Here is a 110,551-nt window from a genome sequence, read left to right on the forward strand (position 1 = left end):
GTTCGGACACAGGAAAGCACACTGGGGTAGTTTCATCTATTTTAGGTGCGTCCTTGGAACCGGCTCCACACAGATATAATAAAAGCACACTTTGTAGCAGAGAGGAAGCTACTGAAAGAGAATACTGTTGCAAAAAAAGCATGAAGGAAATTTCCACTGGTCCCAGAAACCCAACTAGGTACAGCTTCCAGACCAAACCTCCCTTCAGTCTCCAGTACTATTCTTTCAGATGAAATCAATATTTATGATTTTTTTTTTCAATTAGCACATTTTGGAGGTGATTTATAAATGTAAGAAATCATAAATGCATTACTTTGGGCCAGAAAACTGTTTAACAGGCACATCTGAAAGTGCTCAAGGCCAGGTTGGATGAGGCTTTGAGTGATCTGGTCTCCTGGAAGATATCTCTGCCCATGGCAGGGGGTTTGGAACTAGATGATCTTTCAAGGTCCCTTCCAACCCATGATCTGCATTCTGTGGTTCCATGACAGCCCTGACCTGGGGTCCATCAGGGAGGCTCCCAGATGGGGCTCTCCACATCTCCTGAGGTCTGGCTTCTGGCACAGCCACCTCTAGCTCCTGTAGCCTTAGTGCAGAGACCCAGGGAATGGTGCCCCCCCTTACAGGTGGGATGTCACACCCGATCCCATCAAAAAAGCTCCAGCAAAAAAAGGAGGGGAAAAGAAAAACATGCAAAAAAGCATTTATTGTTTGGTTCGATGCATTAACCCTTTTGGGTTGGCAGTAGTTGTGGTGGGCAAGTAACAAAAGCCAACCCAAACCAACAGCACTGTGGGACTGTAGTTTTTAATAAAGACATTAATCCAAACACTTGGGTGCCCCCAGAGTTTTTACTGTCATAAAAAACTCCTCTTCACAACAAGGGTTTGCCCTCAGCTAATGAGTGGAACACAGAAGCCCAGGGAGAGCCCTGCCCCAGCAGTGTGAGCCATGCTCACTTCACGGCACACTTCCAAAAGCTTCCTGGTGGAAAAACTGTGCATAGTGTGAGAGGGGAGATAGGAATACTTTGGCAAAACTTCAGGATTTTGGCATGAGTGAAACCCAAGCCTGGTCTCTCTGTGGGACACACTGGTGTTGCTGTGTGGCTTTTAGTGGAAATTAACGGTCGGGTTCTTACAGTAAATGCAGTGCTAGACTGTCCCAGCAGTGAGAGCACATCACCCCTTCCAAAGAGAAATGCCCCTTTCTCATAAGGGGTTTGAGCAGCAATCTTAAGTAAGGCAATCTCTAGGTCTGTTCATGATTGTGTTTTCACCCATCTGGCTCATATTTGTCATTTTATTTTCTTCAATGATGCAAACCTTTCTTCCCTCATCTTGAGTTGCAGTAAAAGAAAAGGTTTTTCTGGAAACTAAAAAAGCCTTTTGAGGAAAACAACAAAAAAGAAGTTTATGTATTAAAATAGAAAACTTACTTTAAAAGACCCAGCTGTGAGGTTGACTCAAAATAGATTTGTTAACCATATAGTCTTGATCCAAACCAAAGATTACACTTTGTGGATAAAGATTCACTTTTATTTTGTAAATTCTTGTGCATGTTCTTTTAGTCTTCTGGAAAAAAATTGCTTTTCTCTACTTTGTTTCCCCTCCCCCATTTTTTACATTTTAGTCTCCATGATCTATAAAAATAACCCTAATTTTCCTCTGCTCTGGATAAACCCATAGCTATTATAAACCAGAAGAAAAAGCCCCTTTCATATTGTTGATATTGGATGTTTGTTTAATTTCAGTGGGGCTTTCTAAAAGTGTAATGCAAGTAGAGTTTATTACTATTTGAGTCTTTAATTGCTGTAGTAATATTTTTTTACAGCTCCTTATTTTTATGTTTAAGGGTCCCCAGACCCTTTGATTTATTGGCATTGGTGAATGATTGATAAATGATTGAGGTTACTTAGAAAAACTGAAGGCTTTGTATGAAATAGAAGCGGTGCCAGAATGACTGTGCAGGACCCACCAGTGTATTTAATGTGATGCATACTACACAGCTGCTACAAGCTGCAGCCAAAGCTATCACAAATATCAACTGTTCCCTGGGAAGAGACTGAAAAACGTAAAAACAATAAGAGTGGGGGGGTGTTTCCTGCTCCTCAGGAGAAGTGTGGTGTGTTCTCTTGCAATCTAGTTTTCCATTTTAGTGTCTCAGGGTGTTTATTTCTGGATATCATAACCACAAAAGAAAAAAGGAAAAAGAAGGGTAATAGGCAGGGTTTTCACAGGCGCCTGAAGCCATTAGACACCTAATTTCTGTGACATTTCAATGGGACTTGTTATCTTTCCCTCTTAAGCTCCTTTGAAATAGCAAACAACGGTTTCTGTTTCAGGCTTGTTGAGCTTCCTCACTGCTTCTGCTGCTATCAGTTATTATTCTGATTACAGAAAATTTGAGGGGCTCAGGTACCTGACAGAAACTGTATTTTAATACTATTTGTATTTTGGCCCTAAATTCCAAACAGTTTACACTTACCAGAGTAAGAAGTAATGGGTGCATTCCTAGGTGAATGCAGAAGACATTTGCTTTTACAAAAAGCTTCTGGTGATAGTGCTCCCTGTGTTAAGACACCTCAGGTTGCTTTTTTTCCTCGATGTCTTAAAATGTGTTGAAAAGCTAGTTCTTTAGGAGGAAAAGCAGAGAGATAAGTACAGGATGCCTGTGTTGGGAATGGAATGGTCAAACAGTGCAAAAGCTGAACAAGCATTGATTATTATCCTTGGCTCGTTTTGTAATTCCTGACTTTTAAAGCTTCTGATACTCTTCCCACTGGAGCATGGTTAGGTAGGCAATAACTCCTGGGGTGGGTGGTGGATGCTCCTGCAGGGTCAAGCCCCAGCACAGTGGAGAGGGAGCCCTGATAAGTTTGCTTTTGTGGCAGTGAGTAGTGGAGCTGTGCGGGTAACTGGACGCAGACTGTCCCCAGTGTCTGATCTAGGAGAAGGTCTGATCCAGGAAATGCTGGACAGGGCAAGGAAACCAGGACTACCTGCTTTGGCTGGAGTCCCCCACTGAACTGAACGAAGCGTGACAGAGAGCGGCACCCTGACAGGCGCCAGCTGACTTCAGCTGGGAGCTGGAGCAAGCCCAGCCATGGCACATGTTCGCAATCAAAAAGTCATTAAAAATTCACATAGACGAGTTACTCAGTTTGGAGCCTCTCTATGAAACTCTGCGCCCCAGCTGATGCAGTAACTCGGGCTCAATGTTCCTGGTATTCCTCCCTAATCCTGTGAATGTGGGAGATAGGAGAAAGGCACCTGGTCTGGTTGGGTTTTCATTTTCTTAATCTTACGGGAACGATTTCCCTCCCATCAGCCTTGGCGTGGATGTCTTCTGAAAGGCGTATCTCTGATCATCATCCTTCTTGGCAGGCATTCTGCTGAAGCTCAGCCGGGGGAAAAAGACGAGTAATTAATTTTGTCCCTATGTTAATCGTGTAGGCTAACGCAGTCCTCTGGTTTGGACTCTGATTTTGGTTGCTAAATACAAAAGTCATTAAAAGGGTTGATGTCTGAGCCCTCCTCCTTCTCAGGATCCTGCTGTAGGAAATCCATAGGAAGCAGGTCATCTGTAGGTACCTTTGAAATGAAGTGAGGTGCATGGTAACATGCAATGAGTTAGATGAAAACAAGTTTATTCTGGGTTTATACAGCACTCTGGCAGTGAAAAAGAATTTGATACTGAAAAAGCAACAAATTAGAGGCCCTGGTAATTTGCTGTTGGCAACCACACTTGCACTTGGGTGCGGCATGATTGACAGGTACTGCAGACTTTCCATGAATGTCACTGCCGCTTGGAAGTGTGGGAGGAGACACTTGCCATGAAATATTTTCCTTGGTCCTGTCCTTCTCTTGCAGACTGTGTCACAGGTGCCTGCTCCCCAAGGGATTGGACTCTCTCTGGTGGTCTCCCATAACAGATCAGTGGAGATTCCCTTCTGGTTACCTACACAGCTGCTTTCACTGAAAGTGAAGATGGAACTGAAGTTTATGCTGTCCTACTTACCAAAATTTCAGTGCCACTGTTCTTTCTGTCGCTGCTCTTTCGAAGGTGCAGACAGTCCTTGAAGGAAGCAGAGAAGTCGGAGGAGATGATCAGGAAGTCCATTTTTATTGTATTGGAGGGAGAAATTCAGCCCTGAAGCCATTGCATAAGAAGCCAAATTCTTAGCAACTTCTTTGTGGTATGACAGTCTTTGGAAAAATGAAAATCATTAGGTAGTCAGTCCTTGCTCAGAGTTAAGCTTTGGATAAATTAGCAACTCTTCAAGGCACAATTTTGTTAATCGCCAACAATTACACATTTTGTTTTTACATTAGACCAGCTGTGCTGAAAGTTCCTGTGCCTCTAGTGCATTTTCCAATTTTTAATGGGCTTGGTATTAAGCCTCAACAATCAGAAGCTTGTTCTTATGTTGGAAAAAGTTCTCGGTGTGATCGGTAAAATTAACCTGGTAATTTTAGCTTTTTAGTGTTATTTGTGGAGTCGTGTTTGTTTGTTTATGAATCCCTTTTTCCCTCGTCGTAGTTATTCAAGTCCAGTCTTTTTGACTTGGAGGTTATTTTTACATGACAAACGACCTCAGAAAGAGATGCTTCTGGTTTGGATTAAAACAAGTCTGAAAAACTTGCCTGCATACTTTTGGACTATTAAACAGCTTGATAAGGTGTGAAAATATGTTTTTAATGTTTATTTGCCTCTGCTGGTTTTGCATTAATTGATTTTTGGTGAGGAGGGAAGGAGCCAACCACGGATGTGATTTTTCTGAGAGGAGCTGTTAAGAGCTTCCTCTGTGCCTGTCAAAACCAGTTGCTGGCTGGCTTTGAGACCAGTGTAAAAGCTGAACACACCTCTGTGAGATTCACATTTTGAACTGAACAAACCCCAGGGATGTCTGTCTTTCTTCGAGCCTGGGAACAGATAATGGGCTGGGCTGGGCGGGCTGTGCCGCGGGGCCCTGTCCCAGCAGGGCTGATCCCTGCTTGGCTGCAGCCCTGATCCCTGCTTGGCTGCAGCGCTGGCCGGGCAGGGGAGGCCATCGGCCCACGGCGTGCTGCAGCTGAGTCCAGCCTGGCCGCTGAGATCCTGGCTGTCCCCCCCTGCCCAGCGTGGCCACCAAAGAATCCTCCACTGTAAACAGCTCTGGCTGCCGTTCTGGCCCAGGCCCCCCGAGATCCTGGCACAGCCCCACCAGCTCAGCCTGAAGTACTGAAATGCTTCACTGCAACCGCTCCTGCCGCCACCCGGCAGAGATCCCATGGCCATCCTCAGGCCCCAGGTGAGATATGAACTCTTTTACTGCACTGATGAAACTTGCAAACATCAATCCTCTCTTAAGTAAGAGAAAAGGAAAGAATAAAGACACGTAGAGAAACAATGTGAAGACACCAAGGTCAGTAAAAAAAGAGTCAGAGCTCAGATGGGAGGAGGATGAGGTGATGCCTTAGTCTTGGGCTGAAATTCTTTTGTGAAGCCATGGTGATGGACAGTGATGCACTAGAATACCCCTGTAGTTCATGAAAAAGTGTGGAGGGATTAGGTTGTTCAAACTGTAGAGGTGAGCAAAGGCACCCATGCTGAAGCAAGCAGATGTTGAAGTAGCTGTGATCCAAATGAGAAGCTTAGACCGAGAGAGACAAAAGTGATGAAGACCCTTTGCTCCCACGGAGGAAGAAGAAAACTTCTGTTCCCAGAGATGAATATGATCTCAGAGATAGATGAAGAGAACCTTTGCTTTTGAATAGTTCATCCTTAAAAGTGTACCCCATTAGCTAAAGATTGAGCCCTCAAAAAGAGTTGTGGGGAAAGCTGTAAGTCGAGGGGAGGGACTTTCACGCAGTGATCAGATTTCCATTTTCCCAGTTGGGTGATTCGCTATGACACTGAAGCCATGAGAGAACTGTTTCTTGTGGAGAAGTCTCCATGGCATGGCGAGAGAGACTCCTCTCCCTAAGAGAACTGATGAAAGACTATTCTAGAGGTGGTAAACTCACTGAAAGTCCCAGGTTTTGTCTCTGTATATTGTCAGTGGGAAAGAGAAGAAGATTGTGGGGGGAGGAGAAGTGTTCTGAAGACTTTGTTCTGATACTTATTATTTTTCTTTTAATTCTGTTGATACAGTTTTTCTTCATACCCTTTAAAGTTTGAGCCTGCTTTGCTCTTCTAATTCTTATCTCGCAGCAGAAAATGAGTAAAAAATTCTAGTAGGAGTGTTGGCGTTTGGCCAGCATTAGACCCACTACATCAATTGGTGCATTGGCCATGAAACTCAAATTGGCAAACTAAAACCGCTACATGCCAATAGTTAAATGCAGCGTAAACCAATTTCTGAGTTTATTTGCTTTTATGCATTTGCTCTGGCATGCAGGCTAACCTCACTTTTGGGATGTGACAAGGACAAACACAGGACTGTGTAGATTAATGGGTGTGTTTGCCACAGCTGAACGTGTGGTTCCTAAAGTTCGGGACATGTAAAAATACAGAATTAAAACACTGATGGCTTGTGCCAGGCAGACATTGCTTCTGAAGGGTGGAGTTGTGTGGCATTTCTTTCCTTTCTTTTTCCTCTTTGGAAAGGAGAATTGGCACAAAAGGAAAACTCTCCCCTGAACTAGAGAGAAGGCGTGCAACAGCTGAGGGCACCATGGCTGTAAGGTGTGGGCTGCTCTCGGGGGGAACTGTGTAATACCAACTCAAAGCATCAATATCAGCCTCTGCAGGGGCAAGATGGGCAAAGAGGTCCTCAGCACGAGCCAGTGTCAAGGCCAGAGTGAGCAAGCAATGACTTGTGGTGTCCACATCGGAAATGGAGGGCTGAAATTGTCATGTGCCTGGATGGGAATGGGGTGAGATGTCCCGGTACATCCCAGGCTCGTTGGGCTGTTTCTTGGACCTCAACAAACCTCAGTTGAGTCTGGTAAGCAGTCTGTGTCTCAGGAGGTGTGGGAACTGTGGGTAATTCCTCAAAGTACCAGAGTAAGCAGATCCAGGAAAGGGCATCCTGGGGCTCTTCCAGCCTCGCTTGGTGGTGGGGTGTTAACCCAGGATGGTGTTGCTTGGACTGACCAATTCTCTGGAGCTGTCACCAGAGAGATGTGGTGACATTCATGAAGTGAGTTCGGGTGCCAGTTATCACAGCCATGTTAGGTGCTAGCTGGCTTCTTTGCCAGCTTGGCCAGGACAGAGCTTGATGGGGTAATTATCTCCTGGTAGTGGTGGGAGAGAGCATGGTGGCATATTACCATGCTTCTGTCCCTGCCTCCTTGCCCTAGCAGCTCTCAAAAAACCCGAATACGAGCAGGAGTTAAGTTCCTTGTTGAGTGTGAGGCTGACTATTGCAACAGTGAAACTTTGCTCCTTACCAGAATAACTCTTCTTTATTTTTAAAACCCATTGCAGGAAGTTGGTGCTCTTATACCTGAGTAATAAATTTATGGTTTTCTGAGACCCTCTATAAAATAAAACCTGCTGTGGATCTGGTCCAAAGCCCATTTGAGTGAATCACATGGACTCCCATGGATTTGTCAGTGTTTATGAACCAAGCCCTATAGCTTTCAGTATATTGCAAACAGAAAAACTCTGTGTTACTATTTTTGGTGAGTCACTTGTTCCTAGATAACTCTTAATGGGGAAACAGCACCTTCAGTCAGTGCTCTTTCCCAAGGAATTGCCTCTCTGCCCCTTCAGAAAAGCAACTTCTGTTCTTTCAGGCAGATTTTAATTTTCATCATTTTTGTAGCTAACCATTTAGTGGTGACACACATTCTTCTTCCATATTGTCTGGTCAGCCCCCATTAATCCAAACACCCAAGCAGCTCCACTCTAGAGGCCTGGGCTATGGCAAATGCTTGCACCCCTTCCTGAACCCATGCTGCTGCAATGCCTTTGCTGCCAGCTGCTGCATGGGGTTGTTATACATATCTGCTGGGACATCTCTTTTCTCCATTGATGGAATCTGAAGGTCAGGATCATCTCCTGTTTTTCCAGAGCAAACTAGTGGCAGATGGGGCTTCTGTCTCTACTGCCATCCAGAGGCATGGCAGCAGGGAAGGATTTTCTACCCCCAAATTGATCCTCAGTTCATCCCCACCCTCAGGTGCTGGTATGATGAATGGTGGGATGGATTCTCACTTCACCCACTGTCATATCTTGTGTTCTGGGTACAGCCTTTCACAGGGTCGTAACAGGAGAGTGATTTTGCCACTGCTGAGGCTCTCTGGCACTTACTGAAAATACACAGGCTGGCAATCGCTCTCTTAAACTCTTAGCGCAGTCCCCAAGGGCCACGTTTCCCAACCATCATTGGCTCCCAAATAATAAAAAAACATTAATGAGTTGCATATTTTTGAAACAAAACTTCTAAAGATGTGTTTGCTTTTATTTCCTCTAAAGTTTTTATGGTTTACATATCTGTGTGACTGCGAGCATCAGGGAATTGCCCTGCTTTTCCCCACCTGGTGGGTCTCACATAGTCATGTCATCTAGATTGAAATGTCATATAGGTAGCCTCATCCCTTCTCCCAGAACAAACTGGGATTGTGAAGCTTGCTTTATAATCAAAGCCGCTGACAGCAAGAGATTCCCAGATCCTGGGTCTTCAAAATGGGGTCTGTGTTAGGAAAACCAAAATTAATTCAAAACAAAATTTCCAGAACTGTGAGAGCACATGTGAACAGGCTCCTGACAGAACAATCAATCCTTTGCAAATTGAATTCTTGGAGCTTCACTACTTCAGAGGCTGAATGATAACCAGCGTATATCTCTTGAACAGTCCAATTTTACAAACCAGTACATTCTTAAAGGCTAATTAGGGTTTGGGGTTTTTTTCTTCTGTTCTTCTTTTTGTCTGGATTAGCTGCAGAAAAGAGTGACCATTTTGGAATGGATGAGTGGATTTGCAAACATCAATTAAATCGATAAAGCAGCACAAGTTATGCCCAGTGTGCAAGAAAGTCTGCAACAAATATACTCATTCAGCTCTCCATCATACAATTTTAGCAGTGCAAACAGAAACCTCCACAGATTTAGGATGTGCAGATTGCACAGGTTGGGTCACTCTATCAGCCCCTTAGCAGACTGGAAACTGTTTTGCACTGGAACATTGGAGCATGACTGTTCTGCAACATGGCTCAGAGCCAAACTCCTCAGAACAGCATTTGGCTGATCATTTGGATTGAAACAAATGACACATTGAGATTACCCCTTCCTGCTCCTGCGAGATTTCGGGCAGTGCTGCTTTTATTTTTGTTTGTTTGTTTATTCATGTATTTAAAAGGGGAAGGTATTTCAGTGCTTATGAAAAACCAATACCCAGCAGGACTGAGAACAGCCTGAAACGATGCTGGCAAGCGCCAAGGCGTTTCCTTCATCCCACCAAAGCACCACAGGCTTTCCTGACAATAGCCCTGTTCTCTCCTGTGCCTCTCCAGAGCAATGATTGAAAATTGCACCTCTGTGTTGATTTCTTGGTTGTTTTTTTTTTTTTAATATATAGCATGTATGTGTTCTAGTCTTTATTAGCCACCATTAAAAAGTAAATGAAACAACCAACAACAAATGAAGCTTTTATTTCAAGCAGAGTTAGGGAAAACAAATGATCAGTCCTTAGCTGAAGGAGTCAATATAGTGGTTACAGAAAGCAGACCAGAAAACATACAGATCTGCTTTAGAAAAAAGAAAAAAAAAACCACCCGAGACAGCAGGAAACAAAGAGTTATTCAGCTGATCGAGTGATAGACGCCTGTGAATGGGTTAAGGGGTGCAAGACCTTATGAAGAACAGCATTTCATTTTAAATACCCCAACTTAAGCCTGCTCTTTGGAAGGGAATTTATGCTGGAAAAGGCAGGATATATTGCTGTGCCTATCGGCAGTGACAGGACATAAAAAGCAGCAGTGTTTGATCAGACATTCACAGGTAATTTAGTGTTTCCATTAGGAATTAAACATAAAACTTTTTAGGTTTTATAATGCAGAAGCAAGCAGACATGTAACAAACAATAGTTTGGTGGATGTTTGCAGCCCATAGCAACACTCTAAAATGATACATAACAGTGCTATTGCTTTATAGAGGTGAGGCAAACCCACCATCTGCACACAGATCTGTGTGATCTATGCCAGTGCACAGCAGCCCACGACACAGGGCTGTAATAATTTTTAATACGCTTAAAAAGCAGCTTTAAATGTTTACATAAAAACCATAGCAATGGTATTGCTAGTATGACTGCTCAGTTTGTGTAAGTGTATGAGTGTGCTCAAATGATGGTGTACACCTTCAGGGTGAGGAGCCACCTCTGCCGTGAATTGTGTCTGCCGGAGGCTGCTCAGAGTCTGAGCAGCCTCTGGGAGATGTGGGACTGAGATGGGAGCGATTCCCAGGTCCCCAGCATGGCCCAGGGTGACACACTGCTGGCTGACTCCTGCACTCAGTGCTGTAGCTAAACTTTCAGAAGAACAAGCAGTGGCCATGGGAAGGCTGAAGTTTTGCAGGACCCAGCCTTTCTGTCTGGATGTGCCTTCTCCTGTAAAAATGCAGGGGAAAAAGCCAAGTACCTAAAAAGCATTTTTTAAGAAATGCACGAATGATTTCAGACTTGCAAAGGGAAGCTGTAGACTTTCCAGGGTGATGTGCAGCAAAAGTACATGTGATGAATTTCCTTTAATTAAAATGCTGCTTACAGAGACCTTATCGAGACAGTTGGTTTCAGTGTTTCACAGATTTTAGGGTTGGGAGATGTCCTTTAACCAAAAATTTCTTCAGTGGGGATTATATGATAGGAGATGGAACTGAGTGACATGCAGGAGAGGGGGAACCCTGAGCCCAATCCCTACCATTGACTCCTTTCTTTCCTGCAGAGCAGCATATAGCCAAACCACGTGGCTTAGCCTCTCTCAAGATTTTTGCAGGGTGCAGGGATCTTAAGACACCCAGGCTAGCTCTGAGATATATGAATGGAGTCTAGGAGTCATGTTGAGATGTGCAACATATTTGGGATAAGCTTTTTGCATGGGTCTCATTTTTTCTCATATCCAGGGTGCCAGCACAGGCATCTTTGCATGGTACTGAGCTGGATTATGTAGCAACCATAATGTCTCCAGAGATCCTGGAGGTTGAGGAACGCTATTGGGATATGGTCTTTCTAAAACTGAGTTTGGATATCCTCAATTGTCCCTTCCTGCGCTGGGAATCTTGAACCCTTAGGGTCTGCTTGGTTCCCCATGAGAGTCTCTGCTGGTGCACAGGAGGATGCACAAAGCACCTTACATCTATAACGAAACAGCAGCAACCAAAAGCATGGTGACCACAGCAAAATACCAAGTGTGGATGGTAACATCCAGCTCTAGTAGTTCAGAGAAGAGATGTGAGGACCAAGGAAGACGTGCCAGGAAAACCTGGCTGCTTTGGGGTTTGTTATTTCTGTGATTGCCAAGCTGGCCACTGGATCACCAGGAGTGTTTTCTGGCACTTGTTTTAAAATTTTTAAGCCCAATGATGAACTGTTTGAACCAGCATTTTACTTCCAACTGAAATAGCTTTAAAGTACTTCTTTAACTAATCAAAATTGTATGCTAAAAAGAAAAACCACAGTGCGGGCTGGAGGATGGAACAGCAGACCAAAATTGACTGAAACCCAGCAAACTGCGTTTAACCTTGGGTTTAGGCATGTAAGTAGTAATACTGATTTCAGCTGAGCTGTTGTCATGAGGGCAGCCAGCTCACTCTAGTGCATTTGTCATCCAGACAGAGATACAAGAGATCCCAAAGGTAGATATGCCTGTTGCCAGTTTATAAAAAGAAGCTTAGAAAGTTTTCTGCTCTAAAACGGAGTCAGACCTGTGCAATAGATGTGCAAAAAAATTAGGGCAAAATTCTACCTCCAAACAAGTAATTAGCAACCCTTATAATTGCCAGGCACAGGTTATGATTCTTTAAAAGTTTTGACTTGCATTCCTTTTTGACTTTTTAAATAAATCTTAAAAAGACCAGTGTATTTCCTTAGGTATGTCCTTACTTTCGTCTCTGAAGATTTCCATTTATAGTTTTTGAAATATTGGCAAGTATGCAAAAGATGTAGGCTGTGCTATTGCAAAACCCAGCACATGTCAGCACCAAGCAATTGCCATACAGGGACCTTAAATTAGAATTATAACGGGCTTGGTAGTAGTTGAGCTGAATACTTGTTTTCTTTAGCTGATTTGCCATCCAAAATAAGAGAAAATGTCTCTGAGGTGAACAAAAGAAAGGGATTTCCCAACTAAAATGAAATCTAAAATAAAGGGATTTATTCAGCCCAAGCTGAATGATTTTTTGTGGTGTAGAAAAATAATTTCTTGCAGACTAGGTTTCTTTCTCCTGACAGTGAATTTAAAATGTTTTTATTGAATAAACATTTCAAATTCTTTCCCACTACAAATATGCCCTTTTTGATTGAAATAGTTTGTGGAGTTTGTGGCCAGATTTGTTTGCCTGAGGTATATTTTGAAGGAAAAATAATTTCTGCAGAGGAAATTTGCCCTACTAACTAGCACTTCTACAGTCCTTTCTGCTTCCCTGGACACCAGTTACATATTTCCACTTCACTTTGTTTTCTTTAGGGAGCAGATGGAGTGATTCAGGTCTTTTTTAATGCAATAATTATAGTGTTACACAGTGAGCAGAAGGATTTGGTGTGTTGCTTTCTTTAGGTACTTATATTCTCATGTATATTGCTGGCCTGGCTGGGCCCTGCAACTGACTTCTGGACCCACCATCTATAAAATCAGGCCAAGTTTTGCTCAGATCAGCTTAGGACTGCTGAGATTTCCAGCCTCTGCTATCTTATGATGAGGCTGCAATACTTCAGGCACTCCTTTATTTAGATTAGAAATTTCAGCATGGCAGCACATCCCCATAGTCACCACAAACAGTTGTTAAGCTGGACTAAACTTCACGGAGTTGTTCTCATGTGCAGGCTACGTATGAAGAAGGTGGCAGTACGTGCCATAACACGTAATAGCAGCTCTCAGAAAAGATAATTTCCAGAAATGATTATTTGTTACTGCTTCCACCACATGAGAGCAGAATGAGGGCATTCAATTGATTATGAAAATAAGACTTAACAAGAGGTGTTCTTAGTATGAAAGTGTGGCAGGTGAAAGAACTGTTTGGGAGCAGTGACATTATCCTAATTTCTTGCTTTACTACAGCTTGCCTAGAAATAATTAAGGTTGAAAAATGCTTGCTTTTCTTCCTCTGGGGTATAAAATGTCTAACAGAAGGGGAAGGCAGAATTTTTGTGAGAAGTATTGTCCTGTTTTCAGCACTGGTTCAATGTAGATCTTTTGTTATGTGCCAGACAGAGACTCCTGTTATTTCATGAGCCTCTTAGTCAATAAATACCATATAGATTTGAAGAATGTGTGACATTATATATCATGCATTTCATAGAAATATTGTGGCTGCACAGGAAGCAGCAGAGACTTTATTCCTTGATTTCTTAATAGTGCTCTGTAATCTGTTTTACTTCTCCTTCACTTGTTGTTATTATTTAAGAACAACAACCTTTATGCAGTTTCATACAAAACCTCTGCTAAGGTAATAGGTGGACAATTCATTGATGTTTTAAATTTGAGAGCCAAACTAGTGTTTTCCAAACTCCCATTTCCATGCTTTAAGTGTCTGGTGTCTTGAGGCCGCAACTTTGAGCAAAGGATGATGTGATTACAAAAGGTTTGATGGGAGCTGTGGGACTGGGACAGGCCTAGGGGTGCTCCCAAATGCTGCTCGAGGATGGCTGCCAGGATGGAGGATGCACAGGGATGTCAGTTATGCCAAGGGATTGTGCTCAGCACAGCTCAGAGGGATGGAACAGGAGAGAGAGTTAAGGAAACTTAACAGTTTCCTTAGTGGAACTGTTTTCAGACCCCAAAAGCAGACTGTGGTTTCAGACAATAATATTATTCTGCAGTGTGAACAGGAAATTGTTCCTGCTTTTCTACAGATCCATGCCATCACTGCACATGGTGTGCACGTGTGATGTTGGACCCCATACTCAATCTGTGTTCTTCTGTCTTCATTTCCTGACAGCCCTGCAGTGCTGCAGAGATGCTGTGGTTCCGAGGCCAAAGGATTGTTTGGATGTAAAATCCACAATAAGGACCCTCAGGGTGCCAGCAGCACTCTATCACTGTTGTGTGGGACTTGCGTCATGCCTTCTCAGAGGTTTTAGCAGTGCTACACACAACGATTGTGCCTGGCCCAGAGTCACACAGACATTTTCCTCAGCAGCCCTGGCTGCACGGGTGCTGGTGTGTCTTGTGTGCCTGGGTATCTCTATTCACTTGTCTTGCGGCATTGCTTTGGGGCTGTCACCCTGGCTGTGTGATCGCAAGCCCCCTAAACCATTCCTCAACCCCTCAGAAACCTGAGAATTTGTGTAATGTGGAGATTTTATCTGCATTTCATGTGGGAATGTAAGTTTATATGAAGTAGTTGTTCCAGTTCCCACCTCATGTGAATGTGGTTTTACACCCAGTAGGTGCAGGATCTATTTAACTTAACAGCAGTAGGAACAGAGAGCTCATTTGGATCTTGTAACTGGATGTGTGTAATCAACTTCTGCTTGTAGGCTGCCTGATTAGGCTAGATCTTGAGGCATTACTATGTCAATTTAGTCCTTCTGGAAGGACTGTGGACTTCATGTCCACAAAGCTCTGTGGACATGTGCAACAATCTCTGTCCTGTGTGTTCACTGTACAAATATATATTTAACCTCTGCAAACGTAGAATGTGCTGCGTTGGGGACACTCAATGGCACTTGATCCACGGATGGCTTTCTTAGTGTTTCTCTCCATCCACAGTGGCACGGGGTAGCCGCTGGGTGTGATTGTGCAGGTGGGACATCTAAGCAGGAGCATCCTGGGATACTGCCACAGGGCATGGAGTGACGGGGAAAAGGCTGAGATTTGGGAAGCTGCTAGGAAAAGGATATGGCCCAGGATAAGGAGGCTGCTGTAACCATTAGCTCCAGCTTTGGAGAAGACTGAGTCTTCAGCCTCCCAACAGCTGTCCTCACTTCTCCTCCTTTCCCATCCTCAGCCCCTTTTTTCTTGCCCTGAAAATGTATTTGTTCTGCCTTTTATCTTTACCAATGGTTGGGGGAGAGGGAATGAAGCTGGTATTTTTTTTTTAATTCCTCCAGGAGCTCAGCCCTCATTGGTACTTGCCAGGTCTGAACTGTAGCAGAGATACTTTGAGCTGAGTGCATAAATGTCTGCAGGGGAAAAAAGAGAGCTGGTTGGTTTTGCTTTAAAAATAAAATAAAGGTCCCACTAAAATTCACCCATGGGCCAAGGAACAAACATGATAAATTGCAGCCCAGAGGGTAATTCTTCTGGAAAGGTAAAATCATCTAAAAATAGCACCTTAGAATGAAAGTGCTTCATTGACAATAACTACAGTGTTGCTACGGTGATGCTGGAAAAAAATGATCGTTGTTACTTAGACTGCCACAGAACTGCTCCCCCGCCCTCCCATGGCATGAATCAACTGCTGGTATTAAAATCACAGACAAATTTTGTGTTATATTTCAATTTTTTTCCTAGTCTGAATGCTTCTCTGTTCTAGTGCATGTCTCACAGACAAATGAAACACCATCAGGGGAAGGCATTGAAATAAAATTTACTGGTCAGCTCACTGTGATCTATCTATATATTATCTCAATTGCAACTCATGCTCTTTCTTTTATCAGAACACCTTTCTCTAAGTGCAGGGAGGCAGCAGTCAGAATGACACCCAAAGGCAACAGCTTGATGGGACTGTTCACAGATTCTTTTTTTTTAGCCTGCAGCAAGTAAAAGATATAATACTGATGAAATCCGGAACCTTTCGTTTCAACAAGTTTCAAATTAAACACCTCCCAGGGTACATGCTATCCTGCTTTGTGAGGATTATGAGAGATGAGAAAGTTGAAACTCCAAATTTCTTTTATGAAAACATAGTTTGGCAACAGTGGTTTTTTTAGCATTCACACTAAGGACAGAAGAGCTGGGTAATACCCTTTTGATATACTCAGCCCATTCAGGCCCAATTTGGGGGATTTGAAATGCAACACGACTTCAAAACGTTTATGGCTCTGCAGAGACTATATTTGCAGGCAAGTAAAGCTTCAGAATCTTTTGTGTGGCAGCTGAAACCTACTTAACCGTCTGCCTTAGGTGAAGCTGGTAAATGGCTCTGTTTATACAGCAGCTGCATCTCAAATGCAATCCATACAGCTGGCGGCGGACCAGTTGCAATGTAGATGGTATTTTAATTTCCCCATCAAATGCTGTCTGTAATTTGTGAGGCTTTCCTTAGACAAATGAAGCAATATTAAATCACACAGTGGGTACTGTGTGATACTTCCTGCCTTCCTTAAAGAGCCTGGAGTATGCCAGTTACACTGTAGACAATGTTGTATGAACGTGAAAGAAAAATATATCTGTGCGTTCTTAAAATTAAGGTTAATTTCTCGCTGCATATACAGTCTCTGACTTTCTCCATGTTGATTTTGGGCTAGAGCCATCAGTATGCAGACAATTGCTCCTATGTGGCACCTAGCCTTACCTAAAGAAGATACAGCATCAGTCTCACGGGCTCAAGAAATTATATAATTACACACACACATTAGACATTAGGGGATTTGTGGCCCTCTGAAGCTAGGAGTTAAATTTTATGAAGGGTAATTTTAAGGGTGGTTAACTGGCAGTGTGGGAGGATGGAGCATTAGATGGCAAAGGAAGAGGGGTTTATTAACTATCTTTCTCTGGTTTTGCTTCAGGACAATTTTTGGGCCAAACTGCATTTAATTCAGAGTTGATGCAGGCATCTGAGACTTTGTAATGTTACATAATCTTTTTAAACAGTGACTCAAACTCTGGCTTTGCCAGCTGGAAGGTTTAGTGCTCTCCTTTGTAGCTGGTATTCCAGTGGTGAGGAAGAATAAGAGTGTACAGCAAGGGTAGGCTGGGTTTAGTTTTTTCATACTGCACACAGGAAGACCATGATGGGCTCTTATCTTGTGTGGCACTGAGTGAAAAGATTCAATTCAGGCAGAGCATTATAGAAACATAAAGAATTTCATAATGCTTTCCTTCACGTGTTTATATATAGCATATTTCTTTTGTTCAGCTTTGCACAGAGTTCAGATATGAAAGGCTGTGTTTAGAAGGTATTGTGATTCAGGTTTAAAGTGATGATGATCCACAGTCACTGAAAATAATAAAAGGTTTCCTCTGACTTCAGCAAGCTTCAGTTTGGGGTTTCAAGGCAGGGAGCTCAGACATGAGACCACCCTCATACATCCTAATGCTCTAACACAGATTGCTGCAGCTGATGGCTCTGTCATGGAGAGCAGAATTAGCACTTCTGAATGTCCTTTAATGCAGACCTGCTTTGCTGCCTGCAAATACACAGAGGGAAACAGGTGTGCCAGGGAACAGCAAAATTTGGCATGGCCACCAAAATGGAGTGCAGAAGGTGGGAGTCATGGTCCAAGAGGGTCTGGAAATTCAGAGGGAGCCTTGCCCAGAGGCAGGATACTGCTGGGCAGCTGCCAGATGTCACAGTACCTCTTTGGGAGGCAGCTTCTCCCAGGTCCTTCTGGTCTGTGCAGCCCATGATTTGGGAAGTGGGGAAGCATGTCCATCATTCTCCTGCACTGCACCTGCTTTGATTACAGTCCTCTTTGTAACTCTGAAATAGAATTGGATCAATAGCTTTGGGAACCGTAAAATAGCATTTCAAAGTGATGTTAATTCTTGAAGAGCTGAATGTATGCAAACAAACATATATACAAACATATGCAGATGCCTACCATGGGGGACCAAACTACGTCCTCCATGTCCAAACAGGACAGATTGTGAAATTGCAGGCTTGCTGACTGTACATTAAAAGGAAGTGGAAACTTTTCCTGGAAGCTTAGCTCCTGTTAGAGTTCTTGCTGGTGGGGGGTAACATTTACATGCTGGTAGAATAAGATTCCTGGACCAGTCTTAGGTGGGGTTAACCAATCCTTATTGTTTGCAATTCATTTTACAAGGTCTGTCTTTTTAGTGTACAGGTAGTATAAGATGATCTGTTATTTTACACAAAGGCCACTGCTGTCATCTCATAGAATCACCTCAATGGGGGCCACAGCTGGTGAATTCTTTCCATCTGTGTGAAAACATAAAGAGATTCCACAAATAAATCATCTGGCATTTCTGTTCTGGAGAAAGCACGGGCTTAATGAAGAGTAGTTGTCTAGGATCTGCTTATTTTACCTCTGGCAGAGCAGTTGGTGTGAATACATGCTGTGTAGTGTTAGATCCCTTGGGGATCCTTCGAAGTATATTAAACACCATCTACATATTTCTCCTCCTTTCCTTAAGGACTTGCTGACTTTTATCAATGTACATCATTCCTTTCTCTTCTCCTTTGATGATAAGTGAGTTTGCTTAGCAAATGACTGCCCTATGATGGCCTCTTAGCTCTCCTTTCTGGGCTTTAAAACTAAACCTTTGTTCAAAAATTTGTAAAAGGTACTGTGGTGTTAGCTTGAAGCTTTAAAAGCTTCATCTGTCCTTGGATGAATAAGTGTGAAGGAAGAGTAACTCAGAGGGCACGATCTGTGGTTGCCTCTAGGAAACCAGCAACAAAGACCCTCTGTGAATCCAAACCACCAAAGAGTTAACTTTGGGGTTTCACAGGAGTACAGGGGGAGTATTTTTCTAAATAGCAATAGTGGCTAAAACCAGGATAGGATACTTGACAAGAAGATAGGAAATGGCATGTGAAAATCATTCCTCTGTGGAAGGCTAGCATATAATCTTCATCCTTTTTTAAGACCCAGAGACAACCTTTTTGCTAATTTTGCCTCTTCTGAGAGCTTTTCCCTCTTCTGTAGAGGTAGCAGCCTGTGGAGAAGCACCAGCAAATACATATAAAATGTGCCTGACACGGAGCTGTGTGCTCACCCTGATGTCCTGGTGTTTATAGAACAGACAATAAAGACCCCGTTGCCTGCTACGGGGTTATGTCAGTCCAGACTCCACCAAAACACCTTCCAGTCTTTTTTGAGAGGCACCCTGGGCTTTTCCACCCACTTCTAAGCAGCACACGTGCATGGGGCAGCCCAGGTGTGGACAGGGCAACAGAAGCAAAGCAGGTGAAAGTGGAGCACCTTAAACAATGGCTCTCAGCCTTAGCACACGTGCCTACCTCCATTTCTGCAACTGCATTATCATCCACCCTCTTTAGCTGTTTCAAGGAATGGTAGCTTGAGGGCAAGTGAGGGGCACTGAGGCATGACCTAGCCCCCCATCAACCTGAGGCTGATGTGTTTCTTTCCTTGAAAGACCCTCCCAGGCCCTGTGTTTCTGATTCATTTCCTGTAGTAATTACCGTGGCTAATGTTAAGGGCTTGTAATATCCAGTGCATAAATTGCTGTGGGAGAATCATTGCATTTTATATCCACTGGGATTAAACTAATCTGTTGTGTTATGTTGAGAACTCATTTAGTAGAGGTTATCTAAAAGTTGTTTCTGCATGTTGCTGGAGGCTCTTATAAAACAGTGACCATGAAAGCACTGGTCTGCAATATATTCATGTGACGTGCATGGCTTACACTGCAGTTAGTGGAGATGAAGGGGTGAGTAAACAGATGTCCTTGGGAGTGATCTCAGCCTGAAAAACAGTGACCTCTCACAGAGTGAGATGTGGATATGTTAATTGCTGATCTTTTAGCAGCTCCAGCCGCTGCTCTAGATAAGTCCCAGGTGGGTGAAATATCATCCGTTTGTCTTGTGTTTCGGCAACTGAATTCGTGTAACAGAGAACTTCCAGTGGGCTGCAGGCTGAGATTTTATCTTCTCTGCAGCATCACTTCAAATGATTCTTGAGTCCCTGGCCACACACAAAACCTGCCTCTCTGAGTATAGTGGTGAGTAGGAGATGGGGCAGCAGGTCCACCTGGAAATATGTGCAGGTACACATTTGCTTCCAGATGGTGGCTGGCCCTTTCTGCAGCAAGGGTCCTCAAGGGCCATCCCCCTCTCAAACAAGGATATTCTTCTCATATTGCTTCAGGATCTTTTGCCACTCAGTGTGTCCAGAAATGCAAACAGGACCTCACTCTGTTAACTGCCAAAGAGCTACTTGTGGAAGCCCAGGAGACTGGGTGATTTTCGCCAACATGTTTTCCCTGTATCTGGTGCTCCGTGTGATGTACACATGAAGATGTACTATCTCTAGTAAAGTTTTGCAGGATGTTCACTCAAGATCAGCTTCAGCTGAGCAAGGCAGCCAGCAACCTGATCTAACTCAGCAACAGAGGCTTATGTGTGGTGATCGAAGTCAGCATAGACTGTTCTGTTGTCTTGAATGTGACTTTTGCTTAATAAAAACACTCAATCGGAGTAGAGCTATAGCTCAGGTTTTTCAGTTGTAGCTTTGTAATTCAGTGTATGTCTCTGAATGTTATGCTGTGGCTTAGTTACTGACAATTCCATTACACTTATCCTCATGTCACTTATCCTCATGGACAACACAGAACAGTTTTGCCCTGATACTTCTTTGGTGAATATATGTTTTTTTCTAGCTGATTGCACCAGCAGCACAGGCCATCTGCCCTCTTGGGTTAAGCTTAAGCTCTGAGTTTGGTGTCATGCCAGTATCACTGCCTTCAGCCTTGAGACTGACTGTTCCACCAGTGGAAAAAAAAGCTTTTCACAGAGCCTTTTTTCTTTGTTTGGTCTTGGCTTGTTTTGGTTTTTTGTTATTACAGCTCAGTAAAGCTGACCTTGTCTTGAGGTTTTGAAGCCCACAGATCCAGAGGTCAGAGCCCTAGGGAAGAAGAAGAAATTAAATACCTTGAGGAGAACTGACAGTGAATAAACCCTGAACTCTCAAGACACTGTTTTTCTCCTGTCTCCCTCCCTGAAGTTCCAGGAGATACAATGGTCTGCCAGAGGTGAACTTCATCTGAAAAGAGTCCCTTGAGCAGTAACTTGTTCTTATTTCCTACAGTTAACCTATATCTGGGAACATGTTGATCATGATTGACTGACAGGTCTGTGAGTCAGTTTTGTGAGTTCAGTTTTGGAAATAACTGTATTTAGTTCCAAGAATAAGAGCTCTATTGTTGCTCATGACCTGCTGCCCCCATTCCAGTAATTGACCAAAATAGTCAGCATCCTGAAGATCATGCATTTTTGGACCTACATTGTTGTTCTTGCAGAGAAAAAACCTCTTTGTATTCTGTAAGAATTTAGTGCATTTGCATGTGTTCATGTTGTAGAGTTCTTAAAGGGATTAGCAAAAGATCTTTTATCATGGGTAGTTGGCTAAAGGAAATAATTCTCCTTAATCTTTGTAATTTTCCCTATATTGACACTTCTGAAAATTTTTCACAAATAATATAATTTAGAGCAATTTTCTTAGCATATCTGAGGATGTCTGTTTTCTCTTTGGAGCCCCTCTTGTTGCTTTAACACAAATGTTCCCTTGATTCATCTTTGTTCTGTTGCTATTAAAAGGCATGGTCATCACTAACTTCAGGTTAAACAGGGCTGCATGCAAGAATGCAAGAAAAAAATAGTCAGTCTCTGAGAACTTAGGAAAGAGCAGGATTAGAGATGCCTGGTAACCTTAACTCAGTCCCTCTGGGTGTTATAAAACAGACTTTGATTGTGTAGCTTTATGTGGCCCAGGGGCTTTTCCAACTTGAGCCAAACTAATGCATGGCTCAGGACAGGAGCCAGTGTGGCATGTGCTTCAGCTTCTCTGGACACCCCAAATCCTTTGTTTGCACAAGAGATGGGAGGCCTGTTTGGCTACTGTTCTATGTGTGGGACCATTCAAGGCACTGCCCATGGCGTTCCCAGTAGCTTATAAGGGGAGGTTTTCTCTCAGGGTGCACTTTCACAGACATTAGACAGCAAATTGAGGGATGGACCCCAACGTCTTAAAGGGTTTTTCCAAGCAGATGTTTCCATGGTTCTGTAAAGTACAGAAAGCAGCATATGGCATTATAATTCCTTTTCTGTCTACCATGTAAGCAATATGGCCTGTAATTAAATCACTGTGGAAACCTAACATTTTGGGAGAGCTGTAGCTTACAATCCCAGTATCCGAAGGACAACTCTGCATTTACCCATCCCTAGCATTATTTTCAGGGCCTAGAAACAGGTTTTCTTTGCAAAAGTTTAAGGAGGCGAGCTGTCTAGCCTTAAACCCCCCTGAAATGTCCTTTTGTTGGATTCTGGTGCTTGTGTGTTAGGAATGGAGATGCTTGGTGAGCAGGTGGTCTTGCTGTCACGCCGTGCTGGTGTGGAACGGTCCTTGTGTGGGGAAGATGTGGGCAGTGTGGCTGCTCTCAGCCATGCCTCACAGCACATCCACTGCAGGGGACAGGCCATGTCCATGGCTAGCAAGGATGTTTGGCACAGGAAAAGAATTGGTCAAATGGTGCTGGCTCTCCTTTATCTAGCATCTGGATGTCAAAAAATACTCAGTAGAATGCATAGACTACTGCCCAAGTATGATTGCTGCACTATCAGGCGATGCTGTTCTCTGCTGGCTTATGGGAGTGAATGTGGCTGTACACATCACAGTGCAGGAAAATCTGGTCCCCTGAACCAGAGTCTGGAGCTGAAGCCTCGATGAGCCTGACCAAACCAGAATATTTATTGTCCTGATCTTCGGCTGACTTATCAATTTCAGTGACTTTATCACCTCAAGCAAGTCCTTCTCAAACACATCAGTTCTCAAACACAACCAGTTTCAAGAAAACTTCCTCATGGAAGGCACATGCTTCCAAGATATGTAATTCTCCATTCCCACTGCCTAGTTTGGGAAGATAGGAATTACGAATTTGTGTCTAGTCTCTAGTCCGGGACTATTTCTTGATTTCCATCTCCAGTTTGTAGCAACACTTTGGATCACAAAGCCTTCCTCATGTACTTCCTAACCTTTTAAAGGGAATAGCGATAGAAGATGATGGTTGTCTGGCAGCTAATACTTCTTGTGAGAAATCAAGTGGCACATATCACACGGCAAGATTCTCTGGAATCACACATTTGCCCTCAAAATGTGAGGATAATTGCACTCTCATGTGTTGAGAAACCATAGCAGTCATGGAAAGAGATAATGATGGTGATGATTTTGTAAGGGCCTCCAAGATTCTTAGCACATAACAGGGGAGGGAGTAACTTTTTCTATTACTTTTTGTAGCTATTTCTTAAAAAAGCAGAAGGCACAGTTCTTCAAAGTGACAGAACAGCTGCTTGATTTTCACAACAACTAAGCACAGGCTTAATGCTAAACGCACGCTTAAGTGCATAGCTCTGTCAAGATGATGAGCTAAGTTGGAGTCTGACATTTTCTCCAAAATGTATGTAAATTAGAAGATCTGTAATATGTGATCTCTGCAGGCCACTAACTAAATCAGCTGAGTGCCACTTCATGCATGTGTGCTCTGAAGTAGACAGTGCCTGTAATGTCCATCCATACAAACAGCTCCCTTCTCTTTCCTGAGTGAAAGGCAAAGCTTATTCCAGCTTAAAGAGTGGTGCTAGTAGAAGCGTTGAGTGTCTGAAACGGGTCTGTGTTACTGGCTGTGTCTCTGATTTGCTTCTAAATCAGTTGTCATGAAAAGAATTTACCTTTATGAAAAAGACCAAATGAAAATATGCAGTTGTTCTTTGTGAGTGCGATTGAAAATGGAGCCCAAAATAACCAAGGACTCAGTGTAATGGATAAAATGGGTGTTTAGTATTTAGTATGGGAGCATATGCTGGTAGTGGTGAAAGTGCTGGATGTATAAATTTGATTTAATCTGCTAAATGATAATTTCCCAGCAAGGAGCAAAATTTGGCAGGATTTGTTGTTGTTTCTGTGATACTGTTTGTTGCCAGAAGTCCGGTTTGATCCGGAACTTTATACACCCACTACCGTACCAGACTGGTTATGGTTATATACATTTTTCTTTTTAAGCTTTACCTAATGGATTTCTAATTCTCTTGATATCTAAAGTGAGAAGAATTTCTCTGAAGCTGAAGAGCTGCTTTACTGCAGAGAAAATTCTGCTCCTGTCTCTGTAGGAAGAAGAGGCCCCCTGTGCAGGCGTAACGCGATGGTGGGCCAGGGAAGCTCAGATGGTGGGGTAGGAGGTTTGCACCATCTGATACAGAGCTCAGCTCCTTGGGGTTCCTGGCAGGAAGCTTTGAAGGGGTGGAGGAATGCTGCTGGGTTCAGTGGCCATAACTGAGCTGCTCCAGAGCCTGGCAGAAGGAGCTGCTCGCACTCCACACGTCTCCACCAGCCACCCATGGTGCTGACGGAGGCTGCTGGCACTGTAGCCAGCAGGATTGGCCGTGGCAGCCTGGCAGACTTGTGGCTGGAGGTGGATGGAGGCTTCTTGGCAGCGCTCGGTAGGATGGCTCTTCGTAGGATCCAGGGTTTCACACTCTCCAAATCCCATGATGCTCTTCAGTGGAAGGATGAGTGATCCATCCCCAGGGAATGGAAAGGGGCTATGTGACAAGGATCGTGCTGTTCATGTCCCATCCAGATGTGTGTGTGAGGGGGGTCATGAAAGTTGCATGAGAAGTCTAGTTCAGGTAAGGCATCATTATATCAGGCAGTTACCACAGTGTGAAACAGGATTCTTTGTAAAGGTTTAGCACCTAAACACAATATTACAATGGCATCCAAGCGAGTAAATTTGGGACTACAGCTAGCATGAAGGCTTACCTACACTGAACTAATTGCAGGATCAATATTAAAACATGAATCACAGCTTGTGTGATTTGTATCAAGAGTTACAGGAATAAACCAAGCAGCACGGTGTATTTAGTTTTATAAATGCTGGGAAAATGCATACTATTCTCCATGTGATGCAGCAGCAGGAATTGCCAACATCTCATAGGAGGAGAAAACTGGGACTGAGGATTAATGCTCCTTACCCAGAACAGCAGAAGGACTTGGTCATAAGAGGCATTATTCTCAAGTACTCTGTTTTGAAAAAATTAAAATCCTGGTTTTCTCCTGAAACGTGCATAGCATCTGCCCATTCTGACCTTGGTAGGAGGCAGCCAAGATGGGAGGCCTTCCTTTTCTGCCAACACCGCTGGGGTGCACTCCATCTTGGTGCCTGGTTGTAAACAGGGGTTGTGCCTCTAGGCAGTCAGTTCTGCTCTTTTTTTTCCTTTTTTTTTTTTTTTTTTAATTTTTTTTTTTTTTTTTGTGTCTTTGTACTCACTAAGTTTCCATTACTTTCATTTCATTTATTTGCTTTTAACTGTCTATATTATGGTGGCTTCTGCCATCCAGTCCTGGGCAGCATCCCAGGTGGCACCTCCTGCTGGCATATCCTATCCTGGAAGATCTGCATGCCTAGCTTTTCCAGAAACCAGTGAGGAGGCAAAAGAAAAAAAAAATCATTTGTTTAGCTTCTCACTGAGTCACGTGCTCCAGGCACCTTCAGGCTGAAGGACAGACCTGTATTTTGCCTGAGGACCTCTGTCAAGAAGCTTCATGAGAATTTCTGAAGCTCACCGTGTCAGTGCAGGGGGCTTAACACTGACTCTCAAACCTAATCCCAGCATGATGGGGGTCTAACTGTCCAACAGTGTCCAATCCCAACCTCAGCTTCACAAAAATTCAGGACTGAATTTGCATTGTTGTTGGAAGCACTCCCAGGATGAGGATGCTTCCTTGTGAGACTAAAAGGTGGTAGTGAACACTTCGTGCTCAGAGCTTCTGAGGGGCATGTCAGGTAAGAGAGGATGGCATTTAGCAAACTGGGCATTATATACCGTTGGGGTCTCAGTTATCTGATTCCCTCTGAGCAGGGTTGCTTGTTGGAAGGGTTTTGCACAAGTATTTTTGGACTTCTGTGCTTGTATCAAGCAGCTTCTAATTGCATAAACGAGAGTTATGATGTGGCGGTTAGTGGCATTATTGGCTTAACAAGAGTTAATTAAAGGGGATATAAGGTACTAATTTTTCAGACTGAAAAGAAAGGATTGGGGGGTGGGGGGATGCCCTAAAGCAATGCTATTTTATCTAATGCCAGCTATGTGAAATGTATCCAGAAAGCATTGATTTTTCCATTGGAGATTGTACTTCATTCACCTCATTTACCTAATTGTTCTTAAAGGCAGAGGTTTAATAAAATGACTTTGGATAAACCATCAGGATTTGCCATCTGTGGTGTGCCAGGGTTAACCAACTGGAGCTAACAAAGCACCTCTGTCCTGTTTCTGTGTCTCCTTTGTCCCCACTCATAGCAGTGTGATTGGCACTGACTTGCAACCTGGATTGCCCACATGGGTCCATAAATCATGTTGTTCCTGTCTTCAGTGCCTCACCGGTTTGCCAAGAACGTCTCCCAGACTCCTCTTCCACCCACTTCCTCAGCTGCTGAAATACTTGAGCACAGCAGTGGAAACCGCTTGCGCGTTCCTGCCGCTGGAAGTTCCTCTCAGGACTGCTGGGAAGGGAGGGCGTGCTGGGCCTCAGGACTTCTAGATGGAGAGGGATTACCACAGCCGAAAGGCAACCTTCAACTTGAGTCATGGCACTAAATGAATAATTTCTTGTAGATGAGGAGGATTTATGTCTAGCCAGGTAATGTCTTGGAGCTTTTTCTCTGCACATTCCGTGGGCCATCCACACTGCAGATTGTTTTGTCACTAATCCTAATGACTTCCCAAGATCACTGCTTGCATTATGCTCTGTGAGTGTTGCTTTAGCCAAATAACTCCACCATACTGGAAAATCTAGTGCATTGGGATGCATTAGATATACAAAAGTTTTGATGCAAACATTAAATTGATGGGTAACATCAAATATTCTACTTAGTGCAAACCAAAAGACCAAAAAGGTTTTTAAACTTAAGGGCAAATCATAGTGTAAATCAAAACATTTTGCTTTTTAGAGCAGAGAGAACAAAAAGCTTGGGATTTAAGAGCAGGCAAGGAGAGCAAGTCTCTGCTCTCTGGCCCAGAGATAAGCTGCCAGGGCACAGATTGCTTTCCTGCAGCTCAGCTGCCTCACCTCCTGACCAGGACTGCCATGTCCAGACCATCCAGATGGTCCAGGGTGGGCAAACCCTTGAACCACGCCCAGGGACTGTCTGGGAGAAGGCTGCATGGCACTGGCCACAGGGATGGACATCACAGATCAGTGCTCAGGTGCTGGGCTGAGTTTGGCCAAGCTGGTCGGCATATAGAGTAGCTTGGACTTGGAACACTTTCAGCTGAAAAGGGCTGGCATATTAATCCCCTTAATCAGCTACCTTCATCAAGTGGTCTCAGTATTTAACTCATTTTACTGTGACTGCGCAGTATACAACGTATCAGTGATCAAGTAACCTTTCCACCACTACCTTGGAAGAAAGAGCAGGGCAGGACAAACCTTTCCAATTACCCCAAATCTTGCAATGCTGTTGAATCATTTTGATCTGAGAAACTCCATCCTGTCAGTCATCTGAGTGCATGGGGATAATAACAAACAGATCATGAAAGGGTGTTTGACGTAGCTGCTAAATATTATGAAACCTTTGGGGTCACAGTTACAAGAGGTGAAGCATAATGGAGCTCTGTTTTAATTACAGCACTCAAATATGGTGGTAATAGGCAACCATATAAATCTCTGTTAGAGTTTGAGTTTTCATTATTTTTTTAATGAAATACTGATTAGCCTGTGCTAATTGACATGAACCCTGAGCAGACAGCAGCAAATGAAAACAATCTGGCAATGGGCTGCTACCATGCATTGGTTGTGTCCAGCCCTTCCTCACTGCAGGCTGTTGGGATGCCAGGGATGGAGTGGCAGTGTTATAGGGTCTGTTCCATGGATTTCACTATTTAAGGTGTCTGCTATCTTCTTCCTTTCTTCCTCTTCTATTTCCAAATTAATTGAGCTCATTTCTTATACCTGCTTCACTCACATTTTTGTTTGCTGACTTCTCTGGGCAAGCAATGGCTTTAGCCAGCCAAGTAAAATAGACTTGTCCTCAAGTCAACTGTTGGTGAATAGATTTTGTATGTGGCTTGGTGGGTTTTCATGAGAGCTTTTCAAGTTCAGTTCCTGTTTACTCTTTGCTGGCTTCCAGGAACAGGATTTTGTACAAGCTTAACATTTTTGTTTATAATCAGTATATTGTACTCATGGTATGTCTGTTGCTGAAACGCAAGTACTAGATGAAATATTTTTATCTGAGGGTAGGTGCCTGACAGCTTGAGCAAGATTGACCTTTCAGTTGGACTTCTAGTCCTTAGGATTGCTTGGCAATTAAGTGGTTCCTTTGATTTTAAATGAAGATTTTCATCCTAGACACATAAGCCCAAGTTTCGTCTTGAATCATCTTAACCTGACTCAGAAAGTCAGGCTAAAAGCCCAGAGCCAGCTGAAACTCAAGCTACTTTAATTTATCTAAAGTTGATTTTTGATGGTTTGTTACCCACTTTAAAATATATAGGCCATTATCTCTTGCAGTGTAAACACTGTGGAAAATGTCACATTTAATAAAAACTATGACCTCATTCTCAGCTTCATTTTAAATGAGTTTCATTATTTTACTCAATTTATTATTTATTCATGTATTCAAATATATTTGTTCAGTGAAGGCAGAGATATTTTGATTAATTCAAAGACTAAATGCTCTGTACTTCTCATGCAAATTGATGCAGAAAAAAGAAGAAAAAAAGGTAAAACTCTCTTTGTACTCTGAGGGCTAAATGCATCATCAGAATGTAATGAATGCTGTTTGTGCGCAGTCAAGTGGGGAGTCATGTTATCATGAATCTCTCTCCATGGCTTTTATTATTATAGCAAAAATAAAATTCAGCACATGGGTTATATATCTGTTCAATGCTTATTTACAGACCCCATTTAGATGGGGAGTAAATGGTCAGATGAACCTTGTCAGTTACTCAGGTATTGTGGGATGACTCCAATATTTCTTTGCTATTATTTCTATAATTCTACCACCTTTGCCTTTCTCAATTGAAATATAATATTTGAGAAAAAAAAAAAAAAACCAGCCTGCAAAGCAAGAGAAGTGGGTTTTTCAAAAAGCACTCACCATTATAATAATTAATTCCCCACTAAAGTGGGAAGCTAATCTCATTAGCATGGCTTTGGTGGGAGCAGCGCTCAGGCCAACACTCAGCACTATTAACACACAGAGCAGTGATGTGTGGTAAAGTTTGCACAGCTTGACAGTATGTCCAGGCTGTGGGAATTTCGGCGGGTAAGATCTTAAAGGGGCTTTGGACCAGGCCTGTTATTTTCAACTAAAATGACTCGTAGAATTTTCATAGACTGAATTTTGCTTAGGAAAAGCCTGGTGAATTTTGGTACTTTTGGTTTTCATATGTATTTGGGGCAATACGTGTAATTTTTAGAGCACTAGTCCTGTGAGGACCATCTGAGGGAGCTGGGGTTGTTTAGCCTGGAGAAAAGGAGGCACACATGGAACCTTCTTGCTCTCCACAAGTACCTGATAGGAGGTTGTAGCCAGGTGGGGGTCAGTCTCCCAGTCACAGGACAAGAGGAAATGGCTCAAGTTGTGTCAGGTGAGTTTTAGATAGGATATTAGGAAAAATGTCTTTCCTGAAAGGGTTGTAAAGTGTTGGGGCAGTCTGCTTGGATAAGTGGTGGAGCTGCCATCCCTAAAGGGGGTTAAAAGATGTGATCAACCTCAGCATGCCCAGCTGGGTCTGGTGATGTAGATGATGATGATGATGAGGTAGCAACCGTGGGCTCTTCTCCAGTTCATGCACAGTTAATCCAGGGTCAAGGTCTGGATGCCCAGGGGTCAGGAAACCTTATTTTGCATCATCCAGATCCTGCTGTTTCCCCTGTCTATTCTGTGGTTTTCAACAGGAAGGGAAATGCTGGTGGCACATTGCAGAGGGATTTTGTTATATGATTCTCCATCTGGTGAGCCTGACAAACAAACAAACACATCATGTCTGAGAGGTGAACATGGAATATGTCCATATGGCTTGCTGTAATGCAGATTACTGTTCATAGAATCATAGAATGGTTTGGGTTGGAAGAGACCTTGCAGATCACCTATTTCCACCCTGCCATGGGCAGGGACACCTTTCACTGATTGCTCAATGTCGCACCCAACTTGGGCTTGAACACAGAGCACGATCCTGTCTCTGGTGCAAGTCCCAGCTGTGTGCTGGGCTGCCTGCCTGAAAGGCTGGGAATTTTAATCTGATCCCCATCACAGATATGGCTAGAAAAGAGTCCAAGGTGGTGGAAACCCAGTGCCTCTTTACTGGGCAGTGACTGACAGTGGCACGGGCCAAGCATTTTCCTGAGCATCATCCAGAACACAGCCTTTCCAACTGCAGGGCGAGAATTTCGTTCTCAGGTCTCTGTACCCATCTTTCCCTCTAATGTTGTATTCGGTCCCCAAGCGGGAATTTCATTGACATTACCCAATCCTCTGTGCGCTGTGGATCTGAAAGCAGAAATTTTGTGCTCAGATTGCCAGTCTGTGCATACAAAAAAATGTCACCCTTCTGCAGCCCTGTACAAATTACTGGTAGAAACAGGAAAGTTTTTGTTCTGGTTCTCCATAGATCAGCCCATAATCCCCTGGCTAGGCATTCCAACATCCTTGCATGCACCCCCAGACAATATTCTGTCTTGTAGCCCTTGTGTACAATTTGGAAATTGATGTGATTACGTGTAGGAGAAGAGATTATGGGACATGGGGAATGGGGCTGCGGCCAAGCCTCATCCCTAATGGGGTGCAGCTGTGTAAGACAGGTGAACACCATTGGAGGAAAAGAAGCATGGAATGCTGAGGGGCCTTGACCAACCACAAAAGAGTAAAAGGGTACACATGTGTTATGCATGTGAGAATCAGGGTATGAAAGGTTGTACTGGGGAACCATAAAGTGCTGATGCTTGAAACTATTCCTGGTGTCAGTTGTGTAATACAGAAATTTCCAGCGGAGGCACCTGTTCCTCTCACCTATGGTAAAGTCTCCCCAGCCACTTACAGACATGCTGAAGTTCATCTGAACCGTGAAGTCAAAAGCAGCTAATCTTTTTGATCAAAATCAGAGTATTAAAATAAGAGCATTTCTCTTTCATGTACAATATCTGTATTGCTCTGTTGCATTAACAGGATCCCGCATTACTAGTTTTCAACATATGAAACACAAGGCAGTAGCTGTTTGTGCATCTAATAATAGTTATGCTATATCAATAAGTTGAGGATATCCATCTGTCTACTGAAGCATGCCCTTCACATGGGATTTGCCCAAAATAAGAACTTGCTGTTCCAAAAATCTGGTTACAGAAATTAGAATGTTACTCAGAGCATGAAATAACTGCCTTGGCATGAACCTCTCATTGGCTCCTGGTATCTGCAGAGGCAGAAAAAAAATGACCTGAAAGGTTGGGAAAATGTCTTCAGGTCAGAACTTACCAGCCTTCGATGTCTCTATTATGTTCTTCAAAGCAAGAGATCTTAAAACAAACACCAGCACCAGAGAAGGCACCTGCAGAGGACTGTCAGTATGTTGATCTAGACATCAGATTCTTCTCATCTGTTTGCAGTTCTTAGTCACATCACTGTGTAAACTTTCAGGACTGGACTCATGCTTAGGATATCAAAATTCTTTCTTTTGTCTTTTTTTTGTTCGGTTTTTTTTTCAAATCCTGTGTGAAAACTTGGCTGTGAAACTTAATAATAAAACCCATGGGAAGCTGTCCTCATAATATAAAGCTCCTTCATGTCAGTGGGTCATTTGCTGAGCCCTCAGCAGGGTGCATTGCATCCTGCAAGTATTCTCATAACTTTCTCAGGTAGACATTTTCATAACTACTGGACAGTTTCCATCATTTGAGACTGATAAAACAGAGCAGCCCTGTAGAAGCATAGAGTCTGGAAACACTTGGAGATGTTTTGTTTTGTGGGGTTTTTTTTTACAAAAAAACCTTTTGTGCATTACCTCATTATACAAAGTGGTCTTTTCCTCTAAAACTGCAGTCGATGCTCTACCCTAAGGCATTTAAAAGAAAACCACTTATACCTGGCTTTGTAATGACAAGAACATTTCCAAAAGAGGCAAAGCATGTTAATGTTATTTATCGATATTCCCACTGCTTCTCATTTTCTTACCTTTTACTTTGCGCCTGCTTAGTTTCTCGATTATTTTTACTATTTATTGGAACAACACTTACCGGTCTCAGCTAGCAATCAGCCCTTCATGGTTCTGGACATTGCACAAACACAGTGAAGGAAATTCTGAATTCTTTGAAGTCACTGACAAGCTTGACATTAATTTTCATAAGGCCCATGAGCCAAGCCACAGTCTTCTTGCAGTGAAATGTGAGCATGGTAGAAATTTGTGTTAATTTCTACCAAGGCTGTGCTTAATTCCAGCCTTGTCAATGGCACATTTTTCATTGAGCACTGAGATCAATAAGAAAATTGAAAAGTGTCATGCAGAAAGGGAAACGTTGGACAAGGAACTGGGAAAGCTTTACTTTGATTGTCTTGTTATTTTGGTATATTTTCTGCTTGCAGAAGCTGACATTGATGACAGGAGACCAGTTCACTGTTGCGTGTGAGGCTTGGCTCTGCCACAGACTCACAGTGTCAAAATGACCAAGTTTCACATTTATTGGGCAGTGATAATGTTTACATGCTTCACAGTGGGCCTGAGAGTTTGTAATTCTGGGGACTGCCCATGCTCCTACAGAGACCAAAGTTCTGTGCTTGTTCCTAGTGTCCCTAGTGAAAGGCTGCTGCTTTATGACTGCATGACAGATGGGCTTGGGCTAATCATGTTTTTATTGGTGTTCACCTATTTGATGCGCAGCAGTGAGAGCACTGCTGAGTGCTCTTCCTTAATCTCTAAGCACATGTTTTCTCTATCTACAGGTCTTGCTAAGTTAAATATAAAAGATAGGTTGTTGTGAGTCATTGTACAGTCTAGACTCAGACTTACAGCAGGTGAGCCTGGGAATAATCAGTGTTTTCTCTGCTTTGTTGAGCTTCAGAGGGAGCAATGCCTGATGACCACAAATAGAACTAGCTGAGTAGTTTCTTTTTTTGGTTTTAATCGCTTGCCATTTAAACGTCCAGAAGGGGCACTGATTTATAAGTCCTTTCAAACTTCACACAAGGTTCAGGAGGGTCATGAATGCACAGAAGGCAGGGCCATTAAAAAAAGTAAAATGAGGGTGTCAGCATGTGCATTTTAAAGATACGTCTATAAATTTCTCATCCAAAATTGTATTTGTTATTCTTCACAGTAGCTGTATAGCTGTGAGCTGCCTATCAAATGACTCAGGCATCCTTGAACATAAAATTTTGTTGTGTAAGTAACATCCAAAAGTGTTTTCTTGTGGTGCTAGAGAACATTTTTAGTCATCCCACCTCTGCCCAACCTGTCTGATTCCAGATGCAGAACTTTGTTCATCTCCATGAAGTGATATGTTACATCCCAAGCTGCATCCTCACGATTTCACATATCCACGCATTCTGTTAACTTTGTTAATTTGGCAGCAAACCTGTCAGATTGGCCAGTTCTGGGAAACCAGATGGTTAGAAATGCTCAAGAGTCCGTGAGTCACCAAACACCAGGTTTTCCAGAGGCACATCCATCAGTTTGGCTCTTCCAGCGTGGCTGAGCTCAGTGGATGGGGCACTGCCACTGCCTCTCCCTGGTCTGTCCCTGCTCTCCAGGTAGTTGGGTGACCTTGGGCAGTTGATGAGACCCTTCACTATTCCTTTCCAATGGCATGACAGGGAGAACTGGGCTCCTCTGTGGGCTTTTTGTCTGCCTTGGCTCCTGGCAAGGGATAGCCCAGGACCCTTCTTCAGCTGCACGTCCTGTTCCCACTGATGGTGGCACTGGACAAGAGCATTTTCAAGTCAACACCATAAAAAATTGCCAGGAGTTGGACACAGTCCGTGGATTTTCTATAAAAAAGTAATTATGGACTTTATTGCTGAGTGCCAAATCCATTTTTCCCTCTTCTGGGAGCCATTCAATAAACTTTATGTTCTGAGGTAGAGCAAAACTGTTGTAGTTTAATGCAGTGTTTTATGTGTCTTCCCTGCACTCTAACACCTGATTGTTGCTAATAGCCCAGTGTGGATTTTCTTTTTCTTTCTAAATTATATTAAGAGGTCTGAAATGCCCTGTGACCTGGCATTTCCTTCTAGACCGCTCACCCTTTCTTGCCCAGGAAGAAGCCAGTATTGCCAGGAGCAGTTGCCTGTACAGATTTGCCTTTTCAGGTGATTAGCATCTATGTTTATACTCCTTTCACAGAACCATCAGGCTTTGTTAGTACAAGTTCTTGGGCATAAACCAGAACAAACTATGCCTGGAAATGAAAAACAGCCCTACTGAAAATGAAAACCCCATCCAAGAGACACACATACAGAGCAACAAACTCAGAATTGAGGTTGTCACAGTGGTTTTCATTCAGCCTTTTTTAACAGACACATTTCCACATTCATGATCTTCTGGCCACGGGTGTATTTAATCAGGGGGGAGGGGGGCAGGTAAGGAAACAACCTTTAGCAGAATATCAAAAGAAATGCTTCTCAACAGAGAGATGCATTAGGATTATAGAATACTTTTCTCCTCTAAAGCAAGTGTCCTTCAAAAAATGCATTGAATATGGCACACTATGATACTCCACAGCAGGAAGTGAAAACATCTTATCTAGCTCATAGCTCTGATGGGGGAAAATTTTCAAAGGCTTTAAGAAGCCACTGGTGCAGTAACTCCCCTATGCAGTTTAAAAAATAATCATCTCCATAACACTCCCTAACACCCCACACCAGGATTTGGGATGAGCCATCATCCTCTACTGAGCAGAGAAGCTGGGTGACTTCTGGCAGTAACCCTTCAGTCCTATAGAATCTCTGTGTAAGACAGTGTGAGCTATGGGATTTTTTCTGGGGGTGATAGTGTTGGTATATGTCTCTTAATAACACCAGAAATTCCCAAGGAGTCAAAATTTCAAAGCATTTGGAAATCAAGAGGAAATTTTTATTAACTTCAATAGCTTTTGAACTGGGCCTATATGTGGGGGTTTTTGTTTTGACTTTGCCTAAGACAGGGGGGAATTGGATTTTTGATAGTACAGCACCAGATTGCAGGCTCTGCATCTGTGGTTTTTCTTTTTTTTTAATTCAGAACAACTCTGCTTTTATTAGATTTCTGTTATCTCTTATTTTACTACAATCTTTTTTGCATTTCATAAATATTAATTCCCCAGACTGTGTCTTTTGTTTAGTACTTTTAATCTATCACAGACTTTTCTGTTTTCCTTTCCTCTCTCATCCCAGAGAGATGTCATGCTCTGCCATCAAAAACAAGAGTTTCTCCAAGGAAGCCCTTCAGCCCAGAGATGTAGGAGCAGTATTTTTGCTAGATATCATTTTTGTTTCCCTCTCTGTGTTCCTTCCCCTTCACTGTCTAACACCGGGCTCTGATTTTACTTGTTTCCTTGGAGGGGACAACTTTACCAACACTGTATTTCCTCTTGTCATCCATGGACAGACATTTTAGACCATTCATTCATCTTTGCACTGATGTGGAGGTACCAGGCTGCTTTAGCAGATGTCATTCAAACCCAGAGGGCTGTTCCCAGGCAGGCTGCGGTTTTGTTACTATTTGGAGGTTTTTTAATGAAACTGCTCAGACTGCTTGTTTTCCTTCACGTTTTCCTTCACCTTCTCTGCTGTGTTTCTAGTTATTTTTAGTGCCAATGAGTAAGTTGTGGTAGACTGAAACAGGTAGACAGAGTTGTAGTACTTTGTTTAAGCTGTACCCACTAACCAGCTTCTTGATGCTACTTCTCCAAATTGAACTGATTTGGCTTAATATTGCCCACCTACTGCAAAAAACTGTTTGCTTCTCACCCTTCTCTTGTCTGCACTGAACCAGTATTTTCAAAAAAAAACATTCTAACTTTTTTTTTTTTCTATATGCTTTATAGATCGGTGAACTTTGGGGTTTGGTTTTTCTTTTCAGTAACATACAGATTGATTTTCAAGTCTGTGGCAAACTCATTAAATTAAAAAACAGACAAACACATGCAACCTTTCTATTTTGTACTTCAAGCGGGTTTTTTCATCCTGTTAGATCTTGGAGTGCTCTGACTGTACTTAACTCTGGTGGCTTTCTCTGAGATCTCAGTGGCATTTAAGACAGTTGTTTTGATAAACAGAAAGCTGTATGCGTTACTACAGAACATGCTAAATATTTTGCATTGGGCAGTGCCAAATGTCTGTTACTGATTTCTCATAGACACCAACTTGCTATGGATGTTACACCCAAAGGTGAATCTCCCCAGTGTTGTTCAGAGAAGAAATGGCAAAGAGGGAAAGGTGTAAGCCTAAACTGAATGCTTGGAATATCTGTAATCTTCTGATTCCAGCATTCTTTACTGCCACAGTTTCTCAATATGAGTCTTGATTCTCTGGTTTAGTCCATTTACTTAACCTGTCTGTAACAGAAAGGGCCAGAAACCTCAGGGAGGACAAATATTTGGAGATATATCTTGTTCTGAAATTCTCCCAGAGCAGTACCAGGAATCAGAGCTGAAAAATAAACCCCGTTTCCCCTCTTAAGAAAAAGGCAAGATGAGAGAAAATTGAAAGTGCTGATAGCATTAGGTTGCCATGTCTCAAACCTGTCAGTTGCTCTTGGATAGAAAAGAGGTGTTGGAAGAGGACAAGGATCAGCTTGTGAAGATGGTAGAAGAATGCAGCAACACTGAACTGGTTCTTTGTGGATGGCTTCTCACATCTGGAAAATGGAGATGATGCTTTAAAGTTTGCAGATTGAAAAAATACCAGATAAGTACTGAGTGTTATTTTTATGCCAGACCTTGATCTTCAATAGTGGCTTCAGATCCAGCTTCAGGAGAAGTTATCCATTCTGCCAGCACCTGCAGATCCCTCTACAGATGTCTTTATTTGGGAATAAGCATTTGTTCCCATTGAATATATATCTATTGCCTTCAGCCCCTAAAGAGGCTGGTGATAGCTAAAATATGCCCGTGTTTTAGTGGACTCAGGTCTGCTCCACTACCTCACCACAGGGAGCAGAGAGATCTCATAGTACTTCTAACAAGCTGCACTTTGAGGCTGCAGTTGTGCCCCTGAGATTTACTGATCTCAGTTGATCCACAAAAACTAAGTGGGGGCCAGAGGATGGGAGGGGCCCAATCCTGTCTGCAGTGGGTGAAGATGGAACAAAAAATATTGTTAGACTGCTGTCCAGGTTCTTCATAGGTTAGATGGCTGTTGAGCAGTTCAGGTTTTCTCAGTTAATCTTGGCAAGTGTTTTCTTCCCCTGGAAACAGTCTGAGTGAACCAGCAGTTTGTCTCTGCTCAGGTGGTCTTTCTCTCTCCAGAGCTGCAGACAAGAGGACATGAATCGTGAAAAGCAAGACAGGAGCAGATGTTCTGCATCAGGTTTAAAGTAGCAGTGTATGGTAGCTGCTTTATCTCAGTCTCCTAAGAATACATGTGTTTGGGAGCAGCCTTCTACTCATCCTGTTTAACATCCATGTCTTCCTTTGAAAACGTTTGCATCTCCCGCACTCTTTTCCCGGCCCTCCCACGGGTTTGGAAGTTTAATTTGAGCTCCAGTGGTGTTGAGGGCAGCTTGCAAAAGGGGTTGTTAAATGAAGAGCAGTCAAGGAGAGAGGGGGAAGAGCAGAGAGGCACAAGTGGAAAAGAAGCTCAGCTGGAAGGAAGAGTTATGGCTAACCTTAAAAATAACCGGGATTACCTTAAACCCTCTATTGCATTTACCAGTGCCTGAGTGAACACAGTGGTGTTAATAAGATGAGTTAAGGGGCCATTAGCACTTCTGAAGGGCACCAGGAAGAGGGACTGAAGTTCTGGACTTGGACTTGCAGGTGCATAGAGAGAGGTGATGGAGAGCTGGATGGAGTAAGAGAGTGCCTGGGAAAGCAGAATAAATTGAATGAAATTTCAGTTTGTTCCTGGAAGCAGTGAATCCTATGCACTGCTTTCCCCTGTGAACAAAGTTTATTTTTAAACAAACAAAGACAGAGATAAAGTTAGGTCATGAAGCGGGAAGCGAATATCTCTAAAAACAGTAGGAGAAGTTGGAAAGAGGCTTTGTGAGACTTCCCTGCTCGTGCTAGCTGGGATACACATCAGTGGAAGATACCCATGGGATGGGTTACAGGAGTGGACATAGAGTTGCAAACACTAGAACAAAAGTGTTTAAGTATGGTCCTTACAAATGGGCCTTTGTGCAGTGACCTGCTCCAGCTAGGATCAACCATCAGAAGGGATTTAGAAACAACAGGACAAGCGGACTTTCATGAAATTAGTTTTATATTTGAAATGCAAAACTAAGACGGCCAAAAGCAGTTTGGATGTCATTGTTAATCCCTAGGTCAGCTGTGCTGATATATCTCATAAAAGACAGGATACGTTCAAAGAGCAAAATCCACTGTTAATTATCAGCAAGTTTGTGGAAGCATTTGTGCCATGGAAGCACCCCATGAGCTGAAGGGCACAGGGCACTTGGAAGCTCTCCCTGGCCTTGAGAAGACAGGTCCTGCAGCAAGCAATGCTACGAATTGGAGGAGAAACCTTGAGCTCTTCATTCATGGATCCAGTGGGTGGAAGCTCCTGCAGAGAGTCTAAAATGCTCCTCTTAGCAAGAAACTGTAACTTAGGCATACTACTTCTGTCAGGAATATCAGCTCTTCCTACGTTATGTGAACTTGTCACTTTTCCCTGTTCCTAAGTCCCTGTCACCTGCCAGCTCTGGAGAGGGACAACCTCTGTTCCAAAAGCCAGAAAATCATCTACTGCCAGTGTTTCTTAGGAGCCCTCAGACATCTCTGCTGTCTTTACTGAAATCATCAGGGAGGTGGCAGCAGTTCCAGGTCCTGACTCAGTGGGCACCATGGATGCTTCTCACACCACTCTACTAAGAAAAATCAGCAACAAGTGTGGTTTTTCCCTCTATTTTGCCACTGATTTTTTTCAGTCCTACCTACTTACACACCAGAATGTGTTTCAGTGCTTCAGTACAGCCTGGGAGCCCTGGTCTGTGACCCACCTGAATGCGTGTGCCATCTGGGTGCTTACCGCTCGGATGTAGGTAGGGGTGCATACTCACGTATCAATAGGTATGTATGGAAGGGGATGCATGCATTCCTGCCCAGCATCTTGGCATTATTTGTTCATCAAAGAGAAGATAAGCAGGTTATGAAAGCGAAAGTCCTGGGAACCGTAACGGACTGGTATGGGTGGGCAAGCAGAAGTCAGGGGTAGCTGGGCTGTTGCTGGCCAAGCAGTCAGTTCCCCATAAGCACACTCCCAAGGCTGCAGTAACAACAAGCAGCACAGTAAGTGTGGGCTGCCAGGCTCTGCGTCCTACCTGAGCTGAGGAGAAGCTGCCCCCGCTGTGAGCAGCTTCAGGCCAAGCACAGCCTGTGCCACGCGAGGAGCCCACAGAGGCGGAACAGGCCGGCCCTGTGTGTGGGACAGAGCGGCCCTGTTCCCCGCAGCAGCAGCAGCAGGCACGTTTCCATGGAGCACACGGGCGCTTTGCCACGGAGCACACGCTCTTGGCTCCCCTCGCCCCGCAGCTGAATGCCTCGACTCACTGCTGGCCGTCAGACCACGTCCCTCCGGGCTGCGGGTTGGCACCTCTCCGCCTTGCCTCGCTGCTCAGCGAGAGGGGAGATCTTCCCGATCATTCCGTGCCCTCCACACTTGCCAAGGCCACTGCCTGGTGCTGCGGGCGTGTCAGCTCAGGGACAGCAGGGACCTGCTCCAGGGGGCTTTGCGTGCAGAGCAAGAGCTGGCTGAAAACTTAGTCCTGGGGCTCTGTTTTCTTCCGATCTTTGCTGGCATGCTCCAACTGCAGGTGGGATAAGGCAGATGACTAGGGTACCAGAGCAAGGAAGAGGGAGTCAGCCCTTTCAGCAGATAGAGAGGGAACTGATGAGAGGCTGGCATGCCTTCAGCATCTGTGAAAGGAACAGAGAGCAAGGAGACAGAGCTTGGCTGCAGCCAGAGAAGGATCCCAGAAGCCTGAGCTCAGAGGGGCCTTTTCTGCTGATTTTCTTTGGGAAGTTTAAAATAGAATGAGCATTAAAGAGGGGGGGGGGGAAGAAGATGATGTGCAATTTCTTTCAGGCTGTAGTTGAAGTAACAGTTTGAAAAAAATAGCTGCCATTTAAAGAAATACTAAGAATTTGTTCTTCTATTGTAAAGCAACATTTAGTATGCAGTCCCTAAATAGATCTGTTATCGGATGAGACAGAGAACCCTTAGAAATCACAGTAAACACAGCTGTAGAGGTGAGGAAAATGAATAAGGCATCATGCTAATATTTGTACCTTCCAGTTGTCTTGTTGAATGGCTGATGAAAGGGACTTTTAACATTGTCCCCGTGTTCTGACGTAAGGAGAAATAATGTAGCAAGTCAGATGCTTAAAAATGCAGCCAACCCACCCTAGGCTTGTCAGTATTTAAAGATTACCTAGGTGTATTTTCTATTCTTTTCTTTTATGTGCTGAGCATGTAAAGGAACCCAGGGGGGACAGGAAGTTTCCAGCAAGGGCCTGGTGTTCGGATGCAGAGAATGTTGGTTGTTGTCTGTGTGGAGCTGGCACAGTGGGTGGAGCGTGTTGGCATTTGGGAAGAGGCGTCACTGGCCAACAGGGAAAGCAGACTTACGCATGTGGCCTTTGCTTCCCAGAGAAGGCTGTGGTAGAATCACTTGCAGTTGGCTATGGCAGTGGGTTTGTTTCGGTGCACAAAGACTGAAACAGCTGGGGGTTTAAAAAAACCCAGAAAATATTGAAAAAGCAAATTATTTTCTCTCCTGTGTCGTGGTTCATCTTCCGACTTTTGTCTTGACCCCTCTTTGGGCCCAATCCTGATGGAATTATAGTTGGGCTAAAGGACTGCTAACTGCTTTGGGACCGAGCCTCCTTCAGTGTTGGAGTCACTGGTGTTTATCTCAATAAATCAGACCCAGGGAGCTATTGATGAAACAGGCTTTTTGTGTTAACCCAGAATCTAATTTCTGTGCGACATTCTGCAGCAGGAAAGTTTCCTGGGAAGCCTGTTGTAATTAAGATTATAAATGAATGCTAGCATTTTAGTATAAGAGGCCTTTTGTCTTTTCAAACAGGAGGTCATCTAATTCTTTTTGTACAGCAGCAGAAAGGTGAAAAGTTTCCAGTTAACTGTAGTTAAGGCCATGGAGAATGAGCAACCCTGGTTAGTCACCTTCTGTGAGCATTAGTGAGCAGCACAGTCAAACGTGCCAGAAAAAGTTACCTTAGAACAGCAAGGTTTAGTCTGAGCACAATATAACCTTACCAAGGGGAAGTAAAATAAATTCAATGTTAATTTGTGATAGTTTAGTTGAGGAGAAGAAAATCATTACCCAAAGGGTTTAGCTATTTTGCCAGTCTGTGCCAGGATGAATTCATCCAGATCATTACAAGAAAAGAGAGCCATATTGAGATAGGAGACGATATCTATTCTTGTTTCTGGCACTGACCTGCTGGGAGGGTGAGATTTCCCCTCTCTTCCCTGTCTCCTCTGGACCTTGGCACCATCCAGTTAGACAGAAGCAAGGCTCACAGGGCAGAGTTTGCAGCAGGGTTATACATGGCAGGCATCACACTCCTACTTCCAGCCTCTTGCCTTAAAAATAATAACACAGCATTTCTTGGTGGGGGCCTGAACCTGCATCCCTGACCCACAGGAGCAACATTCACCTGACCTGATCAGAGGTATTGGAAGGGACATCCCACAGTGTCCCATTCCAACCAAATGCCTGTTTGGGTTGGGGAACAACTAAACAACAATACATAAAAGTACATCATTGCAGGGTTCCCCTCTCCTCGAGGGGGTTGCTAAAGCCCATGAATTATATATAAGGAAACCAGCTATGCAGCAACTCTCTCCTGTTTCTCCTATTTGGGTTTCAAAAGCTCTGGAGCAATACTGGTGTGCTGCACACTGAGTTAAAAATTGGAAACATATTACCCTGATTGAGCATGGGACCGAGTAAATTGTATTCACTTAAAATAGCAGATATCCTGCTGAGAAAAAAAATAAGTATTTCTACTCGACTGTGTGACACCTAAGCAGCAACCCGGAGGTACAGGAGGAGGATTTGTGTTACTGAGAAATCCATGAATGTTGGCTGCCAGGTCAGAGCTGCTGGGGGGAGCAGGGCACATGTGACCCAGGCATTCAGACCTCCTGCATCTCCTCCCCACATCCTGTGCAGAGTTTCACACGGTTTCTGTCTGAGCTCCTGTCTGGTCTCTGCCCACCCTGGAGTTGGATGGTGTTGCCTTTTCCTCAGGGAGGTTTCTTTCACAGCACTGACTGGCCCCTGCCTGTATGGCTCTGCAATGTTTGCAGAAAGCCTTGCTCCTGGACTGTGTGGAATACTGAGGTTTATGACAGTGACCCTAGCTTACAGAAGCCACCATTCCACATTTGCAAAGCTTGTAGGACCTGCAAGACAACATCTGCCTGTGTGGTCGGATAATTTGAGTCCCTCTCCCTTCTTGGGCAGATGGATGTTCTCAGTGCTGGGCATTCCTCATTCTGTTTTAACACACACATATCTTACCTTTCTGATGGGATTTATCCTGTATCTGAGTCTCTCTTGTTTAGCTCTGTTACTACTTGTCCTAACCGAACTGAGTCCAAATTATTCCTTTCCTCCTCATGGAATTTCTTCTGTATTTTTGTATTTACGTATCTACTCTATCCTGTTTCCCCACTCCACCCAGTTTATCTCACCCCTGCAACCACAACTCCTTGCAGCAGAGAAACAAATGTCATTTTTTCCATTGTCTCCTAGATGCCAGCTATGTTAAAATATTGTTTCTTATTCTGTTTTTTAAGGGCTACTCCCAGCTCCACCCTGGCTGACTCCATGTATTCCTAGCCCAGTGCTCCTCCTGGTGCATCATTTGCTGATGCCCATGGCATGCCTTCTCCTAATCAATTCTCAAGCCTGTCCTTGAAAATCATATCTACAGCTCCCAGAGTAAACATACAGGTCACTCGCTTGGCTTTGAGCTTCCCAACCCATGTGCTTGCCCCTGAGTCTGGGTTGTCACAGTTAATGTCTCATCTGTGCCCCGACTGTAACCTGGCAGTTGTGAGATAAAAAATAGAAGCCTCTTTGACCCCGTCTGCAGTCTCTGGTGACTTGGAGACAGTTCTGCAAGCCTGGCCCTTTCCCAAGCATGTGTGGGCAACAGTAGTGTGTCCTTGGGAAAGGAGGTTTAGAAAGACAGTGGTTGTGTCCCTGTGTGTCAGAGGTCCCACACACAGGTCTGGAGGGCGCAAGCTCAGCCCCAGCCATCAGATGTGTGCATGTCTGTGTGTGTGTGTTGGAGGGGAAAGGATTGAGAGTTTTCATTTCAAAATTAAATTCATACAATAGCCAGACCTTTCAGCTTTTTCATGTGTGAACAGTGATTTATTGCTGCACTTAAAGAACGAGCCAGGAGCAAACAGATTCATCACGCACTGTCCTTTCATGCCAGAGTAGCAGCGAGCGGCTGTGGCGGCCATGCAGAGAGGTCAGGTCCCACCACGGAGCCTCTGCCATGGGAAGGCAGCACAGCTCCATCACCCTCACCCCACTATAGCTGCTGAGGTCCCAGCCCAGGGTTTCATTGGTTTCTTCTTCTTGTGACAGAATTAAAAAAAAAAAAAAAAAAAAAAAAAAAAAAAAAAAAAAAAAAAAGATTGACCCTCTATTCCCCTTCTCCCCTTTCTTTTCTTTTCTTTGAATGCTGGAAAGACAGTGCAAAATGCTCTTTGTACATGCAACATGAAGCTCCAAACTCATATTCTATAAATTAAATCCCACCAGCATGAAGATTGCTTGCTTTAAGTGTTCCCAACTCAAGACTTCTCCAACCCTCCTTGAAGATTTCTTACCTCTTGCACGTATTGCACCTAAACTCAGTCACTTCAGTTTTGCCTTCCCTGTGTTTGTAATATTTCCCCAGAGCTTCAGAACAGCAACATGCATAGCAGCACATCCTTCACCCTGGATATGGCCAGGCCATAGGTCTTTCTGCCTGATCTTCCTGTGAACTTCCAGCTTTTCCCTCTCCTTGTTCAGAGGAGACACTTTACAAAATGTATACATTTATCTTACTAGCCCCAAACCCTATGTATAGTATGAGTCCTGATACCCAATAGTTCCTATTAGGGAGAATGGGAATGGCTTTTCAAGATATTTGGGATTATACAGGAGAAGGTGGCATTGGAAGGGAGCTGGCTCTTTTCTTCCTGGATCCGTATCTTGTGTGACAGAGTTTTAGACTGATTAAAAAGCTGTTTTTCATATACAGCTGTGCCATTTGGTGTCAGTCTCTGATTTTTCAAGATTTTGAATCCACAGTCCCCACAGTAATGCTGAACTATCTCACCCTTCTGTGCTGTACCCTTCTCTGAGTGCACGCAGACACACACAGACAAAGTTGGGGACATGCACAAGAAGAAGAAGGAGGGAATTTATGAAGCAATTCAGGATTTTTGGCAATACAGTATGAGCAGCTACTGTGTATGACTGTTTTACTTTCAAGAGCTTTGATCCTTCTTTTCATAGCCCTGGTGCATTCTCTGCAATGGGAACTAAAAATTGTGTGGTTATCTTGGTTTGCAATACAAAGAATTGGGGGGGAAAAGCATATTCAGCCTAATCTTCTCCATAGGGCAGTAGGTTCAATGCATGAAATTGAGAAAATAAGACAGCTTTGTAATATTTCAAGGGTTTCCTTCAGAGGATATAATTTGCTTCTAAAATGTTCTCACTTGGTAAAAACACTCCTAAGTTAATATTAGTTTTATCTTCTATTATCCAGCCACTCTGCAGAGACATTTTCATAGCAAATTCATATTCTAGTTTGTCTGTCCACAAGTTTTCTGGGAAGATGTTAAGTATTTCCACCTCCAGGATGCACAATATACTTTCTCTGAACGAATATTAATTTTTGGTGTGCTCCTCATTTGAGTGCTCAAAGTTTTTGAAAAAGTTAAGTCAAAAATAATATGCAATGAAACGTGAAGTAAATCAAAATATGAAAAGTTGCAAAGCTATTACTTTAAACTGACCTGAACTGCAACAATTTTTTTTAATAAAATCCCTTTATCAAAAATACAATTGTTCTTTTAGATACAGTGTTTTGATTTACACAGCTACAATTGTCTAACTGTCATCTGTAGAAATCCGCACAGAGTAATAATTATTTGTGATGATTTAAGAAACGCTTGGACTGTCAAGTATGAAAAATTGCTGGTTCCCTATTATTGTCTAATGCTGAACATTTTTAAGAATACAATCTAGAACTTGGTGTATAGCACATATATACACTAAGTAGGGTAGTTATGGATGCAAATTGTAAAAGCCAAGTCTTAAAATAGTCTAAACCATGTTTGTAACTTCAAGGCTCTCCATCAAGGTTGCAAGAATCTTATTCACACCTTTCATGTGAAAAACAGGATTGGAAATATACTTGCAAGTAACCTAATGCTCAAAAATCCCCCACCCTTTTAGCATCTGGGAAAACAAAGTAATACTGAAAAACATTTTGTATATTCTATAATGAACACCATCCTAGAACTCAGATGGTGTAATTGATGGGCTGGGGAAGGAGAGCTGGTAATAACTGAGATTTCAGACAGCTGTGTCTCGGTGTCACACAACCAGGACCATTAGTGCCACCTATAGTTAGTCTGACTGTTCTCACTTTAAGACCTTTCTTTCTGTGGACTTTGAGGCTGCTACACACACCCCTTCTGAACAAATACTATTAAGTAGAGTCTGGTGGAGATGAGCTTTGGTTTTAACAGTGCTGGAGAGACCCAGCTGGGTGTCAGCTGGTTTTTAATTCATGGACCAGAGATGAGGGGAACTCTGCAGCAATTTGCACAGTTCTAACATAGGACAAAAACCAAACCTCCAAACACAAAGGTAACTGAAGAATTAAAGGCAGGTGCAAAGGCTTCGTTAAGGCAAAATTGAAGAGGAAAACCAGTTTAGCAAGGAATGGGCCTGCAAACGCCATTCACAATATTTATCCTCTTTATTCCATGCTAAACTAATTTGGATAATTTTGCCCTTCAGTGTGCCATGATCAAATGTCATGTTAGGCTGGTTACAGTAATACAGAACTAGCTGCAGGCATTGCAATAGAAATAAACAAGACCCTGCCTGGTAAATGTGGAAGATACTGCTTTCCACCATAATTTTTATAGTGAGATAGAATGTAATTAGTGGGCTTTTTGAGTGACACTTCAGTATTTCCATCCTTCTATTTAAAAAACTGCTTTCAGCGCAGGTACCTATGAATTGAATTGGTCTCTTCACCTAGTTTTCAGTACACTCCTATATTCAGAAAAAAAGAATTCCCTGTGTTTAAATCTGTACTTGCTGCTTGGCCATCAAGCTTGGAACGGTCTTCAAAGATTACTTTATCCTGCTGTGCCTAAGTAACCAGAAGGAAATACCTCCCATCTCATTACTCTGGTTTACCTTGAATAACCTTTGTCTGTAATGAGTTGATGACTGCCAGTTGATTTCTGGTCAGTGTATTCTCTAGTGCTCTCCTCAGAAAGCCCTCCTGCCCCTCCTGCACACACACCCCCACCTTCCACTGAACAGAAGACATCCACATGAGCAAGTGTGCTGCACTTTCCTCCCTTGTTGTTACTTTGGGACTGATGGAGATGACAAGCTTCTGGGATCAGACTGTCCCCAGACTACTTTTTCTTCTTTTAATGCCACTGAGCTTAGAAGTCTCCTGCTGCTCATGTTGCTTCGCTGTTCAACTTGGTTGCTGCATCAGAAAAGGAAGGAAAGCTTTGATCTTGACATGCCCTTCTTCTCTGTTCCCCTTTACAACTTCTGCAGGAAAACAAAAACATGATTAAGTGCATCTCCAGTGTCAGTCCTTTCAGGGAAGAACAGCTGCTTTTATCAGATGTCTTCCCAAAACCTTTAATGCCCTGATGAAGTCCAAGTTGAACTATCAGATGACACACCTGAGCACTGATTTTATCACCATCCCCACACTGCTGTCAGGGTAATCTGCACACAGGCTTAAAAGTGTCCTCTCCCAAAGTGGATTTAGGCCATTAGTTACTGTGGTTTCTAGAGCAGAGGGGTCAGCAGGGACCTCTGGTAATGAGCACAGGCACAACCATCAGTGTCCAAGCAGCAGCTGCACGCTCACAACTCTGTTGTAGCCACATCTTTTACAGCTTTGGGGGAAGACAGTCCACGACTCTAATTGTGTGTCTTGTCCTTCACTATCCATGGGTTTAAAGATATCTGTTTCTTGGATCTTCTCTCTTGCTCCTTAAATTTGTAGGGTATATTTTCCTTATTAACTGTGAGCACATTTGCACTTTTTCCCTGGCCAAGTGGACCTCTATTTAAACAAATGTATTTCCAGTCTCATTTAAACTTACTGTTTCCCTAGTTCCCCTCACCAGCTTCAGGAGTGAAATTGTTATGTGGCTTTAAAGCCTTGCCTGTAACTTTAAATGAAAAGGAACCATATTACCATCAGCTAACTCACTGTTAGTGTATAGTTTCAAAATACTAAATCAAAAACGGCTCTTATGATTACCTTCTGTGGTGCTGTAGACTCTAGGGGCCACAGAGTGTGTCCTCTGTGCAAAGGAGAGTTTGGTGGTTCTTTCAGGATTCCATTAAAGGCTCTCAGGTGCCTTACCTGACCTTACATTAGAGCAGGGCCAGCGTGGCTTTACTATCAGCCACTCCTTCAGCAAGAGGGCTGTTCCCATCAAACCTTGAGGACAGCCAGGAGGACCCTGTGTCTCTGGGGGAAGCAAGTAGGTCAGCTCTTCCAGGGGGCATCAGGTGAGCTAGTCAGCTGCAGAAGAAATGGGCTTTGATACACTTGGCATTGTTCTAAGACAGTCACTAGATGGGCATTTTTTTTTTTTCTTTTTTTTTTTTTTTTTTTTTTGTTTTGTTTTGTTTTGTTTTGTTTTGTTTGGGTTTTTTGGTTGTGGTTTTTGTTTGTTTGTTTGTTTTAGTAAACTGAAGTCAGCAGGATAGAATAAAAAGGAAGTCGAGCTTTCTATTTCCTAGGTGGCCCTTCATCCATCAGCCATAGGATGCTGTCATTGGTTGGAACTAGACAATCCCCTTCTACTGTGGCATTGTTTTTTGATATGTGCTCTGTGTGCCCCCAGGCAGGCCAGAGCACATGCACAGCTCATCCTGGGGTGTTGCTGCATACTTAGTAAATGTAGCTTTTGTGTCATTTCTTCATGTTTTTTTCCCATGTTAAAAAGAGCAAGAGGAAAGTACCACTTGAAAATGCACAAGTGTAATATTCTAAATGAATTTAATGTAGTACAAACTCATTGGTAATTGCAAATACTAAGGCTACGTTTTTTCCCCTTACTCTATATGTCTGAAAATCTCATTAATGTTAATGTATGGGGAAGAAGTGCTTAGCCTATTGATGCAGGAATGAAATCAGGAGCAAAGCACAGATCTACAAAGATTCATCTGCAGATTAGGGTCGGAAGCAACCATTACATTATCAAATCTGACCTTCTATCTAATACAGACCATAGAATCTCATCCACTTAATTCTGTATTTATCTTAAGAACAGCACCAGAAAATCAAATGCAGTGCATTAACATATTATAGTGTAGCAATATATTCAGGCTTTTTTTTTTTTTTTTTTTACTCTAAAACCTGGGGCAAACAGCATTCCTGTGCTATATGATTTTTGAGGAAAATCTGCAGGAGTAGAGATTTCAGCTTTTTATCTGCAAAGGAGAATTTGCATGTCTGTATGTTTGCATAAGGTTTTGTTTAGTTCTTTGAAAATTAGTGACTAGTAACTAACCAGTATAGAGCTAGTTGAGATCCACTACTTCTGTTTTGCTCTGAGGACATCATAAATTGAAATAGGGATTTTAATTTTTTTTTTAACAGAAAAAGCAATTTTCTTGAAAAATCTGTGTGGTCCCTGACAACTGCTTTCTAGCATCTAATTTGGAAACTCCCTGCCAGTCAGTTTTCCTAGGAAGCATGAAGCTTTTTTCACATCTGGCTTCTCATCTCTTTGACTATAACATAAAACTGCCCTTGAAGTGCACCTGGGAGGTATCCAGGGGGATACCACACACAAACAAAAGACAAGACAAGCTGTCTAAAAGAGCTGCACTGGGCTACTGCACATTTTAACCACTAGCCAGCATTTTACTGAACAGAGGGGCAAAAGAGATGAGGAAAGTAGCAGGGAATTCAGAGAAGTGGCGGGTGGCACTGTGCAAAATACAGAGGTCCCAGGCTTGGCACATGTACACTCTCTTGACGAAAAAATCCTCCTGCCAGAGTTGAGCTGCACCAGCCCCTCTGTTGCTCATCCCATGGAAACCTTTCTCTGCAACCTACCACAGCCCAGACAGAGGAAGGGTCTCTGTTGCTCACATGCTGCAAAAGCTTTTGCTGCCCCTTGGGTGGGTGAAGCGTGGGCTCTTAGTGCTTGTCTGTGACAATGCAATTTCTATTTCCTTTCTGTCCAAAGCTCAGAAATCCTGCGACTGGTTTGGTCCCATTTTGGAGTTTCATTTGGGTTTTGACTCTAAAGTTCATTTGGATCCTGTTCTTTGATTTTTGATGGGGTTTTTAAGTATGAATCATGGCTAAGTACTGCTATTGAAAGCAGAGTTTTGACATGTGACTGCAGGAACTGGAGGTTCAGTATTAACTCCCAAGCTGGTGCAAAACCATTTGTCAAGGACAAAGGGTTTAGCCTGACATGTACTGGTTTTGTCTGGTATACTGGCTGGGAGGAAGACCCCCATAACCAAAGGAACACACATAGCAGGTGTATAGTCTACATTGCCTCAAATACTTCTTTTCAGTGTTGTATGATTCATGTTAATTCAACAAGAAGGTACAAGGTAAATACTTTTGAAAGAGTCAGCATACAAGAATGAATCTCAGACCTCCTTGCCTATCAAGTAGAAAGGTCAATACTTGCTTTAATTCTTGTCTTTGAGGCTAAATTAGTTACTGAGCATAAGACTCTTTGAAATTCACAGGTAAATTATGTTAAATAAATGTAAATAACATTACTAAAATCTTCCCACTGTTGCTTTGATGCAGTTTATTCTCAATAAGTAATAAGGTATTTGTAGCAGTGAGGATAGGGCTGCACAGCAAAACCCCATGCCATGCAGAGACACCTCTGAATAACCAAACACAGGAGCCCTGCACTGGCATGGTCATCTTATCCAAATGAATTTTCTTCTTGGAGGATAGCAGGAATATCCATGAGCTTCATTTATTCTGGCCATAGCCATATAAACAATATTCAAGGTCATAGCCGAGAAACAAGCCATGACTATTAAATTTTCCAACCTAAAAGACACCACTAACAAGAATACACACTTTTCATTTTGTCAAATTTTCCAGTATCTTCCTACCCCATCTCGGCAGCAAAAGGTCCAACACTGCTGTAGCTGTGGGCTGGACTGCAGAGTGGAGGCGAGATTTGTTTTCCAGGCCTAAGAGAAGCAGTGATCACATCTCAGGATGAGGGTTCTGTAAATACACTTGCCACCGTGCTGTGTGAGCACTTGTGCTCCTTCCTGTTGTCTTCAAAGCAAAGCTCTGGATGCTCTGTGAATAGCATTTAATCAGTGTGTTTCAAGAAGTTTGGAAACAAAACCAGTTCATCTTCAAGAATAGTATCAGTTGTACTCAGCCACATAATTAATTATTCCATGCAGGGAAAGATCTGCTTTTCTGTGAATTTGTGTAATAAGTAAAGAAGGCATTGAGAGTTTCCCAGCCTATGACTTACTGGTACCTGTGCTTCCTTTGCAGTTGTCCAACACAGCAATTCTTCATCAGATCAGACGAGACCAAGTGACAGACACGTGCCGAGCAAACAGTGTGTCCAGCAGGAAGCGCCGTGTGCTGACACCCAATGATCTCAAGCACCTGGTCGTGGATGAAGATCATGAAATGATCTATTGCTATGTTCCCAAAGTGGCCTGCACAAACTGGAAGAGAGTCATGATGGTTTTGACAGGAAGAGGCAAGTACAGCGACCCGATGGAAATCCCGGCCAACGAAGCCCACGTGTCTTCAAACCTGAAGACCCTCAACCAGTACAGCATCCCAGAGATCAACCACCGCTTGAAAAACTACATGAAGTTCCTCTTTGTTCGTGAGCCTTTTGAAAGACTGGTGTCAGCCTACAGGAACAAGTTCACCCAGAAGTACAACACTTCCTTCCACAAGCGATACGGCACCAAAATCGTGAGGCGCCAGAGGAAAAACGCAACCCAGGAAGCTCTGCGGAAAGGTGATGACGTGAAATTCGAAGAGTTTGTGGCATATCTTATCGATCCACACACCCAAAGAGAAGAGCCCTTCAACGAGCACTGGCAGACTGTGTACTCCCTCTGCCACCCTTGCCACATTCACTACGACCTCATAGGAAAGTACGAAACACTCGAAGAGGATTCAAATTACGTTCTCCAGCTGGCGGGAGTAGGCAACTACCTGAAATTCCCCACCTATGCAAAGTCTACGAGAACTACTGACGAAATGACCACAGAGTTCTTCCAGAACATCAGCTCCTTGCACCAAACGCAGCTGTATGAAGTCTACAAACTTGATTTTTTAATGTTTAATTACTCAGTGCCAAGCTACCTGAAATTGGAATGAGGGATGGGTTGGGGGGAAAGAGGGGAGAGAAAGCCTGTTTTATTTAAGATTTTTATTTGTCATAATAAATATGGAGAATGGGTTATTTTGTAAATTAATATTTTCTTTTTTTTGAATGATGCTGCAAGCAGCACAGTCAAAATTATTTAAATCAACTGTAAGAAAGGACAGCTCTCTTTGCAGGGTAACGGGATTGTGACGATCTAGCTGTAGAAATGAATAATACTGCTACACTGTTTAAACAAATGTTAATTGTGTTCTGGTGAATTTCATTGATCTTGCATTCCTCCAGTTCTAATTAATGTTATTTATACTTATTTAAAGCATTGTCTCTTGGTAGGTTTCACTTCAGCAGCAGAGATAAGATACCATGTGGAGAAAAGGAGTCTGCTTTTGTGCTTTCCTTGACTGAGCTTGTTCTGGGTAATAATATTCTTCATTTACCTTTGGTGCAAGGAAATATGGGAATGGTTCTGGATACCACATGCTTTGAGAAGAGTGGTGAAAATAAGTTCTTTAGAAAGTGATCTTGCGCCCAATACCAGTATAAAATCTATCTTTCTAGGCCTGAAAATTCAGATTTGGGTAGATTAATGATATCTAAAACCCATGGCTGAAAGAAATGTGAATGTATTCCTTAGGAAGAGAAACCATGAACCTATTGTAAGTCTTAATGAGTTTTGTGTAGAATACAACTACTCCCATTGTATTTTAATTTGAAGCCTCTCAGCCCAAATGAATTGGGGATGGTCCATCAGAAAAGAATCAGCATTTGGAAAGTGACTTAAGAGATTTTTTGAATGCCCAAAGCAATTGTGGTTGACTTAATTCATATCCAGGATGGAGCTGTGAGGACCTCCATACTCTTCAAGTCGTGCATCTCTAATTGATCTAAGATGGACAACCAAAACTGGCTGACGAGACATTGGTCCTGATAAGTTGCTATAAACAATCTGGGCATGTCATTTGAAAACTGAAACACTCATCTTCATGTTGATTCTCTAAGCATGGAAGGCAATATAAAAGGCCTCATCTTCCTACATGCTGGTTTTGTGTGTTTTTCCTAGGGAGAAGAAAAGCAGCCTTCTTTTTCAGTTGCTTCCTAAATGCCATTGACAGGAATTTTTCTAAGTTCCAGTGAGTTACAAATTCATCTAAATCATCTCTAGTGTAAGACCATGACCTTTTTCTTAAGGGGAATGTCTCCGTAGCAGTTGCTTTGTGTTTAACAGCTTTTTGGGATGGCAGATTGTTTTGGGTAAGCAAATAGTAATTTATACACAGCAGATAAACAAAGAAAAATGGGATTTCAGTGTGGATCTGTTAGCCAGCTAGTGGAAGCAGAAGGTCACACTTCTCCACGTTTGTTTCAGTTGAATGCAGGTGAGGGAATGCTCTGTAGCTACCTCAGCACCCGCAGGCAACTGATGGGCAAAAGGAGGCAGAAGCAAAATTGAGGCACTTACGAAAATATAAAATCTGTTTATAAGTTGATAGATGGTTAAAAATGGGGGGTTTAACTTGCCTGCATGTCAATCTTATGATCCAAAAAACTCTTTCAAAAATGATTGATGAATTAAATAAACTCAGCTGAAGGCAGAGCTGTTTCAACAGTATCAGAGCCAGATCCTGAAAAATGTCAAATTGTACAGTAGCCAGTAATATCCACTGAATTATATTAGTTTCCAGGACACAGATGTGACTAAAGAAGAAAAATAGTTTGCATTTTATTTCATAAAAGTAAGTTGCTGAATAAATCTCATTGAAAAACAAATTAACATAGCAAACAGCAACTGAAGTCCTTTCACAATTGGATTTGGTCTTAGGCAGGATTCAGGTCATTATTTTTTCTATCATACCATACAAATAAATCTCTTATCTTTTCTGGAACAGCCACAGTTTTCATAGCCCAGGCTCTATTTATAACCTGGAGCACTGGGCCAGTGGCTGTCAGGGGGCTGGCTGGCTGTGTCTGACCCCTCTGAATTCCTGATCCATTGCTGACTGCTGGTTGTTGTTTTACTTTAAAGCAGTTTAGTCTCATTTATGGAGTATATGGGACTGTTGCAAGGGCTTCTCATAGTGTAGCCTGGCTCTCTTACGTTCGTAGTTCAATGGTTGTATGTTTGTTAAAAAAGCAACTGTCTGAGGCAGGTTCCCCTATCCCTTCCCTGCCCCCCCCCCCCCCCCCAAACTTCCTACAAGCTATTTGTGTGCTAGTTTGGTCTTGCATCCCACAGTGCTCATATTTTGGTCCAGTTTTTTTCTCAGTTAGCTGTTAATCCATCCAACAGAATGTGATGTGGTTTTTTTTCCATTTAAGACAAAAGTTGCTTCAGAAAGTAAATATTTAAAGAACAGGGTGTGCTTCCCCCTTTCTTTTTTGTACTTTTCTCTGGCATCGTCACTGAAATATTCTCTGTAGCTTCACAACTTTGGAGACGCAAAACCTCTATATGGTAGCTGTGATAGAAAAGCTTTAGGTGCAAAACACATTCAGGAGATGTGAGGGGTGACTCTTGCTCCAGCCAGCATTTTTAGCAATACCTTAGGGTTGGATTACCCAAATTCTGGCTCCCCACAGAGGGTAGCTCTACAGGTGGATGCTCAGCACTGAGAAGGCTTTTATGTGGACTTCAGTGGGTGCTTGAAGTCACTTGCTTTTGAAAAACCTTGATCACAAACTACTACAACCTGGCTGTTTAGTGCGTTATATCTATTTTGAGGTGCTGTGAACGGGCTGTAGATCTGTGTTTAAAATGAACAGCTGGCATGCTGGATATGGTCACGTCCTGTGCAGTGAGCAGCAAGCCCTCACCAGCTCAGAGCAGGATGACAAATGTTAAGGAATAGCCATTTATTTTGGCCTGTTGGATGTGCTGTTTTGTCTGAGCCAAAAAATCTCTTTCCACTGCAGCCACACAGGAGGACATTCAGGGTTGTTCATGCTCATGCCAGTGAGCTGGCTGCCATCACCTGCAGTGGGAGGCAGCCAGGGAATGGGGTTGGTTTTACCCTCTAACTCTTCACTGGATTTCCCAGCTGGAGGAGAAGAGGGGCTGGTCTGCTCCTGAGTTCTGCCTCTCTCCTGGCTCCATTTCTGCTGTGGCCACAGCTGATCTTGGGAGACAAACGGGCAGCACAGAGCCACAGCAAAAAGTCAAACACAGACGTGCCCGTGGGGCTGCAAGGGTCACCCGGGAAGCTGCTGTTGTAGAAGAGTGTGCATTAGTTATGTCGAGCAGTGATGAGCACAGAGAGGACCCAGTGGGAGAATTCCTGCTCCCCAACTCTGTCCCCAGCCCCCTCACATCTGCTGGAACAGTGATCCTCATCTCTGAGCAGCTGATGCCTCCCTATCACTTGGCAGGGCCAGCGCTGAGCCCAGCGGTGCTGGTGGCTCTGTACTTGGCATGATACCCACAGCCGAGGGGTCATTCCCCCCAGATGGCCCCAAGCACCTTAACCTGGAGTGTAGGCTGAGTTTGGCCCATCTGAACATGGTGGTGACTTCTGGGTGGTGGGATCTGCCCCCAAACCTGGCCCAGTCCATGCTTTAGCCTCTTCATAAACCACGTCCATTACGACAGAAATGTGCAAACTGCCTGAACCATGCGCTGTGTAAGACAAGTGAAATAAATAATCCACAAGCAGAAGTGCTTTTAGAAGTAAGTTGACCCCAGATGTTTTAGGGTTTCACTGTAGTCTGCTGCACTTTTCAGGTACAAAAAGGGACTGTCCTTACTATTACTCTTGTTACAGAGAGTGTTATTTTCTTACATGCATGCACAATACAATGTGTACGAATAATTTAACATCAATGTGGGGTTGGATTTTTTTTTTAACCTATTTGTATGCAGTAGAAGGCTTGTTGTAGAAAAGTATCTCCTCATACTTAAATATACTGTTAATAAAGAAAAAAAGATAAATTATACATTGCCAACACAAGTGTGAACTGCTCATGAATCTTTCCTTAAAAAAGCCATTCAAGCCTGATTATTTTTCTAAGTAACTTGAATTAAATTGAAGAAAGAAAATTCCTCTCTGTGTGCTTTATTTATGGCTCATGCTTTCTGGGCGGATTTTTCAGGGTGGAATTTTTGTCTGCACAGCTTTGCTTTCTCACCTGCCTTACTGTATATTGTAGGCAGGACACACTGAAAACTCAAATTTAAGTACTCCTGTGGGGCAGGAGAAATCCCTTGGTGTGGTGGGGGTCAGGGGGCAGAGCAGCCAGGGAACCAAGCCCAGGCAAGGGGGAACCAGCAGCTGCAGAACTCAACCATGGAGGGAGGGAGGGAGGGAGCTGGGGGCTTTACAAAATTGAAATCACATGTACAGAAACCCAGAAACTTCCATTTTTGGGGCAATGGAGTAAGAAATGGCCTCTCTGCACAGCCCTTGGGTGCACAGCTTTTGGGTGATTTCCTTCACGGCTTGTAAGATAGTGGAAAGAAAACTGGACTGCCCTGATACTGCCACAGAGACTGACAAAACTGGATTTGCACCAGTGGAAGGAAACTTGGGGATTTGTCCTTTTGGCAAGCTTCAATTTTTTCCATTAAATAATTGCAAATTTACAAAATCCCTTCCTGTTTGTACCCAGCAGCTGCCCCATGGTACTGGCCTCAGGCAGCTGCTGTAGGACAGGAGAGCTGGCAGCAGAGGGCTGTGAGCAGCACCCTGGCACTGGGACACGGATGTGGAGCACTGGGGGATGTGACAAAGTGGCAGGATCCTGCAAGGCTGAGGTGTCCTCCAGCCCAAGTAAGAGATTAAGTCCAGTAGACGTGATGCAAAGTTTGAAGAAAGACTTCCTGTGGTCATAACGTGCTCCCTTGTGCAGGCATGAACTCTGACACTTTCAAAACTTTCTTTGGATGAAAACACATTTCATTCAATTCCATCCTAATTACAAAAAAAAAAAATTAAAAATATGGGGAATGGGAAGGAAAAGAGAAAAAAATCAAGCAAGTGCAGCCAGCAGCAGAGCAGAAACCAGAGCATATGCTCACCAGCCAGCAGCACTGTGCCTTTCACTAGCTGTGTTACACATCATCACGTACAAGACTCCTGATACCACACAAAAATACCTTGCTTTTCCAGTTGCATTTACAACTTTGCCAAAGACTGAAAAATTGGATATATTAGAGTCTGGTTTTATTTCTCAGTGCACTTAAAGACGTACCCAAATGCCATCTCCCCAGATTGCATGCTAATCAGTTTTAAAAGGAAATCTTTGTTAAAAGAGGAAAAATCAACTTCATCTTCTCTATGGGCATGACAAGAAGCCAATTGTTTCTCCCATTACATGAAATGTCACTCTATTGGTGTGCTCCAGCCTCTGGACTCTGAGATTCAATTCACTGTCAATAAAAAACTTCTGCTGGCAAAGTCAGAGGCATTTAGGACCAAAAGTAGTGACTTATTCAGGGAGGAAAAAATATAGAAAATATTTTTGTTCCTTTATACACTGTTTAAAATATATTTTGTAAATGTTTTAATAACATTATTGACTTTGACATTGACTGTCCCTATTTTTTGAGTAAAAGCAACCTGAGCTAACATTCCTTTAGGTGCTCAGGAGCACACATCCTATCACAATGCAACACATGGACAGATCATTTTGGAAAATGAGACATACCACTTGCAGTAAAATTATGTGGGTCTGAAAATCTCATTTCAATCAGAGTTTTTAATTAAAAAACAAACAACCAGCAAAGCTGTTTTCCTCAGTCAGAGAAAAAAAATCAATCCAAAGTTTATGCCCTGGTTTCTCTTTTTTTCTCTAATACATAAAGCTGTCAGAGTAACACACAGCCGAATAATAAGAGTTTAACCATTAGGCTTTGGCTTATTCTAAAAACTAGACTTTAACTGTGACAATTCATGACTTTTTAGCAGAAGGAGGTCTCTGTGCTGTCAGCAGGTATTTGCAGTCCTACATCAAGTCAAAATCTACAACCCACAGCAGCCCCAATTTTTCATAAAAGCTTGTGCAAAGTCAGGGTTTAACCTTTACCTAAGCCTTTCTTAGGCTCAATTTATTCAGACTCCCTTTAGCAGAAAACTATTCTAGCTAAAACTGATTTAGTTTTATGTCTAAAGTGGAGAGTTATTTTAAAAGAGATCGCTCTACGAACGAAATCAATCACAGCATTTTTTGCTGTTTTTTAAACTTCAAAGAAATTAATTTAGAAAGAGAGGTCAAATCAGAGCAAGCAGCCATGCTGTGGAGAGACAAGCACTATTTGCAGAGGTGTCCAGGTAAATGCTGAGACCGCCATTCAAGAAAAAAAAAAATCCATTCAGGAATTACTGCTATTCATGATTTATTAAGAAATTTTTCTTCAGTTATATGGAAGGACATAACAACTTCACTAGCTTGAATTAATTTTACAATGTGCTTTTCTAGTTTATTGTGGAAATGTTCCTGCTCTGTGTGCAATATGATTTTATATGCTAGATGTTGAATTCCCAAAGCAGAAGCTTTTAAAGTCTCCCTTTTTCCCTCAGAAAAATTTCAAAAATTAAATCCACAATTCTTTAATGAAAAAAGCTCTTGAAGTCAATGGTGCAAAGATTAGAAGGAGGCACAGCTGAATGCAATTCAGGTGAGAAATTGAGTCTGTATAGCTGTGGAAAAGAGGAAATAGCCCTCCTATTCCTGGTCCTCTGCTGGAAAAGGGATTCCAGATTTTTCTGCGGCTTTCAGAGGCTTCCTGCAAACAGGAAGACAGCTGCCCTCAGAGCATAAAGAGTGCATGGGTCTTCCCTAGTCCACAGAACTGTAAGCCATACCTTCCTAAAAGAGGAAGATCAAGGGGAAAAGAAATCTCCTTTTGCGTGGGGTAGGAGCTTTCTATATAGGTATGGACAGAACCAAATGGATTACAGATAGATATCTAGCGGGAGACTTGACCATGACCAGAAAAAGACAAGATAACTAAAAAATGAGTTTTTGCTGAACACCTCAATTCCATAATATGCCAGAAAACTGGATGCAATGTAGTTAGAGCTGAATGAGAATCAACAACCAGAAAGGTGATTGTTCATTAGTTTTGTCGCATGTCACTGTGAGAGGGTTCCTATGGTAATAGGACATTTTTGTCCTTGTGCTAAAAATGTTCGTTTCCCTTAGTGCCAGTCTAAAAGCTATACAGAGGTATTTATGCATCCACCAGCATTTGTGGATTCACATGCTTTAACGCCAAGGCTCTACAGTCAGGCTCAAAGCAGGGGGTTTATTTCTCCCTGAGGGGTGAATGCTGTCACAACTCATGTCAGTCTCATGTACAGGGCACGTAACCACACATGGGGTCTAACAGAGCTGCATTTCCTGCTCTTTGGCTCAGTAACCTTAAAGTGCTTCCAAACAGGTTTTTTTTTGGTTTTTTTGTTTTGTTTTTTTTTTTTTTTAAATGAAGCAGCTTTCTAATGTGGGAATAGAGCGAAGGACAGCTAGCAGTAAAATGAGGGAATAAGTATGTCTTTCTGGACCTGAATTCACAGCATCTGAGAGCTTTCATTTTGGACAAATAACATGCAGGTTTTTTAAAGGTTTCTTTTTTTCAAAGGCCTCACTCTCTGCTGTTACAGGGGGACCACACTCTCCATACACATGTGATAGACTTCAAACTACCATAGTACTTAGTAGCCTTAGAGGGTTGGGTCTGAATTGCAAAGCATGGAGTCAAAATGAATGAAAGAGAGAGAGTTGATTGGCCAATCTTCATGTATCAGATAAATACAGAGCCAGCTTTTGTCTCCAAATCATCCAAACTTTTGTCCACAAACTGGTACCCGAGCTGATTCCAGTTACCTAAATGTGGTCAAGCTTAGCAAGCTCACTTTGATTCTGGAAATCTTCCAAACTCCAGAGGTACTCATTTACTGTAAGTGAAAGCTACTCTTCATCACCCTAGAATCAGAATTAATCAGGCAAGTCTGTTTTCCTATATAGTGAGTAAAAATTGGTTCAGTCTTCAAGTCAATTGACATGAAGTATGTTCCGATGTTACTGCAGAACTCTGGATACTATAAGGTAATAATTAGTTGTGTCAGCACTGAGAAAAGAGAAACAAAAAGGGGGAAGAAAGGGCTTTAGATGATCTAAAGTTAACTATAGTATGAGGGCTCATAGGAAAGTAGTGGATGATTGCTTCTTAAGTATAAAACAAGTATCATTCATAACTTTTGAAATACTATTTAGAATGTCAGATTTATTAAAATACTATTCTACTGTACATTGGGACAAGGCAACAGTTTCATTAATCTGAACCAGGAGGCAACAGAAGAAAGTTAGTAAAGAGACAAAATCTTTTTAAAGATCCTATTCATAGTAAAACTTAGAATGCAAATCTGAGAATTTAGCATTATTAAATCCTTATGATCCATTCAGAAGTCAGAAGATGGCCACCATATCATTCATTCAGGATTTCACTTGCACCCTATTTCACTTGCAAAAAGCAGATTTAGAATTATTCAAGGAAAGCACTTCCTTGACCTTTTAAGACTTTAAGCAACCCTTGAGGAGGAAACAATCTCCCAAAAGAGCAAGCTGAAGCATGCTAAGTAAGGAAGAAGCATATTTCAAGCTTAGTTCAAATATAGACTGAAAAATACAAGCATAAACAGAGGATATGATGAACTAGCCTGCATATTAAATAAACAACTAGCAGGACTAGAAATTGAATCATTTTTTTAGCTTCAGAAAAGGTAAAGCCCATCCAGCCCAGCCAATGCTGAATGACTCCTGCTCTTGGGTACCCACCCAGAATATGACAATCTTGTATATTTAATAAACATATTGGTTATTAGCTTTAATTGTGAATTATTAATATCTTGCTAATATTGGATTCCCCAGAGTATTCATGCACAGCATGCATGATGATCAAATTCATAATTCAACTTCCTTTTAGGACTATCAGATTCAGGCTTTAATGACAAAACATACCTCCTTCCTAGTTCTTTACCGACCTATACATACAAAACACTGATTTTTTTAAACTTCAAATAAGGGAAAATGATAATCCCAATAGACTGACGTGCTTAGGAATGGATTAGAGAACACAATTAGAACAAGGTATGGTATTGCAAAAAGTCTAGCCAGAAAGAGAAGAAAAATCCTACTAAGAGACTTCACAGAGCCTCCAGTCCTTTTGGTACTGTGTGTGAATATTACCTTACTTTTTTCAAAGAAGATTATTATAATTCAATTACCATATTCTCTTGCCATTTTCTGCACCTCTAAAGAGACTATCTAATTTGCAACAGCGATTTTACCATTACAGTGATAATAAGGAATTTCAAATGCTTCATTAACAAAGTACTTATACTACTGTTTCCTGACATGTATTCCGAGCTATTCTTGCACTTAAGAGTGCTTTTTATGATGCTTACAACTGAAGTGAAATAGCAAATGTGTTCAAAAGATGATAGGTCTTATTTTGAATCCTGATTCTGCAAACTATCCTGCATTTGTAAAGCCTTAATCCTCATGCTCTTCTAATTTTCGCATGAGAAAAGTCTAATTTTGTTTGCAAATTGTAAAAAGGAGTGAAATTAATTTGCTGATCACCAGTTTCTCATCAACATTCTAAAAATCCCAGTGAAATTAATATATTAAACATGGGAGTGAGAGATATTTTTGCCAATTTAAACATCACAGATTAAGACAAGGTGTACAGTATTGCTATTAAAACCAAAATATTGATCTACATATGTTAAAAGAAGAATCCTCCCCTATGTCAAAGAAACAAAGGAACAATCCTGGCTATATGATCACTGTAAAAAGAAGCTGGAGTCATTCAGTAGCTCACTAGAACAATAATTTTCAAAGCATTATACAGGAAAAGAAAACACCTATGATATGAAACACTACTGACTCCATATTTTAAATCTGCACCTGGCTGAACTTTACAAATGAGATTATCCCTTTTCATGCATGCTCACAGAGCCATTGAGATGGTCACAGAGTCCTTCAGAATGGCAAATTGCACACATTTCAAATAACCTGCCTGTACTTCTACTTACCTTAGAGGTATTTCTGAAGTAGAGGGGAAAAAAGAGCAGACAATAAGAATGGCCAAACAAGAGCACTCCAAGGGTTGCTCAGCATCATGTTACAGACAGTAGCTTGTAAGGGAAACCACCTGCAGCTTCTGGCTGGTCTAGCACATCAGCAGAATGAAAACGGAACAAGAAGTTCCAGGAGGAGCTTTGGGATGACCCGCAACTTAAATGAGGTGAATGAGCTGATATAAGCAAGAATCAAAGGAAGTGCTCCATGCTGACTCAAAAGCGAAGAGATGTGAATCAGCCATCACCCTAATTAGGCAGATTATAAAGGAAGGTTTGAAAGAATCTTCTGGCAGGCTGAGAGGAGGAAAAGACTTAATGAATTTTAATACCAAGAGACATCATTTTATCTGCAAGATTATAAAATATGGTTGCTTTGATAACAAGAGACAATAACATCTCAGGATGTCCCTTTCAATTGTATGTTTTAGGCAGTACAAGAAGCACACGATTTGTCTCTGACAGAATTTCTGCTAACATTTCTTACCCACACATGCAGTGAAGCAATTCACTATTACTGGGCTGTGTTTAAAAAATCAAGTAGGTGGAAGACTGTGAAGAGGTTGACTTGACTAAAGTTAAAATTGGTTTAGGGAGTCCAGCTTTTCAGTACTTGAAAAAGTTCTCTGGTATCCAAGCACTCTTTTGTGCCACCTCCCATATTATCGTCACGGCTGGAATACACGAAGTGTGGTAAGAGCTTTTTGCCCTCTTAACATGAGGTAGCAGAGTCTGTAAGTTCCTAAAATGCTCCTTTCACACAAGAATCAAACCCCTTTCCACATCATAGATTATTTATTCCTTGTTCTTCCAGATGTCAAGGTTTTCTCTGTTTTATCAGTGTTGCACTTATTTCCTCACTCAAGCTCCTCTTTAATCATATCTGAGAGCATTCTTTTTTTTCCCCTCACTTCCACCCTTCCCTAAAGTATCTCTTTTTACACCTCTTCCCCAAGTCCTTTCAACACAAGTTATATTTTTCTTCCCTGCCTGAGAAACAAGTTTGGCTGTGCCTTTTGATTCTTTTCTCCAAATAACTTCCTTCTGTTTGCTCTTGCCTCTCGTAATGAATGCTGTGTGAAAGTTTGCACCTTTTTCTTTCCCACAATATGGGTTTTGCTCTCTCAACCATGCAATGGACTTTCCCCTTTTTCAAGGACCAAATTTTCCCATTACACTTTCCCATCATTTATTGTTTCCGAGCCCAGATTATTTCAGTCTGGCTATATATTTCCCTTTTTCAAATTTTACTTAATTTTACCCATTTAACATTTCTTCCCCAGTTCGGTGATCTAAACAGTCACACTGAACCAACAATTGCTTATTTACTGGGAAAATATTTAGGATACTAATCACTAAGGACACTGCCATGACTAAATACTACAGGTCCCTCATGCATTGTATAAACACAGATCGCAAGTATCTCAAGAAATTTTAATTTTTAAGAATCCTGCAATTCATTTAAAAATTATCCTAAAGTCCAGTAACTCTAGTAAGTGCTTGAAATGTCAGTTGAGTTGATTCAGATGGCAGTTCTAACAGAAACAAAAAAACCTGCATCTACAGCTGTATCAAAAATAAATAACCATTACTGAAAAAAATTGAGTTACCACTATTCCATTTTAAACAATTTAATAATATTTCCTGCAATGCTACATACAAGAAACTGTTTTAAATAACATTAATACAAACTAAAAAAAGTCAGAGAACCTGAAGTAAGAAAGATTTCATCTTTCTCTCACATAATAAAAGACATAATACATGTGATTCATTCAAACAACTATATTATAATAACAGTAAGAAAACGCTTAAATAAAAAGGTTTAAATGAGGGAGCTAAAATTCAGGCATCTAAATCCATGTGTAGGCACTGAATAGCTGGTTTAATTTTCAAAGTTGCAAACACTTTGAACTTCCAAAGAGTTTAAGGTGACCAACACATATAGAAGTCCCATTAACACTTATCCACGTAATCTACTCATCTGAGTAGGTCCATCAAATTAAAAAGCATTTGTATGCATACAGCACATGACTAATGTTTACAGGATCAAACCATATGCTGATATATGGATTCAGTTGTCTAACTTAAAACTCAAAATTTAAAACTTTCAATCACGACACTTAAAATACGATTTTTTTTTTTACTTCATTATGCATTTAGGATGTATGCTATAGTCTTTTAAAACATATGCTGTGAGGAACTCCCAGTAGATTTTTAAAAAGAGCAATTAGTACCTTTTTTTTCAAAATGGCAACCAGAGTCCTCATGATCAATGTATTATTTGAAATATTCAGGTCTACAAATAAGAGAAATCATTGAGAAAGCCATAAATCTCCTTATTGACCGTATTATTTGCACAGCTTGAAAGCAGAGATTTCTGCTTAGAAATTGATTACATAGCTCTGGAATTTGAGAAGTTTATGTAACTTCCTAAGTCCCTACAAAAGGAACTTCATCTTTTATACTGCAAGTTTCAAGCAGGGTCAGTATGTACAGTTAAATCAACACCTCTAAATACTTAATTAAAATCAGCATACTGGCCATCACAACACCATTATTATCAGTTAGTTAAACATCTTTGCAGTTGCTAAACGAACATACACTTTTCAACAAAAGGAGCTTTAATCACTCACCTATTATTATTGACCAGGTCAGTGTCACATTATTATTTGCCTTTACTATTTTTGTTCCAATAATTCCCAACAGCAAAATAATTAGGTTGCTCATTTTAGCACAAAGAAAATGGGCTCAGCCCTGCAGACACTTTTCAAGTGTCTAATTTTACAAACCTTTTATGAAGTTCATATTCTTCTACAGAAAGTAAAGCCTGTGACAAAATGTGTGGACCATAACAGTCATTATTGGTATCAAGTCTGCAATGATCAGAGAGCTACAGCACTGAAATTGCAAGGTAAGAACATATCATCAACTCTTCAGGCAATTTAACACTTGATAAAAGGATTCATCTGCCCTTGATTGTGTCTACTCAAATATCTTCAAGCTACCACCAATTCACCCTGGTTTCAGAATAAAGCTCTCGGGGATCGTAGTTCCATCTAAGTTTTTAAAAGCAAACCAAACTAAAATCATTAAGGCTCTTTTATGTCTGGGTCAACTGGATTTACTTAGACCAAAAGGAACAAACACTCTGAGGATCCTCAAGTGGAGTGATTGGTCTTTTCAGTATTCCAGGAAAAGTCATTGCATCTGTTGGAATAATCAGTCACCAACATCACCATCTCTGTCACCTATGAGCCACAGAAAATGAAAACCTATAGCTAATAAGGCAGTTCCAAGCAGATCTCCCAGTGCAGTAAGATAAGGGATAGAAAAACTGTCAGGGTCTTTTCCTTTTTTCCAGAAGTGGTGCACCATCCAGTCAGCAATCCACAACAGAGTAAACACCTACACAACATCAAGCAAACAAAATCTGTATTATAATCATGTAAGTTACAGCAAAAGGAAGTCAACAGCCAACATTATTGTCTCTATACTAGACTGAAGTGTTGTATACCATTGCTTTTGAAAAATATAAATAATTAATAAGAATGAACTTCAGAAAATTAAAGCTCCCCACAACCAGAGAGAGGGACACACAGCCCATTTCTCTCAATCACATGCATTGCTGGAAAGAACATTCTGAATTACTGACAGCATTTTTTACCCAGACTATGCTTGAGGACTTCTGAAAATGGCAAGAAAAGCCAAAAAAGTTCCACCAAACACGCAACTGCACTTCTCACACAACAAGTGTGAGAAGTCATTCTGTACAGAGAGAGCATAAGTAGGGCTTTGAGATAATTCAGAACCAAATGATGTTGCCCCACATGAATACCCTCAACCCAGGCATAATTCCTGTTAGTACAGGTATAGTACTGACCTGAAATCAGATGTGTTACAAAGAACAACAGGTCAAATAAGGAACAGTTTCAGCTTGTGTGAACTGCAAAAAATGGCCTAGAACCTACTTTTATGCCTGAAATACCATCTTCAGCCCTTCTGTGTTAAGGCACACCTGCAATATACATTATGAAATTGTCACTCCAGGCTGAATTTGTCCCAGAGTAAAAGATTTAATTCCCAGCTGTGAATGTCTTAACATTTGAGAGGCTTGATCTTCATACCAAAGGTATGCATAATTATTATCCCAATTTTAGAAAAGAATCCTTTTAATGTTGCATAGCTGTATGTAAGGGATTCTGGTTCAGTGGAATCATGTGAGGTGGAATGGCACAAGACAAATGGAGAAAGGACCACTAACTGAGTTTCCTTTCTTCATTTCTTCTTGTAGCTTCTAAAGAGCTGATTAAGTTGAAATAAATTCTGTATTTCATGTATTTTTAGCTAATCAGATCTTTAAGAAAGGTAAATTTAAGGAAAGTACTACCATAATTCATTTTTAAAAACTCTACTATCTACATTTAAAATAATGTAGGTATCAAAATAATGCAGTATCAAAAGAGTAAAGAGTACAACAATATTTTATTTACTAAATAATCAATTATTGGCATCAAAAGCATGCTTATAAATGTATGCACTCATTCATTGAAATATTGATCAGATGGTTGCAAGACACTTCTCCACTATAAGTACAGCAAAATGAATGTCATTTTCATATTTCAACACAAATAATTGTGTTGAAAAAGCTTCTCAATTAATCCTTGCTTTGCAAAAGTGTATGTAAAAATACAAGCCTGAATTTATAATTAAAAAAGAGAGAGAGAGAGAGAGAAAGGAGGAGTATTTGCCTAATGAAAAATGCATGGCTTATTTATATAAATGTATCTTTTGAAAAGGGAACTCTGTAGTCTAAGCTAATTATGCAAGTCCTAGGTGTGCTGACTGGAATCCAAACAAATATATTTAAAACAGATGTTTTCTTTGGAAGACTATCAGATTCCTTGAGTCAGCTCCTTCTTCTTACAGAGACAAAAAGAGGCTTGTTTATAAAAGATCCTGTACATTCCCATCTCCTACAGGATGTGCTCAGAAGACGCTGCAGCGCTCCACATCCACAATAGTTATGCATGTTCCACTGGAAGATGAGAGCATTCATTCCAAGAAAAATATACACTGCATTTATATAACACAACCAATTAGGCATAACATACTCAGTCCAATTTAGATGACAGTATTCACTTTTGACTCTTAAAAATCACGACATGAAAACCTTTCAGTTGGCTATATGTTTTCCATCCTGAAATAACTGACTTGGACTACAGTGTTAAATGGGCAGTTTGGAAACTAAGCTTTTGTGAACCTTCCCAAATAATTATTTTTGCTGTATAAATGTATGGGTGAACAACAAGTAATGCAAATGATACCAAGCCTGCAATCTGTAATTCATATGAAAAATTCATAGCAGATTGTATTAACTGGTGTTTGTAACAGTATGTGATGGCAATTGGAACTTAGTGCTTACAGATTATGCAACTGCAGCTCCAGTCTTCACTTACTTTGGTGAAGAAATAATGCTTTCATCCATCGTGCATTTGCATGGCTAGAAACCCACAAACATTTAAGAACTGTAGGGCCCAGTCTTTGGAAATGGTTACTTATTTGCCCACATCAGTTTGTAATGCAAGACAGAATCAATGTGACTAAGACTTCCAAGAAGATTGTGTTTCTCACCACTGTTAAGAGAAGGTAATCAAAGTCATCAATCACTGGTTATTTTGGGGAAAAAAATAGGAAAAGAATAGAAAAAAAAAAAAAAAGAGAAGTGCCCCACTATGAGTTTGCTGAATTTTTGAAAGAGTCTTGAATTCAAAGTGATAAGTGACTCACAAAGATCTGACAGATAAAAAAAAAAGTCGTAAAAGAGACATTGCAAGATGACACTTCACGTTTTGTGAGATTTGTTTATCAGTGACAGATACTTCTGTCAGTAAATTGATGCAGATGGCGCAGCATACAAACACTGCATTTCTGCCCTGCACTCATACTATGAAGAAGAAAGCCTTCCTTCTCCCAACTAAAAATCAGCTGGTTTTGAGGGAGAAAATAAAGAGATTTACATCACAGAAAAGCCTAATAATACAGTACAAAAATTAGCTGTTTAGCATAAAATGCTGTAGAAAATTGGTGAGAAAAGCTTGTAAACACATGCAGCACTGTTCAAGATGCAAGCTGAAATTATTTAACATAGAAATTATTTAATACAGAGAGTTTTCTGTAAAAAAGGAAATGAGCAGTAGTAGAACTATGAAACAAAGCTCTAGGAATTCTTCCAGACTGAGGGATGAATTAACTGCATGGTTTAAGATAGGGAAAAAATAACTAAATGTCTCTCTATATAAAAAGATCTGGCTAACAAAAGGGAGACACTCAATAGTCACTGATCAAGGAAAAAAAAAAACAAACCCAGAGACAGGATTGCAAAAATACTAGCAAAATTCCAGATGTTTCGATAGCTTAAAAGGGAAATCATGCTATATTATTATCATTATTACAGGGAAAAAATCACAATCAAAAGAAAAGCAAATGAAACTAAAGGCATGATCAGACTTAGACTGCATTTCTAAAAATCACCCTTCGGTCTCACTGACAAAAAATGTCCTTGGAAGCAGCAGAATCCAGCAATAACAGTAGGAAGGAGAGGAAAAGCTTGAAAAATCCTAATGATGAAGAATCTAAAAATAAGGAATGTAAGTACTCATTTTCTACAACAAAGGATGGAAATAGGGAGTAATTCTTGATATTGAACTTTCTGACTCAAATTATGAATTTCAGATTGGAACTGAAATTGAACATGAATACTTAAATATGAGTGAGCTTTACTATTTTGAAAGTTCAGATCTTATGACTGCAAGACTATAAATGGGAACATTACACATTATAAAGCAGGTTTTTTTCCTTTGTTATCGTGCACAAAATTTACTTTCATTCTTTCAAGGTGCTTAGATATTAGGTGTTTTACAAATAAAAAAGGAAAGTTAGGTGAAAAAAAGTTATTTTTGATCTTTTGCATGCAGTATATCTCTATTTTCTCATGGAAATAATTTCTTATAATTCCTAAAATGCGAAAAAAATGAAACTCTATTATTTAAAATAAAAATACATAACTCCTTCCAAACATTCTTAATACTGTCTAGGCTTCCTATAGCCTAATTAATAAGTTGGAGAATGCTATAATTTTTTTATTGTTTCCTTCATCTGGAATGTCCATACGTCATCAGTGGATGCATGTCAAATTCACAGTGAAACAAGTGAATTCAAATATTCAAATGAAGAATATTTGTAAAGCAGAGTAGAATTTTTCACTTTTAGATTAATTTATACATTAGTTGCTACACATTAGTTATATTAATTTATACATTACTTATATTAATTTATACATTAGTAGATAAGTGAATTCCAATGCCAAGCTGGAAAACTAAACTGTTAAACTGCCTGTTGCTAGTACTGATGATTCCACCTTAAATTTTTTTCATCTCAAGGTGCATTACAAAATAGTTGCTTTCTGTTACTTTAGACAGGAAACACAGATGTAAATAAACTGAGGTAACCTCCTTTCAAATGTATTTTGGGTCTCCTTTACTTTCAAAATCATATTGACTCAGAATTTACCCATAACTTCCCTCTGAAAAGATCCTGCAATTACTGGATAAGAACTCTTACAAATCTATGAAATCCAAAGGTAAGTTTATGTATTTGGGTTTTTTAAATTATGACTAAAAAATCCCATTTAAGAATCTCTAAAGACTACTGTGTTCTGACTCTGTCATTCTCGCCACAAGGGTCTTCTAGTGGCTTTCACCCTTCATTAAGTTAATTTTCAAATTATACATTACATGTCTTCAATTTTAAATGGCTTTTGATGAAGTAGTAACTGTAAAGTGCTTGTAATAGATCTACACTGAACTTGCTGAGTTTCCATTGTCTACCGCCAGCAATCTGTAGGGGGTGAACTCTCAGAGTAGGGACTACACACATTTTTTCAAAAGACATTTTTCTGCACAGTTTTCTCTGGTAGTGTATTTGGTGTGTACCGTGTCCAGAAGGACATGCATCATTTCCTCCAAACATACAGAGATTTCCTTCAATGCCTGGCTGCAAGGAAACCCCTGAACAGCAAATTTTTTCTTGCTGCTGTTGTTTGTGCTGTAGCTAAGTGGCGTCAGGTCCTCTAAGGTATCCAAGTACCCAGACAGCACAGCATACATTGATGTCAGCCTAAGACCTCTCTGAAGTAAAAGAGAGAATATCTCTTTAACTGAATTTTTTTCTGAGTCAATTTCATTATATTGACATAATTTTGTGGGAAGCAAGTTTTTTCAGATTGTCATCTTGATTTCTCTGTTGCTTTGCCAGACACCCTGGTTTGACCAAAACAGTTCTAATTTCAGCTGAAAACAGCTGTTTCTCAGCTATCTGCCAGGATGGGTAACCCAGACCAATAAGTGCTCTGGAATGCTCAGCCTGAAGGAGCTGTAGCACGACTCAGTGTATCATGCTATATACACAAGCACTTTGAGCTCAGACTTCTGGAGACAAAAATGATAAATCCCTGCGGTGACTTGGTAGGAGCTGGGGTTCTACCCCAGACAGCAACATGGCTGGAAAGGAAGGAGCAGTTGGTACCCATGGTCAGACCCCAATGAGTCTGGCAAGTCTGCAACAAGAAAGCACTGAACAAATGGAACTGTCCAGATTTGGGCTTGACATTCCATATTTCATTGAAATATAGTCTCTTTAGCAGTTATATGCTCCATCTTCTGGAAATAACCTTTCCTGTTAGAAAAGCAGTATTTATAATGCATCAGTATACTGTCTATAAACAGAACCTTCCTTTTTTCTCTGTAATGTACAGTATACCCCACGAGTTATGTTTCCACATTAAAAAGGCCCGTACCATCATTAGAATCCTCACACGGGTGAGAAATCCAAGACGTTTTTGATGTGAGCAGGAAGTTGCTATGAGCACCACTGAATTCTTGGTTTTCTATTGCCCCAAACAGCCCTGAAGCACTGCAAAAGTGACTTCACAGCCGTGCACGACTGACCTCCACTGGGTAAGAAGAATTTTGGAATTACTTATTTGCTTGGTAATAGCTCTGGGAATCTCCTATTGTTTGTTCATTCCCCGAGACTTGAACAAAACTGTGTGCTCAGATTTGGTCAGTAGGTGTGAAAATTCCTGGGAGGGCGTTTCACTGGCTCAGGGAGAAGGTGCAGAACAGAGGGGGCCTTTGAGCGCCTGGAGCTGTGTGCCAGGACTGACAGCTTGGCAGCTCCAGTGTTGCTCTCCTGCTGCAGGCTGACAAGACAGGGGATGAAACTCTGCTTGGTGCACAGCCTCATACAGGAGAAAAATACTTGTGCCTTTGTGAGGAATAAGAGGAGGACTGTTTCCCAGTTAATACAACCTTTGTAACTGTACGCAGTGTGCTGGTGCATGTTTGTGGTTGGTTTTTGTAAGATTTCCAAGGAAAGAGTATTCCTCTTTAACACAGCCCATTCACCAAATCCAAAACACACTTTAAAACATTATACTGAGGTTGATGAGGCACATTGGCTTGCCCTGATACTGAACAGCGCATTGTGTGAAGCACCCTACATACTTAGAGGGTATACAATCCCCATAGCATTTTTTATTGTATTTTCCTCTGGTGCTGCCATTCATAAACACAGAACAGTCTCTCCAATACAGAGCTAATTCAGATCTTTTAAACTTCAGCCTAAAAGTTCTACCTGAATCCAGATTAATATAATTATAATAACTGTGCAGTTTTCCCCCTTTCATGGAAAAATAATTGTGAAATCCCAACCCCTCTAAAGATAAAGTGAGTACAGCCTTGGATGTCACTACAATCAATTTCTAAATTTAATTGAAGAACCTTTCAAAATACGTATTTATTCAAAGAATAGAAACAGCTGAACTATTAAAGGTAGGAAAATAAAAATGAAATTAAATAAAATGTTTTCTGTTTTTTCTTAAGCCTGGAAACCCAGAACAGTTTTGTTCACAGAGAATCAAAAGGAATGCAAATCATAGCTCTGGCTACTCATATTACCTAAATATCTTAATGTAATTATTTTTAGAAAAAAAACCCCTACATGAATATGCAGAATATGTGAAACTGTACTTTGTTTTATTACACTGCATATTTTCAGTCAATAAAAACTGAATTATACTATTGATAATACATCATGGCGTATTAATTATTTAGTTCCAACAAATAGCTTATTTAAATGACATGCTGTGAAGAGAATATCTAAGAATATCTCAGATCAGGTAGGGCAAGGAAATCAAAGAAGCTGGTTGGCCCGAGTGGTGAAAAAAAACCAATCAAACAATGGAAGTACCAGATCTGGATGAAAAGGAAACTAACTCTCTGACTGGAAATTCAGTAATACTGCGCAGAGCTTTCAATGCAAATAAATTCCATTTTTATCACTTTGGGATGGATAGTGAAGTTTACAGGCAATTTTAAAAAGTCTCGTTAAAATGTAAAATAGAATTCATACATGTGTCACAGTATTGCTGTAGAGATAATGTGGGATAGCATAAACTGAAAGAGACAGAGAAATATAAAAGGAAAAATCAATGTCTTTGTATTAACATTTTCTTGATTTTTTCCCATTTACTCCAACATTCCATTTGGAGGTCTACGTTTGCCATTTCTCTAACCCTTTCCTCACCATTTTAAATAAACAGAGCTGGACAGTCAGAAATAATAAACAGAATCAAAGTCAATTAACAATCTATTGCAGTCCACTGTAGAATATGTCATTAAATAATTTAACACCTTACAATAGTCACTTGACATTTAAAGACAGAAAATTCATTGAATTGCTGCTGTTATTTTTAAATTTAGCATTATTTTTTAACATAGTGAGGAAAAACCTGCATAGGTGGTATATTGCCATAATCATTTTATCATTTTCAGCAACCCTTTCTGCCCCCCAGCTCAACACAAGTAAGGAATGGCAAAGGGCAAAGCAGTGATATCAAACCTCCTCACAGGACTGACTAAAATTAACTCCTACCTCTGAGCATCACTGTATTCTGCTAAATTACCATCTACCACCTCAAACATAAAATATCCAGCGTACAAGCAGGATTGTAATTTTTGACCTCCATTTTCATATACCTTCCACGTAAAGTGAAAATAAATACAAAGTCCAATATATTATAAAAAAGGCCTAGAATGCAGATCTGTCACTGCTCAAAAGACTGTTAATGCATTTGGTTTGTTGTTAATTGAAATATTAGTACTTGGCTGTGAGGTTTTTCAGTTTTACTGCAGAACTGGAAAAGCTCTCACTGAGAGGACAAAAATATAAGAGTTCAGGAAAAATAAGATCAGTAGCTGTTAGGTTATGCCAATGAAACGGTAGCTTGAAAACTGTTTTTTGCTATTTCCAGGTGTACAGATGATGTCACTGAAAAAGGAAAGAGGAATGAGTACAAATATTAAAGTGCTTTCCTTGAGAAAGGAGAAACTTAAAAGCATGAAACTGCAGTATGGAAGTACTTCAGACCGACAGGTAAATAAAATGTGTTGAAGACTTAAGGATTAAAGCAAACATCATCTCTCTGAAAACTAAATCTGCTCTAATTAGAGGTATGCAATATTATAATAATCACTACTAGAAAAACATCAGAATAATTCAAATGGGGAAAGTAATCTATTAAATATTTTCAGGTCTGAAAAACCAAGGTGTTTCAAATTGTAAATATGTCAAGACTGAGGAGAAGTTATAGTTTGGAATACTAGTACTCAGTTTCCAAGTAAACTCATTTCAAAATGCCTTTTATGACTAAAGACAGACGATAAAGAGAAAAAATAATCCATAATAGGAAGCAGGGAAAAAAAAAGAAAAAAAACCTCTATGTCTGCTTTATTGGTGAAAAATCAAGAAAATCAGGTGTGGCCTAATGTACTGCAATAGAGATACAGGACAAAAATCTGAATACTCCAATCAGATCCTGAATTGATGAAAATGCAACTTTACACCTGTATACAAGCTGCTGCTGGGTTTGAATTACTATGTCATTTGAAAGTCCTGCCATAATGCCTAACTTTGCTTTCAGGCAAAACCCCGAAATTTCTGCATTTCTCAAGTCTTGGTGCTGAAGAAAAAGTGTTCCTAAACATGCTGTGATTGCAGTTCTGTGAGCAGGAGGACTGGATTTATGAATTCAGGTTGATTCCCACAGGAAGTCTTGGAAGTTTAATACTGACTGAAATCACACTGCAGTCTTACATTATCAGGGACTCTTGTCCCAACCCAGACAGAACAGAGAGAGCAAAGGAATAGCATCATTGCCTCAGGAAAACACATTATGAAGCAAGTGATAAGGCTGGAAACTAGGATTATTACCTAAGAGGGAAATGAAAAGTAACTTATGTCTTTTAGTATGAGGCTCTCACTTGCAAAGGTTGAAACATTACCAGTCATGTTCCACCCGAAAGGTGTAAAATTCTCATATATAAAATAGTAACAGTTTTTGAAACCTGTCCTTAACGAGATAGCAGTGTGAAAAAAGGAACAATTCAGACCATTAAAATTATAATTTTATTAAGTATTGACCTGTTGATAATTTTGTTTGCATTTTAAAAGGAAATTGGTCACATTTAAATATACATACTGCTGTATGTATATTTAAATTATGGATATTTCAACTATACTTCTACTGTGTAACAAAAACAATCCCTTTCTGGTTTTAAGGTGTAATGAAACATTATATTTAATTCAGGCAGTTATACCTAAAACTTTGGTGGACTAATAAAATATTTAATTTTGTATTAGTGATTTCTCAAAATGAAATCATTTCACCTTGAGACATTGCTATTTCAAAAGGCATCTTTCAAGAACTGCCCTTGCCGGGTTTGAACAGACTATTAGGTAAAACCAGCCAAATAAGGTAACAAAGCTTGACAATTCATGCAGTTACAATTTCTTGTATAGTGTTTTCTGTCTTTTTAATTTAAACTAATGAATATTAAGAACGCACCAAGGAAGCTGTAATATTTTCATCTATTGGACTATGTTAACTAAAACAGTAATGTGAACCACTTATGGAGAATTCTTTAAGGGTTTTCCTTGATTTTCCTTATTCATAAATGCTACCTTTCCTTCATCTCATTTCCCCTCCCTTCCTTCCATTTCCCCTCTAGCTGAAAGATGGGGGATTAGATGCAATGGTTCCAAAAGCATGTGAAAGATGCATGACAAGGAGATACTGCAGTCAAGTGTGTTCTGAAAAGCACTCACAACCACGGTACACCTGTGTCCATTTGTGGAGATAATCAGCTACTTCGGAGCTGTGCTGAAAGCCTCTATTGAACCACACCTTCTTGTACCATTCATGAGATTTCAGACACCAGAAAAAAAAAATCATTTTCTTCAAGAACTTGATTTTATACAAGAATTTCCCAGTTGTACTTATTCTTACCTGTAGCAGAGCTGCAAACAAATATACTGCTATAAAGATGGGTGTTAAGGAAGTATGTCCGCTTTTCATTAAGTGGATAGTGTACAAGAAAATCAGGTGTCCGGGAATCACCAGGAGAAGCAGAACTTGGGCTGATTTGTTATTTACACCTACAATTAAAAAAAAATTCCAAAATTTGGTTAAGCTCTTCTATTACTATAGCAGATTTTTATTCATTTCAATATAAAACACTCCCATTTTTGGAGTTCCACAGCATTGGCTACTGTGGAACAGCAGGAATTATTTTCCACTAGAAGACTCCTTGAGGAATTTCACTGTCTTCCAGAAAAAGTAAGCAGAGGCCTTCTGGAAAAGGGTGCAAACTGCCTTCACTCTGTGCTCATGTAGTATCATCTACATTTTTGGACTTCCTAAAGTCTTACTAGAAAAGAGGATCTTTTGGACTCCATGTTCAAGACATCCTCAAAAATGCCTTATATTTCTGAAAAGTAATCCCATATTTACCACTTTCACATCTGTTTCAATTAATTTAATAATTATGGAAGTGTAATACATGGTGGTCACGCATCACATTTCACCAGTTACTACATAATTAGGAAAGTGGGAAGTACAAGGGAGGAACAAGCTGTGAAGAGACAACCTAGAGAGAAAATGGCAAACTGGAAATGAAAAGCAGGGATTTGGCTCAATAATAATGTCTGATACATTGTTTGGCCCTAACAGGAAATTGGTTTGAAGTTCTGAAGGCAGACAAAAGTTAGGAGCAGGTAGAGAAGCTAAGGAAAGTTGAAGGCTGAAACCCTTCTGAGTGGGAATCCCAGTGTCCTGCCTCACCAGCCCTCGCCAGGGCTTCAGAATGCTTCTCCCTACTCATCCACCCCTCAGGGAGTTTCTTGTGCTTCCCACAGGCAAACAGCTGCAGGCAAAGGGAACTGCCAAGCCTCACCAGCCTTTGAATTCCACACAGCAAGTTCAGTTCATTGCCATTTCTCACTGGCGGCACAGTTGGACATACAGGGGGAAAAAGATGTGTGACAGGATTTTTAACTGACTGAGACATACCTGTACCATAGTATGTTCTGCATGGGTAATAGCAACCCTTGGCCTCCTCTGGCAGCTCTCCAGGAATGCTGTGTAAATGGAGGTAGGTAGAAATTCTGCTAGCTTGAATAGCTACTAGATTGCCACCAATACCTGAAATGCAAAAGGGAACCAATGAAAAATATTCAACTATTTTTTTTTCCTCTGGTAGGCAGTATTTTTGCACATTTACCAACTTTCTCTATGTTTATCACAGTACCTTACATACAAGTCAGAATGAGGAATATCTTTGGAATGTATATTAGTTGGAGACAGGCTGCAAATCATTAAAATAAGTCCAAAAAATGTGGGCTACAATTTAATGTATCACTGGGTATTTAGAGATCAGTTTTGAATCATGGCAGGTGCAAAAAATTCAAAACCTGCCAAAAGGTTCAATCTTATGCTTTCTTACAGGTGAAATTCCCTTTTATCACCGCCTCTTCTTTGGAAATCCCTCTTGGATCACCAGAAGTATGACATAGTTGTGCCACAGCTGGATTACCTCCCCAGGACAGTATTCCTGGCCAGGGTAAGTAATGAAAGCAGATATGCTCACTACCACAAACATAAACGCAGATTTCACACACAGAACCACAGGGCCAGAAAAGGCTTCATGAGTTAATATATTCATTTCCCTCTGACACAAAGCATGAGTAATTACAGTCTTCTGCCACTCATAATTCAGGCTGAAAGAACAAGATGAGTGTCTGAATAGCTGATTGTTAAAAGAAATGGTAGTGATGGAAATTCTACTTTCTTTCTGGAAAGGAGCAATGTGTACAAGTTGTACCGGCAGAGCGTTCATCTCAATTAAAGAAAGAAATTTCTCATAGTGAGAACAATCATTCACTGGAACAACCACCCCAGGGATGTGGTGGAGCCCACTTCACCGGAGGTTTTTGAGATATGACCAGACCAGGTGCTAGAAAATCTCATCTAGGCTCCCTTTCTCACACAAGTTTGGGCCAGATGACATTTTAAGGTTCCTTCCCTCCTGGGCTGTTTCACATTCTATGAATTTTTACTTCAATCAACAGAAAACTAAAAGTTGTTATATCCACATTGCAGAATGCAGTAGCATGAAACCCTCCTATTATTATACTCGAGCTGTCTACTTGCATATCAAGCACATGCTTTTTCTTTCCCTGCTTCAGATGCTTTACATAGCAATGGGTTGGTCTGAGGAGAAGCAGAAGTACTGCAGATCTTGTCCCCACTTCAGAAGGAGAAAGGCCTTGTTTATTGTAGTTGAATGAATTTATCTGATGCTTAGGGCTTTGTCTGGTTGAAGAACAAGTATTTGTGGTGACCAGAAGACACTGTTTGCCAAATTCTTGTGGTGACTGTGGAGTGGTTGGCACAGAGATCTAAAACTGAGATCTGAAAGATGTCCTGCCTCACTGCTGCTTAAAGACAGTAAATGGCTGAAGCTAAAAAGGAAAGCAAAAACTTCAGATACAAATCAGGAAATACATGTTCCCAGTCAGGAGATACAGGGATAAAAGATGAACTACCAAAAGGCTGAGTGAGAGTTTGCAGAGAAAATTAAAATAGCAATAGCTCGTTTTTCAGATGAACTAGAGAAAAAGTAGCAAAGTAAGGGATTTATCTAAACTACAAAAGGTTTTAAAAGATTAAAAACAATCTAAATAGGACTTAAATTCTCTCCTTCAATTGAGAACAATAAATTATAGACTTCTAACTAGGGAGAATAAGGTACAGAAAGAGAGGTAGAAGTAAAATCAAGGATCAATGCATTACATTTGGATGGGGATCAGATAATTTCTGTGACTGAATTTTGAAAAAGCTGTTATGTAAAACCACTTCTTAATGGAGCTACAAAGCTGGGGATAGTGCCATATGACTGGAAAAATAGGAAACGGTTTCTGCTAAGAAAGAAGACGTAAAGGCAATCTGGGTAATTACAATCAGGCTAACAACTGCAATAACTGATTTATTCACAACAATATTAAGAAAAAATTTAGTAAAATCTTCTGCCACTATCTGCTTCTCTCATAGCACTACAAAAAGAAATAATGGACAGGAGTACATGGGGCTGGTTTGAGTCTTGTAGCAATGCAACTACAAAACACTTTGGCACAACTCTCTAGATTTTAAGCATTTCCTAGGATGTATGTAATTTCCTTTTGTGACTGGTAGTTATTTGCTTCAACAAATTCAGACACTCAGAAATACGACAGGTCATCTGGACTTCTTTCCCTAGTTAACAATATGGAAAACTGAATGAGATAAAAAGAATCAAGGAAAATAGAAATAAATTCATTGAAATGGTGATTAAAAAATCTGGACAACAGACATTGACAAGTCTGTGAAAGAAGATGTAAGATTGGTTGTCAGTCCTTTGATGGATAGCTATTAATGACAAATCTTTTCACTCTGATAACCATCATTTAGAGAAAGTATTCCCCAAGCCCTATTGCTCACGTAGATAGCAAGAAATTACTGACAAGTGATTCTTGCTGGCCAAGCTGTGGAATACTGGTAAAGGAGATGATACCTGCTCTGCAAAGGAAACTGACAAGCTAACTAAAACAGCCAGTGTGGAGTGTGATTTCAAGAGGTGTAACTAATTACACCTGAGTTGAACAATCTATTTTAGCTAAATGGAAATTAAATATTTGTATGTTCAGCAAAATTATTCTAAATTTTATTTGTCTGAGCCTCAATAACCTAGTCTGAGTGGTATAATTTTAACTCGCAGAAGACAGCCAGGTACAGTAAAGTGTAAATGCTTCTAGAATCCTTACATCCTGCCCAGTCTCAGCCAGCCAACAATGTATGGTGGTGACAGCAGCAGTGACACTGTATTTTAGTTCCATCCACCCACCTATCAATTCCTCTAATTATGTTTGAACTTTTGGGCCAGTTTCAACCATGTCTGAAACAAGGATAGACATGCTAACTACTTCCATGCATGGTTAAACAATCCACCAAAAACCAAAACAGTGCCTAGATAAATAAAGGCAAAGATCCAAACCCATGTTCTCAGTGAGACAAAGACTCACTTTCAAAGTAATATGAGTTACATAGTTCATGGCACAAGCATAAACAGGTCAGCCGGCCAGTCAGCACTCAGCTTGGAGCGAGGCATGATGCCTCTTGCTCAGCCAACAGCTCAGTGAGACAGAATAGGAATGGATATGTTGAGGAAACAGAGGGAAAATGGCGAGGATGTTGTGAGCACTGGGTACAGCAGGAACATGAGGCAATAGGGAACACTGCAGGTTGAAAAGACCGTCTAAAAACCTCAGGATACAAATAAGAACAGAATCAGGTTTCACTATTCTGCTGGTCACAGAATGACTTGTATAAGGCTGAATGAATCACTTTGATATGTACGGAGATACTCAGTTTGTTTGGTAACAGCAACTACTGTGCATCTGCAATTACCATCTCAGCTATACCAGATTGATCAGATCCCTGCAAGAAACAGAAAACAGATAAAACTGCGTAGGTTGGCAAGATGTCGATACGCAAAACTGATAACTTCTCAGCATCTTCTAAATGTATAAAATGGTCACATGCTCAGTAGCTGTTCATATTATTAAAAGCTCTGTAGATGTATATGAGGACTGTTTACGTGAACATTTGATTAATCCAGAAATTTTTCTCCTATTGCACTACTGCAGCCATCGTAGCAAATACTAAATTTGCAAAGACTTCCTTCTTTAGTTTCCTTTCATTTTTACAAGAACTACAACACAGGGGAAAAGAAATAATTTGAAAAGTAAAATCGAGTAATTATTACTTCATTCCTTTCAGAACAGCTCTTGTGTTTAACTTCAACACAAGAGTGCTGCTTTGTCAATAAGCAGAAGAGACGTCGTCTGCTAAAGTGCGAAGGATGTCACACTGACTTACAACTTTAAAAGAAAATTTAAAAGCTCATCATTTTATCAAGGGAGGTAAGGGCTAAGCAAGAACATTTCTTGTAAAAACTGTTATGGCAGGTCTTTTGTCTAAGAAGCACAGGAAACCATACTGAAAGTAGAGCCAAAACCATGCCATGTATTTGCAAACAGGCCTATGGGCACGATCCTCTTAATCATCATTTGGTAAAAGGAAACTTTTCTAATAATACAACTAACCATGCTATTCAGAAAACCACATTAAAGCACTTTGCATCAATGAGTCTTAATACTTCAAAGAAAATCTGTGTCTCATAACTCATAACAAGTGCAGGTAAAAAACTAAGAAGTTAAGGGAAGCAGGATCTTGCTGACGCAGGTCAGTCTGAGATCATCCACTGTTCTGGGTAATGCACAGGGCTGGTTTTTTCCTCTTGTCTTACACTGCACTTTTTGATAAAAAGAGTAAGGTTTTTCAGGGAATACTGGGAGGAGTAGATGAGAAACCAGAGGGTTGTGCTGCCATTCAGAGGGAACTGGATAGGCTGGAGAGCTGGGTCAAGGGAAATCTCCTAAAATTCAACAAAATGAAGTGCAAAGTCCTCCATCTGAATAGGAATAACCCCATGCACCATGTTATTACTAACCAGTAAAAATATTGTGGTTTAAGTACTTGTTTAGTACAAGGGGAGAACTGTACAATAGGCTACATAAAATTTTCAGAGCAGTATTCAACTACCTTATGTATGAAGTGCCTTCCTTTCCTATAGGTCTCCATCTCATTCTTCTTTTATTTTTTGTTCATTTCTTTAAATACATATAATTGAAGAATTGTCCCTGTAGAAAACTGCCCCTAATGAAAGTACTGAGGGCACCAGATAAAGTGAACATACTCAGCTTTAATGACCACTACTATGACTGTTCATGAAAATGTAATAGTTGCATGATGAGGACACAAAAAATTGTGTAAGAACAGGCAAAGCAAACCTGAGATTAAGGATTTTTAGAAACCCAGTTCTATGGAGAGGGATTAATCAGTCACAGAATACTGTGTGGTTCCCAAGCACTTCTAATACAGCTTGTGCAATGGGCCTACAATCAATAAATATCTACGTAAGGAAAGAATTAGGCCAAAATAATTGCCAAATTAATCTTTCTTGTAAATCTGTCAAGAGAGGGAAGGCTAGAAGATTCTCACTTTTGAACAATCCTGAGCACAATCCATAGCTCAAAACAGTCAGTTTTGCCAAACAGGCTTTTTTGAAGCTCAAAATCTGCATCGTAAGAATGAAATTAAAAGGAAGAAAAAGAATCTCAGTTACAATGGTGACTGAGAACTCTAAATTTTGGAATAATCATCGTATCTTTCAGAAAATGTAAGATGAATTTTTGCCCTGACCTCTCTACCATTAACTTTAAAAAATCCTGTTTTATGCAAGTGAAATACTTAGATTAGAAACCTAACTCACTACCTATTTATATGGGGTTTTTCATTCATCTTCCATTTTATTGTGTAGCATTTCTTTTAACACAAATGCTTGGGGGAAAACAGATGGAAAATATTAGCTTTCCCTAGGTGGATGTTTTTTAAGAGAAACCTTTATTATATATGCAACTATTACATTCCATGTTTGATTTGACTCATAAATAATTTCTTTCCTGTGACTAATAAAAAATTGTTCCTTGACTGTCAAAAAATGAAAATGCTCTGGATATAATTGTGTTGTGAAAATGACACAATGATTACTGAAATCTTCCAAAGAATTTACAAGTAAGACTTAAAAGAAAGATCACACACTATAAAAGTATATATGCATATTTACATGTACAAGTTAGGAACTAAAAGGTAGTAAATCTATCACCCAACAATGCATCAGAAGTAAATAACAAAAATCAAAACCCTCCTCCTTATTCATGCCAAAATAAAGACTGAATTATAAAGCTCTCATACAGTAGATGTGCCTTCTGAGACTAACACATTATTTCCAATTCAGGATGCAGAAAAATTAATTTGCTACCCAGCCAAATCGCTCTACTACCATCCAGGTACACTAATGCTTTCCCTTGTGATTTACAGAGGCAAATTTCAGGTGCTCAACTCTCTGAGACAATGGTTATATTCTAATCAAAGCACCACTAAGTTGTGAGAAAAATCAAAGTACAATTATGCTAAAGAAAATAAAATGTATAGCTATTAAAAGATGGGGGGGGAGTTTCTTTGAGGAGGGATGGTTTCTTGATATTTTTTTCCACATTCTCCAAAACAATTTACAGTAAAAGCTCTCTGAAAAACCTGAGAGTCTGTCATTCAATTTACCCTACTAACACATTAAAAAAGGGGATGTTTTGAGGAATATATTGCATAAGCTTAATTTTCATCCCCCAGACAACTGGCATTCATTAAGTTTTGCATTAAATTTTCTCATATTTGTTTCTCATATTCCTTGATACCTATGTATTCCCTCCAAATAGCAAATACTTTTAAAGTATGGACAGCCAAAGAGTAAGGAATATTAGAACAGGTCTGTGTTACCTTTAAAGAGGACTGCTTCAAACCACCTGCAAAGGAAAGTTTTTTGATATGAAGTGTTTCCCAATTCCAGGTGTTTTCAGAATTAATTTCCAGAACTTTCCTTCTTCAAGGTGCATAAAAATGGGATAAAGTCTACTGACATGTTGGCTATTACCCAGTAACTTCTGAAATGCAAATACTTCGAAGATATCTCACAATGTTTATAAGCACACAACAAAAATGGAGAGGAAAGTGGCTCTATCTGGTAACTGCACCTTAGTTCACTTCTGTTGCATATTCAGAAGCATATAATTGTTTAAGATATTATCTTTTTTCTGCACAAAAGGAACTTGGTTACTTGTAAATTGCAAATCCTGAGTCAAATTCAACATGCTGTGATGCTGTAAGAGGATTTGCAAATTTTAACCATCTCATTCATGAGAAAACACAACTCAAAATCAGCCTGAGTATTTAGACTGAAGCACAGCCACACTTGGGCTTAGTTATATTATTCAGGACTTCAGTACATCAAAGAGACATCTAAATATCGAGTAGTCTGCAAGTTGCCTGAAACAACAAAATGATTTATTTATTTTCAAAAAGCAAATACACAATTTAACCCAGCCAACCATAGAATTAAAAATAATTATTCATCTCAAGAAATGTGTTTAACAGTGGGAAAATGGAAAAAAATAGTTGTGAAATATGTCTGGCCACCAGCTATAAAGCTGACTATAAATGCCTTTCTGCTCAAAAACTATTTTAATATTTTGGGCAAATATTTGTAGTTATCGTTAATAGGCATGGGAACCTTTGAGGTTGCTCAAACTCCAGACCAGTATTTCTTCAATATTCTAAAATATTTATGGCTCCACAGTGTAAGACATGATTAAAGTCACTCATCTCACATCTAAGAATAGGCAAACCATCTAGGCAGGACTTGGATGAAACCGACTTAATGGTGCACAGGAAGCCTAACACCTGACCATTTTGCAGTCAATACTGTTCAGGTGTTTAAGATACAGAAAATGGCCCTAAAAAACAGTGACTGCTTGAAATTCTGGACAGATTTATCCTGGTTGAACACATTCCCAGTGGTAAAGAAAATTTCTTTCAGATTTCCCCGCTGTTCTTTTCTTCCAGGTTTTCTGTGTCATAGGACCAACAAATTTTCAGGTAAAAAAAAAAATAGAATGGGAAAACCCTCCATTTCTTTTGCTACTTTGGCTCACAATGACAATTCCAAGGCCAAGAAAGGTAGAGAAAACTTTCTGCAATAATATATTTTAAAAGCCATCTGTTAAGTGACCTAACATACCTTTCATGTCAGTAAATGAGTGTCACCAGATGTGCTTTTTTTAACTGAAGAACTTCCTTATCCCCAGTTTACTACATTGTACTGACCAGCAATATCAAAAGGTGTCAGTAGAATTATGAAACCCAGGAGAGGCTAATCTAAAAACCCAAAAAATTAGCTACAGTTTCCTTTTCCAGGATGTGTACCATAAAACCCTGCATCCTCTACACAGAACACATTTTCTCTGTATTTTCCTATATAAATGCCCTCTACCTTTAGAATTCTGTGTCAAGCATGCTTCTTGCTATCCAGTCTCCTGGAAAGTCTCTTTCCCTCCCTGCCTGCTCCAGTAGCCACAGATTTCCCTCCCTTACACCTGCTTAACCCTTCAAAGACCTTTTGATCTGTCAGCTAAACCTCCAGGGCTCTATAGCTTTTGGCTAATTGCTATCCCATGAAGACAGTTCAAAAGAATGTATGGGCATTGCCTTTAATATTTTTTGGGGTACACCTGCCTAAAAAGAAAAAAAACCAATCCTCTTCTCCTAAGAAGCAAATCCAGAGGGTTAACCAAAAAAGGACTACTATAAGAAAAGTCATAGGTATAAGGCAGTAAAAAGCTGAAGATCAACATGTCTGCCTTGCCTTTTAGGTACCTTGAAATCAAAATGGAAACACACAAAAAAGTTAGATGCAATATTTCCAACTTTGAATTAATAGAAAGGCAAGGAACAGGCAAGGAAACATAACGGCTGTGGTGTAAAAATTAATTTACAGTTAGCAAGGAACTCAAGTTGCCACATAGAAATATTTCACATTAAAAGTAAGAAGGAAATAGAGGGTCCTAATGAGAAAGAGCAAGCAACATGCTCTGCTGAAGATTGAATACTCAGTTCCTTTTGTCTACTGCCTTCATAAAAATGGAGATACCTGATCACAAGTAGATAAGTGCTAGGGCCTGGGGGTTAAGTTAAATTTACTGCATCTAGAGAATGAACAATCCATGAAGTATTAGTGCTCATTTTTACAAACTGATTATCTTGGAGGTTAGAGAATAGCTGAGGGCTGTAGTGGAGAAAACAGAAAATATATCTTTAAAGTGGGTCAAAAAGGGAGATACAGAAAATCTGTATGTCAGTGAAATTTATATTCCTACATAAGAATTAGAGCAAATTATTAAAAAGACAATTTATAAGCATCCAGAAGACATGGAAGCTGTAAAACAAGGGCTAGCATGAACTTGCCAAGAACATGCTTCCATCAAAGCCTCTAACTGAACAGCTTGTGTAATGTTTGCAGCAATAGATCTACTAACTCTCAACCACAGTAAGGCTTATAAAATGTTTGGGTGCTACCCTGTGTTACATTTCCATTAACAATGTCTGGAAAATTAATTACATCAAGGCGACGTGGTCCAAAACTAAAACCCAGTGACCATATTATTATGGTCTTATAATATCTTATTATCAAGGTGGAAAAGAAGTAGCCATAATTCATTTAATTGGTAGCTTAGAAAACAGAATAGAACATATTCATATGAAATTTGCAAGGGCCAACTTAAGCTAAAACAGAATCATCTTAGTAACTAGAGAAATGGTTTTAATAACAATACATAAAAGTGCAAATTAATGTAAGAAATCAAATGGAAAAATACAAAAAGGAGAAAGAATAGCTATGCAGCAATACAGTGGGAACAGATCTGGTGATTATAGTTGTTGCAAAATAAATAGGTATCAACCCTGTGGTACAGCACTAGGAAAGAAAAGCATTTTCAAACTGCATCAGTCTAATAAGATATTAACTATTCTTCTAAAATTTGCCTTGTTCTTATCATTAGAAGATAGAACTTAAGGGCCAAATTTTCACAAATTCATTCTTACACATCTGAGAAGTGCATACCCATCATCAGAAACAACACACATTTTTCTTGAGAAATTTATTTGCTTGCCTGTAGTATGGTTCTTAGTTCTTACCTCTATATACATTACAGGTCGATGGTAAATTACTGTTTGAAAATTTGTCCTTGGATGTTCAGAAAAAAAACCCCTTTGAAATAAAATTTTATCTACATATTCCCAGTCCTAACCTGCTTCAATGTAATATTTGATAATTTAATATTTGAATATACTCTTTCAATATTTACACTTTCAGTTTCTTAACGCATACTTGAGGTTTCTACTTCTCACATTCTCTATCATGTTTTAGTGGTTGTAGTGGAAACAGGAAGCACTTCTCAGGTGTTCAAATAAACAGCTGTTGACATCAAAATCGTAACTTGAACTTAACATTCCAGATATTAATTGGCACAAGAGACATTTACTGTAATAGACAATTCTCAAAACAAGGTATATCAGTGGATACATAGTAGCAAGCAACCCTGTCAGAGTCTTACCATTAATTACTGGGGTATAAACAACAATTCCAACCAAGTTAGGATCAGATACAGTTGTGTCCAGAATAAGGCCACCAATACTGAAAACAAAATATGAAGTTTAGAACAGGCAAGCAAGACCATTAAACAGTATTTAAAAAATTTACAGCAATCTGACTTAGATCATTCTTAAGCCAGGACTTTTCATCTCATCTTTCCCCTGCGCCATTAGCTCATTATGAGCTACAGACTAATATCACTATAGCTATTCACTTATTAAAATTGGCTTCTTGCATAACAAAAACCACAGAGTATTAGCCAATTCCTCTACTTTTAAGATTCATAACTTTCACTGAATTAAATAATCTCTTAGATCAGTTATAAAATTCTAAAGCTTAAATTCTAGAGGCACCTTAATTATGTCTCTTAAGTACAATCAAGTAAGATACACAGAGATACAGGATGACTATGAAGATGCTTCCATGCAGCAAGACAAACAGACCTACCTGCTTATAATCATGGCAGTTATAACAGGCTCCCATCCTGAATGGAGGACAGTTCTGGTAGCTGGGTGTTTGGCAGCTATCACAACCCCCATCGGAGTCAGAGCCAAAAAAAAAGCAGCAACCAAAGGAGATACATAGTAATATGTCTCTAAAATAATAATAAAGAAAAAAAAAAACAAACCTCCTTTACTCTCCAGATATTCCTACATGTTTTTTCTTAATTTACAATTCTAAAATAAATTATGATCAATGCCATACAATTGAGGAATTTTAATAGTCTTCGTTACCATTACACCTGAAGTTTCAACTACTGCACTAAACAATATGGTTAATATCTGCCATCTGTGATCATTGTCTCTCATCTTCTCAAGGACAGAAGCATCACTACAAAGAAGGAATTTTGAAAAGGAATTTTTTATGATGCTTTATGAAAAAAAAAAATACAGCGAGGATGTAGAATATAAAACATTGTTTTGTAGCTGAAGAAAAAATTTTTAAAGAAACTGAATATAATGAATAATAATGAAAATGCATTGTTTATATCCAAATTCTTCACATATGTACTGCCTTCTTCCCAAACCAGGTAATATGGTAATCTTTCCAGAAACAGCATATCTAAAAAGATTCAAGCACAATGTGAAAAACTGCGACATTGGTATCAGCAGCTCAGTTGTTTCATAGCCAGCCTGAGTCTGAAAATTAACAGGCAATTCCGCTGCTTGCACCTACCCACGAGAATTCCATCCTATTTTCATGGGAATACAACTGCAAACACTGTTGAGTACTGTCATAAAGCTGAGACTGTGAAGCAAACAGCTGCTTTCACAGAAAGAACACTACTTTTTTCTGATTACTTGGTTTTATAATCCCCTCCTCACAGAACCTACTACAGTGATCCAAGACTTCCTAATTCAGCAGTAAATAATTTAAAATTTATCCTAATGGCAAATACATACATATAAACTGTGCTAATTTTCCACTTTTAAATATTTGTTTTATGACAAGTGTCATCATGTACCTAATGTTATTTTGTAACATTTTGTCAAAACCTTCAAAACTTAAACACGTCTTACAGCAAAATATATTTTAAATGAACAGGCTGAAATAGTTCATATAGATCACACAAACACTACCAAAGAGGAGTAGTTGGTATACAAAAAATATTCTCATCCATGTGCTGTGGCTTATTACAATGGCTGCAAATCCAAGCAGTTACTACTTTGATGTTACCTTACTGGATCTCCTGAAAGAATTGCTGTAGAATTTTCAGAAGTTACTACCTTCTGCATTGAGTAACAACCTCTGCAGCAGAGCCACTAAAAAAACAAGTTAGGTTTCCCTGGGCAAACTAAAAGTAGAAAGCTAGTAGAACAAGACAAAGCCCAAGAGAGAAGTATTTTTTTTTCTGTCCTTACCTAATTATTCTTACAGTGTATTATCTCCCCTGCCCTTTGTGGGGCCCTTTTTTTCCTCCTTTCACCTCTTTTTGTGACTTAAGAGGTGGACCAGTGAGAATATTCAGCTCCAGTCTAACTCTTGGGAACAATGAGGGACTCTTTTTTAAAAAATCTGTGGGAGACTCTACTAAGAGAAGTACATCTTACTACAAAAATCTAAAAAGATTAACCTTGAGATGCATCTCTAAAGGAAGGACAAACATCTTCTTCTTCATATTTAACTCACAGAAGAAGCAAATGCATTTTACAATAGCTGAAGAATGGGAAGAGAAAATAAATGAATTCTCTTTTAGGGCTCATTTCACTCCATTTTTTTTCAGATTTATAGCAGGCAGTTTAAATGGAAAAAGGCATCTTGCTCAAATAATGCAGCCTCTAATACAAAGGAGAAGTAAACTGGAAATACACTGCTTCAAAACATCTGGTAAGAACCTGAAAACCATCATGTGAATCACACAATTTGTCCTCTCACTCGCATCATACATATACCAGAGCTAAATGTATATTCTGTGAGAAAAAATTGAAAGTTTTAAAGAAGTTTTCAAATCATTACTGACAAATAATAGGCAACAGAGACCTCCACATTTAATTTACTGAGTGTTCCTATTGCAGAGCACTTCGTGTGCTCTGTTGGAGGAAATGTGCCAGGTCCCAGTGATGGTCCTGGGGAGCCCTCTAGTGCTTTCCCCCAGCTCTTTAACAAGGATTCACAGACAGCTCTTCTTGGGGAGGAGTTATGAACTGTTAAACCTTTTACTATTTAAATTCCCACATTTGATAACTTTTAAAGCAGACAAACCTTTAAGAAATTATATATATGACAGTGACCAAGCAAGGTGTTTCATTTGGTCCTGGCCTAGGTAAATATGCTACAGTCCTTTCCCCTGTCTCTTCAGGGTATGCCATAAAGTATTGTATCAACCCAAAGGCAGTACACCTCTGTTACAGACAAACATAAAGCTTGCATACAAATAATTTCCATCCTTACAGTCTTGTTGTCTGAAAACAACTCATCCCATGCAGAGAGTAGCTGGAAACTTATTTCATCAGGTTAGGCTAATAAATCACTGGGGAAAATATTTCATTCTGAACACAGTTCAGAAGTGAATCCCACCAGTTTCATTACTACCTATACACTGCAGATTTCTTTTTAGCTTTCCTATTGGGCTTCTTATGCTAGCACTGAGAAAGCACAGAAACAACAGAAAGGAGAAAGAACATAGGAGTATCTGTGCTGGAAAAGGCACAGTTCTCATCTAGTCCAGTCTTTGTCAGACTGCAGTCAATAGTTCAGGCTTATGGAGAGAAGAAAAGAAAAATGACAAGTTTAGAGTGATGCTTCTTTCAGCATGTCCTGCCAGCTTCTGCTGAGGTTTGCATCAGGGATTTCATCTCAAGTCTCTGTCTGCATTTGTCTGGTCAGTACTCCTCAAAGGGCTCCTCTCTGACAGAAAACCTGGTTTATCCAAAGTTTTCAAAAATCACTCTGGTCCTATTAATACACCACAGAAGTAAGTCTCACATCCCATTCATGTATTGTGTAAAACAATTTCTTTACCGTTTTTAACCTGTTGCCTAATCATTCTCTGAATGCCTCTTCCCTGCCATTCACAACTTGATATACCTCTCCTGAGCTGAAGGTGCTTCATACTTTTATTTCTTGTCGCTGTTTCATAGTTCAAATACATGCATCTTGGAAACCACATATTTCCAAGGGCTTTGTGGAATGTTCTTTCTTTAGAAAGACCCTCTTGTTTCCAAAAAGGAAGAAACACATTGAAAAAAAGTATAAAGAGTAGAAGTTAGTGGTGACTAGATAATTACATATTTCACCAAAAGATAGATATTTCCAGACAACAGAAAATTGGGAGTAACTCTTGGAAGCACATTGACTCTTAGCCCTATAAATGCGGGACCTGCTTTCCAACTGTAGTGGCACAGAAAAATGTCAGTGGTCATGACAGCTATAAAAGCAGCAAAGGATCAGTTCAAATTGTACCCACTTCTTTTTTTATCCCTCTGAGATACATTAGAACACCTGTATCTAGAAAGGTAAATTTCTGGAAATGTGTCAAAGGAAGAAAAAAATCCAAGCTTCTTTACCCATCTTTTTTGGGAGGGCTGAGTGGTTTTTGTTTAGATTAAGAGATTAAATGGAATAACATGCTATAAGAGTTTTTCTCATCAGAAGAAAAGAAAGAAGAGGTGATAAAAAAGATCTTCATCAATTTTCACTGTAAATTTATAAACTTCCTTAAAAGAAGCATTTAAAGAAAGTATTTGAAAAATATCGGTATTAGAATATAATATGAAAGATTTAATATAGTTATGAAATAAACAATACTATTTAAGCTTAACAAAAACACAAAAAATATTAAAAAATACATCTTTGCACACAGATACATTTAAGCTGTAATTAATTATGCTAACGCTTTCTAAATCTGAAAGACCAAATACCAAAAAAAAACCTGCAAGTCAAACCATGGTAGCTTGAGTCTTATTAGATACTTTTTCTGGCTGATGTTGTAATACTTCCATATGAAAAGGTTTGGACAACGAGCTGTAAAGACTATATGTGATGATATCAGCATCTCTGGTAAGTTATGGACAGCACAATATTATATCTGTAGTATATTATACTATAATTGTCTACAATTATGTCTTTTAAAACACAATAAACTTTTGATGGTTTTAAAATTTTGTATGGAATGAGTTAGTTGCAGCAATGATTTAATTTTCAATAAAACCCTTAACATCCTTTCTCCCTGTGAGAAAATGTTATCACATTATTTGTTTCTTCATTATTATGGTTTGTATTTCACTTGTAGGTTGACAGTGATATTGTCAAAGTCTATCATATATTCCTAGATTGTGCCAAAGTTCAGACTAGTGACTTCTATGATTTATTAAAAAAAAGGAAAAACAAAATCATGGCACTCTAAGATTTACCAAATAAATAAATAAATAAATAAATAAATAAATAAATAAATAAATAAAATCATATAAATATTGACAAAAAAGTAAGTCAGACTAAAAGGTTTGCCAAACCTCTCCCTCCCAGCCTTCTCCCCACCCTCCTAACCCAAAAAAGGTTCCTGGGGAGTCATACACATTTAAAAGCACACTTACCAAGGCAAGTGTACAGACCCTGACTTATCCATGCTAGTATGGCAAGGGTGATGAGGTCTCCAAAACTTGCCGCTATAGGAGTGGCAACGTTGTCAGGATTAATACCAGTCTTCTTAGATCCAACAATAACTCCAACCATTATCACTCCTAAATTCAACAAAGAAGACAGTACAGTAACTGTATCCACTGTTGTAATACCACAGAAAACTCTAAGATTATGACAATTTCAAACTTAATAAATAAGAAGTCAGCGCTTTTTTTCCCAGAATGATTGTTCTTCCCACCTGATTGATGACTGTGTTGTAAAGTTTTAGCTGTTTTAAGAAATGGACACACACTTTAAAAAAACACAGTAAGCACACATACAAAAAATCAAGAACCATCTGTAAAATAAACTACTTTGCTTATGAGTAGAATTAGCACTATTGAAATTGTAAAGAGCTATTTCCTGAAGAAAAAAATATGAAGTGTATTCTTTTCCAACCCTGGTAACTTCCACTGACTGTAATTTAAATCAAGCTAGCCTGGAAACAACATTAGATTAAACACTTTGACATCTGATATAGTGCAAGACTATCAAGGAGTTAGCACCAAACACCAAGAAGTTACATAATAAATTAAACCCAAGACAACATATAAAAAATATTACTCGCTACACACTTGAAAAAATTAATTAGAGGTGTCAATTTGTATTTTTTCCTATAAACATCAACACTAACTTTTGAATAATCTCCCAGCAAAATGCAAGTGGCTACTAAAAATAAAATTCGCATTGTTGCAAACAGTCTTTGGCACAACCTGAGTAACTTCCCTCTCATCATATATTATATATAAGAACTTCAACTGTATATGCTATCCTTTATGTTATATTATGTATGGTATGCTATATTAGGAGTTCACTTCCAGAGAAACTGCCTAAGGAGTTATACACCAGGAAATTCTCTAAAGAATAAACCGGAATGATCCTGTAGGATCACAATATTTCAAAAGCATCTATTTCACATGTAGGAGCACAAAGTTTCGAAAGTAATTTCCTGTACTGGCCCATCACCAGGACAAAAACCCAAAGTTTCTCTCCATGTCCAAATCATACATGAGAAGTGTAAAAAATGCACTCATGTTCCTCAGTTCTCTTGCTGCCCTTAATTCTGCACATGATCAAACTCAGTGGCTTTCTAGTCCCTAAAAAAGTGTGCTCTAAATTCCATGCAGAACTTTAACAATTTTATAATTTTCACAGTAAGCACAGCAGAGCAGTAAAACAAGGAAGTTACCCATTTTACTTGACTTACTGTTCTTAAGACTACTGACCACGTCTTTTCATTAAGAACATGTCACAAGCTGAGGTATTTTCTTCCTCCCTTTCACATCCATTAAGTACAATCTTTTATGGTTAAATGTTTCCTGACAATTAGGAAGAGAATTAAATTCATCATGCCATATTGCTCCAGACAGACACTGGCACTGTTTGTAGAGCTGGACTTGAACTTGGTCCAAACCCTTCAAATAATGAGCCAAATTGTTCACTTCAGCAACAAAGCAGAGCACAACACAAACAGTATGGGCAACCTGGAACTCTGAATTCAGTTAAGCTAACATCCAGGATCACTTGAGTGTAATTATAAACAAGTTTTACCTGCTTAGTAAATAAGAATATATTTTGTACATTAATGAATATAGAAGGTAGCGGGAGAAGTTCTGCATCACAGTATGTAAAAGTAGGTCTCAAAACCATACTTTTTTGTTTAGATGTGCTCAGGAGGTCATGCAAATCCAAAGCTTTCCAAAGACTATGAGAGGAGAGCAATGCAATACACCCACCTACATGGAAATTGCAAAAGGGCGTCTTATCCTTGGCTGGTTTTTAGATGTATTGTACCTTACCAGATGTAAATTTTAAAGGAATAGCAACATAAAACACATTCTGCATCCACAGAAAAATAAACAATTGCACAAAGAACACATGCACTCCCTTTACCTTGTAAAAGAGAAGCTATGAAGGCAGTTGCTACACTGCTAGAACACAAAAGGACTGAATGATCAAAGCGGTATTTGCCTTCTGGAATCCAGCCCAATATAACTGCTGCCACTGCTGCCAGAAAACCAACTACTGTTGCCTGAACCTGGAAAAGAAAGTGAATTTGTAAAATAATTGACAGACTTAGGAGGACCACAGATTCATTTTCTGTTACCCTTTCCTCCTACCCACATTTACATGCAGTTATCACAGGAGCATGCTCATCTATTCTGTAGAGAGGATGACAATTTGGATGACAAAGAAGAAAAATCTTAGGCCAGCAAAAAAGGCTTTACCAGCATTTTACAGACTCCAGAAGAGCAAAAGTAAAACCAGGGAGAGGAGTTCAGGATTTACAGGAAGCCAATGCCTAAAGAAGCTTCTAAACCACTTAAAGTAGTGAAGTCACAACATAAATATTTCACCTCTGTTTTAGGAATGTTACATTATAACTTATGAATAAGAAATAGCTCTCAAGAAACAGCTGTTTTGGAGAGCATGCACTCCTTTCCTCAAATGACCCAGATATCTAAAATATTCGTTATTATCCAATTATATACTTCCTTTAAACATTGAATCCAATGCAAATACGGTACTACAAACATTTGAAAGGTCAAATTTAAAAGGTTTTGCCAAATCTGAAATTTTTTCTCTAATCACCCTCAGATTCTTTCTCAGGCAAAATGATAAAGGAAATACCCTTGGTAGAGTCACAAACAATACTTTACCTCTTCCTCTAATAAATATAAACTCATATTGTTTTAGAGAAGAGCCAGTGTAGTAAAGCTACTTTCCCATCAACACTGTTCATCTCCATACTTACCCACGTTTGTGATTTAACTTTTCAAAAACTTCACTCACTTACAAGAATTAATCCAATAAACCCATTATATTTACCTGTTTTAAGGCCAAATTGCCAATTATTAGGTTCCATTTCTCAATGGGAGAATCCATTTTCCCAATATTTACCTATCACAATTACAAAAGAAATTCAGACATTTGGGGTTAAAATGGTATTATTTGAAAATACCCAGGAATAATTCATCTAATAAAATAAAACACTTTCATTAAAAACTAAATATATCTTTTAAAGTCAAACACTGCTTTTGATTTTAAATCACACAGTATCCTTCCAAAAGCACCTAAATTTGATGCAGTTTTACATAGTAACTTGATTAACATTAGCATGCTCTGCAAGATAGAGCAGCCACCTTACATTCCTGGAATGTCCAAGCACCACCAGTGATTCCAGTGGCTGGAAGATCCCTTTAGACTGAGCTTATCTCTATGGTGCTTAACTTCTGAAAATAAAAAATGCTAGAATCTAACACTGTTTAGCATTCCAACTTTTCATTCATACAATATAGCTAGAGATTTCTGATGCTATAAATGTTGTAAGTCAATATTAAGGTAGCAGCTGAAAGACAGGAAATAAATTATTCTAAGAAATTTAAGAGTTCATGCATACCCTTTTATACTGTATTTTCTAATTCTAGGGGCGTTTTTTTGAGTTAGAGGACAAGATCTGATGAAAAATACAAAGCACTGCAGTGTGACTGTGTTTAAATAACTTCCCTTTTGAGATAACAGAATTTTTTTTTTTACATGTTGAGCACAAATTTTAGTGGCTTTTCCCATACAATACTAATTTATAAGATAACATACTTCTCTAAAGCCAGAAAGAGTACATGCATATATATTTTTCATCTTTTGGTAATTACTTTTCAGTAGATTTCAATTCAATCTTTTTTGCATTTTTCTTCATTTTGTGATAGTAGTGACTTGAAAAGAACAAAGTATTAAAAGAAATGCTAATTCAAAAACAATAAAATAAGGTACTTTATCTCAAACACGCTATAAATATTTTATAATGTTCAAACTACAATGAAAGCTCTGCAAATACATTCAGTAAGTTTAAATAATACAGCAATTGCTTCAAGAACTGCTGATAAGAATCTCCATTGCATCCTTCTTATATATATATGCTAAGTGAACAAAATGGCAGGCTGTGGAGAGTTTCACTTCTTCTCTCCTTTGAAAAAGTTTTGGAAAGGTACCCAAAAAATCCCTGTTAAAAAAGTAATCTTGCAAAATGCTGAAAGCAGCCTAAAGGTGAGCTCCTGCCAAATGCCACAGCTCTTCTTTCTCCTATTGTCAACTACACATTCCCATTTTCTTTCTTGAACCACCTCCATGAGTAAGTTCATGGCACCATAAATTTGCTGATTTGATGGAAAACATTTTTTATTCAGGGAGCGAAAAGGGGTTATCTGCTATAAAATGATCTGATCCATCACATCCTACAACATAACCTTGCACAAGTGCTCTCAGGGTTTGGAAGGGAGAAAGAGCAGAACCACTCCTTGCAGCTGACAATCTCCATAAACTGAGATCAAGTTTATTGTGATACTGTGAAACAGATTGACCTAAACAAAAGGTTTGTAAACTCATAATGCTAATGCTTAACAACAATAACACAGAGTCTGAACAGGAGTCTGCACAAATTTACAGGAATGACTGAATAAGTGGTGTTTTGGTGTTGGTGGTGGGTCATTTCTTTGGGGTTTTTTGCTGTTGTTGTCCTTTATAAATGAAAAAGGAATAGAGATAAAAGACAGCAGTGTGAATTGAGACAATGAGAATGACTCAAAGAACAGAAAAAAAGCTGAAGAGCTGAAGGACACAAAACACAACATAAATATTGTGCTTGAATGGGCAGTTGAACTAAGTGCACCTCCAACAGTTACACCAGCACAGCAGTGGGCAGAGGGAGAATGGCTTACAGAGGTAGAACTCCAGAAGCACCTTTTTGCTCTTTGTTCTCAGTATTCTACATATGAAGTAACTTCTGGTGGGATAAAAAAAAAATGTTTTAAAAGCAATAAGCTGTAAGATTGCCAGCATAAGGAGAGTTTACACTAACACCAAAGTGAAATACATGCTATGCCCTGAGGTAGATAAAAAACACAGTCTTGAGACAGATTTAGTGAAATAACTGATTCTAAAGTGGATGGGAAATTGTGAGTGATGAGTAACATGCAGTTAAAGGAGAAATTTGGGCAACAAGATGAAAGAAAGTGACCAGATAACACTTGAAACTGATATACTACGTATAAGAAACTTGCCAAGAAGACACTACTTTTTGGCTGACCACATAATTAACAATGAAGTGAAGATAATTAGTTTACAGCCCCAAGAGCACAGACATGTCTGCAAATTCAGATGCAATTATAAGCTAAGTGAGCAAGCAGGGCATGAATGAACTCCAATGCTGAACTCATGTCAAAAATTTCCTCCTCAAAACGTAAAGCTGGTCACAGGGGCAGAGTTTTGCTTTTACTTCAAGACAGGTGTCAGCTGGGGAGCCAGACAGTGCAAATGAAGAGGGGAAGATTAATCAGACAAGTGGGCTCCCAATAACTGTTTAGATATACTCTGAATAAATGTTCTCCTTCTGTTCTCACCTAGGATGAGGATGACAGGACCAAAGGTTGGGTGGCTAGTGAGTAGGGGTCAATGAAATCAATGGGAAGAATGCAAAAGTCAGAATGACCTCTTTCTCAAAGAACTGGCATGTAAATTGCAGATCTAGCAGTAAGCCATCACCTGTAACAGATTTCCACAGCTTTGGTTTAGGGTTTTTTTTTGTTTTGGTTTGGTTTTTTTTTTTGTTTTAGGTGTTTTTTTGGGTTTTTTACATATAAAACTTGATCATGAACAATCTATACTGTTCTTATCTTGTATAGGATTGTTCTCCTAGTTTATCCACTGGACGTGCAGCCAGTTTTGTGGAAACTCCAGTATCCTCCATCTGTGTGCGTGAGAGGGGGATCAACTCCTGCCTTGGTAACAGCTGATGGATAATAAGAATCTGGGTCAGGAGTCACAGTGCGGAGAAAGGGTCTGTGTGACCCTTTTCCAAACATCTCCTGAGAGCTGTGATGTTCACAAATGTGATGGCACTGGTGAGGATGGGGAATTCAGCCACTGACCAACCCAGACAAGTTCTGGATTTGTGATCTGGCAAAGGTCATAAGCTCAAATGAGACAAAGAATTAAAGATCACATTTACTGAAGCAGAAGTGGTGAAGTGTATTCTGACCTTCTTTGTTTTAAGCCTTCAGTAAGGCATTGGTAAATCTTGGACTTGGTGTATTTCTCATTATGGAATACAAACATTTTTAATCCTCAGGCCACAAATTGTACCAGTCAGAAACAAATTAAACAACAGGTCAACAAAAACCAAAATGTAAAATAATAGACAAAAGCATTCATGCCTGACACTAAAGGCAGTAAGATTTAAACACAAATACTGTTAAGAAACAGTAAGAATTCTCAGAAAAATAAGAACAATATAATCAAACAGTAAACAAGACTGAATGACTAAGGATGACGTTGATAAAGATACAAGAGAACATGTCAATTCTTATGTATGAAAGTAATCAATTTCTGTAACGGGCATGACACAAGCAAACCTTCACAGGACTGCCAAGGCTATGTCCATCACAGTGTGCACTCAGGCAACAACTCAATAGAATTTGGCAATGAATTTATGACTGAACACTGGGAGACCTTGTCAATACAAAGCATTGTAATACAATACAAAAAGTGAACATCCTTGAGGGTTACAGCAGCAAAAAAACTGCTGATAAAATTCAACAGTAGAAATGCAAGGTCATGCACTTATGGACTAATAATATTTCTTCCGCCAGAAGATGGGAGTGACAGCTGGAAATGAACAAAAGCATAAATAATAGGGCACAGCCATTGATCACAGAGTGACTGAGAGGTCTATACCTGACCCTTCTAAGCAAGCAAGTACATAAAACCCTAGGAAGTTTCAAGAACAATATTCTGCAAAGACATCATAAAATCTCTTCTGGAGTTATGCACACCTTTGACCAGACATCTACTAGAAAAATTCATTCAAGTGGGAAGAGGCAGAGAGTGGGGGCCTTGCTGGAGAACAGAAGCACTGCATTAGGCAGTCTCAGAGAGATACCCAGTGCAGCTATCAGAAATAGCCTAGCCACATTATTAGACTGATCTAACCACTAGTTATTCACACACACACAAAGGATATACAGGAAGGCTATCTGGCTTCCTTAGACTAGAAAAATGAAGAGGTAGAACATCCCCTGAAATGTAAAAAACAGCTATAACAAATACAGGTGAAAGAATACACAGGAAAAAAACACCTAGTTATGCTACATTACAGTGTTGACACACACAAAAAATAAGCAGACACAAAACAATCTCACCAAAACAAAAATAAATGAATTTGTTTAGCCAGAAATGGAAAAAAAAAAATTCTTGCAGTTGGATCAACAGAGGTCTGGAATAGCAATGTAACTGATGTTTTATTTTGGTGCCACACTAACGATCTTTAAAAAAATGTGTTTAAAACATTTTATTAGCCTATTTGAAATGCCTCAAGGTCAAAGAGATCTCTCAACCTTACACAATACACCTGTAAATCTCAAAAATCTGCTTTATCTGTTCTGGAGAATGAGTCTGAAGAGATTTTAGAAGTGAAGTTTTGATGTGTGGAGACAAGGCTCACCTTTTTAACTTTGCCAACTTACTAACAGATGTAAACTGCCCCATAACAGGCAGATGAATTCATAAACATAAAACACTTATCTCTTGAAGATTTGTTTCCTTTTTGAAATGTTTTAAACATGTATCTGAAAAGTGAAGAGGAAGAGAAAGTTACTTACAGCAGTTGACAACCTGGATGCCAAGGTCATTTCCAAATTTCCTTTGAGGCCAAGAAGTGCAGGAACCAAGATAAAGACTTCACTAACATTCTTGAACACATCCCAGTGCTATACAAAGGACACAGTGGGAAACATTTAATTGAAAAACTCTCTTTAGACCATCCACCAAGTATTCAAAAAATTCTGTAAATCGTAACTTAACCTTCTAAAAAAATTTAACCTTTTTGTATTAGACCTAAAAGTCTGAAGTCAGAACTGTTACCTATTTAGATAAAACTGATTTATGACTGCATATTACTACTTCAAAGATGAGAAGACTATAAGCAAGAGATCCAAAACTTGGCCTTAAAACAAACATAGTTTAAAAAGATGTCATTAATTTGAAGTATTTGTTTTTCATTATTTAAAACGGTCCCAGATACTATGACTGCTCTTGAATTCTGCCCTTGATTTTCAATAATATTTTTATCTTTTCCTTTCCAGCTGTGTAGAAACCTCACATAACACCAGCAAGGAATTATTTGCCATATGAATAGAGCCCATAAGTAAAAAGAGCTTGTCTTTATTCTTTTGCCTCTAAGTGTGCAATTTACAAGAGCACAACTTTCCAAACCCCAGATTTTTAAAAGAAAACTCTTGTCATTTTTTATGCACCAAGTCCTCAGCACTGAAGTGCTGTGCTACTTTGTATGTCTTGTCAACCCATATGTTTAATTTGTCATCATTTACCAACTTTAACTAAACTAACAAAACTATAAATTGTCTTTTTATTCAGGGATGTCCAATAATTTAAAATTATTATTCTAATGAAAATAAAAGGATTCAATTAAAGCAACTGTAAACAGAACAATTTGGTAAGATATACATAAACAAAGCACCAGACAGGTGTCAAACAGCCCAAGGAAGCAGTTTAGTTTGTATGTCGAATTTTATTTTCCTTTTTCTTGAGGTAACGAAGTCTCTTTCTGTTGTATCTCATTGAAGTCCAAGCTTCCTTTACTGTCTCAAGATTTTGAGTGACAAAGACTGTCATGTCTTCCTCCTATATTAATTAATTTGGTTAACTCTTTAAGTGAAGCTAAAGAAGTCCCTAAAGCTGAATGAAGCAAAACCAAACAAAAGGGGGGAAATCCACACAGATGAATTTCTGTATTGTATTTGTGTTTAAATATTGTGGTTATTTCAAACATTTCAGTAAGTTCATAGTAGCAGAACCACACACAGACCTAATTACATCTCAACACTGCAGACATCTACAATGTCGCATTGGAACTACAGACCTCAGAGACTACCTGTTAAAGAAGGCTTCCAAAGCAAATACCAACCTGTACAATATCCAAAACCATGCCAGCAGAAACAGTTCCAAACCCTGCTAGCAAAAAAGGTACGAGTATCTGCAGTGCCATAATACTACTCGATTCTTTGGGTTGTTTCCTACTTCCTTCCACGATGACATCTTCATTACTGTCACTGGAGAGAGTGTCATCCTGCAACATGGCATCTGTTTCTGAAGTGTCCATTCCATCACAGTAATTATAACTGGTAAAATCATCGTATTTAGGGCTGGATGGGCTGTGTCCATTGCTACCATGAAAGCTTGGTTCTGAGAAGTGATGGTACTCTGTGTGTTGTTCGGACCTGACATTAAAATTGTGTCCTGCTGGTTGCAATCCATCTTGCCAGACACCATTCACCTTTTTGTGTCTTTCCTCTTGGTTTATCTGGTAAACAACAGGAACCATACTTAAAAGCAGTCTCAAAAATTTATCAGACTGAATTGTACTAAGATTTATGGTCCAGTTTACAAAGCCTTCTCTGTCATGGACTTTGCTATTTGTTTTGGAGATGGTAGATCTGCCTTTACAGTTAGTCATAGTGCTGCAGAAGTATAGGTTGAGAAGCACTTTGTTCTTCAGATGTCAGCCAAGAAATCTTGTAGGTGAGTCACCAAGTGCCACACTTACACGTGGACCAAAATGTTCCTTTTATGCAAGCAAAAGTGTTTTTTCATTGCTCTCAGATCTTCAACAATTCCATAAGCAAGATAGGATCTGCAAAAAAGGAGAAACTATATATTTACTTCTAAAATATTTTCACTCTACACAATAGACAGGATATTGATTTAATTTTTCAGATCACAATCTTTGCTCTTTTCTGTTTATCACGATTTAAGGTGAAGTTGTTTCTACTTACACATTTCCATCACAGTAGGAAATTAAACAATGATACACTGACAGTCTCAAGTCATTTCACATTCCCTTCATCAGAAGCCACTTTACCGTCCTTTTTTTTAATCTTCATGTTGTGGTAATAACACATAAATTTAGTAATTTACTAAAAGAACAGTTCTAATCTGACTCAAAGTTTTGCTGATTTTGGTATTTATTACTAAACTCCATAAATACAAGTAAATGATTGGCACAAAGAGAGAAACAAAGGTCAGGGATACTGCACCAGTATGATGTAGGATAACACAATTCCACATGACTTTGTATTTCTACAAAGCTCTGAAAACATTTTACTGTCTGCAGGAAATGAAAATATTTTAGAGCTGGAGGACTTTTAATATGCATTTTGTAAGAAATTCAGCCTCCTATGATCATACTTTTTATGTTATGATTCCTATACTTCCCTTCCCTCTGTTTCAAAGCTTTTAAGTCATCCAGTATTTCTAGAGCAATTTCAGCTAGACCTTACAGGGAGTGGAGATGTCAAAGCTTTTAGCAACTAATAGCCTCGTAAGAGATCCAAGTTTGTGCCTTTGCTGTTAGGAGTCTACAAACATTAGCCAGGATAACTCACTCCAATATGGCCAGAGCAAGTCAACTCCAAAATTCCTGCTGCTCTCAGAACTACTAGATTTGGGTTTTTTGAGGGAAAAGACGACTCAGAAGCAACACAATAATTTTCCCTCTACCACTTGCTTTATCCAAGGGAGGTTCGACCGAGAAGCAAATATTTTTAAAATCACAATGAAATTTATGGCTTGTTCTGGAAAGGAGCCAGGTTTTGCAAGAAACAGCAATCTTTTTGCCACAGGACCAACAGAGGAATTTCAGTAACCAAGATTTCTGCAATATATTTTGCCACTCTGTAGCACACTGTCCTACTCTGAACCTTTCAGTTTCAGTGCATAAAAGCTCCTAGGCCTCAATTCTGGTTTCCATACACTTTAATTAGGAATAACAAAGCAACTTTTGTTAGCAACTCTAGAGCAGCTCTAACCACAGGTCAAAATGGTGGTCTGTTAAGTGCTACAAAAAGACATAAGGAGAAGAAGAAATGGAAGGATTTCATTTCTCTCCAATGAAAATGCATTGAGAAAATTTTCTGACAGCTTTAACAAGGCAGAGTCTGGCTCTCATTGCAGTTTCTTCCATATGCCCTCCAGTCACATCACAAGAGTGCTAGACCAGTGACTCATGGAAATAAATTATTCTTTGCTCTGGAACTCTGGCCAAAAATATTTGGGTTAATTATCCATATATTTTTAAACATATGGATTGTTCTCCTTTTAAATTTTTATATTTGGGGTTTTTTTCTAAGAAACAAATCCTTTGGTAAGATTGTGGTTTCATTTAATATATGAAAGCATTAACTAATAGAAAAGGTACTTAAAAGGGAAAAAAAAAGGGAACAGAAAAATTATTTGGTCAAGTTCCAAATGGAGGAAGAGGCTAGCGTGGATGGCTAACAACTGAAATAGTACAAAGCAGTTTGGACAACAGCCATTTATATTTTTCCTACCACAAAGACTTAGAATGATAAAATATGAACCTAATGATAAATGTTGGAAAATGAGAATTTAAGGAGATAAACTGAAAAATACAGAATCATAAAATTGTTTAGGTTGGAAAATTATTGTATAGTATAATATACAGTAAAGAGTAATTGTTCCTTCAGAGCATACAGAGAGAAGATAACTACAAACCCTTCCAAATGTAACTCTTCATTTCTAAAAACCTGTTCCAACAAAAATTATTTTCTAAATGTCATCTGATGCAATATTTTCAGCCTAAGTTACAGGATGCTAATAATTGCTGTATTTTCAGGAGTTTTATTTTGTACCTCCAAGATGCAGCAAACCTTGTTTGAAGGAACAACAAAAACTTCCTGAGAAGCTTTATCATTGTCAAGAAAAACACCTATGTTGTTGTGTTGTCTAGAAAAGATATGGGAGCTAAAAAAGCAAGCTCTGCTCAAATAATTCATACAAAGAAAAGGCAGTTAAAATCTCAAAAATATCTCTCCCAGTCTCTGTAGGAAGAGGAGGTAAGTGGTTCTGGTTTCTTCACATGTAATCTGGAGGTTACAGAAAAAGATGAAGTACTGAGAAAAAAAAAAAAAAAAGAGAGAGAGACAGACAAAGAGCCTTTGAGAAGTCAGGAAGCAGCCTCAGATTTATCATAGCTAGCATATTATACACAAAATGAAAGGACACCTTGTCTTTGTCCCTACAGGCAAAATAATGAGCTATGCCCAAACTATGAAAATAATAATTCCCTCTTCCTTATTGTTTCCTAAATGCCTACTTTTTAAAGTTTCTTCTTTTCCTTCATATATTTATAGCACATAACAATTACTGTGTACTACCCATCTCTCTCTCTCTCAGTCCTGCAATTATACACAAACATAAACAACCAGTTCTGTAAACATAAACCAATAAGAAATACAGCCATACCTGCCATTCACTGAAGAAGTGCTCCTGAAAAATAGGACACTTGGCAAGCCAAGAGAGCAAGCCAATTTTACCCATAAGAATTAATACAACCGATGCACACAGAAATTTAAAAAATACACATGGAGACAGTATACGTGATGGACAGGCAGAAATAAATGCTGTAGAAAATAGGACCACAAACTGGGAGAGATGCTGACTTTTGGAAATGCGAAGCTGTTTTAGAAAAATCTCAGGTACTTCAGATTTGAAACTCAACACCTGATCATTATCACATTTTTCCATCCTTCACCTTTGATCGGCTTGATTCATCTGAGAAAGATAAAATTACAAAAAAAAAAAAAAAAAAAAAAAAAAAAAAAAAAAAAAAAGCTGTTCAGGAAGAAGCTCAAAGAACTCTCTTCACTATTGCCCAAAGAATTGCCCACATTGTTTCAGACACACCTATAATGCTGTTCCCAAGAGCATGGGAAAGAAAATGCTTCTTCCAAACTTCCCCTTGGTTTAAAGAACATCAAGGATTAGGATTAAGGGACTGGATTCTACAGCTAAATTTGATCAGATAGATATTAGACTGCCAGCAATTCATTTAAAGCGTGAACACAATAAATCACCGTGACCTTTTAAGAACCTTCAAAAAAAAGAAAAGGAGGAAGAATCAAGCATGAAATTTCTGTAGAGTAAACATTATGGCAGGCTAAAACAAATACTTACTCAAGTTTAGGTCTAGGGAAATTTCTGATTTCTTTCAGAGCTTGGCTAAAAAAAACTAATAGACAACATCTATAATTCTGAGGACTTTCACAGGACCCAAAGCTAATCACAGCACAGTCAAAACCTGTTTTTCCTAAAAGTTGCCAACATTTTTTACAGGCGGTCTTTTAAAGCATTAATAATCTCTACACTGCACTTCTAGGCAGTCCACAATAAAATACCATTGTGTAAACATGCCTGTCTGAGAAATGCCTCTCAGGACAAGAACAAGCCTTGGAAAGGGATTCAGGGAAGTAATATGAAACGCTAACGAAACACTGAACTTTAAGATTTTGCCATAACAAGCAAAGATGAAGCTGGATTATTCCCCGGTATGAAAGACTGTTTTTGTGTCTTCAGACATGAAGCCAGACACTTCTCACTGAAAGGATGAGAGGTAGCAGGCACAAATCAAAACACTGGAAATGCCATTTGAACATAATAAAAAGCTGGGAGTTTTCACCATGACAGTGGCTGAACACTGGTTCAGATATGTTCTGGAGACTCCATCCTTGGTGATATTTGAAATCAAACAGGACACGGCCCCAAGCAACCTGTTCTTCTTGACCCAACACTGAGCAGAGGTGGCTGAATAGAAAATTTCCTGAGATTCCTTCTGACTTCAGCAGTTCTGAGATTCTGTAAAGCTGGAAGTGTGAGGTTTTGGGAGCATTCTTTGCGTTCAGAATACAGGTGATACAGGGATCTGCATGGCCTCTTCTCCACTATTGTGTTGTGAATACATACAAGTGTCAGTATCACACTGACACCCTAATCACAGCTATGGCTAATCATTTACATTAGTGTAGTGGGCATATCAGTAGAAAGGGAAATCTACATCATATCACCCAGGATTATAAAAAGCAAACAGGCTGTATCATCATTAACCATTACATAGAATCCGGAAACCAATGTGGTACGCTGGGCCAAGATTACTTATACCAGATATTGAGTGCAGAGTGCAAAAGGCTGTAAAACATGCTGAAAATTAACAAATGTTGCATGCAAGGCAGATACAAGATCATTATATACCATTTTTAAGTATTATGCAGTTAATACTGTGGTTAATACTGTGGTTAATACTGTGGTTATTGTATAGCAGTTGCTGGTTAAATTACAGTAAAAGAAACAAATAACAAGAGGAAAAAAAAAACAGATTAAAGAATCTCCAGATGCCTTCTTGACAGTAAGACACTGAAAGACCTGCCACCCTCAGGCTCAGCTTTCAGACAAGTTTGAGACTGCTGCATTCCACTTCCTGAACACGGCAGCTTTCGATTTTGGCCCCAAGGAAGAGAAAAGCAGCTGTGAGAAAAAGACTTGGTTTGACTCTGCACTTTTAAGGCAACCCATCTAGAAAAGAGCAAAACAGAGTCAAAACACAGCAGCAAGGCTATGAAATGTGGCTGGCTGTAAAATGACCCAAATGGAATACCAGCATGAAAAATACCAGGCAAATTACATCCTTCAGCCCATCAAAAGCAGGTGGGAAAGCATGAAATATAAGAGATAATGCAGTCCTCTAGATTAAGTAACCAGTAAGTACCTACCAGGATGAATTCTAACTACTCTTTGGGATCCTGATTACAGGTCTCTACTGTCATCACCAAGGAGAGATGAATTACTTATTAACTCAGGCACTAGGATACAGACTTCACATTGTTGTTGTGGATAATATCATAGAAGTATTTGAAAAGAAATTGATACAGTTATTTTTCCTCCTGAAGTGTCTACCAGGCATACTGCAGTATTTATGGATCCAGGTTCACAATCTGTTTGGGAGTGTAGATGTAGGGAATGCTGCCAAAACAGGTTTTCCTATCTGCTCTCATCTTTTTACCCACATTACTAAACTGGTAAACTGAGGATAACTAGGCATGTATTCTAAACATTGCTTGGACTCTTCCTAAAGACCAAACAATTACTTTATTTTATATGATCCACATATTGTAGTGTGGTCTATAACCTAGATTCAAATGTGAGTGAAGAAGACACGATATTATATCCTGGACAATGGGCTGGGGGAAGCAGAAATTGTAACATTCACTGAAACTAAAGAAACAGAGAGCTAAAACCTGAGGTTAACTGAGATCTTTTCAGAAAGCAGATAGTAAAGTAGAATAAACCACAAAAAGCTGCTATGTTTTGGCATAAAAGTATGGAAAGAGAATAAATGTGCCATCAGATGTTAATTACAAGGCTTGCAAACAAAAAATATATCATCCTTGAAGTCTGTACATGTGCTGTTCAGGTAGAGGTACCATACCTGTCTAGCACTGCATCTGTGGTGACAGAGTCTGGCACATTTTTATGGGTGCAAAGGTGGGAACAGAACTGCTTGCACATACAGATGTAAAGAGTGCCAAGGAATAAGGGCTACTGGGAATGTCAGGCAGGTCTTGGGCACGCACTGAGAAACCGAAGAAAAGGCTCATTGTCCAGGCTACCTGGAGCAGTGGATAATTACACGCACATGACGAGTCGCGCTGGGGGCTCTGAGGAGCGCAGGTACCAAACGGGAGGAGAACGCGCGGCAGCATCCGCGCTCCGGGCGCCGGACACCGGACTCCGGCCCGGCCGGCGAGCAGCGGAGCCCGCCCGGCGCCCGGGGGCGGCTGCGGGAGAAGGGCGGGCGGGAGCGTCGGGGCCCGCAGCGCCGGGAGGGCGAGCCCCGCGGCACCCGGGAACGCCGGCCGGGGCGGGAGGCGGGCGGCACCCAGTACCCCCCAGCCCTGGGCACCCCGGCATCGGGGCGGGCCGCCGTGCCGCTCGGGGGGCTCCGCCGCTCACCAGGAAACTTTCCCGCCCGCGGCCCCCGCCGCCTGCCCCGGCCCGCCCGGCCCCGCTGCCCCGGCTCCCCGCGCCGCCCCCTGGGGCCGCGCCCTCCCCTCACCTGGGCGAGAGCGGTACGGGCAGCGCGGCGGGGTCGCGCTCCATCGCTGCGGCGGGGCGGGAGCAGCCCGGCGGCGGTGACAGCTCCGCGCTAGGTGAGCGCCGCCGCACTGAGCAGGCGCGGAAGCGGGCGGCCCCCGCGATGATGTGGCCCGTGATGCGCACGGCCGCCGCCGCCACCGGCCGCTCCGGGCCGCCGCCGGGCGGGGGAGAGGGAGGGGCCGAGCGCCGCCGCCCCGCGCCGCCCGTGGCACCGGACGGGACCGCGCCGTGCCCGTGGTCGCTCCCAGCCTGGGCCCCGGGGCGCGCCCCCGCTGCCTGACACCCGCCGCCCGCGCTGCGGGGCCCGGCCCGCCGGCGGCCCCTTCCCGCTGCGCCCTCCCGGCCCCTCGGCGGTAGCGGGGGGCGAAGCTGCCTCCCCGACTCGCTGCCCCCGCAAGGGCCCGGCCGGTGCCCCGCGGCCGGGGGAAACAAAGTGCTGGGGAGTGGGGGCTCCAAGGCGCTCCCTGGGCAGCGCCGGCCGTGGCTGGTTTGCTTCCACTCGCAGCTTTCTTGGCGACGTAGCACACGAGTCGCCGTTTTGTACTGACTCCTGGCTGCCAGCTACTAGGACATGGTCACTCTTTCCTGCCAGTTGGCTAAAAGCAGTGTCCTCGCGAATCCAAACTTTTTAAGTGTTTGGGTCGGTTGGAATATCCTTGTTCTTGCCCAACTAGACTGTACACCCTGCAAACAGCACGTAAGTCTGCCAGTTCCTCCCTTCACATCAGCTGCCTCTGTTTAACTAAGTATGGAGCCAAGGCCTTGCTGGACTCCTGTTTTGCAAAACACTTAATATTAACACTTCATATTACCACAATAAAACAGTCAAGCCAGCTAAATTTGCGCCTTTATTATCAGTGCTAGTATTATTCCTCAATTGTTGCTCGACACTTTGAAGTGGTGAGGATGCCTTAACTGGAAGGTGAAAGGAAGAAAGAGGATGAAAAGAGAAGATTTAATGATGGTGACAGCAGCCAAGCCTACAGCATCCCTTTTCCTGTCTACAGAGAGGAAAAAAAGCACGGGCAAGTCACCAAGTGTCTGCTATAAACTGGAGCTAGCTACGGTGGGGATATGTGGAATAGCAGAAACTTAAGCACAGTGAAATGTGTCTGCAGGACTGGGGCCAAAACATACTGCGCTAGGAGAGTGAAACATACAGGATCAGCTTGAATATTCACGTCAGTACCACCTCAAATGAATGAAGCAGCCCAAACCTCGGAGCTAATAATTCACCAGTCTCAAGCCTGTATTTATTGGGGATTTGGGCTGCAGATCCTGTAGCTTCCCTACCCTCATAGCAGCTCTACATATCCATGGCCTGTGTGCTCAGGTGTTACACAGCATGGACACTTAGCTGGGCTATCTTACAAAGCAGATAAAGATCACATCTGCTGTTGTTGCCAACAGGTGAGACTGTAAACCTGAGGTTTGGGAATAGCACCTGAGGGTGCTATTTCTGGCTTTTCTAATTGCTCGTCTGGTTATCTTGGGCAATCATTTCATCACTCCCGACTGCAGATTCCTTGACAGCATTATGCCCCACCCTCCAAGGAAATCACATAATACCCATGGATGAAATATATTTGAGGTTCACACACTATTATTTTGGCTATGCACAAATTCAGAAAGACTCACTTTTGAGACCCATGGCAAAAACCTCAGCCCTCAAGATTTTTCAGTCATTAAAGCTAGCAATGGGATTTTTCTGGGAAATGGAAATTCTGGAATGTAGTTGAGGAGAAAGGTGCAAACCAGGTAGCAAATTCAGTGGAATGCACCTGACACTGTGGGTGGGCTGGGGAAATGGCGAAGGACACTTGTTTGGGACAGTCTGTCAGGAAAACAGCAGGGTGGTCTCTTGCTTGAGGCCTTGCAAACGTTTGCTTCTTATTCATGTTAATCCCAAGATAGTGGGATCTGGGTGGTTGTGTGGTTGGGTTTTTTTCCGGTGTCCTTTGCAATGAGGGCGTAGAAACACCATAGCTGATTACTACTTTTTCTCATTTTCATCTTGGACTTCCTGTCTTGTTTCTTATGAACCATTCAGTTTTGTTTTTGCAGTTTTCACATTGTCTGGATGTGAAAGGATAGAAACTGCAGAACAGATAAGGACAAGAAACTGCAGAACAAATCCTGAATAACAGGTTGGCTAGTGTGAGCTGAACTTGGTGGTTGTGTAAGTTTCTCTTCCAAAGGATGATTAAAACTCCCTCAGTCTCTGATATTTGATTTTAGATTCATTTGTCAAATTCTGAGAATGAAAATGAGAGAGTTTTGAGAGACAAGCAGCTACTGGCAGGTGTTCAGGTGACCTTACCTGCTGGCAGCTTGGTTCCACATGCTCGTGGCTCTTCATGGTGATGGGATAGACATTTTGTGCCAAATCACAGAATCAGTCAGGCTGGAAGGGGCCAGTGGATCATCTGGTCCAACTTCCCTACTTAAGCAGGGTTGTCCTTGAGCACTTTGCACAGAATTGTGTCCAAACTGTTCTTGAACATCTCCAGTATAGGAGACTCCACAATGTCTCTGGACAACCTGTTCCAGTGTGTGGTCACCTGCACAGTGAAGAAGTTCTTCCTCATGTTCAGGCAGAACTTCCAGTGCATCAGTTTCTGCCTCTTGCCTCTTGTCCTGTTGCTTGGCATCACCATGAGGAGCCTGGCTCCATCCTCTTGTCACCCTCCCTTTACATACTTATGTCAGTCATCTATCAGTCATCTCCTGCCGAGGCTAAACAGTTTCCAGCTCCCTCAGCCTTTCCTTTTAAAGAGATGCTTCAGTTCCTTAGTTGTCGTTGCCTCCACTGGACCTGCTCTGGGAGCTCCGTGTCCCTCTTGTCCCGAGGAGCGCAGAACTAGGCAGAGCACTCCAGGTGTGCCTCACCAGCGCTGAGCAGAGGAGCAGGACCACCAGCCTC

At 40.4% G+C, this 110,551-nt stretch overlaps 1 protein-coding gene across 3 annotated transcripts; it reads right to left on the reverse strand.

The window, feature by feature from the left end:
- Positions 1-45,235: 45,235 nt before the first annotated feature.
- SLC41A2 (solute carrier family 41 member 2) lies at positions 45,236-107,676 on the reverse strand. Of its 3 annotated transcripts, XM_066183946.1 has the most exons (12): positions 107,588-107,676; positions 100,589-101,314; positions 99,264-99,371; positions 94,441-94,512; positions 93,505-93,649; positions 91,527-91,673; positions 86,941-87,088; positions 86,456-86,535; positions 76,365-76,496; positions 75,303-75,451; positions 50,952-51,085; positions 45,236-46,989 (listed from the first exon to the last, which is right to left on the reverse strand). In XM_066183946.1, exons 2-12 carry the CDS (start codon positions 101,135-101,137, stop codon positions 46,893-46,895), a joined length of 1,761 nt encoding a protein of 586 aa, XP_066040043.1. In that variant the 5' UTR covers positions 101,138-101,314; positions 107,588-107,676; the 3' UTR covers positions 45,236-46,892. The 3 variants fall into 3 exon arrangements, with proteins under 3 accessions (XP_066040043.1, XP_066040046.1, XP_066040044.1); XM_066183949.1 differs by lacking the exon at positions 50,952-51,085 and having other exon boundaries at positions 46,909-46,989; XM_066183947.1 differs by lacking the exons at positions 45,236-46,989; positions 50,952-51,085 and adding an exon at positions 63,513-65,302.
- Positions 107,677-110,551: the final 2,875 nt, after the last annotated feature.

This window comes from Chamaea fasciata, unplaced genomic scaffold (assembly GCF_029207755.1).
Source record: "Chamaea fasciata isolate MVZ Bird 193981 ecotype frontalis unplaced genomic scaffold, bChaFas1.0.hap1 SCAF_5, whole genome shotgun sequence".
Lineage (NCBI taxonomy): Eukaryota > Metazoa > Chordata > Aves > Passeriformes > Sylviidae > Chamaea > Chamaea fasciata.

What these genes read in the sequence shown, in the direction of transcription:
- SLC41A2 (XM_066183946.1), bottom strand. Translation starts at nt 101,137, where the DNA reads ATGACTAACTGTAAAGGCAGATCTACCATCTCCAAAACAAATAGCAAA. An exon ending in CATCCAGGTTGTCAACTGCT is followed by an intron (nt 94,513 to 99,263) that starts GTAAGTAACTTT and finishes TAATTGTGATAG; the next exon opens with GTAAATATTGGGAAAATGGA. An exon ending in GCAATTTGGCCTTAAAACAG is followed by an intron (nt 93,650 to 94,440) that starts GTAAATATAATG and finishes TTTCTTTTCCAG; the next exon opens with GTTCAGGCAACAGTAGTTGG.